We start from the raw sequence: 144,179 nt of genomic DNA on the forward strand, positions 1-144,179 counted from the left end.
GGACTGACCCTGAGCTCCAACCTCATAGATAGCAATGAATAGCCTAGTACGAACACCAGTGGAAGGGCAAGCCCTTGGTCCTGCCAAGACTGAACCCCAAGTGAACAAGTTTGTTCGGGGGGAGAATGGTGATTGGGGGAGGATGGGGAGGGGAACAACCATATAGAAGGGGAGGGGGAGAGGTTAGGGGGATTTTGGCCCGGAAACCGGGAAAGGGAATAATAATTGAAATGTAAATAAGAAATACCCAAATTAATAAAGATGGAGGAAAAAAACATAATAAAGAGAAAAAAAGAGATATTAAGGAATAGCGATTGTTGTTTCCTATTATTTTTGTTGTTAGAGGTGGAATTATGTTTGTGTGTCTCTCTTCTTTTGGGTTTGTTGCAAGCCGATTACTTTCTTGCTTTTTCTATAGTGTAGTTTTCCTCCTTGTGTTAAAGTTTTCCGTCTATTATCCTTTGTAGGACTGGATTTTTGGAAAGATATTGTGTATATTTGGTTTTGTCATAGAATATCTTGGTTTCTCCATCTATGTTTTTTTTTTTTTTTCCTCAGGTATTTTTTAATCGATTCAAGACATGTATCCAGCATTTTCAAGTCCATCACTAAAACAAACTCCCAGAATAGACACATGCAATGAGATACACACAGCCAAATATGTAAAATGTATAGCTTTTCTTCCCTTCTTTTCTCCAGTAATACTAGTATCATTTCTTTTCTATCATTTAATCATTTAAATTCTTTGAGCTATGCCTTTCTTAAAGTAAAATCATTCTTAGTTTGCTTTATGTTTTTAAAATCAAGCATAATGCACCTCCAGACAGTATACATAGAACATAGATTTGAATGGTTAGAAGAATGAAAGCACTTTACAAGGAGAATGTAGATACCCGAGAACTATCTGAGTAAGATAGACTCCCTGTTTTACCATGGTATTCAGCTTACAAAAGGACGAATTAACAAAATCATGCATTTTGATAAGTTTCTGAAACAATATTTTATAGTTCATTTTTTTTTACACTATTAAAACGTTTTTTTTAATTAACTTGAGTATTTCTTATATACATTTCAAGTGTTATTCCCTTTCCCGGTTTCCGGGCAAAATCCCCCTCCCCCCTCCCCTTCCTTATGGGTGTTCCCCTCCCAACCGTCCCCCCATTGCCGCCCTCCGCCCATAGTCTAGTTCACTGGGGGTTCAGTCTTAGCAGGACCCAGGGCTTCCCCTTCCACTGGTGCTCTTACTAGGATATTCATTGCTACCTATGGGGTCAGAGTCCAGGGTCAGTCCATATATAGTCTTTAGGTAGTGGCTTAGTCCCTGGAAGCTCTGGTTGCTTGACATTGTTGTACTTTTGGGGTCTCGAGCCCCTTCAAGCTCTTCCAGTTCTTTCTCTGATTCCTTCAACGGGGGACCTATTCTCAGTTCAGTGGTTTGCTGCTGGCATTCGCCTCTGTATTTGCTGTATTCTGGCTAGTCTCTCAGGAGCGATCTACATCCGGCTCCTGTCGGTCTGCACTTCTTTGCTTCATCCATCTTGTCCAATTGGGTGGCTGTATATGTATGGGCCACCTGTGGGGCAGGCTCTGAATGGGTGTTCCTTCAGTCTCTGTTTTAAGCTTTGCCTCTCCCTTCGCCGCCAAGGGTATTCTTTTTCCTCATTTAAAGAAGGAGTGAAGCATTCACATTTTGATCATCCGTCTTGAGTTTCGTTTGTTCTAGGGATCTAGGGTAATTCAAGCATTTGGGCTAATAGCCACTTATCAATGAGTGCATACCATGTATGTCTTTCTGTGATTGGGTTAGCTCACTCAGGATGATATTTTCCAGTTCCAACCATTTGCCTACGAATTTCATAGACTCGTTTTTGATAGCTGAGTAATATTCCATTGTGTAGATGTACCACATTTTCTGAATCCATTCCTCTGTTGAAGGGCATCTCGGTTCTTTCCATTTTCTGGCTATTATAAATAAGGCTGCGATGAACATAGTGGAGCACGTGTCTCTTTTATATGTTGAGGCATCTTTTGGGTATATGCCCAAGAGAGGTATAGCTGGATCCTCAGGCAGTTCAATGTCCAATTTTCTGAGGAACCTCCAGACTGATTTCCAGAATGGTTTTACCAGTCTGCAATCCCACCAACAATGGAGGAGTGTTCCTCTTTCTCCACATCCTCGCCAGCATCTGCTGTCACCTGAGTTTTTGATCTTAGCCATTCTCACTGGTGTGAGGTGAAATCTCAGGGTTGTTTTGATTTGCATTTCCCTTATGACTAAAGATGTTGAACATTTCTTTAGGTGTTTCTCAGCCATTCGGCATTCCTCAGCTGTGAATTCTTTGTTTAGCTCTGAACCCCATTTTTTAATAGGGTTATTTGTTTCCCTGCGGTCTAACTTCTTGAGTTCTTTGTATATTTTGGATATAAGGCCTCTATCTGTTGTAGGATTGGTAAAGATCTTTTCCCAATCTGTTGGTTGCCGTTTTGTCCTAACCACCGTGTCCTTTGCCTTACAGAAGCTTTGCAGTTTTATGAGATCCCATTTGTCGATTCTTGATCTTAGAGCATAAGCCATTGGTGTTTTGTTCAGGAAATTTTTTCCAGTGCCCATGTGTTCCAGATGCTTCCCTAGTTTTTCTTCTATTAGTTTGAGTGTGTCTGGTTTGATGTGGAGGTCCTTGATGCACTTGGACTTAAGCTTTGTACAGGGTGATAAGCATGGATCGATCTGCATTCTTCTACATGTTGCCCTCCAGTTGAACCAGCACCATTTGCTGAAAATGCTATCTTTTTTCCATTGGATGGTTTTGGCTCCTTTGTCAAAAATCAAGTGACCATAGGTGTGTGGGTTCATTTCTGGGTCTTCAATTCTATTCCATTGGTCTATCTGTCTGTCTCTGTACCAATACCATGCAGTTTTTATCACTATTGCTCTGTAATACTGCTTGAGTTCAGGGATAGTGATTCCCCCTGAAGTCCTTTTATTGTTGAGGATAGCTTTAGCTATCCTGGGTTTTTTGTTATTCCAGATGAATTTGCAAATTGTTCTGTCTAACTCTTTGAAGAATTGGATTGGTATTTTGATGGGGATTGCATTGAATCTGTAGATTGCTTTTGGTAAAATGGCCATTTTTACTATATTAATCCTGCCAATCCATGAGCATGGGAGATCTTTCCATCTTCTGAGGTCTTCTTCAATTTCTTTCCTCAGTGTCTTGAAGTTCTTATTGTACAGATCTTTTACTTGCTTGGTTAAAGTCACACCGAGGTACTTTATATTATTTGGGTCTATTATGAAGGGTGTCGTTTCCCTAATTTCTTTCTCGGCTTGTTTCTCTTTTGTATAGAGGAAGGCAACTGATTTATTTGAGTTAATTTTATACCCAGCCACTTTGCTGAAGTTGTTTATCAGCTTTAGTAGTTCTCTGGTGGAACTTTTGGGATCACTTAAATATACTATCATGTCATCTGCAAATAGTGATATTTTGACTTCTTCTTTTCCGATCTGTATCCCCTTGATCTCCTTTTGTTGTCTGATTGCTCTGGCTAGAACTTCAAGAACTATATTGAATAAGTAGGGAGAGAGTGGGCAGCCTTGTCTAGTCCCTGATTTTAGTGAAATTGCTTCAAGTTTCTCTCCATTTAGTTTAATGTTAGCAACTGGTTTGCTGTATATGGCTTTTACTATGTTTAGGTATGGGCCTTGAATTCCTATTCTTTCCAGGACTTTTATCATGAAGGGGTGTTGAATTTTGTCAAATGCTTTCTCAGCATCTAATGAAATGATCATGTGGTTTTGTTCTTTCAGTTTGTTTATATGATGGATCACGTTGATGGTTTTCCTTATATTAAACCATCCCTGCATGCCTGGGATGAAGCCTACTTGATCATGGTGGATGATTGTTTTGATGTGCTCTTGAATTCGGTTTGCCAGAATTTTATTGAGTATTTTTGCGTCGATATTCATAAGGGAAATTGGTCTGAAGTTCTCTTTCTTTGTTGTGTCTTTGTGTGGTTTAGGTATAAGAGTAATTGTGGCTTCGTAGAAGGAATTCGGTAGTGCTCCATCTGTTTCAATTTTGTGGAATAGTTTGGATAATATTGGTATGAGGTCTTCTATGAAGGTTTGATAGAATTCTGCACTAAACCCGTCTGGACCTGGGCTCTTTTTGGTTGGAAGACCTTTAATGACTGCTTCTATTTCCTTAGCAGTTATGGGGTTGTTTAACTGGTTTATCTGTTCCTGATTTAACTTCGATACCTGGTATCTGTCTAGGAAATTGTCCATTTCCTGAAGATTTTCAAATTTTGTTGAATAAAGGTTTTTATAGTAAGATCTGATGATTTTTTGAATTTCCTCTGAATCTGTAGTTATGTCTCCCTTTTCATTTCTAATTTTGTTAATTTGGACGCACTCTCTGTGTCCTCTCGTTAGTCTGGCTAAGGGTTTATCTATCTTGTTGATTTTCTCAAAGAACCAACTTTTGGTTCTGTTGATTCTTTCTATGGTCCTTTTTGTTTCTACTTGGTTGATTTCAGCTCTGAGTTTGATTATTTCCTGCCTTCTACTCCTCCTGGGTGTATTTGCTTCTTTTTGTTCTAGAGCTTTTAGGTGTGCTGTCAAGCTGCTGACATATGCTCTTTCCTGTTTCTTTCTGCAGGCACTCAGCGCTATGAGTTTTCCTCTTAGCACAGCTTTCATTGTGTCCCATAAGTTTGGGTATGTTGTATCTTCATTTTCATTAAATTCTAAAAAGTTTTTAATTTCTTTCTTTATTTCTTCCTTGACCAGGTTATCATTGAGTAGAGCATTGTTCAATTTCCACGTATATGTGGGCATTCTTCCCTTATTGTTATTGAAGACCAGTTTTAGGCCGTGGTGGTCCGATAGCACGCATGGGATTATCTCTATCTTTCTGTACCTGTTGAGGCCCGTTTTTTGACCAATTATATGGTCAATTTTGGAGAAAGTACCATGAGGAGCTGAGAAGAAGGTATATCCTTTTGCTTTAGGATAGAATGTTCTATAAATATCCGTTAAGTCCATTTGGCTCATGACTTCTCTTAGTCTGTCGACATCACTGTTTAATTTCTGTTTCCATGATCTGTCCATTGATGAGAGTGGGGTGTTGAAGTCTCCCACTATTATTTTGTGAGGTGCAATGTGTGTTTTGAGCTTTAGTAAGGTTTCTTTTACGTATGTAGGTGCCCTTGTATTTGGGGCATAGATATTTAGGATTGAGAGTTCATCTTGGTGGATTTTTCCTTTGATGAATATGAAGTGTCCTTCCTTATCTTTTTTGATGACTTTTAGTTGGAAATTGATTTTATTTGATATTAGAATGGCTACTCCAGCTTGCTTCTTCTGACCATTTGCTTAGAAAGTTGTTTTCCAGCCTTTCACTCTGAGGTAGTGGCTGTCTTTGTCTCTGAGGTGTGTTTCCTGTAGGCAGCAGAATGCAGGGTCCTCATTGCGTATCCAGTTTGTTAATCTATGTCTTTTTATTGGGGAGTTGAGGCCATTGATATTGAGAGATATTAAGGAATAGTGATTATTGCTTCCCTTTATATTCATATTTGGATGTGAGGTTATGTTTGTGTGCTTTCATTCTCTTTGTTTTGTTGCCAAGACGATTAGTTTCTTGCTTCTTCTAGGGTATAGTTTGCCTCCTTATGTTGGGCTTTACCATTTATTATCCTTTGTAGTGCTGGATTTGTAGAAAGATATTGTGTAAATTTGGTTTTGTCATGGAATATCTTGGTTTCTCCATCAATGTTAATTGAGAGTTTTGCTGGATACAGTAACCTGGGCTGGCATTTGTGTTCTCTTAGGGTCTGTATGACCTCAGTCCAGGATCTTCTGGCCTTCATAGTTTCTGGCGAAAAGTCTGGTGTGATTCTGATAGGTCTCCCTTTATATGTTACTTGACCTTTTTCCCTTACTGCTTTTAATATTCTTTCTTTATTTTGTGCATTTGGTGTTTTGACAATTATGTGACGGGAGGTGTTTCTTTTCTGGTCCAATCTATTTGGAGTTCTGTAGGCTTCTTGTATGTCTATGGGTATCTCTTTTTTTAGGTTAGGGAAGTTTTCTTCTATGATTTTGTTGAAGATATTTACTGGTCCTTTGAGCTGGGAGTCTTCACTCTCTTCTATACCTATTATCCTTAGGTTTGATCTTCTCATTGAGTCCTGGATTTCCTGTATGTTTTGGACCAGTAGCTTTTTCCGCTTTACATTATCTTTGACAGTTGAGTCAATGATTTCTATGGAATCTTCTGCTCCTGAGATTCTCTCTTCCATCTCTTGAATTCTGTTGGTGAGGCTTGTATCTACAGCTCCTTGTCTCTTCTTTTGGTTTTCTATATCCAGGGTTGTTTCCATGTGTTCTTTCTTGATTGCTTCTATTTCCATTTTTAATTCCTTCAACTGTTTGATTGTGTTTTCCTGGAATTCTTTCAGGGATTTTTGCGATTCCTCTCTGTAGGCTTTTACTTGTTTATTAATGTTTTCCTGTGCTTCCCTAAGTGTGTTCATGTCTTTCTTGAAGTCCTCCAGCATCATGATCAAATATGATTTTGAAACTAGATCTTGCTTTTCTGGTGTGTTTGGATATTCCATGTTTGTTTTGGTGGGAGAATTGGGCTCCGATGATGGCATGTAGTCTTGGTTTCTGTTGCTTGGGTTCCTGCGCTTGCCTCTCGCCATCAGATTATCTCTAGTGTTACTTTGTTCTGCTATTTCTGACAGTGGCTAGACTGTCCTATAAGCCTGTGTGACAGGAGTGCTGTGGACCTGTTTTCCTCTCTTTCAGTCAGTTATGGGGACAGTGTGTTCTGCTTTCTGGCGTGTAGTTTTTCCTCTCTACAGGTCTTCGGCTGTTCCTGTGGGCCTGTGTCTTGAGTTCACCAGGCAGCTTTCTTGCAGCAGAAAATTTGGTCTTACCTGTGGTCCCGAGGCTCAGGTTCGCTCGTGGGGTGCTGCCCACGGGCTCTCTGCAGCAGCAGCAACCAGGAAGACCTGTGCCGCCCCTTCCGGGAACTTCAGTGCACCAGGTTTCAGATGGTCTTTGGCTTTTTCTTCTGGCGTCCGAGATGTGTGTGCAGGGAGCAGTCACTTCTGGTTTCCCAGGCTTGTCTGCCTCTCTGAAGGTTTAGCTCTCCCTCCCACGGGATTTGGGTGCAGAGAACTGTTTATCCGGTCTGTTTCTTTCAGGTTCCGGCGGTGTCTCAGGCACAGGGGTCCTGCCGCTCCTGGGCCCTCCCCCACGGGAGCCCAGAGGCCTTATACAGTTTCCTCTTGGGCCAGGGATGTGGGCAGGGGTGAGCAGAGTTGGTGGTCTCTTCCGCTCTGCAGCCTCAGGAGTGCCCTTCCCATCTATGTTAATTGAGAACTTTGCTGGATATAGTAGCCTCGGCTGGCATTTGTGTTCTTTTAGGGTCTGTATGACATCTGTCCAGGATCTTCTAGCTTTCATAATCTCTTTTGAAAAGCTTGGTGTAATTCTGATAATTTTGTCTTTATATATTACTTGACATTTTCCCCTTACTGCTTTTAATATTCTTTCTTCATTTTGTGTATTTGGTGTTTTGACTATTATGGGACAGGAGGAATTTCTTTTCTGGTCCAATGTGTTTGGAGTTTTGTAAGTTTCTTGTGTGTTTATGGGCATCTCTTTCTTTAGGTTAGGGAAGTTTTCTTGTAATTAAGTTGAAGATATTTACTGGCCTTTCAAGTTGGGAATGTTTGTTCTCTTCTATACCTCTTATCCTTAGGTGTGATCTTCTCATTGTGTCCTGGATTTTCTGGATGTTTTGGGTTAGGAGCTTTTTGTTTTTGTATTTTCTTTGACTATTGTGTCATTGTTTTCTATGGTATGTTCTGCCCCTCAGATTCTCTCTTCACTTTCTGGTATTCTGTTGGTGATGCTTGTGTCTATGACTCCTGATCTCTTTCCTAGGTTTTTTTATCTCCATGGTTGTCTCCCTTTGTGATTTCTTTATTGTTCCTATTTTCATTTTTACATCTTGGATGTTTTTCTTCAATTCCTTCACCTGTTTGGTTGTGTTTTCATATAAGTCTTTAAGGAATTTTTTTTTTGTGTTTCCTTTTTAAGGCCTCTACTTGTTTATCTGTGTTCTCTTGTATTTCTTTAAGGGAGTTATTTATGTCCTTCTTAAAGTCTTCTATCATCATCATGAGATTTGATTTTAAATCCAAGTCTTGTTTTTCTGGTGTGTTTGGTTATCCAGTATTTGCTGTGGTGGGAGAACTGGGTTCTGATGATGCCATGCAGTCTTGGTTTCTGTTGCTTAGTTTCTTGTGCTTACCTCTTGCCATCTGGTTCTCTCTGATGTTAGTTGGTCTTGCTGTCTCTGACTGGGACTTGTCCCTCCTGTAAGCCTGTGAGTCTGTGGTCTTTAGAATGAGAGCACTCCTGGCAGACCAGCTCCCTGAAGGCAGGTTTTATGTCTGAGGGCTGTGGAACAGCCTCAGCTCTAGGCACAGATTGATACTGGAAGGCTTAATCTTAAATTTTTGAGCCCCAGGTTGAGAGGACACTTATTGCCTGTCTTTTTAAAAATCATTTATCTTTGCTACTCTGTCTGTTCTCACTTTTCTCACACCTTGTTCTCACTCCTTATCATTTCATCCACTATAACTAGACAGAAGAAAAAAAGATAGATTGTGGAGAGAGAGAGAGAGAGAGAGAGAGAGAGAGAGAGAGAGAGAGAGAGAGAGAATCCTTGAATTTTATTCTTTTTCTTTTTTGAGCATGACAACTAACAACACCCCCCTTCCCCAAAGAATCATTAACCCTGTCTATTGGGGCTCTAGAATTTATATGCCCTCTGAAAAGTTCCAAACATGATATATTGCAGAAACTGTCTGACACTGGCAAAATCACAGCACCACTATAGTACAAGGTTAATCACAGTTAGCTGCTGTGATGAGTTTGTAACAAACCCATATCTCCATATCTTGGATTAAAATAAAAATATATTCTTACATTTCTGGGCTTTAAAAAAAAAGAAACCAAAATTGCAAAATTCTCATTACAAGTTTCCTTGCAGAGGGTAGACCAGGCATGGCAAAGAGTGTATATGGGGGAAAGCTCGCTGTGGGACATTACTGTCTATTAAGGTAAGGAGAGTATTCTTGCCTGGCTCTGGATGACCTGGCACTGGGTGTTAGTAGTCACTTAGGATGAGGAGGGTGTCTATGTAGAAGGCAGAAATGATGTCAGTTTCAGAGACTGGCAAGGTAAGAATGCTGTCTGCTTGGTGGGATGTCTCTGTATGGTCACTCAATACCTTCCAGGATGATGATTAGTGTTTCTGTCCATCTCGGTGACTTTGGTAGAGGGCTAAAACCCCAGGGAGGCTGAGTGGAGTCCCCCCAGAGATCAGCACCACAAGTCAGAGCAGAAGCCAGTCGAAGCAGGTTTTACACAGTGTAAGAACTTCAGCAAAGTGTCTGGTCCGTGTGGGTATATCCAGCCTAAGGGAGGAAGAGATCACTTCAGGGGACATAAGCTTGACCTGAGGTTTAGAGGCCACCCAGAAAGGACAGGCCTCTTAGTGAAGTATTAGAGTCATTGTGGGAAGGAGATGGGTAGCATCCAAAAGATTATCACTTGGGAGTTTGAGATAGAGATGTGAGCATATATTTGTTTTTACTCATATATGTAAATTAGAAATGCTAAATTTGGGAAATAAAATGAAACCTGTGGCTTTATATTAAAATGGAGGTTATAGTATGAACCCATGGTTTTCAATATGTTTAGCATGTTTGTATATAAAAGCAAGAGAAAACCAATAAAATCAAGCTGTGTGTGTGTATTTTATGCATGCATGTTATATGTAAGAGCATGGGAGTAGCCAGAGGAGAGTCAAAGAAGGGAAGTATTTGGAAAAACTGGAGGATGAGTTTGTGGTTATGAGTTGGAAGATGTCTGTGGGAGGGACTCAAATTATTCCATCTTCAGCAACTAATTTAATTGTCCCCACTTATACACAGTAATCCATTTGATTTTCAAACAGTGCAGTGAACATTTAGAGCCTGTGCTGAGGAGTATAGGAATTAATGGAAGAGAGGCACAGAAGAGGACAGAGTCCTCCCATAGTTACTATCCAGAGCTGTTTCAGGAGGTCTGGATGTGACCAATAGCAAAATGAGTGGAGAGTCCCCATGCAGGTAGTTATGAACCTGTGGCAGGAGGCAGAGTGCTCAGAGGAGCAGTTTCAGAAGAAACAGGATCTGAGCTTTGCCTTCCCCACACTGAAGGTAGCTGAGAGAAAAGTGGGAGCCCACACAATGGCGAGCCAATGGTCCTCTGGAATGTGGTATCAAAATTTGTTTGTTCAGCCAAAAATCAAAGTCATGACTTAAATGTTTGCTCATGTGGTCTGGTTTTCCCGAAACCAGGTTTGCATATGGAACTGCATGGATGTTTGTTTGCTGTGTCTCAGGGCAGAGTTTCCTAATAGCATGGTTCCTCTTCCCCTCCTTCCTATTTCTTTTCTTCCCCCTTTGAGTTTCCACTTTGTAGTGTGTGCATACCTCACTGAGTGTGTTTGAGGGCTACAATTCTTATTTTTTTTTTGTATTAAGAGGTTGCATCTCTCCTGTGAGACCTGAGCACTTCCGTGCTGTGGTTTCTTGCTCTCATGTGGCTTATCTCAGCGAGACATGCCACTTCTTTCATACAATTGTGTGATATGACAACTTGTAGCCACGATTGGTTCTCACGTACTACAGAGCCTTAGAGAGGGAATGAGGTGCGCCTTCTGAGGGAGGCAGGTCTTTTCTTGATATGGATTCAGAAATCACTTATGCAGAAGTGAGGATCAAGAATGAATCCAATTCCTTGGGCACCTACTCAGAATGTCCTGCAGGTAAAACAAAACAAAACAAAAGCTCCTTTCTGTACTTAAAGTAGATGGGAGGATAAAGGAATGGTCATTACAGAGTTTGGTGGTATTTGCGACTGATTCTTTGAATGCTCAATGTGGTATTTTACTGTCGTCTCTGCTGCTTAAACTGTTTGTAGATTGACTTGAAGAGCTGTAGAGTTGTATAGTAGGAGGGAAAGCTTTCTCAGCCTGCTTTTGCTCTTGCCATTTGCAGAAACTGAGCCTTGAATCTTGCTGTATTTCCTGCTCCATGTAAATGAGCATCAACACATTCTTTTTTCTGAAAATGAAACATATTATTTAATACTGATCTCTTCCTTCTCTGCTTGATAGTATTTTGTAGCTTCATGAAAACTTCCTGTGTTGAGATTTTATCTGGAGGGAACTATTTCTCATTTACACTATGGATCAGAGCAGAGCCTCTCAGGCAGTCACTGTGCCTCTAAATTGGACCTTAGTCCAGGAAGTCTCTAGCCATGTGACGGTAGCTAGCAGACTGACTTTATGCTAAAGTGGTGGACTATCGTTAGAAATATTTACCTGTTATTGTATGTATGTCTTTAATGTTTTGGCAGTCTTGAACTTATTTAAGTATACATTGCTGAATCCATAGTAAAGAACACTAAGCAAATGCAGTAAACCGAGATGGTATTTACAATATTGATGCAAAGAAAAGCATAGGCCAGGTGGCAGGATTTATGTTGTGTCATCATGCGGGAAAACACTTTATATTCACATACTTTAAGACTTGCTGCAAGGGTCATATGTGGTCTAATGCTAGCCCTAGGGAGGCAGAGGCAGGGGGATCACTGAGGATTTGAGTCCAGGTTTGTCGTCTTCATAATGAGTTGCAGACCATCGAGCACTGCATAGTGAGAGCCTAGCTCATTACTTTTCCCTTCACACACACACACACACACACACACACACACACGCACGCACGCACGCACGCACGCACGCACACACACACACACACACACACACACACACACGCACACCAAAATTCAACTCACTGAATATATATTCAAAGTATTTTTAAGATCTCAAAATATCAACACCAGCTATTTCAACTGTGTAAGTTTGCACGTTTATTTTTCTGTTACTTGAAATGTTCATACTATTAGTAAATTATGTTCCTAGAGAAAAAGGGAGAAGAGGAGGGCGGAAAAGAAGAAACAAGGATATAACTTATTTCTCATGAAATGAATGTGGTTCTCCTTCTAGTTCCCAGAGAGAAACCTACCCATCATCCAAGTAAGCCAGGTTCCCGCTCACTGCTTTTTACATCCTTGATGGTATTTCTCCTGCTGTTGACAATCGCATTCTTAGGTTCTTTTATCAGTAAGTATCCCAAACAAATCAATGGTCCACGTCTGCTTTTGATAAAGAAAGGTTCCATGGTAGCAGTTGGCATTTAATGGAAATATTCTTTGAAGAAGAAATATTCTTTGGGGAAAAAGAATTCGAAGGACTCCATTATGACTTTCCTTTGTCCTTGAATTTAGCTGTTGTCTTGGGAAAAATGGAATCCATTCTCAGTAGAAAAACTGAATCACATTTATGAGTGTCTGTGTGGGGTTATGGAGTGAACTCTGTGGTCTATTGTCTTTATTAGACTGGGAGGTCAAATCTACATTCTATCATTGGCATCAAGAGATCAAGCTGTATGTGTATAGGGCTCCTTCATCTAGTGTAAGCTTGTGGACAAGAAAGAGCTAGGAAGAAATTATCAAGGAAGAGTTCTTAAGCTAATTCTTAGCCACTTATGTCTTATCCAGTATTGTAAGAAATCTAAAAGGAACCTCAGCAAATGGGTGGATTTCTGATCATCAAAGATTTGAGCATTTATGAAAAACTTAAAAATGCACAAAAGATAGTATATTTAGGTTGTTTTACTCATTTGCTTGATCACTCAGAATAAAGTAATAGTAATAATATAGCAGTAACATACATTAATGTATGTCAGACGATGTGTCAGACCAAGTCCAGGAAGAAGACAGACTCTGTTCTCAAAAAATTTAGAGGAAAGGAAATGAATCAGTGCCAGCCGGGTACAATGGCAAACACCTGTTATCTCAGCTATTCAGGGTGCTAGATAGTAGCAAAGCAAGTGTGGAACTAGCCTGGGCTGTGTAATATATATATGATGAAATAGTGTCTGCAACTTTGTCTGGGAAGTGTTGTGCTGGGATAGTTGTCCTAGAAGAGGTGACAACTAGAACTGTGGGTACTAACTTGTCACAGAGGGGTGAGTGGCTCAAGCACACAGTGCTAAGTGAAGAAGTTCCCCAGCTAGACACAAGCAGGATGCAGAGCACCTAAATTTCTCCTAAAGAGTGTTCTTTAATAAAGTATTGTTTTTCACTTAATATATCAGTATAAACAGTGAGCTAATATACTTATTCATTATTTGTCTTATTTATCTTATGCTTCCGTGGTTTGACAATTTTGGCTGACTGGAGTCACTGACTGGCTCCTCTGACCCTAGCTGAACTTAGGCATGTGTATGCGGTCAGTTACCAGTCCAGGCAACCTAGCCTCTGGGGAAGAGGAAGTCAGCTGGAATGACTATCAGTGTGGGTCATCTTTTATGAGTCCTTAGGATGGCCTGGGCTTGTTTACGTGGTAACTTGGAGATTCACAAATTGAGGGTGACCATGAGCTAGGCTCCCAAAAAATTTAACTGGAGAGACAATTAGTGGTGATTTTGCACATTTGCTTGGCCAGCTCACACAGACTTCATTTTTTTAAAATTGAACTGGGACAATTGCAAAATCACATTGCAATGGTTTGTGAATACAGAAGTTAAGAATTGTGGTAATTTTTTGCAAACTACCAACGCCATGCAGAAACATTGTACCATTTTAAATAAAGATTTTCTGTAGTCATATTTAGGTTATAGATAGCCTTTTTATGGGAATCTGAAAACAATATTATTAGGACAAAGAAATAAACAATAGGGCTAATTTGTAAACCGATAATGAGATAAGTGTCTGGAAAATATGAGACGAGGCAGCTTTGATAATGTATAAAGTATAGGATAAAGCAAACAGATGATTGATGAGTATTGAGATCTAGGGATTAAAGGGTCCAAGAAGTAACATGTGATTTTAATATTCTTATGACAAAAACTCAGCAACCATGAAGTTGGTCAAAGAGGTAGAGAATATATGATAAGTTGTAGGTTTAAGTTGGTAGATGTTGACTTTAGTGTTAGGCATATTGAGTTGAACCTAATATGTTTGTATTTAGTGGGCAAATAAATTCTCATACAAATAGGAAGCAGACAAGACCATAGCAATACATGACCTCATTCAGGAAGAATTTGTATGAGGACAAAGCATAATGACAGGATTGTAGGAACTATTAAATTTTGAAGGAGTCAATAGAGAAAGAACAGATTATAAAAGACAAGAAGTGAAGGCCAAAAGGTGAGGCAAAAGCAGACAGAGCTATGGTTCAAGGGCTTGAAGGGAAAGAGAACTGGGCTCAAGTCCAATACCAAGAAGGCCAGTGAGTGCCCTGGGCTGTTACTGATGATCCATATCAGAACTGATGTTGGAGGAATGGAGGAAGCAAAAGTGCTGGGATAAGGAGGACTTAGACACAGGCAGGAAAGCGAAGACATTCAGATGTAGTGGGAGAGGACAGTCGTCAGTTTGATTCTGAGTGAACGAGAGTGTGGTACATGAAGGAGCAACTCAGTTGAAAAGATGCAAGTTTAGGGAGGAAGGCGATACTTGTTGGTTTTTTCTTTCTTCCCCTTCTAAAATAACCTATAACTACTCAGAATTAGCAAATCTATATTCCTTCCAACAAGAAGGTTAGTTCCTGGAGGAGGAACACTCCTCCATTGTTGGTGGGATTGCAGACTGGTACAACCATTCTGGAAATCAGTCTGGAGGTTCCTCAGAAAACTGGACACTGAACTACCTGAGGACCCAGCTATACCTCTCTTGGGCATATACCCAAAAGATAACCCAACATACAACAAAGACACATGCTCCACTCTGTTCATAGCAGCCTTATTTATAATAGCCAGAAGCTGGAAAGAATCCAGATGCCCTTCAACAGAGGAATGGATACAGAAAATGTGGTACATCTACACAATGGAATACTACTCAGCTATCAAAAACAATGACTTTATGAAATTCACAGGCAAATGGATGTAACTGGAAAATATCATCTTGAGTGAGGTAACCCAGTCACAGAAAAACACACATGGTATGCACTCATTGATAAGTGGCTATTAGCCCAAATGCTCGAATTACCCTAGATGCACAGAACACATGAAATTCAGGATGATCAAAATATGAATGCTTCACTCCTTCTTTAAAAGGGGAACAAGAGTACCCTTGGGAGGGAATAGGGAAGCAAAGTTTAAAACAGATACTGAAGGAACGCCCATTCTGAGCCTGCCGCACATGTGGTCCATACATATAGAGCCACCAAACTTTATAAGATGGATGAAGCAAAGAAGTGCAGACCGACAGGAGCCAGATGTAGATCTCTCCTGAGAGACACAGCCAGAATACAGCAAATACAGAGGCGAATGCCAGCAGCAAACCACTGAACTGAGAATAGGACCCCCATTGAAGGAATCAGAGAAAGAACTGGAAGAGCTTGAAGGAGCTTGAGACCCTATATGAACAACAATGCCAAGCAACCAGAGCTTTCAGGGACTAAGCCACTACCCAAAGCCTACACATGGACTGACCCTTGGCTCCAACTGCATAGGTAGCAATGAATAACCTAGTAAGGGCACCAGTGGAATGGCAAGCCCTTGGTCCTGCCAAGACTGAACCCCTAGTGATCAGGATTTTTGTGGGGAGGGCGGTAATGGAGGGAGGATGTGGAGGGGAGCTCCCATATAGAAGGGGAGGGGGAGGGATTAGGGTGATGTTGGCCTGGAAACCAGGAAAGGAAATAACAAGTTTAATGTAAATAAGAATTACCCAATTTAATAAAGATGTAGAAAAAAGAGGAGGGTTTACATCCTTAAATATGAGTATCTATCTCTGCTTCATCTCCTAGAAGAATTAGTATTTTCGTGTTCATTGAGCATTGAAGGGTATGGTTCACTTTCATTAGAACCATTATAAAGGACCCATCCTGCCTTTTAAGTCACTCATGTTTCTGTGAGTCCTGAAAGTGTCTGTGGTTTCAAATTAGGAGGCTGAGGATTCCATTGATTATAGGGTGATGGGAATTGTAGTCATGCCCTGTCTACTTAGGTAATCTGGATGTTGTACATGTTTGTACCAGTAAATAAAAAAATTGAAAGGCATATTTCTATCATGAAAATGAGTGGTTTTGGTTCTGTTTTCTTCCAGTTTATTTTCAAAAGTACTCTCAACTTCTTGAAGAAAAAAAAGCTTTAACTGATAAAACTCTCAATGATTTGAACTGCACAAAAAATGTTTCACTCACAGAAGGTAAGAATTAACATTCTTAAGTGTTTGGTTGCTGTTGTCCAGGGTAATAGTTTCACCTAAATCTTTTTTCTCTATGTCTCTGTGTCCCTCTTTTCACTTATTCTCTAATAAATTACATCCCAATCACCATTTCCCCTCTATCCCCTCCCAGTCACTGCCTCCCAGCTCCCCTTCCCCCCATATCCACACCTCCTCTATTTTCCTCCAAAAAGAGGAGGCCTCCCAGGAATGTCCATAGAACCTGGCATAACAAGTTGCAGTAAGAGTAGTTACCATACCTCATATCTAGGCTGAACAAAGTAATCCTGGAGGAGGAAAATGGTACCAAGAGCAGGCCAAGTGTCAGAGACACCCCCCACTCTAGTGTTAGGAGTTCCACAAGAACACCAATATGGACAAACATAACACATCTGTAGAGGATCTAGTGCAAGTCTGTGTACAATCTGTGATTGTGAATTCAGTCTCTGTGAGCCCCTATGAACCGTGCTTAGTTTATTTTATGGGCCATGTTATTTTGGTTTCTTTGACCCCTCTGGATTCTACAATCTTTCCTCCCCTTCTACATTCCCTAAGCTCTGTCTAATGTTTGACTGTGGTTCTTTGCATCCATTTTCAGCAGTTGCTGGATGAAGGCTTTCTGATGACAGTTGGGCTAGGCAAGGATCTATGATTATAGCAGAAAATCATTAGGAATCATTTCATTGACTTTTTTTGCCAGTTGTGTTTGCTTGATTCCTAGATGTCTGGACTATTCAGTCTTTAGTTCTTGTCCATCCAGGTAGTTTTGTACAAGGGTTCCCTCTTGTGGCTTAGATCTCAATTTGGAGCAGTGATTGGCTACTTTACAAGTTCTGTGCCACTTCAGTACATCTTGTAGGCAGGACAAGTTGTAGGTCAAAGGTTTTGTGGCTGGCTTGGAGTCTCAATCCTATGGCTGTGAGCCTTAGAGAGTGGTCAGTTCAGGCTCTGCATCACCCAATTCTGGGAGTCATCGCTAGAGTCACCCTTTTAGACTCCAGGAAGTTTCCATGTTGCTCTCCCAAAGCCTACAATTGCAGTCATCTCTCCCAGTAATCATTCCTGTCTCCCCCAACTTGATTTTTCTGTTGCACTCTCCACCTTCCTCCTAGTCTAGCCACAAAATCTATTATTTTCCCATTCCCAAGGAGATTCATGTGTTCCCCTTTGATAATTCTTTTTTCTGGGTTTGTGGATTGTAGTAAGATTATCTTTTTCTTCTTTTTTCTTTTTTTTTTTTCGGAGCTGGGGACCGAACCCAGGGCCCTGCGCTTGCTAGGCAAGCGCTCTACCACTGAGCTAAATCCCCAACCCCTTCTTCTTCTTCTTTTTTTAAAAAGAATTGTTATTAGACATATTTCTTTTTTTACAGATTGTCTATTTATTTATTTATTTATTTTTATTAACTTGATTATTTCTTATTTATATTTCGAATGTTATTCCCTTTCCCGGTTTCCGGGCCAACATCCCCCTAACCCCTTTCCCTCCCCTTCTTTATGGGTGTTCCCCTCCCCATCCTCCCCCCATTACCGCCCTGCCCCCAACAATCACGTTCACTGGGGGTTCAGTCTTAGTCCAATTTTCTGAGCAACCTCCAGGCTGATTTTCAGAATGGTTGTACCAGTGTACAATCCCACCAACAATGGAGGAGTGTTCCTCTTTCTCCACATCCTCTCCAGCATGTGCTGTCACATGAGTTTTTGATCTCAGCCATTCTGACTGGTGTGAGGTGGAATATCAGGGTTGTTTTGATTTGCATTTCCTTGATGACTAAAGATGTTGAACATTTCTTTAGGTGTTTATTGGCCATTTGATAATGCTCAGCTGAGAATGTTTTGTTTAGCTCTATATACCATTTTTTAATAGGGTAATTTGGCTCTCTGGAGTCAAACTGCTTGAGTTCTTTGTATATTTTGGATAATAGCCCTCTCTCAGATGTAGGACTGGTAAAGATCCTTTTCAAACCTGTTGTTGCCGTTTTGTCCTAATAACAGTGTCTTTTGCTTTACAAAAGTTTTGCAGTTTTATGAGGTCCCATTTGTCGATTCTTGATCTTAGAGTATGAGCCATTGGTGTTTTGTTCAGGAAATTTTCTCCAGTATCCATGAAGGGTCTCCATTTGTTTGAGACTCTTCCCCAGTTTTTCTTCTATTAGTTTAAATGTATCTGGTTTGATGTGGACGTCCTTGATCCACTTGGACTTAAGCTTTCTACATGGTGATAAAAATGGATCGATTTGCATTCTTCTACATGCTGACCTCCAGTTGAACCAGCACCATTTGTTGAAAATGCTATCTTTCTTCCATTGGATGGTTTTAGCTCCTTTGTCAAAGATCAAGTAACTATAAGTGTGTGGGTTCATTTCTGGGTCTTGAATTCTGTTAGACTGATCTATCTGCCTGTCTCTGTACCAATACCATACAGTTTTTTATCACTATTGGTCTGTAATACTGCTAGAAGTCAGGGATGGTGATTCCCCCGGAAATTTTATTATTGTTGAGTATAGTTTTTGGTATTCTGGGTTTTTGGTTATTCCAAATGAATTTGCAAATTGCTCTTTCTAGCTCTACAAAGAATTGAGCAGGAATTTTGATGGGGATTGCATTGAATCTGTAGATTGCTTTTGGCAAAATGGCCATCTTTACTATATTAATCCTGCCAATCCATGAGCATGGAAGATCTTTCCATCTTCTGAGATCATCCTCAATTTCTTTCTTCAGAGCCTTGAAGTTCTTGTCCTACAGATCTTTCACTTGCTTGGTTAAAGTCATACCAAGATATTTTATATTATTTGGGACTATGTGAAGGTTGTCATTTCCTTAATTTCCTTCTCAGCCTGCTTATCCTTTGAGTAGAGGAAGGCTACTGATTTGTTTGTGTTAGTTTTAAACCCTGACACTTCGCTGAAGTTGTTTATCAGCTTTAGTAGTTCTCTGGTGGAAGTTTTGGGGTCACTTAAGTACACTATCATATCATCTGCAAATAGTGATATTTTGACTTCTTCCTTCCCAATTTGTATCCCTTTGACCTCATTTTGCTGTCTGATTGCTCTGGCTAGGACTTCAAGAACTATACTGAATAAGTAGGGAGAGAGTGGGCAGCTTTGTCTAGTCCCTGATTTTAGTGGGATTGCTTCAAGTTTCTCTCCATTTAGCTTAATGTTAGCTACTGGTTTGCTGTATACAGCTTTTACTATGTTTAGGTATGGGCTTTCAACTCCTGTTCTTTCCAGGACTTTTACATGAAGGGGTGTTGAATTTTGTCAAGTGCTTTCTCAGCATCTAATGAAATGATCATGTGGTTTGTTCTTTCAGTTTGTTTATATAATGGATTATGTTGATAGTTTTCTGTATATTAAACCATCTGTGCATGCCTGGGATGAAGCCTACTTGATCATGGGATGATCATTTTGATGTGTTCTCTGATTGGGTTTGCAAGAATTTCATTGAGTATTTTTGCGTCAATATTCATAAGGGAAATTGGTCTGAAGTTCTTTTTCTTTGTTTAGTCTTTGTGTGGTTTTGGTACAAGAGTAATTGTGGCTTCATTGAAGGAATTTGGTAGTACTCCATCTGTTTCTATTTTGTGGAGTAGTTTGGACAGTATTGGTATGAGGTCTTATATGAAGGTCTGATAGAATTCTTCACTGGGTGGGAGGGAGAGCTAAGCATTCAGAGAGGCAGACACGCCTGGGAAGCCAGAAGAGACTACACTCTGCCCACATATCTTACCCCAGAGGAAAACACCAAACGCCATCTGGGACCCTGGTGCACAGGGGCTCCTGGAAAGGGTGGTGCAGGTCCTCCTGGTTGCTGCCCTTGTGGAGAGTTCATAAGCAACACCCCACAAGGAAACTTGAACCTCGGGACCACAGGTAATACCAACTTTTCTGGTCCAAGCGACCTGCTTGTGGACTCAGGACACAGGCCCACAGGAACAGCTGAAGACCTGTACATAGGAAAACTGCACGCCCGAAAGCAGAACACTGTTCCCATAACTGGCTGAAAGAAAACAAGAAAACAGGTCTACAGCACTCCTGACACACAGGCTTATAGGACAGTCTAGCCACTGTCAGAAATAGCAGAACAAAGTAACACCAGAGATAATCTGATGGCGAGAGGCAAGTGCAGGAACCCAAGCAACAGAAACCAAGACTACATGGCATCATTGAAGCCCAATTCTCCCACCAAAGCAAACACAGAATAGCCAAACACACCAGAAAAACAAGATCTAGATTCAAAATCATATTTGATCACGATGCTGGAAGACTTCAAGAAACACATGAAGAACTCCCTTAGAGAAACACAGGAAAACATAAATAAACAAGTAGAAGCCTATAGAGAGGAATAACAAAAATCCATGAGAAAATTCCATGAAAACACAAACAATTGAAGATATTAAAAATGGAAATAGAAGCAATCAAGGAAGAACACGGGGAAACAACCCTGGATATAGAAAACCAAAGGAAGAGACAAAGAGCTGTAGACATAGGCATCACCAACAGAATACAAGAGATAGAAGAGAGAAACTCAGGAGTAGAAGATTCCATAGAAATCATCAACACAACTGTCAAAGATAATGTACAACGGAAAAAGCTATTGGTCCAAAACATACAGGAAATCCAGGACTCAATAAGAAGATCAAACCTAAGGATAATTGGTACAGAAGAGAGCAAAGACTTCCAGCTCAAAGGATCAGTAAATATCTTCAACAAAATCATAGAAGAAAACTTCCCTAACCTAAAGAAAGAGATGCCCATAAACATACAAGAAGCCTACAGAACTCCAAATAGATTGGACCCGAAAAGAAACTCCTCCCGTCACATAAACTCAAAACACCAAATGCACAAAATAAAGAAAGAATATTAAAAGCAGTAAGGGAGAAAGGTCAAGAAACATATAAAGGCAGACTTATCAGAATCACAGCAGACTTCTCAACAGAGACTATGAAAGTCAGAAAGTCAGAAGATCCTGGACAGATGTCATACAGAACCTAAGAGAAAACAAATGCCCTACCAGGTTACTGTATCCTGAAAAACTCTCAATTAACATAGCTGGAGAAAACTCATAGCTCTGAGTGCCTGCAGAAAGAAACAGGAGAGAGCATATATCAGCAGCTTGACAACATACCTAAAAGCTCTAGAACAAAAAGAAGCAAATACACCCAGGAGGAGTAGAAAGCAGGAAATAATCAAACACAGAGCTGAAATTAACCAAGTAGAAACAAAATGGAACATTAAAAAAGAATCAAGAGAACCAAAAGATGATTCTTTGAGAAAATCAACAATATAGATAAACCCTTAGGCAGACTAACAAGAGGACACAGAGAGGGTATACAAATTAACAAAATCAGAAATGAAAAGGGAGACATAACTACAGAGTCAGAAGAAATTCAAAAAAATCATCAGATCCTACTACAAAAGGCTATATTCAACAACACTTGAAAATCTGCAGGAAATGGTCAATTTCCTAGACAGATACCAGGTGCCGAAGTTAAATCAGGAACAGACAAACCAGTAAACAACCCCATAACTCCTAAGGAAATAGAAGCAGTCATTAAAGGTCTCCCAACCAAAAAGAGCCCAGGTCCAGACAGGTTTAGTGCAGAATTCTATCAGACCTTCATAGAAGAGCTCATACCAATATTATCCAAACTATTCCACAAAATTGAAACAGATGGAGCACTACCGAATTCCTTCTACGAAGCCACAATTACTCTTATACCTAAACCACACAAAGACCCAACAAAGAAAGAGAACTTCAGACCAATTTCCCTTATGAATATTGATGCAAAAATACTCAATAAAATTCTGGCAAACCGAATCCAAGAGCACATCAAAACAATCATCCACCATGATCAAGTAGGCTTCATCCCAGGCATGCAGGGATGGTTTAATATACAGAAAACCATCAACGTGATCCATTATATAAAGAAACTGAAAGAACAAAACCACATGATCATTTCATTAGATGCTGAGAAAGCATTTGACAAAATTCAACACCCCTTCATGATAAAAGTCCTGGAAAGAATAGGAATTCAAGGCCCATACCTAAACATAGTAAAAGCCATATACAGCAAACCAGTTGCTAACATTAAACTAAATGGAGAGAAACTTGAAGCAATCCCACTAAAATCAGGGACTAGACAAGGCTGCCCACTCTCTCCCTACTTATTCAGTATAGTTCTTGAAGTTCTAGCCAGAGCAATCAGACAACAAAAGGAAATCAAGGGGATACAGATTGGTAAAAGAAGAAGTCAAAATATCACTATTTGCAGATGATATGATAGTATATTTAAGTGATCCCAAAAGTTCCACCAGAGAAGTACTACAGCTGATAAACAACTTCAGCAAGGTGGCTGGGTATAAAATTAACTCAAATAAATCAGTAGCCTTCCTGTACACAAAAGAGAAATAAGCCGAGAAAGAAATTAGGGAAACGGCACCCTTCATAATAGACCCAAACAATATACAGTACCTTGGTGTGACTTTAACCAACAAGTAAAAGATCTGTACAATAAGAACTTCAAGCCTCTGAAGAAAGAAATTGAAGAAGACCTCAGAAGATGGAAAGATCTCCCATGCTCATGGATTGGCAGGATTAATATAGTAAAAATGGCCATTTGACCAAAAGTGATCTACAGATTCAATGCAATCCCCATCAAAATACCAATCCAATTCTTCAAAGAGACAGAACAATTTGCAAATTCATCTGGAATAACAAAAAGCCCAGGATAGCTAAAACTATTCTCAACAATAAAAGGACTTCAGGGGGAATCACTATCCCTGAACTCAGGCAATATTATAGAGCAATAGTGGTAAACACTGAATGGTATTGGTACAGAGACAGACAGATAGACCAATGGAACAGAATCGAAGACCGAGAAATGAACCCACACACCTATGGGCACCTAATTTTTGACAAAGGAGCCAAAACCATCCAATGGAAAAAAGACAGCATTTTCAGCAAATGGTGCTGGTTCAACTGGAGGTCAACATGTAGAAGAATGCATCTCGATCCATGCTTATCACCCTGTACCAAGCTTAAGTCCAAGTGGATCAAGGACCTCCACATCAAACCAGATACACTCAACCTAATAGAAGAAAAACTAGGGAAGCATCTGGAACACATGGGCACTGGAAAAAATTTCCTGAACAAAACACCAATGGCTTATGCTCTAAGATCAAGAATCCACAAATGAGGTTGGGGATTTAGCTCAGCGGCAGAGCGCTTGCCTAGCCAGTGCAAGGCCCTGGGTTCGGTCCCCAGCTCTGAAAAAAAAATCGACAAATGGGATCTCATAAAACTGCAAAGCTTCTGTAAGGCAAAGGACACTGTGGTTAGGACAAAACGGCAACCAACAGATTGGGGAAAGATCTTTACCAATCCTACAACAGATAGACGCCTTATATCCAAAATATACAAAGAACTCAAGAAGTTAGACCGCAGGGAGACAAATAACCCTATTAAAAAATGGGGTTCAGAGCTAAACAAAGAATTCACAGCTGAGGAATGCCGAATGACTGAGAAACACCTAAAGAAATGTTCAACATCTTTAGTCATAAGGGAAATGCAAATCAAAACAACCCTGAGATTTCACCTCACACCAGTGAGAACGGCTAAGATCAAAAACTCAGGTGACAACAAATGCTGGCGAGGATGTGGAGAAAGAGGAGCACCCCTCCATTGTTGGTGGGATTGCAGACTGGTAAAACCGTTCTGGAAATCAGTCTGGAGTTTCCTCAGAAAATTGGACATTGAACTACCTGAGGATCCAGCTGTACCTCTCTTGGGCATATACCCAAAAGATGCCCCAACACATAAAAAAGACATGTGCTCCACTATGTTCATAGCAGCCTTATTTATAATAGCCAGAAGCTGGAAAGAACCCAGATGCTCTTCAACAGAGGAATGGATACAGAAAATGTGGTACATCTACACAATGGAATATTACTCAGCTATCAAAAACAATGCCTTTATGAAATTCATAGACAAATGGTTGGAACTGGAAAATATCATCCTGAGTGAGGTAACCCAATCACAGAAAAGGACACGTGGTATGCACTCATTGATAAGTGGCTATTAGCCCTAATGCTTGAATTACCCTAGATGCATAGAACACATGAAACTCAAGCCGGATGACCAAAATGTGAATGCTTCACTCCTTCTTTAAAAGGGGAACAAGAATACCCTTGGCAGGGAATAGAGAGGCAAAGATTAAAACAGAGATAGAAGGAACACCCACTCAGAGCCTGCCCCACATGTGGCCCATACATATACAGCCACCCAATTAGACAAGATGGATGAAGCAAAGAAGTGCAGGCCGACAGGAACCAGATGTAGATCTCTCCTGAGAGACACAGCCAGAATACAGCAAATACAGAGGCGAATGCCACCAGCAATCCACTGAACTGAGAACGGAACCCCCGTTGAAGGAATCAGAGAAAGGACTGGAAGAGCTCGAAGGGGCTCGAGACCCCATATGTACAACAATGCCATCCAACCAGAGCTCCAGGGACCAAGCCACTACCCAAAGTATATACATGGACTGACCCTGGACTCTGACCTCATAGGTAGCAATGAATATCCTAGTTAGATCACCAGTGGAAGGGGAAGCCCTTGGTCTTGCTAAGACTGAACCCCCAGTGAACGTGATTGTTGGGGGGAGGGCGGCAATGGGTGGAGGGTGGGGAGGGGAACACCCATAAAGAAGGGGGGGAGGGATTAGGGGGATGTGTGTCTTTACATCTTATTCCTTTCCAATGTATATCTGCTGCTGAACAATTATTCATATCTACTAACAAAAAAATTAAAATATAGGTAATAAAGGAAAGTTTAGCAGGTGGGGAATTCTGTTCCCCTGTTATTATTTTTTCAAGATTATTCTTAAGTGTCAAATGAGCTCTTTCTACTATGGCTTGTCCTTGAGGATTATAAGGAATGCCAGTCTTATGTACAATATCATAATCCTCACAAAATTTCTTAAAAGGCCCACTAGTATATGTTGGACAATTATCAGTTTTTAATTGTTGTGGGACTCCCACAAAAGCAAAGGCCTGTAAGCAGTGACTTTTAACATCTTAAATTTTCTCTCCACTATGAGCAGAGGCAAAGAGCAGGCCAGAATAGGTATCAATAGACACATGGACAAACCGTAGCTTCCCAAAGGAAGAAATATGGGTAACATCCATTTGCCAAATATCATTAGGTTGTAACCCTCTTGGGTTAACTCCCAAATTGGGAGAGGAAATAAATGGGGCACACTGGGGACATTGACTGACTATTTGAGCTGCTTATTCTTTAGTTACTCCATTGTGAAACCTCAAAGAATTAGCATTAAGATGAAATTTTCTGTGCATTTGTAAAGCTTTATCATAGGCAGTGCTATTCATTAGCATATAATAACATGGAGACCGAGTATAAGAATCAGCTAATTCATTGCCTTGTGCTAAGGGCCTGGGTAACATGGAATGACCTCTTATACGGCCCACAAAAATAGGTTCCCACCATTGCCACAGCAAAGACTGTACTTGTAATAAGCAGGCACAAATGGATGAAATAGGAGCAACGAAGGCAGCAGTCTCAAGGGGTGAAACAATCTGAGACACATATACACTACCAGTGTATATGTTACAAGGTTCATCAGGAAACATAACCAAAGCTAATTGTAAGGCTTTCAATTCTGCTAGCTGTGCAGAACAATTAGGAATTTTTATAACCTCTACCTTCCCTCCAGACACTACTGTAGCACTACCATTGGAGGAACCATCAGTAAATACTAACTGAGTCTTTTGTAAAGGAGAACTAACCATAATCTGTGGAAAAATTACTGGATGCTTTTTAAAAAATTGACAAATCTTACTATCAGGGTAATGGTTATCAAATCGACTAACAATTGTACACATTAAAATAGCCCAATCTGACTAAGCCACTACCCAAAGACTGTACATGAACTGGCCCTGGGCTTCAACCTCATTGGTAGCAATGAATAGCCTAGTAAGAGCACCAGTGGAAGGGGAAGCCCTTGGTCCTGCCAAGACTGAACCCCTAGTGAACATTATTGTTGGGGGAAGTGTGGTAATATGGAGAGGAGGGTGGAGGGAACACCCATAGAGAAGGGGAGGGGGAGGGTTAGGGGGATGTTGGCCCAGAAACCAGGAAAGGGGATAACAATCGAAATGTAAATAAGAAATACCCAAGTTAGAGACAAGAGGGAGAGAGGGGCTGGGAAGCTGTGGCAGGACAAGATGACAGGTGATGTTAAGATTCTGCTCTGTGTATTTATAGGTTGTTATTAGTGTTCTCAAGGGATGGATAGTACCGGGCTTTGTATGTTTAAGTGGGCAATTATATCTTACCAATTGGATCTAAAAAAAAAAAAAGAAATACCCAAGTTAATAAAGATGAAAAAAAAATAGCCCAATCTGTAAGTCCCTTGGCTAAATGTTGTAGCTGTTCTTTGGTATAGGGAGTAATAATAAGATCTAGTTCTTTACCGAAAGTCTGTAAGCTAATTCTTTGAGCCTTGAGCAGTAATTGAGCAACGGCCTGAGGATAATTCATCACTATTTTCACAGGTGAAGCTTGTAAATAAACCCACGTTAAAGGCCCATCTTGCCAAAAAAGTCCCCTAGGGGAATAAGCAGGTATGAAAATAAAAAATAAAAGAGGTCTAGAATAATCAATATAATTAAGGTAAGCTTCTTCCAAAGCCCGTTGTACTAAATTTAAGCATTCATGAGCTTCTGGAGTTAATTGTCTAGGTGAATTTGGAGAGGAATCGCCTTTTAAAATATCAAATAATGGCTTCAACTGTCACATGGTTAATTTTAACGTCGGTCGGAGCTAATTTATATCCCCTAATAATTTTTGAAAGTCATTTAAGGTCATCAGTGTATCCAATCTAATTTTAAGTTTTTGTGGGCAAATTCCTTTTTGTAATAATTCATGTCCTAAATATTGATATGGGAAGTTCTTTTGGACCTTTAGGGGCAATCACTAACACTGAAGAGCCAAATTTTCTTGTAAGTCAGCCAGCATGTGCTGTCAGCAATTCCTTTTCATCTGGAGCTGCTACCAAAATGTCATCCATGAAATGGACAATATAAATCTGTGGATATTTCTGACTTAAAGGCTTTAGGGCAGAGGCTACCTACACCTGACACATGATAGGACTGTTGGCCATCCCCTGAGGTAACACGATCCAATGATAGCGATGAGAAGGCTCTTGAAAATTTATGGAAGGAATGCTAAAGGCAAATCTCTCACAGTCTTTAGGATCTAGTGGAATAGTAAAGAAACAATCCTTTAAATTAATAACTATCATATGCCAATTTTTAGGTATAGCTACAGGAGAAGGGAGACCAGGCTGAGTAGGTCCCATAGGTATCATAATTTTATTAATTTCCCTTAAATCTTGTCATAATCTCCACTTCCCAGACTTTTTCTTAATCACAAAAAGAGGTGTAGTCCAAGGGGAAGTGGAAGGAACAATATGACCAGCTTCTAATTGTTCCTGTGCTAATTGATGAGCTGCCTCCAATTTTTCCTTGGAGAGGGGCCACTGTGGAATCCACACTGGATCATTAGACTTCCAGGTGATGGGCAAAGGTTTAACATTCGGAGGCTTATTAACAGTGACCCTTAGGATAAATTTCCCAAGCCTATTTTATCATTAACTATTCTTAGCTCTTCACTTACAGTACAAGGTTTGCCTCGTACATTTCTGCCCAACCCTTTCCCTGAGATGAGGCCTTGTTTCCTCATCACGCTTCATACAGGCTGAGTTGTCAGCACAGCCCCCATATCACTAAGCACATCTCGTCCCCACAAATTGGTAGGTATTTGCTCTAAAACAAAAGGCTGAAACCATCCCTCATGTCCTTCCTCATCTCTCCATTTAAGAATCTTGCTACTTTTTTTTTTATTAACTTGAGTATTTCTTATTTACATTTCGAGTGTTATTCCCTTTCCCGGTTTCCAGGCAAACATCCCCCTAATCCCTCTCCCTCCCCTTCTTTATGGGTGTTCCCCTCCCCAGCCTCCCCGTATTGCCGCCCTCCCCCAAACAATCTAGTTCACTGGGGGTTCAGTCTTAGCAGGACCAAGGGCTTCCCCTTCCACTGGTGATCTAACTAGGATATTCATTGCTACCTATGAGGTCAGAGTCCAGGGTCAGTCCATGCATAGACTTTGGGTAGTGGCTTAGTCCCTGGAAGCTCTGGTTGCTTGGCATTGTTGTTCATATGGGGTCTCGAGCCCCTTCAAGCTCTTCCAGTCCATTCTCTGATTCCTTCAACGGGAGTCCTATTCTCAGTTCAGTGGTTTGCTGCTGGCATTCGCCTCTGTATTTGCGGTATTCTGGCTGTGTCTCTCAGGAGAGATCTACATCTGGCTCCTGTCGGCCTGCACTTCTTTGCTTCATCCATCTTGTCTAATTTGGTGGCTGTATATGTATGGGCCACATGTGGGGCAGGCTCTGAATGGGTGTTCCTTCTGTGTCTGTTTTAATCTTTGTCTCTCTATTCCCTGCCAAGGGTATTCTTGTTCCCCTTTTAAAGAAGGAGTGAAGCATTTACGTTTTGATCATCCGGCTTGAGTTTCATGTGTTCTGTGCATCTAGGGTAATTCGAGCATTTGGGCTAATAGCCACTTATCAATGAGTGCATACCATGTGTGTTTTTCTGTGATTGGGTTACCTCACTCAGGACGATATTTTCCAGTTCCAACCATTTGCCTACGAATTTCATAAAGTCATTGTTTTTGAGAGCTGATTAATATTCCATTGTGTAGATGTACCACATGTTTTGTATCCATTCCTCTGTTGTAGGGCATCTGGTTCTTTCCAGGTTCTGGCTATTATAAATAAGGCTGCTATGAACATAGTGGAGCACGTGTCTTTTTTATATGTTGGGGCATCTTTTGGGTATATGCCCAAGAGAGGTATAGCTGGATCCTCAGGCAGTTCAATGTCCAATTTTCTGAGGAACCTCCAGACTGATTTCCAGAATGGTTGTACCAGTCTGCAACCCCACCAACAATGGAGGAGTTTTCCTCTTTCTCCGCATCCTCACCAGCATTTGCTGTCACCTGAGTTTTTTTTTTATAAAGAAGAGACATTTATTTTCATAACAGTATAAAATCTACTAATATAAACTATGTATGCTATAAAAATAATTTTTTTCTTTTTTTCTTTTTCTTTTTTTTCTTTTTCTGCTAGGCAAGCGCTGTACCACTGAGCTAAATTCCCAACCCCAAATAATTTTTTTTTTTTGGAGCTGGGGGTCGAACCAAGGGCCTTGTGCTTGCTAGGCAAGCTCTCTACCACTGAGCTAAATCCCCAACCCCTGAGTTTTTGATCTTAGCCATTCTCACTGGTGTGAGGTGAAATCTCAGGGTTGTTTTGATTTGCATTTCCCTTATGACTAAAGATGTTGAACATTTCTTTAGGTGTTTCTCAGCCATTCGGCATTCCTCAGCTGTGAATTCTTTGTTTAGCTCTGAACCCCATTTTTTAATAGGGTCATTTGTCTCCCTGCGGTCTAACTTCTTGAGTTCTTTGTATATTTTGGATATAAGGCCTCTATCTGTTGTAGGATTGGTAAAGATCTTTTCCCAATCTGTTGGTTGCCGTTTTGTCCTAACCACATTGTCCTTTGCCTTACAGAAGCTTTGCAGTTTTATGAGATCCCATTTGTCGATTCTTGATCTTAGAGCATAAGCCATTGGTGTTTTGTTCAGGAAATTTTTTCCAGTGCCCATGTGTTCCAGATGCTTCCCTAGTTTTTCTTCTATTAGTTTGAGTGTATCTGGTTTGATGTGGAGGTCCTTGATCCACTTGGACTTAAGCTTGGTACAGGGTGATAAGCATGGATCGAGATGCATTCTTCTACATGTTGACCTCCAGTTGAACCAGCACCATTTGCTGAAAATGCTATCTTTTTTCCATTGGATGGTTTTGGCTCCTTTGTCAAAAATCAAGTGCCCATAGGTGTGTGGGCTCATTTCTGGGTCTTCAATTCTCTTCCATTGGTCTAGCTGTCTGTCTCTGTACCAATACCACTCAGTTTTTATCACTATTGCTCTGTAATACTGCTTGAGTTCAGGGATAGTGATTCCCCCTGAAGTCCTTTTATTGTTGAGGATAGTTTTAGCTATCCTGGGTTTTTTGTTATTCCAGATGAATTTGCAAATTGTTCTGTCTAACTCTCTGAAGAATTGGATTGGTATTTTGATGGGGATTGCATTGAATCTGTAGATTGCTTTTGGTAAAATGGACATTTTTACTATATTAATCCTGCCAATCCATGAGCATGGGAGATCTTTCCATCATCTGAGGTCTTCTTCAATTTCTTTCTTCAGAGGCTTGAAGTTCTTATTGTACAGATCTTTTACTTGCTTGGTTAAAGTCACACCGAGATACTTTATATTGTTTGGGTCTATTATGAAGGGTGTCATTTCCCTAATTTCTTTCTCAGCTTGTTTCTCCTTTGTGTAGAGGAAGGCTACTGATTTATTTGAGTTAATTTTATACCCAGCCACTTTGCTGAAGTTGTTTATCAGCTTTAGTAGTTCTCTGGTGGAACTTTTGGGATCACTTAAATATACTATCATGTCATCTGCAAATAGTGATATTTTGACCTCTTCTTTTCCGATCTGTATCCCTTTGATCTCCTTTTGTTGTCTGATTGCTCTGGCTAGAACTTCAAGAACTATATTGAATAAGTAGGGAGAGAGTGGGCAGCCTTGTCTAGTCCCTGATTTTAGTGGGATTGCTTCAAGTTTCTCTCCATTTAGTTGAATGTTAGCAACTGGTTTGCTGTATATGGCTTTTACTATGTTTAGGTATGGGCCTTGAATTCCTATTCTTTCCAGGACTTTTATCATGAAGGGGTGTTGAATTTTGTCAAATGCTTTCTCAGCATCTAATGAAATGATTATGTGGTTTTGTTCTTTCAGTTTCTTTATATAATGGATCACGTTGATGGTTTTCCGTATATTAAACCATCCCTGCATGCCTGGGATGAAGCCTACTTGATCATGGTGGATGATTGTTTTGATGTGCTCTTGAATTCGGTTTGCGAGAATTTTATTGAGTATTTTTGCGTCGATATTCATAAGGGAAATTGGTCTGAAGTTCTCTTTCTTTGTTGGGTCTTTGTGTGGTTTAGGTATAAGAGTAATTGTGGTTTCAGGAAGGAATTCGGTAGTGCTCCATCTGTTTCAATTTTGTGGAATAGTTTGGATAATATTGGTATGAGTTCTTCTATGAAGGTCTGATAGAATTCTGCAGTAAACCTGTCTGGACCTGGGCTCTTTTTGGTTGGGAGACTTTTAATGACTGCTTCTATTTCCTTAGGAGTTATGGGGTTGTTTAACTGGTTTATCTGTTCCTGATTTACCTTTGGTACCTGGTATCTGTCTTGGAAATTGCCCATTTTCTGCAGATTTTCAAGTTTTGTTGAATATAGGCTTTTATAGTAAGATTTTATGATTTTTTTGATTTCCTTGAATCTGTAGTTATGTCTCCCTTTTCATTTCTGATTTTGTTAATTTGGACCCACTCTCTGTGTCCTCTCGTTAGTGTGGCTAAGGGTTTATCTATCTTGTTGATTTTCTCAAAGAACTACCTTTTGGTTCTGTTGATTCTTTCTATGGTTCTTTTTGTTTCTACTTGGTTGATTTCAGCTCTGAGTTTGATTATTTCCTGCCTTCTACTCCTCCTGGGTGTATTTGGTTCTGTTTTTTCTAGAGCTTTTAGGTGTGATGTCAAGCTGGTGACTTATCCTCTTTCCTCTTTCTTTCTGCAGGCACTCAGAGCTATGAGTTTTCCTCTTAGCATAGCTTTCATTGTGTCCCAGAAGTTTGGGTATGTTATACCTTCATTTTCATTAAATTCTAAAAAGTCTTTAATTTCTTTCTTTATTTCTTCCTTGACTAGGTTATCATTGAGTAGAGCATTGTTCAATTTCCACGTATATGTGGGCATTCTTCCCTTATTGTTATTGAAGACCAGCTTTAGGCCGTGGTGGTCCGATAGCACGCATGGGATTATTTCTATCTTTCTGTACCTGTTGAGGCCTGGTTTTTGACCAATTATATGGCCAATTTTGGAGAAAGTACCATGAGGAGCTGAGAAGAAGGTATATCCCTTTGCTTTAGGATAGAATGTTCTGTAAATATCTGTTAAGTCCATTTGGCTCATGACTTCTCTTAGTCTGTCTAAGTCTCTGTTTAATTTCTGTTTCCATGATCTGTCCATTGATGAGAGTGGGGTCTTGAAATCTCCTACTATTATTGTGTGATGTGCAGTGTGTGTTTTGAGCTTTGAAGCCCTGGGTCCTGCTAAGACTGAACCCCCAGTGAACTAGACTGGTGGGGGGAGGGCGGCAATGGGGGAGGGTTGGGAGGGGAACACCCATAAGGAAGGGGAAGGGGGAGGGGGATGTTTGCCCGGATACCGGGAAAGGGTTAACACTCGAAATGTATATAAGAAATACTCAAGTTAATAAAAAAAAAAGCCATATATTACCGTAGATAATAAATACAGAAAAAAAAAGAACCAGGCATTGACAGTTCCCACCTCTTTTTTTTTAAGCCTTTCTTTTTTTTCCTTTTTTCTTTTTTTCCATCTTTATTAACTTGAGTATTTCTTATTTACATCTCGATTGTTATTCCCCTTCCCAGTTTCCAGGCCAACAACCCCCTAACACCTCCCCCCCTTCTATGTGGATGTTCCCCTCCCCATTCTCCCCCAATTACCACCCTCCCCGCAACAATCACATTCACTGGGGTTTCAGTCTTGGCAGGACCAAGGGCTTCCCCTTCCACTGGTGCTCTTACTAGGATATTCATTGCTACCTATGAGGTCAGAGTCCAGGGTCAGTCCATGTATAGTCTTTAGGTAGTGGCTTAGTCCCTGGAAGCTCTGGTTGGTTGGCATTATTGTTCATATAACAGCTTTATTTATAATAGCCAGAAGGTGGAAAGAATCCAGATGCCTTTCAACAGAGGAATGGGTACAGAAAATGTGGTACATCTACACAATGGAATATTACTCAGCTATCAAAAATAATGACTTTATGACATTCATAGGCAAATGGATGGAACTGGAAAATATCCTGAGTGAGGTAACCCAATCACAGAAAAACACACATGGTACGCACTTGTTGATAAGTGGATATTAGCCCAAATGCTCGAAGTACTCCAGATCCACAGAACACATGAAAGTCAAGAAGGATGACCAAAATGTGAATGCCTCACTCCTTTGTAAGGGGAACAAGAATACCCTTGGGAGGAAATAGGGAGGCAAAGTTTAGAACAGAGGCAGAAGGAACACCCATTCAGAGCCTGCACCACATGTGGTCCATACATATACAGCCAACCAATTAGATAAGATAGATGAAGCAAAGAAGTGCAGGCTGACAGGAACCGGATGTAGATCTCTCCTGAGAGACACAGCCAGAATACAGCAAATACATAGGGGAATGCCAGCAGCAAACCACTGAACTGAGAACGGGACCCCTGTTGAAGTAATCAGAGAAAGGACTGGAAGAGCTCGAAGGGGCTCGAGACCCCATATGAACAATCATGCCAAGCAACCAGAGCTTCCAGGGACAGTTCCCACTTCTAAGAAGGACTGAAGCATACACATTTTGATTTTCCTTCTTCTCGAGCTTCTTCTTGTACCTTGTGCATTCTGAACTTTTGGGCTAATATCCCCTTATCAGTGAGTGCTTACCACGTGTGTTCTTTTGTGACTGGGTTACCTTACTCAGGATAATATTTTCTTTTGAAAGATTTATTTATTTCTTGGAGTACTCTTGGAGCTTTCCCAGGGCCAGTACAGAACCACAGTTGGTAATCTTCAATGTTCTGGGAGGCAAAAAGAACCAACCATCACAAATAAACTGACATCAGAGTCTTGAAAAAAAAAAAAAAAAAAAAGATGGGCCCGCAGCAGCTCTCTGCTCCCAGACCCGGTGAGAGAGAAACCCAACCGCCTGGTCAGGTGGGCACTCCTGAGGCTGCAGAGCGGAAGAGACCACCAACACTGCTCACCCCTGCCCACATCCCTGGCGCAAGAGGAAACTGTATAAGGCCTCTGGGCTCCCGTGGGGGAGGGCCCAGGAGCGGCAGGACCCCGCCGGACCCTGAAGGAAACAGACCAGATAAACAGTTCTCTGCACCCAAATCCCGTGGGAGGGAGAGCTAAACCTTCAGAGAGGCGGACAAGCCTGGGAAACCAGAAGAGACTGCTCCCTGCACACACATCTCGGACGCCAGAGGAAAAAGCCAAAGACCATCTGGAACCCTGGTGCACTGAAGCTCCCGGAAGGGGCGGCACAGGTCTTCCTGGTTGCTGCCACTGCAGAGAGCCCCTGGGCAGCACCCCACGAGCAAACCTGAGCCTCGGGACCACAGGTAAGACCAAATTTTCTGCTGCAAGAAAGCTGCCTGGTGACCTCAAGACACAGGCCCACAGGAACAGCTGAAGACCTGTAGAGAGGAAAAACTACACGCCCGAAAGCAGAACACTCTGTCCCCATAACTGACTGAAAGAAAGGAAAACAGGTCTACAGCACTCCTGACACACAGGCTTATAGGACAGTCTAGCCACTGTCAGAAACAGCAGAACAAAGTAACACTAGAGATAATCTGATGGCGAGAGGCAAGCGCAGGAACCCAAGCAACAGAAACCAAGACTACATGCCATCATCGGAGCCCAATTCTCCCACCAAAACAAACATGGAATATCCAAACACACCAGAAAAGCAAGATCTAGTTTCAAAATCATATTTGATCATGATGCTGGAGGACTTCAAGAAAGACATGAACACACTTAGGGAAGCACAGGAAAACATTAATAAACAAGTAAAAGCCTACAGAGAGGAATCGCAAAAATCCCTGAAAGAATTCCAGGAAAACACAATCAAACAGTTGAAGGAATTAAAAATGGAAATAGAAGCAATCAAGAAAGAACACATGGAAACAACCCTGGATATAGAAAACCAAAAGAAGAGACAAGGAGCTGTAGATACAAGCTTCACCAACAGAATACAAGAGATGGAAGAGAGAATCTCAGGAGCAGAAGATTCCATAGAAATCATTGACTCAACTGTCAAAGATAATGTAAAGCGGAAAAAGCTACTGGTCCAAAACATACAGGAAATCCAGGACTCAATGAGAAGATCAAACCTAAGGATAATAGGTATAGAAGAGAGTGAAGACTCCCAGCTCAAAGGACCAGTAAATATCTTCAACAAAATCATAGAAGAAAACTTCCCTAACCTAAAAAAAGAGATACCCATAGACATACAAGAAGCCTACAGAACTCCAAATAGATTGGACCAGAAAAGAAACACCTCCCGTCACATAATTGTCAAAACACCAAACGCACAAAATAAAGAAAGAACATTAAAAGCAGTAAGGGAAAAAGGTCAAGTAACATATAAAGGGAGACCTATCAGAATCACACCAGACTTCTCGCCAGAAACTATGAAGGCCAGAAGATCCTGGACTGATGTCATACAGACACTAAGAGAACACAAATGCCAGCCCAGGTTACTGTATCCAGCAAAACTCTCAATTAACATTGATGGAGAAACCAAGATATTCCATGACAAAACCAAATTTACACAATATCTTTCTACAAATCCAGCACTACAAAGGATAATAAATGGTAAAGCCCAACATAAGGAGGCAAGCTATACCCTAGAAGAAGCAAGAAACTAATCGTCTTGGCAACAAAACAAAGAGAATGAAAGCACACAAACATAACCTCACATCCAAATATGAATACAACGGGAAGCAATAATCACTATTCCTTGATATCTCTCAATATCAATGGCCTCAACTCCCCAATAAAAAGACATAGATTAACAAACTGGATACGCAACGAGGACCCTGCATTCTGCTGCCTACAGGAAACACACCTCAGAGACAAAGACAGACACTACCTCAGAGTGAAAGGCTGGAAAACAACTTTCCAAGCAAATGGTCAGAAGAAGCAAGCTGGAGTAGCCATTCTAATATCAAATAAAATCAATTTCCAACTAAAAGTCATCAAAAAAGATAAGGAAGGACACTTCATATTCATCAAAGGAAAAATCAACCAAGATGAACTCTCAATCCTAAATATCTATGCCCCAAATACAAGGGCACCTACATACGTAAAAGAAACCTTACTAAAGCTCAAAACACACATTGCACCTCACACAATAATAGTGGGAGATTTCAACACCCCACTCTCATCAATGGACAGATCATGGAAACAGAAATTAAACAGTGATGTAGACAGACTAAGAGAAGTCATGAGCCAAATGGACTTAACGGATATTTATAGAACATTCTATCCTAAAGCAAAAGGATATACCTTCTTCTCAGCTCCTCATGGTACTTTCTCCAAAATTGACCATATAATTGGTCAAAAAACGGGCCTCAACAGGTACAGAAAGATAGAAATAATCCCATGCGTGCTATCGGACCACCACGGCCTAAAACTGGTCTTCAATAATAATAAGGGAAGAATGCCCACATATACGTGGAAATTGAACAATGCTCTACTCAATGATAACCTGGTCAAGGAAGAAATAAAGAAAGAAATTAAAAACTTTTTAGAATTTAATGAAAATGAAGATACAACATACTCAAACTTATGGGACACAATGAAAGCTGTGCTAAGAGGAAAACTCATAGCGCTGAGTGCCTGCAGAAAGAAACAGGAAAGAGCATATGTCAGCAGCTTGACAGCACACCTAAAAGCTCTAGAACAAAAAGAAGCAAATACACCCAGGAGGAGTAGAAGGCAGGAAATAATCAAACTCAGAGCTGAAATCAACCAAGTAGAAACAAAAAGGACCATAGAAAGAATCAACAGAACCAAAAGTTGGTTCTTTGAGAAAATCAACAAGATAGATAAACCCTTAGCCAGACTAACGAGAGGACACAGAGAGTGTGTCCAAATTAACAAAATCAGAAATGAAAAGGGAGACATAACTACAGATTCGGAGGAAATTCAAAAAATCATCAGATCTTACTATAAAAACCTATATTCAACAAAATTTGAAAATCTTCAGGAAATGGACAATTTCCTAGACAGATACCAGGTATCGAAGTTAAATCAGGAACAGATAAACCAGTTAAACAACCCCATAACTCCTAAGGAAATAGAAGCAGTCATTAAAGGTCTCCCAACCAAAAAGAGCCCAGGTCCAGACGGGTTTAGTGCAGAATTCTATCAAACCTTCATAGAAGACCTCATACCAATATTATCCAAACTATTCCACAAAATTGAAACAGATGGAGCCCTACCGAATTCCTTCTACGAAGCCACAATTACTCTTATACCTAAACCACACAAAGACACAACAAAGAAAGAGAACTTCAGACCAATTTCCCTTATGAATATCGACGCAAAAATACTCAATAAAATTCTGGCAAACCGAATTCAAGAGCACATCAAAACAATCATCCATCATGATCAAGTAGGCTTCATCCCAGGCATGCAGGGATGGTTTAATACACGGAAAACCATCAACGTGATCCATTATATAAACAAACTGAAAGAACAGAACCACATGATCATTTCATTAGATGCTGAGAAAGCATTTGACAAAATTCAACACCCTTTCCTGATAAAAGTCCTAGAAAGAATAGGAATTCAAGGCCCATACCTAAACATAGTAAAAGCCATATACAGCAAACCAGTTGCTAACATTAAACTAAATGGAGAGAAACTTGAAGCAATCCCACTAAAATCAGGGACTAGACAAGGCTGCCCACTCTCTCCCTACTTATTCAATATAGTTCTTGAAGTTCTAGCCAGAGCAATCAGACAACAAAAGGAGATCAAAGGGATACAGATCGGAAAAGAAGAGGTCAAAATATCACTATTTGCAGATGACATGATGGTATATTTAAGTGATCCCAAAAGTTCCACCAGAGAACTACTAAAGCTGATAAACAACTTCAGCAAAGTGGCTGGGTATAAAATTAACTCAAATAAATCAGTTGCCTTCCTCTATACAAAAGAGAAACAAGCCGAGAAAGAAATTAGGGAAACGACACCCTTCATAATAGACCCAAATAATATAAAGTACCTCGGTGTGACTTTAACCAAGCAAGTAAAAGATCTGTACAATAAGAACTTCAAGACACTGAGGAAAGAAATTGAAGAAGACCTCAGAAGATGGAAAGATCTCCCATGCTCATGGATTGGCAGGATTAATATAGTAAAAATGGCCATTTTACCAAAAGCAATCTACAGATTCAATGCAATCCCCATCAAAATACCAATCCAATTCTTCAAAGAGTTAGACAGAACAATTTGCAAATTCATCTGGAATAACAAAAAACCCAGGATAGCTAAAGCTATCCTCAACAATAAAAGGACTTCAGGGGGAATCACTATCCCTGAACTCAAGCAGTATTACAGAGCAATAGTGATACAAACTGCATGGTACAGAGACAGACAGATAGACCAGTGGAATTGAAGACCCAGAAATGAACCCACACACCTATGGTCACTTGATTTTTGACAAAGGAGCCAAAACCATCAAATGGAAAAAAGATAGCATTTTCAGCAAATGGTGCTGGTTCAACTGGAGGGCAACATGTAGAAGAATGCAGATCGATCCATGCTTATCACCCTGTACAAAGCTTAAGTCCAAGTGGATCAAGGACCTCCACATCAAACCAGACACACTCAAACTAATAGAAGAAAAACTAGGGAAGCATCTGGAACTCATGGGCACTGGAAAAAATTTCCTGAACAAAACACCAATGGCTTATGCTCTAAGATCAAGAATCGACAAATGGGATCTCATAAAACTGCAAAGCTTCTGTAAGGCAAAGGACACTGTGGTTAGGACAAAACGGCAACCAACAGATTGGGAAAAGATCTTTACCAATCCTACAACAGATAGAGGCCTTATATCCAAAATATACAAAGAACTCAAGAAGTTAGACCGCAGGGAAACAAATAACCCTATTAAAAAATGGGGTTCAGAGCTAAACAAAGAATTCACAGCTGAGGAATGCCGAATGGCGGAGAAACACCTAAAGAAATGTTCAACATCTTTAGTCATAAGGGAAATGCAAATCAAAACAACCCTGAGATTTCACCTCACACCAGTGCGATTGGCTAAGATCAAAAACTCAGGTGACAGCAGATGCTGGCGAGGATGTGGAGAAAGAGGAACACTCCTCCATTGTTGGTGGGATTGCAGACTGGTAAAACCATTCTGGAAATCAGTCTGGAGGTTCCTCAGAAAATTGGACATTGAACTGCCTGAGGATCCAGCTATACCTCTCTTGGGCATATACCCAAAAGATGCCTCAACATATAAAAGAGACACGTGCTCCACTATGTTCATCGCAGCCTTATTTATAATAGCCAGAAAATGGAAAGAACCCAGATGCCCTTCAACAGAGGAATGGATACAGAAAATGTGGTACATCTACACAATGGAATATTACTCAGCTATCAAAAACAACGAGTTTATGAAATTCGTAGGCAAATGGTTGGAACTGGAAAATATCATCCTGAGTGAGCTAACCCAATCACAGAAAGACATACATGGTATGCACTCATTGATAAGTGGCTATTAGCCCAAATGCTTGAATTACCCTAGATCTCTAGAACAAACGAAACTCAAGACGGATGATCAAAATGTGAATGCTTCACTCCTTCTTTAAATGAGGAAAAAGAATATCCTTGGCAGGAAAGGGAGAGGCAAAGATTAAAACAGAGACTGAACGAACACCCATTCAGAGCCTGCCCCACATGTGGCCCATACATATACAGCCACCCAATTAGACAAGATGGATGAAGCAAAGAAGTGCAGACCGACAGGAGCCGGATGTAGATCGCTCCTGAGAGACACAGCCAGAATACAGCAAATATAGAGGCGAATGCCAGCAGCAAACCACTGAACTGAGAATAGGTCCCCTATTGAAGGAATCAGAGAAAGAACTGGAAGAGCTTGAAGGGACTCGAGACCCCAAAAGTACAACAATGCCAAGCAACCAGAGCTTCCAGGGACTAAGCCACTACCTAAAGACTATACATGGACTGACCCTGGTCTCTGACCCCATAGGTAGCAATGAATATCCTAGTAAGAGCACCAGTGGAAGGGGAAGCTCTGGGTCCTGCTAAGACTGAACCCCCAGTGAACTAGTCTATGGTGGGAGGGCGGCAATGAGGGGAGGGTTGGGAGGGGAACACCCATAAGGAAGGGGAGGGGGGAGGGGGATGTTTGCCCGGAAACCGGGAAAGGGAATAACACTCGAAATGTATATAAGAAATACTCAAGTTAATAAAAAAAATAAATAAAAAAAAATAAAAAAAAAAGAAAAAAAAAGATTTATTTATTTATTAAGTACACTGTAGCTGTCTTCAGACACACCAGAAAAGGGCATCAGATCTCATTACAGATGGTTGTGAGTCACCATGTGGTTGCTGGGGTTTGACCTCAGGACCTCTGGAAGAGCATTCAGTGCTCTAAACCACTGAACCATCTCTCCAGCCCAGGATGATATTTTCTAGTTCCATCCATTTTCCTATGAATTTCATGTATTCATTACTTTTGATAGCTGAGTAGTAAGTACTCCATTGTGTAAATGTACCACATTTTCTGTACCCATTCCTCTGTTGAAGGACATCTGGGTTCTTTCCAGCTTCTGGCTATTCTAGATAAGGCTGCTATGAACATAGTGGATCATGTGTCCTTGTTGTATTTTAGAGCATCTTCTGGGTGTATGCTCAGGAGTGGTATACCTGGGTCCTCAGGTATGATTATGTCCAATTTTCTCAGGAAACTTCAGATTGATTTCCAGAGTAGTTGTACCAGCTTACCATCCCGCCATGAATACAGGATTGTTCCTCTTTCTCCACATCCTCGCCAGCATCTGTTGTCACCTGAGGTTTTGATCTTAGCCATTTTGACTGGAGGTGAAATATCAGGGTTGTTTTGATTTACATTTTCCTGACAACTAAGGATGTTGAACATTTTTTTTTGGTACTTCTCAGACATTTGATATTCCTCAGTTGAGAATTCTTTGTTTAGCTCTGTACTCCATTTTTTAATATTTTTTTTTTGATTCTCTGGAATCTAACTTATTGGATATTAACCCTTTATTGCATGGAAGAAGGTAAAGATCTTTTCCCACTCTGTTGGTTACCATTTTGTCCTATTGACAATATCCTTTGCCTTACAGAAGCTTTGCAATTTTATGAAGTCCCATTTGTTGATTGTTGATCGTAAGCCATTGGTGTTTTGTTCAGGAAAATTTCCCCAGTGCCCATGTGTTCAAGGCTCTTCCCCACTTTTTCTTCTGTTAGTTTGAGTGTATCTGGTTTTATCTGGGGGTTCTTGATCCACTTGGACTTGAACTTTGTACAGGTCAATAAGGATGGATTTATTTGATTTCTTCTACATGCTCACTGTCAGTTGAAACAGCATCACTTATTGAAAATGCTATCTTTTCTTCCCACTGGATGATCTTAGCTCTTTTGTCAAAGATCAAGTGACCATACGTGTGTGCTGATCAAGTCAGCTCAGTCAGTAAACAGGTTGTTCAGGGCAGGAGTAAGGATTTTAAAGAAAAAAGGCAATTAGACAATATGTAACATGACTCCAGCCAGTTCTGAGGCTGAAGCAGATGCTTTATTTTCCAATCTGCTTTTATACCACTTTAATTATATGCAGAATAATAAGATCAGTTCTGGGTCAAGGAACAAGCAAGGTTCCTAGAAATACCTTTCTAGGGGCTAGTCAGGATGACCAAGACAAAAGGACCACCATACAGGCTTCTGCTGAGCCTGCTCTGAACTTTGCATTAACTAAATGTAAATGTTCTTAATTAGAACTCATTTCCTGAGCCTGAGCCCAAAGCCAAATTTCTGCCTTGGGCTTATTTCTTTTGCCCTGATAGTATCAGATTCCCACCAAGTGTCTAGAAGCAAGTAGCCCCAAAAGGCTCTCTACATGTATGGGTTCATTTCTGGGTTTTCAATTCTATTCCATTGATCTACCTGCCTGTCTCTGTACCAGTACTATGCAGTTTTTATCAGAATAGCTCTGTAATAAAACTTGAGATGAGGGATGGTGATTCCTTCAGAAGTTCTTTTATTGTTGAGGGTAGTTTTCTCTATCCTGTTTTTTTTGTTATTCCATATGAATTTACAAATTGCTTTTTCTAACTCTATGAAGAAATGAGTTTGAATTTTGATTGGGATTGCATTGTATTTGTCGATTGCTTTGGGCAAGATGGTCATTTTTACAGCATTAATCCTGCCAATACATGAGTGTGGGAGATCTTTCCATCTTCTGAGAGTTTCTTCAATTTCTTTCTTCAGAGACTTGAAGTTCTTTTTTTATTGGATATGTTTTAATTTATATTTTAAATATTATCCCCTTTCCTAGTTTTCCATCCATAAACCCCCTATCCTATCCCTTCCTGCCCCCTTCTTCTGTGAGGGTGTTAACCTATCTACCACCCACTCCTCCATACCTCCCTGCCAACACATTTCCCTATACTGGGGGGTCTAGTCTTGGCAGGACCAAGGGCTTCTTCTCCCATTGGTGCCCAACAAGGCCATCCTCAGCTACATATGCAGCTGGAGCCATGGGTCTGTCCATGTGTACTCTTTGGATGGTGTTTTAGTCCCTGGGAGCTCTGGTTGGTTGGTTTTGTTGTTCTTATGGAGTTGCAAGTCCCTTTGACTCCTTCAATCCCTTCTCTAACTCCTCCAATGGAAACCCTGTTCTCAGGTCAATGGGTAGCTGTGAGCATTTGCCTGTGTATATGTCATGCAATGGCAGAGCATCTGAGGAGACAGCTCTATCAGACTCCTGTCAACATGCACTTCTTGACATCAGCCATATTGTCTTGGTTTGGTGGCTATATGTTTATGGGCTGGATACCCAGGTGGAGGAGGCTCTGAATGGCCATTCCTTCAGTCTCTGCTACAAACTTTGTCTCCATATCTTCTGCTATGAATATTTTTGTACTCCATAGTGGATTTGTAATCTATTGTGGATTATGTTGAGGGATTTCTGCATATTGAACCATATCTTCACCCCTGGGGTGAGGCCAACTTGACCACGTTTAATGATCATTTCGATGTGTTCTTGGATTCAGTTTCCAAGAATTTTATTGAGTATTTTGCATCCATGTTTATGAGGGAAATGGGATTGAAGTTTTCTTTCTTTCTTTTTTCCTTTGGATTAATTTTTTTCATCTTTATTAACTTGAGTATTTCTTATTTACATTTCAATTGTTATTCCCCTTCCCAGTTTCTGGGTCAACATCCCCCTAACCCATAACCCTCCCCTTCTCTATGGGTGTTCCACTCCCCATCCTCCCCACATTACTGCCCTCCTGCCAACAATCACATTCACTGGGGGTTCAGTCTTGGCAGAACCAAGGGCTTCCCCTTCCACTGGTGCTCTTACTAGGCTATTCATTGCTATGTATGCAGTTGGAGTCCAGGGTCAGTCCATGTATAGTCTTTGGGTAGTGGCTTAGTCCCTGGAAGCTCTGGTTGGTTGGCATTGTTCTTCATATGGGGTCTTAAGCCCCTTCAAGCTCTTTCAGTCCTTTCTCTGATTCCTTCAACGGGGGTCCCCATTCTCAGTTCAGTGGTTTAATGATGGCAATCGCCTATGTATTTGCCCTGTTCTGGCTGTGTCTCTCAGGAGACATCTACATCTGGTTCCTGTCAGCCTGCACTTCTTTACTTCATCCGTCTTATCTAGTTTCGTGGCTGTATATGTATGGGCCACATGTGGGGCAGGCTCTGAATGGATGTTCCTTCAGTCTCTGTTCTAAATATTGCCTCTCTATGCCCTCCCAAGGGTATTCTTGTTCCCCTTTTAAAGAAGAAGGAAAGCATCTGCATTTTGGTCATCCTTCTTGAGTTCCATGTGTTCTGTGCATTTAGGATAATTCCAGCATTTGGGCTAATATCTACTTATCAATGACTGCATACCACATGTGTTTTTCTGTAATTGGGTTACCTCACTCAGGATAATATTTTTCCAGGTCCATCCATTTGCCTATGAATTTCATAAAGTCATTGTTTTCGATAGCTGAGTAGTATTCCATTGTGTAGATGTACCACATTTTCTGTATCCATTCCTCTGTTGAAGGGCATCTGCTTTCTTTCCAACTACTGGCTATTATTAATAAGGCTGCTATGAACATAGTGGAGCATGTGTCTTTGTTATATGTTGGTGCATCTTTTGGGTATATGGCCAAGAGAGGTATAGCTGTGTCCTCAGGTAGTTCAATGTCAAATTTTTTGAGGAACCTCCAGACTGATTACCAGAATGGTTGTACCAGTCTGCAATCCCACCAACAATGGAGGAGTGTTCCTTGTTTTCCACATCCTCACCAGCATCTGTTGTCACCTGAGTTTTTGATCTTAGCCATTCTCACTGGTGTGAGGTGAAATCTCAGGGTTGTTTTGATTTGCATTTCCCTTATGACTAAAGATGTTGAACATTTCTTTAGGTGTTTCTCAGTCATTCAACAATCCTCAGCTGTATATTCTTTGTTTAGCTCTGAACCCCATTTTTAAATAGGGTTATATGTCTCCCTGCAGCCTAACTTCTTGAGTACTTTGTATATTTTGGATATAAGCCCTCTATCAGTTGTAGGATTGGTGAAGATCTTTTCCCAATCTGTTGGTCATCATTTTGTCCTAACAACAGTATCCTTTGCTTTACAGAAGCTTTGCAGTTTTATGAGATCTCATTTGTCAATTCTTGATCATAGAGCATAAGCCATTGGTGTTTTGTTCAGGACATTTTCTCCAGTGCTATTTGTTCGATATTCTTCCCCACTTTTTCTTCTATTAGTTTGAGTGTATCTTGTTTGATGTGGAGGTCCTTGATCCACTTGGACTTAAACTTTGTACAGGGTGATAAACATGGATCAATCTGCATTCTTCTACCTGTTGACCTCCAGTTGAACAGCACCATTTGCTGAAAATGATATCCTTTTTCCATTGGATGGTTTTGGCTCCTTTGTCAAAAATCAAGTGACCATAGGTGTGTGGGTTCATTTCTGGGTCTTCAATTCCACTGGTCTATCTGTCTGTCTCTGTACCATGCAGTTTGTATCACTATTGCTCTGTAATACTGCTTAAGTTCAGGGATAGTGATTCCCCTGGAAGTCCTTTTATTGTTGAGGATAGTTTTAGCTATCCTGGGTTTTTTGTTATTCCAGATGAATTTGCAAATTGTTCTGTCTAACTCTCTGAAGAATTGGATTGGAATTTTGATGGGGATTGCATTGAATCTGTAGATTGCTTTTGGTAAAATGGCCATTTTTACTATATTAATCCTGCCAATCCATGAGCATGGGAGATCTTTCCATCTTCTGAGGTCTTCTTCAATTTCATTCTTCAGAGTCTTGCAGTTCTTATTGTACAGATCTTTTACTTCCTTGGTTAAAGTCACACCGAGGTACTTTATATTATTTGGGTCTATTATGAAGAGTGTCGTTTCCCTAATTTCTTTCTCGGCTTGTTTCTCTTTTGTGTAGAGGAAGGCTACTGATTTATTTGAGTTAATTTTATACACAGCCACTTTGCTGAAATTGTTTATCAGCTTTAGTAGTTCTCTGGTGGAACTTTTGGGATCACTTAAATATACTATCATATCATCTGCAAATAGTGACATTTTGACTTCTTCTTTTCCAATCTGTATCCCCTTGATCTCCTTTTGTTGTCTGATTGCTGTGGCTAGAACTTCAAGAACTATATTGAATAAGTAGGGAGAGAGTGGGCAGCTTTGTCTAGTCCCTGATTTTAGTGGGATTGCTTCAAGTTTCCCTCCATTTATTTTAATGTTAGCAACTGGTTTGCTGTATATGGCTTTTACTATGTTTAGGTATGGGCCTTGAATTCCTGTTCTTTCCAGAAATTTTATCATGAAGGGTGTTGAATTTTGTCAAGTGCTTTCTCAGAATCTAATGAAATGATCATGTGGTTTTGTTCTTTCAAAACCAATGTAATAATGGATTACATTGATGGTTTTTCATATATTAAACCATTCCCGCAGGCCTGGAATGAAGCCTACTTGATCATGTTGGATGATTGTTTTGATGTGCTCTTGGATTCGGTTTGCCAGAATTTTATTGAGTATTTTTGTGTCGATATTCATAAGGGAAATTGATCTGAAGTTCTCTTTCTTTGTTGGGTCTTTGTGTGGTTTAGGTATAAGAGTAATTGTGGCTTCATAGAAGGAATTCAGTAGCCATCCATCTGTTTCAATTTTGTGGAATAGTTTGGATAATATTGGTATGAGGTCTTCTATGAATGTCTGATAGAATTCTGCACTGAACCCATCTGGACCTGGGCTCTTTTTGGTTGGGAGACTTAATGATTGCTTCTATTTCTTTATGAGTTATGTGATTGTGTAAATGGTTTATCTGTTCCTGATTTACCTTTGGTACCTGGTATCTGTCTTGTAAATTGTCCATTTTCTGCAGATTTTCAAGTTTTGTTGAATATAGGCTTTTGTAGTAGAATCTGATGATTTTTTGAATTTCCTCTGATTCTGTCATTATGTCTCCCTTTTCATTTCTCATATTGTCAATTGGGACAGACTCTCTGTGTCCTCTTGTTAGTCTCGCTAAGGGTTTATCTATCTTGTTGACTTTCTCAAAGAACCACCTTTTGGTTCTGTTGATTCTTTGTATGCTCCTTTTTGTTTCTACTTGGTTGATTTCAGCTCTGAGTTTGATTATTTCCTGCCTTCTACTCCTCCTGGGTGTATTTGCTTCTTTTCATTCTAGAGCTTTTAGGTGTTCTGTCAAGCTGTTGATATATGCTCTCTCCTGTTTCTTTCTGCAGGCACTCAGAGCTATGAGTTTTCCTCTTAGCACAGCTTTCATTGTGTCCCATAAGTTTGGGTATGTTGTACCTTCATTTTCATGAAATTCTAAGAAGTCTTTAATTTCTTTCTCCATCTCTTCTTTGACCAGGTTATAATTGAGTAGAGCATCGTTCAATTTACATGTATATATAGGCGTTCTTCCCTTATTGTTGTTGAAGACCAGTTTTAGGACATGTTGGTCTGATAGGACACATGGGATTATTTCAATCTTTCTATATCTGTTGAGGCCTGTTTTATGACCTATTATATGGTCAATTTTGGAGAAAGTACCATGAGGTGGTGAGAAGAAGGTGTATCCTTTTATTTTAGGATAGAATGTTAAGACCATTTGGTTCATGACTTCGCTTAGTCTGTCTATGTCTCTGTTTAATTTCTGTTTCCATGATCTGTCCATTGATGGGAGTGGGATGTTGAAATCTCCTACTATTATTGTATGAGGTGCAATGTATGCTTTGAGCTTTAGTAATGTTTCTTTTATGTATGTAGGTGCCCTTGTATTTGGTGCATAGATACTTAGAATTGAGAGTTCATCCTGGTGGATTTTTCCTTTGATGAATATGAAGTGTCCTTCCTTATCTTTTTTGATGACTTTTAGTTGAAAATTGAGTTTATTCGATATTGGAATGGCTACTCCAGCTTTCTTCTTCAGACCATTTGCTTGGAAAGTTGTTTTCCAGTCTTTCCCTGTGAGGTGGTGTCTTTCTTTGTCTCTGAGGTGTGTATCCTGTAGGCAACAGAATGCAGGGTCCTCATTTGTATCAAGCTTCTTAATCTATGTCTTTTTATTGGGTAGTTGAGTCCATTGATGTTGCGAGTTATTAAGGAATAGTGATTGTTGCTGCCTGTTGTATTCGTATTTGGATGTGAGATTATGCTTGTGTGCTTTTCTTCCCTTTGTTTTGTTGCCAAGATGATTAGTTTCTTGCCTTTTCTAGGGTGGAGCTTGCCTACTTATGTTGGGCTTCATCATTTATTATCTTTTGTAGGTCTGGATTTGTAGAAAGATATTGTATAAATTTCCTTTTGTCATGGAATATCTTGGTTTCTCCATCTATGTCAATATCAAGCTTTGCTGGATACAGTAACCTGGTAGGGCATTTGTTTTCTCTTAGGTTCTGTATGACATCTGTCCAGGATCTTCTGGTTTTCATAGTCTCTGGTGAGAAATCCGGTGCGATTCTGATAGGTCTGCCTTTATATGTTACTTGACCTTTTCCCCTTACTGCTTTTAATATTTTTTCTTTATTTTGTGCATTTGGTGATTTGACTATTATGTGATGGGAGGAGTTTCTTTTCCGGACCAATCTATTTGGAGTTCTGTAGGCTTCTTGTATGTTTATGGGCATCTCTTTCTTTAGGTTTAGGGAAGTTTTCTTCTATGATTTTTTTGAAGATATTTACTGGTCCTTTGAGCTGGGAGTCTTCATTCTCTTCTATACCTATTATCCTTAGGTTTGATCTTCTCATTGAGTCCTGGATTTCCTGTATGTTTTGGACCAGTAGTCTTTTCTGTTTTCCATTATCCTTGACAGTAGTGTCGATGATTTGTATGGAATCTGCTGCTCCTCAGATTCTATCTCCTATCTCTTTTATCCTGTTGGTGATGCTTGTATCAATGGCTCCTTGTCACTTCCTTTGGTTTTCTATACCCAGGGGTGTTTCCCTTTGTGCTTTCTTTATTGCTTCTATTTCCATTTTTAATTCCTTCACCTGTTTGATTGTGTTTTCCTGGAATTCTTTCAGGGAATTTTGTTATTTCTCTCTATAGGCTTCTACCTGTTTGTTTATGTTTTCCTCTGTTTGTCTAAGGGAGGTCTTCATGTCTTTCTTGAAGTCCTCCAGCATCATGATCAAATGTGATTTTAAATTTAGATCTTGCTTTTCCGGTGTGTTTAGATATTCAGTGTTTGCTTTGGTGGGAGAATTGGGCTCCGATGATGCCATGTAGTCTTGTTTTCTGTTGCTTTGGTTCCTGCACTTGCCTCTTGCCATCAAGTTGTCTCTGGTGTTACCTTATTCTGCTATTTCTGACAGTGGCTAGACAGTCCTATAGGCCTGTGTGTCAAGAGTGCTGTAGAGCTGTTTTCCTGTTTTCTTTCATCCCATTATGGGAGCAGAGTGTTCTGCTTTCGGGCGTGTAGTCTTTCCTGTCTACTGTTCTTCAGTTGTTCCTTTGGGCCTGTGTCCTGAGTCCACCAGGCAGGTCTCTTGGAACCGAAAAGTTGGTTTTACCTATGGTCCCATGCCTGAAGTGGCTCCTGGGTGACTGCTTTTGAGCTCTCCATGAGGGCAGCAACCAGGCGAGCCTGCACCACCTTTTCCCATGGCCCCTGTGCATGAGGGTCCCAGATGGCATTATGTGTTTTCCTCTGTGGTCTCACAGCTGAAGTGACGGAAGTTTTCTGTCTTTGTTGGGTCTTTTTTTGTGGTTTTGGCTTCATAGAACTAACTGGATAGTATTCCTTCTGGTTCTATTTTGTGGAATAGTTTGACAAATATTGGTATTAGGTCTTCTTTGAAGGTCTGATAGAATTCTGCACTAAACTCATCTGGTCCTGGGTTTTTTTTTTTTTGGTTGATAGACTTTTAATGGGTGCTTCTATTTCTTTAGGGGTTATGTGACTGTTAAATGGTTTATCTGATCCTAATGGTATCTGTCTAGAAAATTGTCCATTTCATCCAGATTTTCCAGTTTTGTTGAGTATAGTTTTTTGTAGAAGGATCTGATAAACTTTTGAATTTCCTCAGTTTCTATCATTATGTTTCCCATTTCATTTCTGGTTTTGTTAATTTTGATATTGTCTCTGTCCTCTCTGGCTAGTCTTGCTAAGCATTTACTTATTTTGTTGATTTTCTCAAAGAACCAACTCCTAGTTTAGTTGATTCTTTGTATAGTTCTTTTTTTTTCTACTTGGTTGATTTTATCCCTGAGTTTGATTATTTTCTGCTGTCTTCTCCTCTTGGGTGAATTTACTTCTTTGTGTTCTAGAACTTTCAGGTATGCTGTCAAGCTGTTAGTGTATGGTTCAATTTCTTTTCATAGGGCACTCAGAACTATGAGATTTCCTCTTAGCACTGCTTTCATTGTATCCCTTAAGTTTGGGTATGTTGTCTATTAAATTCTAAGTGTTTAATTTCTTTATTTCTTCCTTGACCAAGTTGTCAGTGGGTAGAGCATTCTTCAACTTCCATGTGTATGTGGGCTTTCTGTTGTTTTTGTTGTGACTGAAGACCAACCGTAGTCCATAGTGATCTGATAGGTTACCTAAGAGTATTTTAATCTCCATAGGTGGATTGAGGCATGTTTTGTGACCAATTATATGGTCATCTTGGAGATGGTATTATAAGGTGCTGAGAAGTTATATTATTTTCTTTTAGGATGTTCTATAGCTATCTGTTAAGTCCATTTGGTTCCTAACTTCTGTCAATTACTCTGTGTCTCTTTAGTTTCTGTTTCCATGATCTGTCCATTGATGAGAGTGGGGAGTTGATGTTCTCCACTATTATTGTGTGATCTGCAATATGTGCTTTGAGCTTTAGTAAGCTTTTTTAAATGAATATATGATGATGCCCACACCATCATGGTACTGAGAATCCTGCGTAGGTCTGAGAGGTTTAAGAAAAACATATACTTGTGTCATTTGTGTTACAAGAATGGCAAAACTTTACTGAGGTTCACAGAATATATACCCCAAGTCTACCGGGTTAAAATTCCAGGAAGCATAGTGGAAAACAGGCTTATGCACTCAGGAACAAAAAACAGGAATTGATTCAATGATGTTACTGCCCCACCTAGGTATCACCACCCTGGTGCCAAAAAAGAAAGGTCAGGATGTTCCTTTGTTAGGAGCAAAAGGCTTCCACATGCATCAGCAAGGCTCAGCAGGGGCCAAACACTGACAAGTCCCAGGAGGGTTGACAAATGTAGGTGCCCTTGCATTTGGAGCATAGATATTCAGGATTGAGAGTTCATCTTGGTGGACTTTTTCTGTGATGAATATGAAGTGTCTTTCCTTAATTTTTTGATAACTCTTGGTTGAAAGTCAATTTTATTGAATATTAGAATGTCAACTCCAGCTTGTTTCTTGGGACCATTTACTTGGAAAATTTTTTCCCAGCCTTTTATTCTGAGGTAGTGTCTTGCTTTGTCACTGAGATATGTTTCCTGAATGCAGAAAAATGCTGGGTGGTCTTTAAATATACAGTCTGTTAGTCTATATCCTTTTATTGGGGAATTGAGTCCATTAATGTTAAGAGATATTAAAGAAAGTGATTGTTGCTTCACGTTATTTTCATATTTGAGATGGAATTATGTTTGTGTGTCTCTCTTTTGGTTTCATTGAAAGATTATATTCTTGCTTTCTGTACAGCATAGTTTCTTTCCTTGTGTTGGAGTTTTCCATCTACTATCCTTTGTAGTGCTGGATTTGTGGAAACATACTGTGTGAATTGGGTTTCATCATGGAATATTTTGGTTTCTCCATCTATGTCAATATCAAGCTTTGCTGGATATAGTAGCCTGGGCTGGTATTTGTGTTCTTAGGGTCTGTATGACATCTGTCCAGGATCTTTCATTGTCTCTGTTGAGAAGTCTGTGTAATTCTGTTACATGTTACTTGACTTTTTTCTTTTACTACTTTTAATATTCTGTCTTTGTTTTGTTCGTTTTTGTTTTGACTATTATGTCACAGGAGGAATTTCATTTCTCCTCCAATCTGTTTAGAGTTCTGTATGCTTCTTGTATGTTAATGGGTATCTCCTTCTTTAGGTTAGAGAAGTTTTCTTCTATAACTTTGTTGAAGTTAATTACTGGTCCTTTAAGTTGGGAATCTTCGTTTTTTTTTCTATAACTAATATCCATAGGTTTGGTCTTCTCATTGTGTCCTGTAATTCTTGGATATTTTGGGCTAGGAGCTTTTTACTTTTTACATTTTCTTTGACTATTGTGTCACTGCTTTCTATAGTATCTTATGCCTCCGAGATTCTCTCTTCTATCTCTTGAATTCTGTTGGCTAATGCTTGCATCTATGACTCCTGATCTCTTCCCTAGGCTTTCTATCTCCAAGGTTGTCTCCCTTTGTGATTTCTTTATTGTTTCTATTTCTCTTTTTAGATCCTGGATGATTTTAATTAATTCCTTCACCTGTTTGGGTTTTTTCTGTAATTCTTCAAGGGATTTTTTTTTGTGTTTCCTCTTTAAGGGCTTCTACTTGTTTACCTGTGTTATCCTGTATTTCTCTAAGGGATTTATTTATCTCCTTTTTAAAGTCCTCTAATAACATCTCAAGATATGATTTTATTTTATTTATTTATTTATTTTTTTTATTAACTTGAGTATTTCTTTTTTTCTTTTTTTTATTAACTTGAGTATTTCTTTTTTTTTTTTTTATTAACTTGAGTATTTCTTATATACATTTCGAGTGTTATTCCCTTTCCCGGTTTCCGGGCAAACATCCCCCTCCCCCCTCCCCTTCCTTATGGGTGTAACCCTCCCAACCCTCCCCCCATTGCCGCCCTCCCCCCATAGTCTAGTTCACTGGGGGTTCAGTCTTAGCAGGACCCAGAGCTTCCCCTTCCACTGGTGCTCTTACTAGGATATTCATTGCTACCTATGGGGTCAGAGTCCAGGGTCAGTCCATGTATAGTCTTTAGGTAGTGGCTTAGTCCCTGGAAGCTCTGGTTGCTTGACATTGTTGTACTTTTGGGGTCTCGAGCCCCTTCAAGCTCTTCCAGTTCTTTCGCTGATTCCTTCAACGGGGGACCTATTCTCAGTTCAGTGGTTTGCTGCTGGCATTCGCCTCTGTATTTGCTGTGTTCTGGCTGTGTCTCTCAGGAGCGATCTACATCTGGCTCCTGTTGGCCTGCACTTCTTTGCTTCATCCATCTTGTCTAATTGGGTGGCTGTATATGTATGGGCCACATGTGGGGCAGGCTCTGAATGGGTGTTCGTTCAGTCTCTGTTTTAATCTTTGCCTCTCCCTTCCCTGCCAAGGGTATTCTTTTTCCTCATTTAAAGAAGGAGTGAAGCATTCACATTTTGATCATCCGTCTTGAGTTTCGTTTGTTCTCGGGATCTAGGGTAATTCAAGCATTTGGACTAATAGCCACTTATCAATGAGTGCATACCATGTATGTCTTTCTGTGATTGGATTAGCTCACTCAGGATGATATTTTCCAGTTCCAACCATTTGCCTACGAATTTCATAAACTCGTTGTTTTTGATAGCTGAGTTATATTCCATTGTGTAGATGTACCACATTTTCTGTATCCATTCCTCTGTTGAAGGGCATCTGGGTTCTTTCCAGTTTCTGGCTATTATAAATAAGGCTGCGATGAACATAGTGGAGCACGTGTCTCTTTTGTATGTTGAGGAATCTTTTGGGTATATGCCCAAGAGAGGTATAGCTGGATCCTCAGGCAGTTCAATGTCCAATTTTCTGAGGAACCTCCAGACTGATTTCCAGAATGGTTTTACCAGTCTGCAATCCCACCAACAATGGAGGAGTGTTCCTCTTTCTCCACATCCTCGCCAGCATCTGCTGTCACCTGAGTTTTTGATCTTAGCCATTCTCACTGGTGTGAGGTGAAATCTCAGGGTTGTTTTGATTTGCATTTCCCTTATGACTAAAGATGTTGAACATTTCTTTAGGTGTTTCTCAGCCATTCGGCATTCCTCAACTGTGAATTCTTTGTTTACCTCTGAACCACATTTTTTAATAGGGTTATTTGTTTCCCTGCGGTCTAACTTCTTGAGTTCTTTGTATATTTTGGATATAAGGCCTCTATCTGTTGTAGGATTGGTAAAGATCTTTTCCCAATCTGTTGGTTGCCGTTTTGTCCTAACCACAGTGTCCTTTGCCTTACAGAAGCTTTGCAGTTTTATGAGATCCCATTTGTCGATTCTTGATCTTAGAGCATAAGCCATTGGTGTTTTGTTCAGGAAATTTTTTCCAGTGCCCATGTGTTCCAGATGCTTCCCTAGTTTTTCTTCTATTAGTTTGAGTGTGTCTGGTTTGATGTGGAGGTCCTTGATCCACTTGGACTTAAGCTTTGTACAGGGTGATATGGATGGATCGAGATGCATTCTTCTACATGTTGCCCTCCAGTTGAACCAGCACCATTTGCTGAAAATGCTATCTTTTTTCCATTGGATGGTTTTGGCTCCTTTGTCAAAAATCAAGTGACCTTAGGTGTGTGGGTTCATTTCTGGGTCTTCGATTCTGTTCCATTGGTCTATCTGTCTGTCTCTGTACCAATACCATGCAGTTTTTATCACTATTGCTCTGTAATACTGCTTGAGTTCAGGGATAGTGATTCCCCCTGAAGTCCTTTTATTGTTGAGGATAGCTTTAGCTATCCTGGGTTTTTTGTTATTCCAGATGAATTTGCAAATTGTTCTGTCTAACTCTTTGAAGAATTGGATTGGTATTTTGATGGGGATTGCATTGAATCTGTAGATTGCTTTTGGTAAAATGGCCATTTTTACTATATTAATCCTGCCAATCCATGAGCATGGGAGATCTTTCCATCATCTGAGGTCTTCTTCAATTTCTTTCCTCAGTGTCTTGAAGTTCTTATTGTACAGATATTTTACTAGCTTGGTTAAAGTCACACCGAGGTACTTTATATTATTTGGGTCTATTATGAAGGGTGTTGTTTCCCTAATTTCTTTCTCGGCTTGTTTCTCTTTTGTATAGAGGAAGGCAACTGATTTACTTGAGTTAATTTTATACCCAGCCACTTTGCTGAAGTTGTTTATCAGCTTTAGTAGTTCTCTGGTGGAACTTTTGGGATCACTTAAATATACTATCATGTCATCTGCAAATAGTGATATTTTGACCTCTTCTTTTCCGATCTGTATCCCCTTGATCTCCTTTTGTTGTCTGATTGCTCTGGCTAGAACTTCAAGAACTATATTGAATAAGTAGGGAGAGATTGGGCAGCCTTGTCTAGTCCCTGATTTTAGTGGGATTGCTTCAAGTTTCTCTCCATTTAGTTTAATGTTAGCAACTGGTTTGCTGTATATGGCTTTTACTATGTTTAGGTATGGGCCTTGAATTCCTATTCTTTCCAGGACTTTTATCATGAAGGGGTGTTGAATTTTGTCAAATGCTTTCTCAGCATCTAATGAAATGATCATGTGGTTCTGTTCTTTCAGTTTGTTTATATAATGGATCACGTTGATGGTTTTCCGTATATTAAACCATCCCTGCATGCCTGGGATGAAGCCTACTTGATCATGGTAGATGATTGTTTTGATGTGCTCTTGAATTCGGTTTGCCAGAATTTTATTGAGTATTTTTGCATCGATATTCATAAGGGAAATTGGTCTGAAGTTCTCTTTTTTGTTGTGTCTTTGTGTGGTTTAGGTATAAGAGTAATTGTGGCTTCGTAGAAGGAATTCGGTAGTGCTCCATCTGTTTCAATTTTGTGGAATAGTTTGGATAATATTGGTATGAGGTCTTCTATGAAGGTTTGATAGAATTCTGCACTAAACCCGTCTGGACCTGGGCTCTTTTTGGTTGGGAGACCTTTAATGACTGCTTCTATTTCCTTAGGAGTTATGGGGTTGTTTAACTGGTTTATCTGTTCCTGATTTAACTTCGATACCTGGTATCTGTCTAGGAAATTGTCCATTTCCTGAAGATTTTCAAGTTTTGTTGAATATAGGTTTTTATAGTAAGATCTGATGATTTTTTGAATTTCCTCTGAATCTGTAGTTATGTCTCCCTTTTCATTTCTGATTTTGTTAATTTGGACGCACTCTCTGTGTCCTCTCGTTAGTCTGGCTAAGGGTTTATCTATCTTGTTGATTTTCTCAAAGAACCAACTTTTGGTTCTGTTGATTCTTTCTACGGTCCTTTTTGTTTCTACTTGGTTGATTTCAGCTCTGAGTTTGATTATTTCCTGCCTTCTACTCCTCCTGGGTGTATTTGCTTCTTTTTGTTCTAGAGCTTTCAGGTGTGCTGTCAAGCTGCTGACATATGCTCTTTCCTGTTTCTTTCTGCAGGCACTCAGCGCTATGAGTTTTCCTCTTAGCACAGCTTTCATTGTGTCCCATAAGTTTGGGTATGTTGTACCTTCATTTTCATTAAATTCGAAAAAGTTTTTAATTTCTTTCTTTATTTCTTCCTTGACCAGGTTATCATTGAGTAGAGCATTGTTCAATTTCCACGTATATGTGGGCATTCTTCCCTTATTTTTATTGAAGGCCATTTTTAGGCCGTGGCCGTCCGATAGCACGCATGGGATTATTTCTATCTTTCTGTACCTGTTGAGGCCCATTTTTTGACCAATTATATGGTCAATTTTGGAGAAAGTACCATGAGGAGCTGAGAAGAAGGTATATCCTTTTGCTTTAGGATAGAATGTTCTATAAATATCCGTTAAGTCCATTTGGCTCATGACTTCTCTTAGTCTGTCGACATCACTGTTTAATTTCTGTTTCCATGATCTGTCCATTGATGAGAGTGGGGTGTTGAAATCTCCCACTATTATTGTGTGAGGTGCAATGTGTGTTTTGAGCTTTAGTAAGGTTTCTTTTACGTATGTAGGTGCCCTTGTATTTGGGGCATAGATATTTAGGATTGAGAGTTCATCTTGGTGGATTTTTCCTTTGATGAATATGAAGTGTCCTTCCTTATCTTTTTTGATGACTTTTAGTTGAAAATTGATTTTATTTGATATTAGAATGGCTACTCCAGCTTCCTTCTTCTGACCATTTGCTTGGAAAGTTGTTTTCCAGCCTTTCACCCTGAGGTAGTGTCTGTCTTTGTCTCTGAGGTGTGTATCCTGTAGGCAGCAGAATGCAGGGTCCTCGTTGCGTATCCAGTTTGTTAATCTATGTCTTTTTATTGGGGAGTTGAGGCCATTGATATTGAGAGATATCAAGGAATAGTGATTATTGCTTCCCGTTGTATTCATATTTGGATGTGAGGTTATGTTTGTGTGCTTTCATTCTCTTTGTTTTGTTGCCAAGACGATTAGTTTCTTGCTTCTTCTAGGGTATAGCTTGCCTCCTTATGTTGGGCTTTACCATTTATTATCCTTTGTAGTGCTGGATTTGTAGAAAGATATTGTGTAAATTTGGTTTTGTCATGGAATATCTTGGTTTCTCCATCAATGTTAATTGAGAGTTTTGCTGGATACAGTAACCTGGGCTGGCATTTGTGTTCTCTTCGGGTCTGTATGACATCAATCCAGGATCTTCTGACCTTCATAGTTTCTGGCAAGAAGTCTGGTGTGATTCTGATAGGTCTGACTTTATATGTTACTTGACCTTTTTCCCTTACTGCTTTTAATATTCTTTCTTTATTTTGTGTGTTTGGTGTTTTGACAATTATGTGACGAGAGGTGTTTCTTTTCTGGTCCAATCTATTTGGAGTTCTGTAGGCTTCTTGTATGTCTATGGGTATCTCTTTTTTTAGGTTAGGGAAGTTTTCTTCTATGATTTTGTTGAAGATATTTACTGGTCCTTTGAGCTGGGATTCTTCACTCTCTTCTATACCTATTATCCTTAGGTTTGATCTTCTCATTGAGTCCTGGATTTCCTGTATGTTTTGGACCAGTAGCTTTTTCCGCTTTACATTATCTTTGACAGTTGAGTCAATGATTTCTATGGAATCTTCTGCTCCTGAGATTCTCTCTTCCATCTCTTGTATTCTGTTGGTGAAGCTTGTATCTACAGCTCCTTGTCTCTTCTTTTGGTTTTCTATATCCAGGGTTGTTTCCATGTGTTCTTTCTTGATTGCTTCTATTTCCATTTTTAATTCCTTCAACTGTTTGATTGTGTTTTCCAGGAATTCTTTCAGGGATTTTTGTGTCTCCTCTCTATGGGCTTCTACTTGTTTATTTATGTTTTCCTGGAATTCTTTCAGGGATTTTTGTTCTCCTCTCTATGGGCTTCTACTTGTTTATTTATGTTTTCCTGAAATTATTTCAGGCATTTTTGCGATTCCTCTCTGTAGGCTTCTACTTTTCTCTAAGGGAGTTCTTCACGTCTTTCTTGAAGTCCTCCAGCATCATGATCGACAATGATTTTGAAACTAGATCTTGCTTTTCTGGTGTGTTTGGATATTCCATGTTTGTTTTGATGGGAGAATTGGGCTCCGATGGTGCCATGTAGTCTTGGTTTCTGTTGCTTGGGTTCCTGCGCTTGCCTCTCACCATCAGATTATCTCTAGTGTTACTTTGTTCTGCTATTTCTGACAGTGGCTAGACTGTCCTATAAGCCTGTGTGTCAGGAGTGCTGTAGACCTGTTTTCCTCTCTTTCAGTCAGTTATGGGGACAGAGCGTTCTGCTTTCGGGCGTGTAGTTTTTCCTCTCTACAGGTCTTCAGCTGTTCCTGTGGGCCTGTGTCTTGAGGTCACCAGGCAGCTTTCTTGCAGCAGAAAAGTTGGTCTTACCTGTGGTCCCGAGGCTCAAGTTCTCTCGTGGGGTGCTGCCCACGGGCTCTCTGCCGCGGCAGCAACCAAGAAGACCTGTGCCGCCCCTTCCGGGAGCTTCAGTGCACCAGGGTTCCAGATGGTCTTTGGCTTTTTCCTCTGGCGTCCGAGATGTGTGTGCAGAGAGCAGTCTCTTCTGGTTTCCCAGGCTTGTCTGCCTCTCTGAAGGTTTAGCTCTCCCTCCCACGGGATTTGGGTGCAGGGAACTGTTTATCTGGTCTGTTTCCTTCAGGTTCAGGGGGTGTCTCACCAGGGGTCCTGCTGCTCCTGGGCCCTCCCCCACGGGAGCCCAGAGGCCTTATACAGTTTCCTCTTGGGCCAGGGATGTGTGCAGGGGTGAGCAGTGTTTGTGGTCTCTTCCGCTCTGCAGCCTCAGGAGTGCCCACCTGACCAGGCGGTTGGATCTTTCTCTCACGGGGTCTCGAGATATGATTTTAAATCCAAGTCTTGTTTTCCTGATGTGTTGGGTCATCCAGTATTTGTGGTGGGAGAACTGTGCTCTGATGAGGACACACAGTCTTGGTTTCTGTTGGTTAGGTTCTTGTCCTTGCCTCTTGCCCTGTGGTCATCTCTGTTAGTTGGTCTTGCTGTCTCTTACTGGAGCTTGTCCATCCTATGGGTCCATGAGCCTGTGAGCCTGTGAGCCTGTGAGCCTGTGATTTGAGGAGTGAGAGGGCTCCTAGGAAACTCACATTCTCAAGGCATGTTTTGGGTCTTACAGCTCTGGGATGACCACAGCTCTGGGAGCAGATGGCGACTGGAAGGGTCCTGTTGTAGCCCACCCCGAGGCTCTGGAGCCCTCTATACTTCTGGCCAATCTCTCTTTGGATTGTCAATGAAGAGAATGTGGGATCCCACCTGTGAGCTGGGGGCTTAGGTGTAAGAGTACTCTTGGCAGACCAGATCTCGGCTGGCAGGATTTGGGTCTGAGAGCTGTGGGGAAGCCCCAGCTCTGGGTGCAGATGGATACCCGAAGGACCTTTTCCTAGGCCTCGCTGCCCCATGAACTTCCAGCTTTTCTCTCCTTGAACAGTCAGTTGATGGAAAGTAGGGTCCCACATGTGGGTTGTGGGCTTAGGAGGGAGAGCACTCCTGGCAGACCAGGTTTTGTGTCCAAGGCTCCTTACTGCTTTTAATATCTTTCTTTTACTTTTCTTTCTTTCTTTCTTTTTTTTTTTTTTTTGGTTCTTTTTTTTTTTTTTTTGGAGCTGGGGACCGAACCCAGGGCCTTGTGCTTCCTAGGCAAGTGCTCTACCACTGAGCTAAATCCCCAACCCCTTAATATCTTTCTTTAGTGCATGTCTTAGTCAGGGTTCTCTAGAGTCACAGAACTTATGGGTAGTCTCTATACAGTAAAAGAATTTGTTGATGACTTACAGTCTAAAGTCCAACTGAGTAGTAACTGTGAATGAAAGTCCAAGGGTTTAGCAGTGGCTCAGTGCCACAAGGCAGGCAGGCAAAAAAGAGAGCCTTTTTTTCCTTCCAATGTCCTTATGTAAGTCTCCAGCAGAAGGTATGTCCCAGATTAAAGGTATGTACCACCATGCCTGGGTCTAGGACTTTCTTTGTCCCGGATGACCTTGAAGTCAGAGATCTCCTTGCCTTAAGCTCCTGGTATTCATAGTCTCAAGATCTCCGTACCAAGAGCCAGGTCAGAAACTTGTATCTCCCAGCCTCAAGATTAGCATTAAAAGTGAGCCTTCCAATTCTGGATTATAATTCATTCCAGATATAGTCAAGTTGACAACCAGGAATAGCCACTACAGTGCATTTGGTGTTTTGACTATTATGTGATGGAGGAATTTCTTTTCTGCTCCAATCTATTTGGAGTTCTGTAGAATTTTTGTCTGTTTATGGGCATTTATTTCTTTAGGTTAGAGAAGTTTTCTACTATAATTTTGTTGAAGATATTTACTGATCCTTTAAGCTGGGAATCTTTGCTCTCTTCTATACCTATTATCCTTAGGTTTGAGCTCATTGTGTTCTGGATTTCCTGGATGTTTTGTGTTAGGAGCTTTTCGTGTTTTGCATGTTTTTGACTGTTGTGCCAATTTTTTTTTTATTGAGTATTTCTTATTTACATTTCGAGTGTTATTCCCTTTCCCGGTTTCTGGGCCAACATCCCCCTAACCCCTCCCCCTCCCCTTCTTTATGGGTGTTCCCCTCCCCATCTTCCCCACATTACTGCCCTCCCCCCAACAATCACGTTCACTGGAGGTTCAGTCTTAGCAGGACCAAGGGCTTCCCCTTCCACTGATGATCTTACTAGGCTTTTCATCGATACCTATGAGGTCAGAGTCCAGGGTCAGTCCATGTATAGTCTTTAGGTAGTGGCTTAGTCCCTGGAAGCTCTGGTTGCTTGGCATTGTTGTACTTTTGGGGTCTCAAGCCCCTTCAAGCTCTTCCAGTTCTTTCTCTGATTCCTTCAACAGGGGTCCTGTTCTCACTTCAGTGGTTTGCTGCTGGCATTCTGTGCCAATGTTTTTTTTTTATGGTATCTTCTGCCCCTGAGGTTCTTTCTCCCATCTTTTGTATTCTGTTGGTGATGCTTTCTTCTGTGACTCCTGATCTCTTTCATAAGCTTTTCATCTCCAGGGTTGTCTTTCTTTTTGATTTCTTTATTGTTTCTATTTCCATTTTTAGATCCTGGATGGTTTTGTTAATTTCTTCACCTGTTTGGTTGTGTTGTCCTGTATTTCTTTAAGGGATTTGTTTTGCCCTTCTTAATGTCCTCTAATGTCATCATGAGATATGATTTTAAATTAGAATCTCGCTTTTCCAGTGTGTTGGGGTATCCAGGACCTGCTGGGGTGGGAGAACAGGGTTCTGATGATGCCAAGTAGCTTTGATTTCTATTCATTATGTTCTTGTACTTCTTTCTCACTATCTGGTTATCTCTGGAGTCAGCTTGTCTTGCTATTTGTGATAATGGCTTGACCCCCCTGTAAGCCTGTGTGTCAACTTCTGGGAGACCAACTCTCTCCTGTCAGGATTTCAGTACTGACAGCTCTGGCACAGGGTCAGCTCCGTAAACAAACCCCTTTGCAATTTTTTTTATGAATTATTGTCTTCATCACTAATTATATGTCATAGATATATGTTTCTGTTTTTTTGGCATGAGGAATTTTATTCTTTGGAGACCCCAATTGTTGTGTGTTATGTCCTTAGAGTTTGGATGTCTTTTATACACTGTTCTTCTGGTTTTCCTGATAGTATTCCAGAAGTACCAATGTGCCCTGACTTTAATGCCAAAGGACTTGGGTTTCTTGGTTCCTGAGGGGTGATATGTTCCTGCTCCATCAGGGAGAACCTTGGAGTCTCAGCTTTCATGTGATGTCTGTATACAAACAGCTTTAAAATGACTTTATTACATTGCACATCCATTTCTTCTTCCCCCAAAGATAAAGCCTGTAGCTGTTGCCTAAAGGATTGGAAGTCATTTGGCTCCTACTGCTACTTTACTTCAACTGACTCGAAGGCAACTTGGGATGAGAGTAAGGAGAAGTGCTCCCGCATGGGTGCTCATCTGTTGGTGATCCACAGTCAGGATGAGCAGGTATATTCTGGGAGACACCGGGACCTGGGCCCGGCATGCTGTCTGCCTGTTTCTACAAAGATGGAGTTTTGTTGATGTGGTGTTTGTGCTGTGGCAGAAGACTTTACAGCAGATAGGCAGGAACGGTTGCTTCAGCCTTTGCCTTCTACACCTTTGTCCCTCTTTTTTTTTTCTTTTCTTTTTTTCAGAGCTGGGGACTGAACTCGGGGCCTTGCGCTTGCTAGGCAAGTGCTCTACTACTGAGCTAAATCCCCAACCCCACCTTTGTCCCTCTTAAGTGGAACTAAACAACTTCCAAAAAACCATGGACTCTGAAGTGCAACATACAAGGCTGGAGGAAAATGCAAAATCCTTCTACCAGTTTGTGGTTTCAGCATTCTAATGCTTCCTGTAGAATCAATTGCCTAACAGAGAAGGGAGCAGGGAAACAGGATCCCACCTTGAGGGTCACAACTAGCCTTGAGAAACAAAGTAGCTGAAGTTTGAATGGAGAATGATTAGATGTGCAGAATTCTCTCATCAACAACTGTCAAAAGTGGCAGATTCCAGTCCATTCCTAGAGATGAAAGACAGTCACCAGGAGTGCACACACTCCTGAGAGCAGAGGTAAGACCCACTTTTCTGCTCCAAGTGACCTGCCTGGTGGATTCAGGACACACAGAGGCAGAAGTCCTCTGGCTCAGGGCACTTCCTATTTCTGCCTGTGCCCAGAACTGAACTGATACTGTCCCACAGTTCCCTGCACCCAAATCCCATGGGGAAGAGAGCTGAACACTCACAAGTGCAGACATCCTGAGACTGCAGGATGGACTGCCACTTCTGCATACCTCTGCCCACATCCCTGGTCCAAGGGGAAACTGCACAGTACCTCTGGATACAGGAATATAGAACAGTCAGCTGACAGTACCTGTTTCTGGTTTGTGTGCGGGACTGAATTGAACTGGCCAAACAGCTCTCTGCACCCAAATCCCATGGGGGAGAGAGCTGGACCCTCAGAAGTGCAGACACTCCTGAGTATTCAGAGGACACTACCCTTTGCCCACATTCCTGACCCAAGAGGGAATCACCTAGTGCCAGCTGTGCTCCCTGGGTGTAAGGACTTAAGAGCAATCAGGGGCAGGACCCTTCTGATTCCTGCCTGTGCCTAGAGCTGAAGACAGTGTCTTGGAGTGCCTACACAGCTGAGATCAGAGCACCTGTTCTTAGAAAAGGCTGAAAGAAAACAAGAAAACAGTTCTACAGGAGTGCTGACACAGCAACCTACAGGAGGGTCAAGCCAATCTTAGAAACAGCAAGGCAAGCAAACACCAGAGACAACCCAATGTCGAGAGACAAGCGCTGGAACCTAAGCAACAGAAATCAAGACTACTTGGCATCATCAGAGCCCAGTTCTCCCACCAAAGAAAATACTGAATATCCAAACACACTGGAAAAGCAAGATTTATATTTACAATCACATTTCATGTTAATGATGGAGGGCTTTAAGAAGAACATAAATAACTCCCTTAAAGAAGTGCCAGACAACACAAGTAAATAAATAGAAGCCCTTAAAGAGGAAACACAAAAATCCATTAAAGAATTACAGGAAAACACAACCAAACAGGTTTAGGAATTGAACAAAACCACCCAGGATTTAAAAATGGAAATAGAAACAATAAAGAAAACATGAAGGGAGACAATGCTGGAGATAGAAAACTTAAGGAAGATACCAGGAGTCATAGATGCCAGCATCACCAACAGAATACAAGAGATAGAAGAGAGAATCTCAGGGGCATAAGATACTACAAAAAAACATTGACACAACCATCAAAGGGAATATAAAATGCAAAAAGCTCCTAGCCTGAAACATCAAGGAAATCCAGGATCCAATGAGAAGATCCAACCTAAGGATAACAAGTATAGAAGAGAGTGAAGACTCGCTACTTTAAGGGCCAGTAAATGTATTCAACAAAATTAAAGAAGAAAACTTCCCTAACTTAAAGAAGGTGATGCCCATAAACATACAAGAAGCTTACACACCTTCAAATAGATTGGATCATAAGAGAAACTCCTCCTTTCACATAATTGATAAAATACAAAATGCACAAAACAAAGAAAGAATATTAAAAGCAGTAAGGGAAAAAAGTCAAGTGACATATAAAGGCAGACATATAAGAATTACAGCAGACTTCTCACCAGAGACTATTAAAGCCAGAAAATCCTGGACAGATGTCATACAGAACCTAAGACAACACAATGCCGGCACATGCTACTATATTCAGCAAAATTCTCAATTAACATAGATGGAGAAAACAAGATATTCCATGACAAAACCAAATTCACATAATATCTACAAATCCAGTCTTAAAAGGAATAATAGATGCAAAACTCCAAGGAGAGAAACTATGCTGTACAGATAGCAAGAATATAATCTCCTTGCAATGAAACCAAAGAAGGACACAGAGACATAATTCCTCCTCTAACAATGACAGTAACAGAAAGTGACAATCACTCTTCCTTAATATCTCTCAACATCAACCGACTCAATTCCCCAGTAAAAAGACATAGACTAACAGACTGGATACATAGAGAGGATCCAGCATTTTGCTGCATAGAGGAAAGACACCTCAGTGACAAAAACAGACATTACCTCAGAGTAAATGGCTGGAAAACAACTTTTCAAGCAAATGGCCCAAAGAAACAAGCTGGAGTTGCCATTCTAATATCGAATAAAATTGGCTTTCAACCAAAGTCATCAAAAAGATAAGGAAGGATACTTCATATTCATCAAAGGAAAAATCCACCAAGATGAACTCTTAATCCTAAATATCTATGCTCCAAATGCAAGGGCACCTACATTCATAAAAGAAATCTTTCTAAAGCTCAAAGTACACTTTGCACCTCACACAATAATACTAGGAGATTTCAACACCCCACTCTCATCAATGGACAGATCATGGAAACAGAAATTAAACAGAGACATAGAGGAACTAACAGAAGTTATGAAACAAATGGATTTAACAGATATTTATAGAACATTCCATCCTAAAATGTAACAATATAACTTCTTCTCCGTACCTCATGGTACCTTCTCTCAATCTGACCATATAATTTCTCACAAAACAGGCCTCAACAGATACAGGAAGATAGAAATAATTCCATGCATCCTATCAGATCACCATGGACTAAGGCTGGTCTTCAATAACAACAAAAATGACAGAAAGCCCACACATACATGGAAGTTGCACAATGCTTTACTCAATGACAACTTGTTCAAGGAAGAAATAAAGAAAGAAATTAAAGACTTCTTAGAATTAAATGAAAATGAAGATGCAACATACCTAAACTTATGGGACACAATAAAAGCAGGGCTAAGAGGGAAACTCATAGCTCTGAATGCCTGCAAAAAGAAACAGGAGAGAGCAGACACTAGAAGCTTGACAGCACTCCTAAAAGCTCTAGAAAAAAAGGAATAAATAAACCCGAGCGAGTAGAAGGCAGGAAATAATTAAACTCAGGTCTAAAATCAACCAAGTAGAAATGAAAAGTCTATACAAAGAATCAACAGAACCTAGCGTTGGGTCTTTGAAAAAAATCAACAGGATAGATAAACCCTTAGCCAGACTAACCAGAGGTCATAGAGAGTGTATCCAAATTTATAAAATCAGAAATTACATGGGAGACAAAACAACAGAATCTGAGGAAATTCAAAAAATCATCAGATCCTACTACAAAAACCTATATTCAACAAAACTGGACAATCTGTAGGAAATAGACAATTTTCTAGAGAGACACCAGATACCAAAGTTAAAGCAGCAACAAATAAATCATCGAAACAACCCCATAACCCTTAAAGAAATAGAAGCAGGTATGAAAGTCTTCAAGCCAAATAGAGCGGAGGACCAGATGGATTTAGTGCGGAATTATAGACCTTCATAGAAGACCTCATACTAATACTGTCCAAACTATTACACAAAGTAGAAACAGATGGAGCACTACCAATTCCATCTATGAAGCCATTATTACTCTTATACTGAAACCACACAAAGATACAAAAAAATGTGAACTTAAGAGCAATTTCCTTTATGTATATTGACCCAAAAATACTCAATAAAACTCTTACAAACTGAGCACATCAAAATGATCATCTATCATGATCAAGTATGCTTTATCCTAGGGATGCAGGGATGCAGGGATGCAGGGATGCAGGGATGCAGGGATGATTTAATATATGGAAATTGATCAACATAATCCACTATATAAGCAAACTCTAATATAAGAACCATGTGATCATGTCATTAGATGCTGAAAAAGCATTTGATAAAATTCAACACCCCTTCATGATAAAAGTCCTGGAAAGATCAGGAATTCAAGATCATGTCTAAACATAGTAAAAACAATATTCAACAAATAAGTAGCTAACATCAAACTGAATGGAGAGGAACTTGAAGCAATCCCAGTAAAATCAGGGAATAGACAAGGATGCCCACTCTTTCCCTATTTATTCAATATAGTACTCGAAGTCCTAGCCAGAGCAATCAGACAACAAAAGGAGGTCAAAGGGATACAATTTGGAAGAGAAGAGGTCAAAATACCATTATTTGCACATTATATGATTGTACACTTAAGTGAACCCAAAAGTTGCACCAGAGAACAACTTAACCTGATAAACAACTTCAGCAAAATGTTGGGGTATAAAAGTAATTCAAACAAATCAGTAGCCTTCCTTTACTCAAAGGATAAACAGGCCGAGAAAGAAATTGGGGAGTTGCCACCCTTCACTATAGTCCTAAATGATATAAACTATCTTAGTATGACTTTAAATAAGCAAGTGAAAAATCTGTATGAGAACTTCAAGTCTCTTAAGAAAGAAATTGAAGAAGATCTCAGAAGATGGAAAGATCTCCCATGCTCATGGATAGGCAGGATTAATATAGTAAAAATGGCCATTTTGCTCAAAGCAATCTACAGATTCAATGCAACCCCCAACAAAATTTCTACTCAATTCTTTCTAGATAGAAAAAGTAATTTATAAATTAATTTGGAATAAGAAAAAACCAAGGATAGCGAAATCTATACTGAACAATAAAAGAATTTCTGGGAGAATCACCATCTCTGACATCAAGCAGCATTACGAGAGATAGTAGCAAAAACTATATAGTATTTGTACAGAGACAGGCAGATAGACCAGTGGAACAGAATTGAAGACCAAGAAATGAACCCACACCCTGAGTACTTGATCTTTGACAAAGGAGCTAAAACCACCAATGGAAGAAAGATAGCATTTTCAACAAATGCTGCTGGTTCAACTGGAGGTCAGCATGTAGAAGAATGCAAATCTATTCATTCTTATCACCCTGTACAAAGCTTAAATCCAAGTGGATCAAGGACTTTCATATCAAACCAGATACACTCAAACTAATAGGGGAAAAATTGGGGAGGAGTCTTGAACACATTGGCACTTGGGAAAATTTCCTGAACAAAATGCCAATGCTCTAAGATCAAGAATCGACAAATAGGACCTCATAAAACTGCAAAGCTTCTGTAAGGTAAAGGACACTGTTGTTAGGACAAAATGGCAACCAACAGATTGGGAAAAGATCTTTACCAATCCTACAACTGATAGAGGGCCAATATCCAAAATATACATAGAACTCCATAAGTTAGCCTCCAGAGAACCAAGTCGCCCTATTAAAAATGGGGTACAGAACCCACTCACCCATTGCCACCTATGGCAGACAGGAGAACTAGCCCTGGGGTAATGAGAGTCAGAAAGCAGGCCCTGCACCTCCCCTGGGCATCACAGTAAAGCTGTCGGAGAGCTGGCCCCACCCCTTGCCAGCTGCAGCTCTGGGCGAGCTTGTCTGGCCAGTGCTCAAGAGCTCACCCTGGTGGTGGGAGTGTGGGTGAGCTGGCAGGCTGACCGGCTCCTCACTCCCCAGGTGCAGAGGCAGTGTCTTGAGTTGACCTGCCCCCAACATCTACTACATCTGTGATCTGCTGGAGCTCCTGAAAGGGCCAGCCCTACAGATCCGAAGCGGAAGGATCTGCACGATACAAGGCAACAACATGATACCCAAAAGGAGTCCTGGTGAGGATCCGGTATCGATGGTGTAGCCACAAACCAGCTCTAATTACAATGAACATTTGCATGTAAAGATGTGTGGACCAAAAGATGTAGTGACACACTACAGCTTCCATGATGAGATGGGTTTTTTGTTTGGGGTTTGGGTGTTTTTTATTTTAATTTTTTAAAATTGTTTTGGCAGGAGCCGAGGGTAAGAAGGAGCAGGGAGATGAGTGGGATTGGGATGTGTGATGTGAAATTCACAAAAAATCAATTAAAAATTTTGTTTTGTTTTATTTTTTTTAAAAAAAAAATGGGGTACAGAGCTAAATAAAACATTCTCAGGTGAGGAATATGGAATGGCCAAAAAGCACCTAAAGAAATGTTCAACATCCTTAGTTATCAGGGAAGTGCAAGTCAAAAAAACCCTGAAATTCTACCTAACGCCTGTCAGAATGGCTAAGATAAAAAGAAAAAACTCAGGTGACAGCAGATGCTAGCAAGGATGTGGAGAAAGGAACACTCCTCCATTGGTGGTAGGATTTGCAACCACTCTGGAAATCAGTCTGAATTTCCTCAGAAAATTGGACATTCCACTACCTAAGGTCCCAGCTTTACCTTTCCTGGGCATATACCCAAAAGATCCTCCAACATACAACAAAGACACATGTTCTACTATTTTCATAGCAACCTTATTTATATTAGCCAGAAGTTGGAAAGAACCCAGATGCCCTTCAACTGGGGAATGGATTAAAAAATGTGTTACATCTACACAATGGAATACTACTCAGCAATAAAAAAACAATGACTTCATGAAATTCACAGACAAATGGAATGAACAAGGAAATATCATCCTTAGTGAGGTAACCAAACCACAAAAAACCACATGGTATCCCAGTGAACTAGATTGTTGGGGGGAGGGCGGCAATGGGGGGAGGATGGGGAGGGGAACATCCATAAAGAAGGGGAGGGGGAGGGATTAGGGGGATGTTTGCCCGGAAACTGGGAAAGGGAATAACACTCGAAATGTATATAAGAAATACTCAAGTTAATAAAAAAAAAACACATGGTATGCACTCATTGATAAGTGGATATTAGCTCAAAAGCTCAAATTACCCAAGATGCAATCTGCAGACCACAGGAAGCTCAAGAAGAATGATGACCAAAATTTGGATGCTCCCACTCATTCTTAAAAGGGGGAACAAAAATATTCATAGGATAGGATATGGAGGTAAAGTTTAGAACCAAGACTGAAAGAATGGCCATTCACAGTCTGCCTCATATGTGGCCTGTATATATACAGCTACCAAATTGGATAAGATTGATGAAGCTAATAAGTGCATGTTGTAAGGGACTAGATATAGATCTCTCCTGAGAGACACATCCAGAGCATGTCAAATACAGAGGTGAATACTAGCAGCAAAACACTGAACTGAGAAAAGGACCCTCTTTGGGGGAATTAGAGGAATTGAAAGTGGGGCAGTGGCTTGCAACCCCATAACAACATTGCCAACCAACCAGACCTTCCACTGACTAAACCACTACACAAAGACTATACATGGACTGACCCATGGGCTCCAACTTCATATGTAGCAAAGAATAGCCTTGTTGGAAGAGGAAGTCCTTGGTCCTGCCAAGGTTGGACCCCCAGTGAGGGGAATGTTGTGCGGGGGGCAGTAAGTGGTCGGGATGGGGTCAGGATACCTATATGGGCAGGAGAACAGGGAAGGGATTGGACCTTATGGACAGGAAACTGGGAAAGATAATAAAATGTAAAATGTAAATAAATAAATAAATAAATCTAATAAACAATGTGGTGGTGGTGGCTTCATGAAATTCTTAGACAAATTGATGGACTAGAAAATATCATCCTGAATGAGATAACCCAATCACAAAAGAACACACTGATAAGCAGATATTAATCCAAAAGCTTGGAATACCCAATGTACAATTCACAGACCACAAATAGGCTCAAGAAGACAGAAGACCAAAGTATGGATGCTCCAGGCCTTCTTAGAAGGGGTCACAAAAATACTCAAAGGAGGAAATATAAAGACAAAGTATGGAGTAGAGACTGATGTAAAGGCCTTCCAGAGACTGCCATACTTTGGGGATCCATCCCAAATAGAGACACCAAATCTAGACAATATTGTGGATGCCAAGAAGTGCATGCTGACAGGAGCCTGATATAGCTGTCTCCAGAGAGGCTCTGCCAGACAGATACAAATATGGATGTTCAAAGCCAACTATTGAAGTGAGAACAAGGTCCCTAATAAAGGAGTTAGAGAAAGGACTGAAGGAGATAAAGTGGTTTGCAACCTCATAAAAAGAACAACAATATCAACCAACCAGACCTTCCAGGGCTCTCAGGTACTAAACCAGCATCCCAAGACTACACAGGGATGGACCTATTGCTTCAGCCACATATGTAGCAGAGAATGCACTTGTTGGGCATCAGTGGGAGGAGAGGCCCTTGGTCCTGTGAAGGCTCGATGCCCCAATGTAGGGGAATGTAAGGACGGGATGTTGGAGGGAGTGTGTGTGTGGGTGAGGGAGCACTGTCATAGAAGCAGGGGGAAGGGATTATGTGATATTGAATTTCTGGAGGTGAAACTGGGAAAGGGGATAACATTTATAATGTAAATAAAAAATATCCAATAAAAAATGAAAAAAAATGATATCGGTGAAGAAAGGAGGGGAGTGAGTCTCAGATGAGTAATCATGATGATCATAGACAGAAATTGTTTCCAGTGTTGTTAAACATTAATGATGACTTCAACTGTGTCCTGATCATCCAGAGTAGACATTTACTCCTGAGATGTGGGGGAGATATGTACTCCTGGGGGGGTGGTATCTCCTATTCCTTGATCTTTTGTTTCCCCATCTCTATGTGACCAGAAGTAATTAGTCAAAATACCACACTATACCTCTAAAATGTAAAACTATTATATATTAATCTAAAATTAAAAAATATTTAAGGGCCTAGAGAGAATTGAAGTAGGATTTGATTATTGTGTATTTCCATGTGTGTATCATACTGAACCCTATAGTTTTGTATCATTAAAGTAATTTTTAAAATATCTTAGAAAACATTCTATAACAGAAAAAGTAGTACTTAGTCCAGTCTGAAAGCTATATCTTTCTTTCCTCTTAGGATTTTATCAACACGATCCTGAACATTGGTACTGATTATTTTATAGGACTTTCAGACCACAGCGAAAATCAATGGCAATGGATTGATCAGACACCATACAACGAGAGTGTCACGTGAGTCTAGACTTACATAGAGGAGTCCTGGGTCCTGTAGCTTGAGGAAATCTTCAAGAGTTCCAGCTGTCAGTTATGAAGCAGAAATATCCCCCTCCTGTTGTAACTGCTGGGATGGAGTAACTTTTACTCTCCCATGTACTCATCACAGTAGTCCTTTGAGATAATACAGATAGAGGTGAGGGAATTGAGTTTGAAGGTTTTAGAATTATCCAACAAAGTCTCTAGATTCATTTTAGTTTGCATTCAGTCTCTCATCTACATCTTTAAAATTAGGATTAAATTTATTCTTATTCATATGTATATACATCTACTCTTTGTGTGTCTGCTCAGTTTGTATATTTGGGTATCTTTTGAGGCTGTAATAATGTACTAGATTCTCTAGAGCTGAGATTACAGGTTCTAAGATGTGTAAACAAAGATTACAGGTGGGTTCTGGGAAGAGACTTCTCAGATTTTCTGAAAAAAAAAAGCAGTCATAATATCTGAGCTACATCTACAGTTGTCATTTATATCTTTATAAGAAAAATTGATGCCAATATTATAACTGATTATTTGTTATAATCCTCAATCTGATATTGTGTTTCATATTTATGTAATGATTAAATACTCTTAATATCTTAGTATGTTGCCATATTCTGTTCTGATATATGATATGAGAAATATGTAATGTGTTATGTTTTAAAACAAAATCCCAAATGTTTCCTTTTACCAATGAAGATTCAGGAGCCAGATGCTGGGATTAAAGTCTGCTAGCTCACAGAGGCAGAGGAGGCAATTACCTTACTGCTCGGCTGATGCCACAGAAGGAAAACATCTTTTCTTCTCCACCCTGTCTTAAATACCCTACAAACTCAACATCCCTCCTTTCTATTTTCTGAACATCTGTCAACCCACCCTCCAGACTTCCTCTCACTCTCTATGGTATTTTCTTATGTTCACTTCCTCTCAACTGGTTGCTTCCTTTGCCTCTTGACCTATGGTTGACCTTATTTACTATTGGTAACAGAAAGATCTTGGATTAAAGATGTGTGCTTGTGCTTTGTCACACTGCAACAACTGTTTTTATATAAACTGAAAGCTCTGCATTAAACCTGAGCCATACCACAGATAGAGACAGGTTTTTCCAGTTTATAAAACTGGGGTTCAGAATGTGATCAAACAACCTGCAACAACAGTGAGGCTTTTGTTTTCAATTTTCAGAGAAGAAACCTAGGACTCCAGAGTTTTAAATTATTTTTTCTTGATGACAGAAAGAAGTAGATTATCTAGAGATTTGAACTAGTTCCCCAGTCTTTAGAATAGTTCCATTGTATAACGGGGAAACTTTATCAAAACATGAGAGTAAGGAGAGTCCTTTTCAACATCTAAATAAGTACATTGGGTTGTCTGTCCCTTTGTACTAAGATTTGAACTAGTTCTCCAGTCTCTAAAATAATTCCATAATAAAATGAAAAGAAAGGTTATTAAAACATGAAATTAAGAGGAGACCTTTTCATCATATGAATAATCGCCATGACTTGATTGTCCTCTGGTACCAAGACCTAGGGATGAAGAAACAGTATCCTCTGGGGAGTGTGCTGGAAGAACAGTTAAGTAACAAGCTAAGAGAACACTGAGTGCTGTGAGCCCTGCTTTCCAGGGAAATGTGAGATATGGGTGATGGAGAACACCTGACTTGTACATTCTTGAATCTGATATTCATAAATTCCAACCTCATCCTCAGACTTGCTTCCTTTTGCTTTCTCTTTTTAAGCATTATTGTAGGCAACGCCCTGATGCTCTTTCCTCTCTTTCAGATTCTGGCATAAAGGTGAGCCCAACAACAAGGAAGAAAAATGTGTTGTAATAAACCATCGTGATAAATGGGGCTGGAATGATATCCCTTGCCATGATAGACATAAGTCAGTTTGTCAGGTGAAGAAAATACACTCCTGAATCACACATTCTCCATGGGTATGCGACTTCACTGTTATCTACCATTACATGGATGCCTGGGAAATTCTACAAGTGGAAGAGATGTCCAGAGAATTTAAGGAGGAAGCAAAAGTTTATGCATATAAAAACAATTGTCCACATATCTCCTTAAAATGAACTTTTATTGAGGATTTTCTATGTACCATCAACTATACAGGCACCTGTTTGTGCACACATGGTGCTTTTCTGCCAACTTTCCAAGGTTTCATTTATTCATGGCATTGTGTGATATGTTCCCTTTATCTATCTGTTTTCTGTCTTTTAATATATCTATGGCCTTATTGACATTAAATGGAGAAGTAAAATTATATATGTTTAAGTTATATTGTCTGTTTATATATATATATACATATAATTACTGTGAAATAATTACTCAAAACAGGTTATAAACACCTACCAGTAAACACCATCATTGGCATTGTATGTGTGTGTGTGTGTGTGTGTGTGTGTGTGTTTGTGTGTGTGTGTGTGTGTGTGTGTTCATGTGTCACACTTATAGTCTTTAGAGCAGATTCAGATACATAGGATGGTGCTAACTATTGCCATTCTATTTTACTGTAGATTTCAGTACTTCTATTTTATCTGGCAGTTTGTGCCTTTCATCAATGTGTCAGAAATCTCATTACCCAACCCTTTACAACCATGTATTCTTCCTCTAATTACTGAGATTATTTGATGAATTAAGCAATTATTGAAATATTTTACAGATTATCTATACCACTTAATCTCTCTAATGAGTCATGAAAAGCACCAGCCCCAGCCACCAACATGCAGTGATTCTTGTTTGTGTGTTGTTTAAATGATGGTTAAGAATAATCCTGGGATCTTGTGGGAAAGAGAGGCGAACACCCAGAAGTGAAGACATCCTGAGACTGCAGGACAGAATGCCACTTTTGCACACCTCTGCCCATATCCCTGGTCCAAGGGGAAACTGCACAGTGCCTCTGGACACAGGAATATAGGAATAGTCAGTCGCCAGTACCTGCGGTTATGATCTGAGCCCAGGACTGAACTGGCCAAACAGCTCTCTGCACCCAAATCCCAAGGGGGGGGAGAGTTAGACCCTCAGAACACTCCTAAGAAGTCAGAGGAGACTACCCTCTGCCCACATTCTGGACCCAAGAGGGATTCACCTAGAGCCAACTGTGTCCCCTGGGTGCAAGGACCTAGGAGTAATTAGGGGCAGTGCCCTTTTGATTCCTGCCCATGCCTAGAGACTGTCACTAGGAGCGCTGACACACCTGAAACAGAGCATCTGTTCTCAGAAAATGCTGAAAGAAAACAAGAAAACAGTTCCACAGAAGTGCTGACATAGAGGCCTACAGGAGGGTCACTCTCAGAAACATCAAGACAAGCAAACACCAGAGACAATCCAATGGCAAGAGGCAAGAACAGGAACCTAAGCAACAGAAACCAAGACTACTTTGCATCATCAGAGCACAGTTCTCCCACCAAAGAAAATACTGGATATCCAAACACAGTGGAAAAACAAGACTTAGATTTAAAAATCACATTTTATGATAATGATGGAGGACTTTAAGAAGGACATAAAGAACTCCCTTAAGGAAATGCAGGAAAACACAAGTAACAAGTAGAAAGCCCTTAGAGAGGGAAAACAAAAATCTCTAAAAAAAATTAAAGGAAAACACAACCAAACAGGTGAAGGAATTGAACAAAACCATTCAGGATTTAAAAATGGAAATAGAAACAACAAAGAAAGCACAAAGGGGGACAAGTCTGGACATAGAAAACCTAAGGAAGAGACAAGGAGTCGTAGATACAAGCATCACCAACAGAATATAAGAGATAGAAGAGAAAATCTCAGGGGCAGAATATACCATAGAAAACATTGACACAACTGTCAAAGATAATGTAAAACACAAAAGTCTTTTAGATAAAAACATCCAGCAAATTCAGGACACAATGAGAAGATTAAACCTAAGGATATTAGGTATAGAAGAAAGTTAAGACTCCTAACTTTAAGGGCCAGTAAATACATTCAACAAAATTATAGAAGAAAACTTTCCTAACCTAAAGAAAAAGATGCCCATAAACAGACAAGAAACCTACAGAACTCCAAATAGGTTGGACCAGAAGAGAAATTCCTTCTGTTACATAATAGATAAAATACCAAATGCACAAAACAAAGAAAGAATATTAAAAGCAGTAAGGGAAAAAGGTCAAGTAACATACAAAGGCAGACCTATAAGAATTACACTAGACTTCTCACCAGAGTGTATGAAAGCCAGAAAATCCTGGATTAATGTCTTACAGACCTTAAGAGAACAGAAATGCTAGCCCAATCTACTGTATCCAGCAATGCTCTTAATTACCATAGATGGAGAAACCAAGAATCTATGACAAAACCAAATTTACACAATATCTTTATACAAATCCAGCCCTACAAAGGATAATAGATGGAAAACTTCAACACGAGGAGGGAAACTACACTGTACAGAAAGCAAGAATATAATCTTCTTTCAATGAAACCAAAAGAGAGGCACATGAACATAATTCCACTTCTGACGATGAAAACAACAAGAAGTGACAATCACTATTCCTTAATATCTCTCAACATCAACGGACTCAACTCCCCAGTAAAAAAACATACACTAACAGACTTGATACATAAATAGGACCCAGCATTTTGCTGCATACAGGAAATACACCTCAGAGACGAAAGCAGACACTACCTCAGAGTAAATGGCTGGAAAGCACATTTCCAAACAAATGGCTGGAAGAAACAAGCTGGAGTTGCCATTCTAATATCAAATAAAATTGGCTTTCAACCAAAAGTCATCAAAAAAGTTAAGGCAGGACTCTTTATATTCATCAAAGGAAAAATCCACCAAGATGAACTCTCAATCCTAATTATCTATGCTCCAAATGCTAGGGCACCTACATCCATAAAAGGAATCTTACTAAAGTTCAAAGCACACATTGCATCTCACACAATAATGGTAGGTTTCAACATCACACTCTCATGAATGGACAGATCATGGAAACAGAAATTAAATATTGACATAGAGGAACTAACAGAAATTATGAACCAAATGGATTTAACAGGTATTTATAGAACATTCCATCCTAAACAAAAGGATATACCTTCTTCTCAGCACCTCATGGTACCTTCTCCCAAACTGCCCATATAATCAGTCACAAAACAGGCCACAACAGGAAGATAGAAATAATCCCATGCATCCTATCAGATCACCACGGACTAAGGCTGTCTTCAATAACAACAATGATGACAGAAAGCCCACATATACCTGGAAGTTGAACTCAATGACAACTTGGTCAAAGAAGAAATAAAGAAAGAAATTAAAGACTTCTTAGAATTTAATGAAAATGAAGACACAACATACCTAAACTTATGGGACACTATGAAATCAGTGCTAAGGAAAACTCATAGCTTTGACTGCCTGCAAAAAGAAGCATGAGAGAGCATATGTCAGCAGCTTGACAGCACATCTAAAAGTTCTAGAACAAAAAGAAGTAAATAAACCTAAGAGGTGTAGAAGTCAGGAAATAATCAAACTCAGGGCTAAAATCAACCAACTAGAAATGAAAAAGACTATACAGAGAATCAACAAAACCAGGATCTGATCCTTTGAGAAAATCAATAAGATAGATAAACCCTTAGCCAGACAAACTAGGGGTCACAGAGAGTGTACACAAATTAACAAAATCAGAAATGAAAAGGGAGACATAACAACAGAATCTGAGGAAATTAAAAAAATCATCAGATCCTACTACAAAATCCTATATTCAACAACACTGTAAAATCTGGAGGAAATGGACAATTTCTTATACAGATACCAGGTACCAAATTTAAATCAGGAACAAATAAACCATGTAAACAACCACATAACTCCTAACGAAATATAAGGAGCTATACATGGTCTCCAACCAAAAAGGGCATGGGACCTGATTGATTTAGTGGAGAATTTTATCAGACCTTCATACAAGAGCTCATAGTAATACTGTCCAAACTATTCAACAAAAGAAAAGAGACAGAGCACCACCCAATTTCTTATATGAAGCCACAATTACTTTTATACATAAACTGCACAAATATCCAACAAAGAAAGAGTACTTCAGACCAATTTCCCTTAGGAATATCGATGCAAAAATACTCAATAAAATTCTTGCAAATCAAATCCAAAAACACATCAGAACCATTATCCACCATGATCAAGTAGGCTTCATACCAGGGATGCAGGGATGGTTTATTATACGGAAATCCTCAACGTAATCCACTATAAAAACAAACTCAAAAATAAGAACCACATGATCTACTCATTAGATGCTGAGAAAGCATTTGACAAAATTCAACACCCGTTCATGGTAAAAGTCCTGGAAAGATCAGGAATTCAAGGCCAATATCTAAACATAATAAAAGCAACATACAGCAAACCAATAGTTAACATCAAACTAAATGGAGAAATATTTGAAGCAAACCCATTAAATCAGGGATTAGACAAGGCTGCCCACTCTCTTCCCACTTATTCAATATAGTATTCGAAGTTCTAGCCAGAGCAATTAGACTATGAAAGGAGGTCAAAGGGATACAGATTTGAAAGGAATAAATCAAAATATCACTATTTGATGATGGTATGATAGCATAGTTAAGCGACACCAAAAGTTCCACCAGAGAACTACTCAACCTGATAAACAATTTCAGCAGTGTCAGGGTATAAAATTAACAGTAGCCTTCCTCTACTCAAAGGATAAAGTGGCTGAGAAAGAAATTAGGGAATTGACACCCTTCATAATAGTCCCAAATAATATAAAGTACCTCGGTGTGACTTTAACTAAGCAAGTGAAAGATCTGTATGATAAGAACTTCAAGCCCCTGAAGAAAGAAATTGAAGAAGATCTCAGAAGATGGAAAGATATCCCATGCTCATGGATTGCAGGATTAATATAGTAAAAATGGACATTTTCCAAAAGGATCTACAGATTCAATGCAATCCCCATCAAAATTCCAATCCAATTCTTCAGAGAGTTAGACAGAACACTTTGCAAATTCATCTGGAATAACAAAAAACCCAGGATATCTAAAACTATCCTCTGTCGCGCCCACCTCGGCCGGCAAGGAAGACGCAACACAGTTGGATTCTTCTCAACAGCCTTTACTGTAGGACACCTTCATTGTTGACACGGGGACACAAGCAGCAAAAGCGCTCGCCTTATATACAGAACAGTATGCTAATATTCTCTCAGGGATTGGCGGGGCACGAGTCACCCCACTGTCATCCCAGCTACTTGTCCTCCAGAGATTGGCGGGGCATGAACCTCTATTAGCATAGTACTGCCCCAGCCAGACTGACGTCAGGTGTAAAACCCCGCGCATGCGCAGTACTGTTGTTCACCACAGGCGCCGGATCACCTCATTATCATACAGCTGCCCTGACAAGGGGACAAGTCTGTGCATGCACGGTGAGTTATTCACATTCGAACAGGGCTGGCTATCAGCACCATCTTTACTTCGCCACACCGCGCACTACAATCCTCAACAATAAAAGGACTTCCGGAGGAATCACTATCCCTGAACTCAAGCAGTATGACAGAGCAATAGTGATAAAAACTGCATGGCATTGGTACAGAGACAGGCACATAGACCAGTGGAGTAGAATTGAAGACCCAGAAATGAACCCACACACCTATGGTCACTTGGTTTTTGACAAAGGAACCAAAACCATACGATGGAAAAAAAGATAGCCTTTTTAGCAAATGGTGCTGGTTCAACTGGAGGTCAGCATGTAGAAGAATGCAGATCGACCCATTCTGATCACCCTGTACAAAGCTTAAGTCCAAGTGGATCAAGGACCTCCACATCAAATCAGATACACTCAAACTAATAGAAGAAAAAGTGGGGAAGAATATCAAACAAATGACACCGGAAAAAATTTCCTGAACAAACACCTATGAACTATGCTCTAAGATCGAGAATCGACAAATGGGATCTCATAAAACTGCAAAGCTTCTGTAAGGCAAAGGACACTGTTGTTAGGACAAAATGGCAACCAACAGATTGGAAAAAGATCTTTACCAATCCTACAACTGATAGAGGGCTTATATCCAAAATATACAAAGAACTCAAGAAGTTAGACCGCAGGGAGACAAATAACCCTATTAAAAAATGGGGTTCAGAGCTAAACAAAGAATTCACAGCTGAGGAATGCCGAATGGCTGAGAAACACCTAAAGAAAACTTCAACATCTTTAGTCAAAAGGGAAATGCGAATCAAAACAACCCTGAGATTCCACCTCACACCAGTGAGAATGGCTAAGATCAAAAACTCAGGTGACAGCAGATGCTGGCGAGGATGCAGAGAAAGAGGAACACTCCTCCATTGTTGGTGGGATTGCAGACTGGTACAACCATTCTGGAAATCAGTCTGGAGGTTCCTCAGAAAATTGGACATTGAAGTGCCTGAGGATCCAGCTATACCTCTCTTGGGCATATACCCACAAGATGCCCCAACACACAACAAAGACACATGCTCCACCATGTTCATAGCAGCCTTATTTATAATAGCCAGAAGCTGGATAGAACCCAGATACCCTTCAACAGAGGGATGGATACAGAAAATGTGGTACATCTACACAATGGAATATTACTCAGCTATCAAAAACAATGACTTTATGAAATTCATAGGCAAATGGATGCAACTGGAAAATATCATCCTGAGTAAGGTAACCCAATCACAGAAAAACACACATGATATGCACTCATTGATAAGTGGCTATTAGCCCAAATGCTCAAATTACCCTAAATGCACAGAACACATGAAACTTAAGAAGGATGACCAACATGTGAATGGTTCACTCCTTCTTTCAAAGGGGAACAAGAATACCTTTGGGAGTGAATAGGGAGGCAAAGTTTAGAACAGAGGCAGAAGAAATGTCCATTGAGAGCCTGCCCCACATGTGGCCCATATATACACAGCCACCAAACCAGATAAGATGCATGAAGCAGAGAAGTGCAGGCTGACAGGAACCGGATGTAGATCTCTCCTGAGAGACACAGCCAGAATACAGCAAATACATAGGTGAATGCCGTCATTAAACCACTGAACTGAGAACGGGACCCCTGTTGAAGGAATCAGAGAAAGGACTAAAATAGTTTGAAAGGGCTTGAGACCCCATATGAAGAACAATGCCAACCAACCAGAGCTTCCAGGGACTAAGCCACTACCTAAAGACTATACATGGACTGACCCTGGGCTCCAATCTCATAGGTAGTAATGAATAGCCTAGTAAGAGCACCAGTGGAAGGGGAAGCCCTTGGTCCTGCCAAGACTGAACCCCCAGTTAACAGGATTGTTGGGGGGATGGCGGCAATGGGGGGAGCACAGTGAGGGGAACACCCATATAGAAGGGGACAGACAGGGCTTAGGGGGATTTTGGCCTGGAAACTGGGAAAGGTAATAACAAGTGCAATGTAAATAAGAAATACTCATTTTTATAAAGATGGAAAAAAAAAGAAATACTAGCATAATATTAACCCTGTTTTCTAATGTGCTAATCTCAGTTAAGCCATTTGTATCTCCTTTCTCTGTCCTTTATCTGTTCAAGATGGAATTACCTAGGGTCCAAAAGCCCCGTTTTATTGTTTTTCTCGTCCTTAACTTTTAAAAAAACTTTATTTTTCTTCGATATTTTATATATTTACATTTCAAATGTTATCTTCTCCCCTTTCCCATATGCCCTCCCACTTCCCTGCTTCTATGAGGATGCTCCCACTGCCAACCACCCACTTCTACCTCTCTGCCCTGGCATTCCCCGACATTGGGGAAATGAGTCTTCACAGGACCAAGGGATTTTCCTTCTATTGACTCTGGATAATATCATCATCCTATGCTACATATGTGACTGGAGTCCTGGGTCCCTCCATGTGTACTCATTGGATGATAGAGCTGTGGTAGGATCTGGATGGTTGATATTGTCGTTCTCCCTACGAGGTTGCAAACCCCCTCAGCTTCTTCAGTCCTTTTTCTAACTCCTCTATTAGAGTTCCTGAACTCAATCCAATGGTTAGCTGCAAGCATTCTCATTCATATCAGTAGGGCAGAGCCTCGCAGGAGATGCCTATATCTGGCTCCTGGCTCCTGTCAGCAACAAGTTCTCTCTCTCTCTTTTTAAAATCTTTATTAACTTGAGTATTTCTTATTTACATTTTGATTGTTATTCCCCTTCCAGGTTTCTGGGCCAATATACCCTAACCCTTCCCCCTCCCTGTCTCTATGGTCTTCCTTTCCCCACCCTCCCCCCATTACCACCCTGCCCCCAACAATCATGTTCATTAGGTGTTCAGTTTTGGAAAGGACCAAGGGCTTCCCCTTCCACTGGTGCTCATACTAGGCTATTCATTTCTACCTATGAGGTTGGAGCCCAGGGTCAGTCCATGTATAGTCTTTAGGTAGTGGCTTAGTCCCTGGAAGTTATGGTTGTTTGGCATTGTTCTTCATATGGGGTCTCGAGCCCCTTCAAGCTCTTCCAGTCCTTTTTCTGATTCCTTCAACGGGGGTCCCGTTCTCAGTTCAGTGGTTTGCTGCTGGCATTTGCCTACGTATTTGCTGTATTCTGGCTGTGTCTCTCAGGAGAGGTCTACATCAGTTCCTGTCGGCCTGCACTTTTTTGCTTCATCCATCTTATCTAGTTTGGTGGCTGTACATGTATCAGCCACATGTGGGGCAGGATCTGAATGGGTGTTCCTTCTGCCTCTGTTCTAAACTGTGCCTCCCTATTCCTTCCCAAGAGTATTCTTGTTCCCCTTTAAAGAGGAGTGAAACATTCGCATTTTGGTCATTCCTCTTGAGTTTGACATGTTCTGTTCATCTAGGGCAAATCAAGCATTTGGGCTAATAGCCACTTATCAATGAGTGTTTACCATGTGTGTTTTTCTGTGATTGGGTTACTTCACTCAGGATGATATTTTCTAGTTCCTTCCATTTATCTACGAATTTCATAAAGTCATTGTTTTTGATAGCTGAGTAATATTCCATTGTGTAGATGTACCACATTTTCTGGATCCATTCCTCTGTTGAAGGGCATCTGGGTTCTTTCCAGCTTCTGGCTATTATAAATAAGGCTGCAATGAACATAGTGGAGCACGTGTCTTTTTTATATGTTGGGGCATCTTTTGGGTATATGCCCAGGAGAGGTATAGCTGGATCCTCAGGCAGTTCAATGTCCAATTTTATGAGGAACCTGCAGACTGATTTCCAGAATGGTTGTACCAGTCTGCAATCCCACCAACAATGGAGGAGTGTTCCTCTTTCTCCACATCCTCGCCAGCATCTGCTGTCACCTGAGTTTTTGATCTTAGCCATTCTTACTGGTGTGAGGTGAAATCTCAGGGTTGTTTTGATTTGCATTTCCCTTATGACTAAAGATGTTGAACATTTCTTTAGGTGTTTCTCAGCCATTCGGCATTCCTCAGCTGTGAATTCTTTGTTTAGCTCTGAACCCCATTTTTTAATAGGGTTATTTGTCTCCCTGCGGTCTAACTTCTTGAGTTCTTTGTATATTTTGGATATAAGGCCTCTATCTGTTGTAGGATTGGTAAAGATCTTTTCCCAATCAGTTGGTTGTTGTTTTGTCCTAACCACAGTGTCCTTTGCCTTACAGAAGCTTTGCAGTTTTATGTAATCTCATTTGTTGATTCTTGATCTTAGAGCATAAACCGTTGGTGTTTTGTTCAGGAAATTTTTTCCAGTTCAGGAAATTTGTTCAAGATGCTTCCCCACTTTTTCTTCTATTAGTTTGAGTGTATCTGGTTTGATGTGGAGGTCCTTGATCCACTTGGACTTAAGCTTTGTACAGGGTGATAAGCATGGATTGATCAGCATTCTTCTACATGTTGACCTCCAGTTGAACCAGCACCATTTGCTGAAAATGCTATCTTTTTTCCATTGGATGGTTTTGGCTCCTTTGTCAAAAATCAAGTGACCATAGGTGTGTGGGTTCATTGCAGGGTCTTCAATTCTATTCCATTGGTCTATCTGTCTGTCTCTATACCAATACCATGCAGTTTTTATCACTATTGCTCTGTAATATTGCTTTAGTTCAGGATAGTGATTCCCCCTGAAGTCCTTTTATTGTTGAGGATAGTTTTAGATATCCTGGGTTTTTTTTGTATTCCACATGAATTTGAAAATTGTTCTTTCTAACTCTTTGAAGAATTGGATTGTTATTTTGATTGTGATTGCACTGAATCTGTAGATCGCTTTTGGTAAAATGACCATTTTCACTATATTAATCCTGCCAATCCATGAGCATGGGAGATATTTCCATCTTCTGAGGTCTTCTTCAATTTCTTTCTTCAGAGTCTTGAAGTTCTTTCACTTGCTTGGTTAAAGTTACACCGAGGTACTTTATATTGTTTGGGACTATTATGAAGGGTGATGTTTCCCTAATTTCTTTCTCGGCTTGTTTCTCTTTTGTGTAGAGGAAGGCTACTGATTTATTTGATTTAATTTTATACCCAGCCACTTTGCTGAAGTTGTTTATCAGCTTTAGTAGTTCTCTGGTGGAACTTTTGGGATCACTTAAATATACTATCATATCATCTGCAAATAGTGATATTTTGACTTCTTCTTTTCCGATCTGTATCCCCTTGATCTCCTTTTGATGTTCTAGCTCTGGCTAGAACATCAAGAACTATATTGAATAAGTAGGAAGAGAGTGGGCAGCCTTGTCTAGTCCCTGATTTTAGTGGGATTGCTTCAAGTTTCTCTCCCTTTAGTTTAATATTAGCGACTGGTTTGCTGTATATGGCTTTTACTATGTTTAGGTATGGGCCTTGAATTCCTATTCTTTCCAGGACTTTTATCATGAAGGGGTGTTGAATTTTGTCAAATGCTTTCTCAGCATCTAATGAAATGATCATGTGGTTTTGTTCTTTCAGTCTGTTTATATAATGGATCACGTTGATGGTTTTCCGAATATTAAACCATCCCTGCATGCCTGAGATGAAGCCTACTTGATCATGGTGGATGATTGTTTTGATGTGCTCTTGGATTCGGTTTGCCAGAATTTTGTTGAGTATTTTTGCGTCGACATTCATAAGGGAAATTGGTCTGAAGCTCTCTTTCTTTGTTGGGTCTTTGTGTGGTTTAGGTATATGAGTAATTGTGGCTTCATAGAAGGAATTCGGTAGTGATCCATCTGTTTCAATTTTGTGGAATAGTTTGGATGATATTGGTACGAGGTCTTCTATGAAGGACTGATAGAATTCTGCACTAAACCCGTCTGGACCTGGGCTCTTTTTGGTTGGGAGACCTTCAATGACTGCTTCTATTTCCTTAGGAGTTATGGGGTTGTTTACTGGTTTGTCTGTTCCTGATTTACTTCGGTTCCTGGTATCTGTCTAGGAAATTTTCTATTTCCTGCAGATTTTCAAGTTTTTTTGAATATAGGCTTTTGTAGTATATCTGATAATTTTTTGAATTTCCTCGGATTCTGTCATTATCTCTCCCTTTTCATTTCTCATATTGTCAACTGGGACAGACTCTCTGTGTCCTCTCAGTAGTCTGGCTAAGGGTTTATCTATCTTGTTGACTTTCTCAAAGAACCAACTTTTGGTTCTGTTGATTCTTTTTTTTTTTTTTTTTATTAACTTGAGTATTTCTTATATACATTTCGAGTGTTATTCCCTTTCCCGGTTTCCGGGCAAACATCCCCCTCCCCCCTCCCCTTCCTTATGGGTGTTCCCCTTCCAACCCTCCCCCCATTGCCGCCCTCCCCCCAACAGTCTAGTTCATTGGGGGTTCAGTCTTAGCAGGACCCAGGGCTTCCCCTTCCACTGGTGCTCTTACCAGGATATTCATTGCTACCTATGAGGTCAGAGTCCAGGGTCAGTCCATGTATAGTCTTTAGGTAGTGGCTTAGTCCCTGGAAGCTCTGGTTGCTTGGCATTGTTGTACATATGGGGTCTCGAGCCTCTTCAAGCTCTTCCAGTTCTTTCTCTGATTCCTTCAATGCGGGTCCTATTCTCAGTTCAGTGGTTTGCTGCTGGCATTCGCCTCTGTATTTGCTGTATTCTGGCTGTGTCTCTCAGGAGCGATCTACATCCGGCTCCTGTCAGCCTGCACTTCTTTGCTTCATCCATCTTGTCTAATTGGGTGGCTGTATATGTATGGGCCACATGTGGGGCAGGCTCTGAATGGGAGTTCCTTCAGTCTCTGTTTTAATCTTTGCCTCTCTCTTCCCTGCCAAGGGTATTCTTGTTCCCCTTTTAGAGAAGGAGTGAAGCATTCACATTTTGATCATCCGTCTTGAGTTTCGTTTGTTCTAGGGATCTAGGGTAATTCAAGCATTTGGGCTAATAGCCACTTAGAGTTAATTTTATACCCAGCCACTTTGCTGAAGTTGTTTATCAGCTTTAGTAGTTCTCTGGTGGAACTTTTGGGATCACTTAAATATACTATCATATCATCTGCAAATAGTGATATTTTGACTTCTTCTTTTCCGATCTGTATCCCCTTGACCTCCTTTGTTGTCTTATTGCTCTGGCTAGAACTTCAAGAACTATATTGAATAAGTAGGGAGAGAGTGGGCAGCCTTGTCTAGTCCCTGATTTTAGTGGGATTGCTTCAAGTTTCTCTCCATTTAGTTGAATGTTAGCAACTGGTTTGCTGTATATGGCTTTTACTATGTTTAGGTATGGGCCTTGAATTCCTATTCTTCCCAGGACTTTTATCATGAAGGGGTGTTGAATTTTGTCAAATGCTTTCTCAGCATCTAATGAAATGATCATGTGGTTTTGTTCTTTCAGTTTGTTTATATAATGGATCACGTTGATGGTTTTCCGTATATTAAACCATCCCTGCATGCCTGGGATGAAGCCTACTTGATCATGGTGGATGATTGTTTTGATGTGCTCTTGAATTCGGTTTGCCAGAATTTTATTGAGTATTTTTGCATCGATATTCATAAGGGAAATTGGTCTGAAGTTCTCTTTCTTTGTTGGGTCTTTGTGTGGTTTAGGTATAAGAGTAATTGTGGCTTCATAGAAGGAATTTGGTAGTGATACATCTGTTTCAATTTTGTGGAATAGTTTGGATAATATTGGTATGAGGTCTTCTATGAAGGTCTAATAGAATTCTGCACTAAACCCGTCTGGACCTGGGCTCTTTTTGTTGGGAGACCTTTAATGACTGCTTCTATTTCCTTAGGAGTTATGGGGTTGTTTATCTGGTTTATCTGTTCCTGATTTAACTTCGGTACCTGATATTTGTCTAGGAAATTGTCCATTTCCTGTAGATTTTCAAGCTTTGTTGAATATAGGCTTTTATAGTAAGATCTGATGATTTTTTTGAATTTCCTCTGAATCTGTAGTTATGTCTCCCTTTTCATTTCTGATTTTGTTAATTTGGACACACTCTCTGGGTCCTCTCGTTGGTCTGGCTAAGGGTTTATCTATCTTGTTGATTTTCTCAAAGAACCAACTTTTGGTTCTGTTGATTCTTTCTATGGTCCTTTTTGTTTCTACTTGGTTGATTTCAGCTCTGAGTTTGATTATTTCCTGCCTTCTACTCCTCCTGGGTATATTTGCTTCTTTTTGCTCTAGAGCTTTTAGGTGTGCTGTCAAGCTGCTGACATATGCTCTTTCCTGTTTCTTTCTGCAGGCACACAGCGCTATGAGTTTTCCTCTTAGCACAGCTTTCATTGTGTCCCATAAGTTTGAGTATGTTGTACCTTCATTTTCATTAAATTCTAAAAAGTTTTTAATTTCTTTCTTTATTTCTTCCTTGACTAGGTTATCATAGAGTAGAGCATTGTTCAATTTCCATGTATATGTGGGCATTCTTCCCTTATTGTTATTGAAGACCAGTTTTAGGCCATGATGGTCTGTTAGCACGCATGGGATTATTCCTATCTTTCTGTACCTTTTGAGGCCCGTTTTTTGACCAACTATATGGTCAATTTTGGAGAAAGTACCATGAGGAGCTGAGAAGAAGGTATATCCTTTTGCTTTAGGATAGAATGTTCTATAAATATCTGTTAAGTCCATTTGGCTCATGACTTCTCTTAGTCTGTCTACGTCTCTGTGTAATTTCTGTTTCCATGATCTGTCCATTGATGAGAGTGGGGTGTTGAAATCTCCCACTATTATTGTGTGAGGTGCAATGTGTGTTTTGAGCTTTAGTAAGGTTTCTTTTACGTATGTAGGTGCCCTTGTATTTGGGGCATAGATATTTAGGATTGAGAGTTCATCTTGGTGGATTTTTCCTTTGATGAATATGAAGTGTCCTTCCTTATCTTTTTTGATGACTTTTAATTGAAAATTGATTTTATTTGATATTAGAATGGCTACTCTAGCTTGCTTCTTCTGATCATTTGCTTGGAAAGTTGTTTTCCAGCCTTTCACCCTGAGGTAGTGTCTGTCTTTGTCTCTGAGGTGTGTTTCCTGTAGGCAGCAGAATGCAGGGTCCTTGTTGCATATCCAGTTTGTTAATCTATGTCTTTTTATTGGGGAGTTGAGGCCATTGATGTTGAGAGATATTAAGGAATAGTGATTATTGCTTTTTGTTATATTCATATTTGGATGTGAGCTTATGTTTGTGTCCTTTTCTTCTCTTTATTTTGTTGCCAAGACGATTAGTTTCTTGCTTCTTCTAGGGTATAGCTTGCCTCCTTATGTTCGGCTTTACCCTTTATCATCCTTTGTAATGCTGGATTTGTAGAAAGATATTGTGTAAATTTGGTTTTGTCATGGAATATCTTGGTTTTTCCATCTATGTTAATTGAGAGTTTTGCAGGATACAGTAACCTGGGCTGGCACTTGTGTTCTCTTAGGGTCTGTATGACATCTGCCCAGGATCTTCTGGCCTTCATAGTTTCTGGCGAAAAGTCTGGTGTGATTCTGATAGGTCTGCCTTTATATGTTACTTGACCTTTTTCCCTTACTGCTTTTAATATTCTTTCTTTATTTTGTGCGTTTTGTGTTTTGACTATTATGTGATGGGAGGTGTTTCTTTTCTGGTCCAATCTATTTGGAGTTCTGTAGGCTTCTTTTATGCCTATGGGTATCTCTTTTTTTAGGTTAGGGAAGTTTTCTTCTCTGATTTTGTTGAAGATATTTACTGGTCCTTTGAGCTGGGAGTCTTCACTCTCTTCTATACCTATTATCCTTAGGTTTGATCTTCTCATTGAGTCCTGGATTTCTTGTATGTTTTGGACCAGTAGCTTTTTCTGCTTTACATTATCTTTGACAGTTGAGTCAATGATTTCCAGGGAATCTTCTGCTCCCGATATTCTGTCTTCCATTTCTTGTATTCTGTTGGTGAAGCTTCTATCTACAGCTCCTTTTCTCTTCTTTTGATTTTCTATATCCAGGGTTGTTTCCATGTGTTCTTTCTTGATTGCTTCTATTTCCATTTTTAATTGCTTCAACTGTTTGATTGTGTTTTCCTGGTTTCTTTCAGGGATTTTTGTGTCTTCTCTCTATGTGTTTCTACTTGTTTATTTATGTTTTCCTGGAATTCTTTCAGGCATTTTTGCGATTCCTCGCTGTAGGCTTCTACTTGTTCTCTAAGGGAGTTCTTCACGTCTTTCTTGAAGTCCTCCAGCATCATGATCAAATTGATTTTGAAACTAGATCTTGCTTTTCTGGTGTGTTTGGATATTCCATGTTTATTTTGGTGGGAGAATTGGGCTCCGACGATGCCATGTAGTCTTGGTTTCTGTTGCTTGGGTTCCTGGGCTTGCCTCTCGCCATCAGATTATCTCTAGTGTTACTTTGTTCTGCTATCTGACAGTGGCTATACTGTCCTATAAGCCTGTGTGTCAGGAGTGCTGTAGACCTGTTTTCCTGTTTTCTTTCAGCCAGTTATGGGGACAGAGTGTTCTGCTTTCGGGCATGTAGTTTTTCCTCTCTACAGGTCTTCAGCTGTTCCTGTGGGCCTGTGTCTTGAGTTCACCAGGCAGGTCACTTGCAGGGGAAAAGTTGGTCCTACCTGAGGTTCCGAGGCTCAAGTGTGCTCGTGGGGTACTGCCTAAGTCCTCTCCGTGGCGGCAGCAACCGAGAAGATCTGCGCCGCTCTTTCCAGGAGCCTCCGTGCACCAGGGTTCCAGATGGCGTTTGGTGTTTTCCTCTGGCGTCTGGATGTGCGCAGAGTGCAGAGGTTTCCCATGCGTGTCTGCCTCTCTGTAGGTTTAGCTCTCCCTCCCACGGGATTTGGGTGCAGAGAACTGTTTATCTGGTCTGTTTCCTTCAGGTTCCGGCGGTGTCTCAGGTGCAGGGGTCCTGCCGCTCATGGGCCCTCCCCTACGGGAACCCAGAGGCCTTATACAGTTTCCTCTTGGTCCAGGGATGTGGGCAGGGGTGGGCAGTGTTGGTGGTCTCCTCCGCTCTGCAGCCTCAGGAGTGCCCACCTGACCAGGCGGTGAGGTCTCTCTCCCACAGAGTTTGGGAGCAGAGAGCTGCTGCGGGCCTAATCTTTATTTCTATTTATAACTCTAAAGCTTTTCTGAGAGTGTACAGGTAGCCAATATGGTTATTAAAAATAAAATGTGAATGACCAGAATTGTAATGATCCACAGCTGCCATTAAGCTGGTTGAAATTAAATTATTTAAGGTTTCATTTTCTGTTCATATTTTTAACCTATGTAAGGTAGCATTATATAGGATTTGACACCCTGTATGGATCTGTTTCCCAGCTTTATGTGGCTTATTCCTTAATTTTATTTAACTCTTTTATTAATTATTCCCTCATTTTATTATATGGTAACTATTTTTTTTGCCTTTTGACATTTGTTTTTTAATTCTTTGTCTATGCATATATAGAAAACATTTTTACCTATTTTTTCTCTCCACCTTGGAAGACTTCAGTTTATTATTTTCAAAGTTCATATTTCTTTCTATTACTATATTTTTTTAGTTTCTTTTTCTTTTTAACTTTCTTTAGCATCTATGCATCTTTCAAAACACTTCTTTCTCTTCTTCAGAGACTATACTTTTTATGTGTGTGTATTTACTTATTTTTCATTTACCAATTTTTAATGTAATATCTTATTTTACATTTCATTTTTCTTTAATTTGTTCCTCTGGTGATTGCCTATTAGCATTTACATTACTGGTTCCAAATCAGCTTTTCTGTCTTCAGCTGATGTGGTGGCCTGACATCCCTAGGAGACTCAGTGTTCTACTGTGTCTTAAAAGAGCCAAGCCTCTGTATTCTGGGAGTACCTGGCCTGCATGAAAGTAAGCAGTTGGTAGGAATCCTAGTTAAGGTCCAAGTCCAGAACTTTTCTGGGCTTTCTCAAGTTCTATTCTGGAATTACATGCCTCCATGTTGGATTTAAGCAGGCTATATATAATGGAGGGAGAGGTCTGGCACAGGTAGAGGACATGAGGCATCAGTGATGGTTATATAATGCTCATTGCCTTCTTTGTTTACAGTGACTTACCAGTTTATGTTGGAGAAGCCCAATAGAACACTGTCTGAACTTCACACATATCATTCTAGTCTCACCTGGTTTAGTGAAGGGACTATGGTGTCAGGTGAAGCGTCACAATATTTCTTTAGACGAGAGAGAGAGAGAGAGAGAGAGAGAGAGAGAGAGAGAGAGAGAGAGGGAGGGAGAGAGAATAGGGAGCAATAGTGAATGGAGAGGGAAGGGAGAGGGAAGGGAGGAAGAAGGGGAGGAAAAAGGGGAGGGAAGGAGATGGGAAAGAAGAGAGAGGAGAATAAGCAGGAAGTAGAGGTTACAGTGTGGGTTTACTAAGATTTATTATTGTGTGTGTGTTTATGTGTGTGTGTTATGCTTGTATGTGCTCTGTATTTTTGTGTTGTGTGTGTTGGGTGTATATATGTGTAACTGCTGTATATATGTGTTGTTTGTCTTTGTCTTCATTTCTTTAAGGGATTTTTATTTAATTTCTCTTTAAGGAAACATATTGTCTTCATAAAATTGGTTCTGAGTTCTTTTTCTTGTCCTTTTGCTCTGCTGCTGTAGTTTCTCAGTTCTTGCTGTATTAAATTATCTGTGTTCCAGTGATGACCTACTTAATGCCTTGGATGCTGATTGCGTTCTTACCCTGGTGTCCATGCCTTTAGTTTAAGGAATTATAGGTCTACATGGTGATTTTCAAGTTTGTCTATGTTGGATGGATATTTTGATTTTTGGTTTCTGTTTTCTCTCTGGCCGTTTGGTCTGTGTGGCTTGCAGTTGAGGAGATGTTCTCTGCCAGTGGCTGGTCCTACTTGATGCACAGGCCACATTAGGGAGCCCTTGTACAACACTACCTGGATGGACAGGAACTAAAGACTGAATAGCCCAGACACCTAGGATTGAAGCAAATACCACTGGGGAAAAAAGTCAATGAAATGATTCCTGATGATTTTCTGCTATACTCATATATCCTTGCCTAGCCCAACTGTCATCAAAAAGCCTTCATTGAGCAGCTTCTGAAAACAGATGCAAAGACCCACAGCCAAACATTAGACAGAGCTTGGGGAATGTAGAAAAAGAAGGGGAGGAAAGATTGTAGAATCCAGAGGGGTCAAGGATTCCAGAAAATTGTGGCCCATAGAATAAATTAAGCAGAGGGGTTACCGAGACTGAATCAGCAATCACAGAACTTACACAGACTTGCATTAGGTCCTCTACAGGCATATTATGTTTATCTATCTTGGTGTTCTTGTTGGACTCCTAACAGTAGAATTGGATTGTCTCTGACACTTGGCCTGTTCTTGGTACTATTTTCTCAGCCAGGATTACTTTGTTCAGCCTTGATATAAGATGTGGTAACTACTCTTACTGTAATTATGCCAGGTTCTATAGATATCCCTGGGAGGTCTCCTCTTTTTGGAGAGAAATAGAGGAGGTGTGGATCTGGGGGAAAGGGGATGTGGGAGGCAGTGACTGGGAGGGGATGGAGGGGAAATGGTGATTGGGATGTAATTTATTAGAGAATAAGTGTAGGAGAGAGACAGAGAAAGATAGAAAAAAATATTTTGGTGAAACTATTACACTGTACAGCAGCAACCAAACACTTAGGTACATTAATTCTTATCTTCCATGAGCAAAACATTTTTTGTGCAGTTCAAATGATTGTGAGTTTTATCTTTTATGGCTTTTCTTTTCTCCAAAAAGTTGAGAGTACTTTTGAAAATAAACTGGAAGAAAACAAAACCAAAACCACTCATCTTCATGATATAACTATGCCTTTCAATTTTTTAAAAATTATTGGTACAAACATCTACAACATTCAGATTGCCTAAGTAGATAGGACATGACTATAATTCCCATCACCCAATAATCAATGGAATCCTCAATCTCCAAATTTGAAACCACAGACACTTTCAGAACTCACAGAAACATGAGGGACTTAAAAGGCAAGATCGGCCCGTTATAATGGCTCTAAGGAAAATGAACCACACCCTTCAGTGTTGAATGTAAGATGAAGATGCTAATTCTTCAAGGAGATGAAGCAGAGATAGTCATATTTAAGAATGTAAACTAACTTCCTGTTGGGAGGAAAAGGGGTTTTCTAATTCTGAGTAGTTATAGGTTATTTTAGAAGGGGAAGTAAGAAAAAACCAACAAATATCTGCTGGGCATTGTTTTCTTCTCTAAACTCGCATCTTTTCAACTGAGTTGCTCCTCTGTGTACCACACTCCTGTTTACCCAGAATCAAACTGACTGGCCTCTCCGTCGACATCTGAATATCTTCAGTTTCCTGCCTGTGTCTTTGTCCTCCTTTTCCCATCACTTTTGCTTCCTCCATTTTTCCAACATCAGTTCTGAAATGGATCAACAGTAACATTCCAGAGCACTCATAGGTCTTCTTGGTATTAGACTTGATTCCAGTTCTCTTTCCCTTCAAGCCCAGGAACCATTGCTCTGTCTGGTTTTGCCTCAACTTTTGTCCTTCACTTCTTGTCTTTTATAATCTCTTCTCCCTTTGTTGACCCCTTCAAAATTTAACAGTTTCCACAATCCTGTCATTATGCTTTCTCCTCATATAAATTCTTCCTGTGTGAGGTCATGTATTGCTATTGTCTTGTCTGCTACCTGTTTGTATGGGATTTTGCTTTTGCCCACTAAACACAAACATATTAGGATCAACTCAATATGCCTAACACTAAAGTCAACATCTACCAACTTAAACCTATAACTTATCATACATTCTCTACCTCTTTGATCAACTTCATCTTGGCTGAGTTTTTTCATAAGAATATTAAAGTCACATGTAACTTCTTGAACCCTTAATCCCTAGATCTCAATATTCATCACTCATCTATTTCCTTTATCCTATATTTTTACATCTCAAAGCTGCCTCTTCTCATGCTCTTCAGACATTTATCTCGTTTTCAGGTTATAAATAAGCCGTATTGTTTATTTCTTGGTAGTAATAATTTTATTTTCAGATTCCCTTAAACAGACTGTCTATAACTTAAATATGCCTAGAGAATTTCTTTATTTGAAATGGTACAATGTTTCTCTTTGGCATTGCTGGTTTGCAAAAAATTACCACATTCTTAACTTCTGTATTCACAAACCATTGTAATGTGATTTTGCAACTGTCCCAGTTCAATTTTTTTTTATTAAAAGTAAAGTCTGTTTGAGCTGGCAAAGAAAATGTGCAAAATCATCTCTAATCCACTCTCCAGTTAAATTTTTGAGAGCCTGGCTCATGGTCACCCTCAATTTGTAAATCTTCAATCTGCTCGTAAACAAGCCTAGCACATCCTGAGGACTCATAAAAGGTGACCCATACTGATAGTCATTCCAGCTGGTCTCCTTTTCCTCAGAGGCTGAGTGTGAGCCATACTGCTAGTCATTCTATCTGGCTTCCTCTTCCTCAGAGGCTGAGTTGCCTGGACTAGTAACTCACAACATACACATGCTTAAGTCAGCTAGGGCCAGAGGAGCCAGTCAGTGACGATCAGTCAAAATTTCCAAACCATGGAAACGTAAGATAAATAAGATAAATAATGAATAAGTAAGTGTGTTAGCTCACTACATTTATACTGATGTATTAAGGAGAAAAAATACTTGATTAAAGAACACTCTTTAGAAGAAAATTTTTTTTGGTAAGGGGGCACAGCAGGTGCTCTGCATCCTGCTTGTATCTAGCTGGGGAACTTCTTCATGTAGCACTGTGTGCTTGAGCCACTCACCCCTCTGTGACAACTTGGTACCCACAGATCTAGTTGTCACCTCTTCTAGGACAACTATCTCAGCACAACACTTCCCAGACAAAGTTGCAGACACTAGTTCATTTTATATATATATATATATATATATGTATATATATATATATATATATGTATATATATATATATATACACACACACACACACACACACATACACACACACACACACACACACACACACACATATACATTTTACATAGCCCAAGTTAGCTTCACACTTGCTTTCCTACTAGCACCCTGAATAGCTGAGATAACAGGTGTGTGCCATTGTACCTGGCTGGCACCGATTCCTTTCTTTTCCTCTAATTTTTTTGAGTACAGAGTCTGTCTTCTTCTTATTCTTGGTCTTATGCATCTTCTGACGTACATTAATATATGCTATTACTTTATTATTACTATTACTTTATTCTGAGTGATCAAGCGAATGAGTAAAACAACCTAAGTATACTATTTTTCATGCATTTTTTTAGTTTTTCACAAGTGCTCAAATCCTTGATGAACAGAAATCCAGCCATTTGCTCAGGTTGCTTTTAGATTTCTTACAATACTGGATAAGACAGAAGTAGTTAGGAATTAGCTTAAGAACTCTTCTTGGATAATTTCTTCCTAGCTCTTTCTTGTCCACAAGCTTACACTAGATGAAGAAGTCCTATACACATACAGCTTGACCTCTTGATGCCAATGATAAAATGTAGATTTGACCTCCCAGTCTAATAAAGACAGTAGTCCACAGAGTTCACTCCATAACCCCACACAGACACTCATAAATGTGATTCAGTTTTTCTACTGAGAATGAATTCCATTTTTCCCAAGACAACAGCTAAATTCAAGGACAAAGGAAAGTCATAATGGATTACTTTGAATTCTTTTTCCCCAAAGAATATTTCTTCTTCAAAGAATATTTCCATTAAATGCCAACTGCTACCATGGAACCTCTCTTTATCAAAAGCAGACATGGACCATTGATTTGTTTGGGATACTTACTGATAAAAGAACCTAAGAATGTGATTGTCAACAGCAGGAGAAGTATCATCAAGGATGTAAAAAGCAGTGAGTGGGAACCTGGCTTACTTAGATGATGGGTAGGTTTCTCTCTGGGAACTAGAAGGAGAACCACATTCATTTCATGAGAAATAAGTTATATTCTTGTTTCTTGTTTTCCACCCTCCTCTTCTCCCTTTTTCTCTAGGAACACAATTTACTAATAGTATGAACATTTCAAGTAACAGAAAAGTAAAAGCACAAACTAACATTGCTGGAATAACTGGCAGTAATATGTGAGATCTTGATTATATATTTATTTATATATATAGATATAGATAGATATATATTATGTGTATACACATATATATGCAGAGTTGGATTTTGATGTGTGTGTGTAGGCTCTCACTATCCAAATCCAGCCCTAGAAAGGATAATAGATAATAGCCCAATACAAGCAGGGAAGCTACACCCTAGGAAATGCAAGAAAGTAATCTTGTAATGACACCAAGAGAGACACACAAACATAATTCCACATCTAACAACAAAAATAACAGAAAGCAACAATCACTATTCCTTAATATCTCTTAGCATTAATGGACTCAATTCCCCCGTAAAAAGACATAGACTAACAGATTGGATAGGTAAAGAGGACCCAGCATTTTGCTGCATACAGGAAACACACCTCATGGACACAGACAGTCACTACCTCAGAGTAAAAGGCTAGAAAATAACTTTCCAAGCAAATAATCACAAAAAAACAAGCTGGAGGAATCATACTAATATCAAATAAAAAAGACTTTCAAACTAAATGTATCAAAAAATGATAAGGAAAGATACTTCATGTACATCAAAGGAAAAATGAAGTCCACCAAGATGAACTCTCAATCTTAAAAATCAATGCTCCAGAGAAGCCGTGGCAGGACAATGGATGCTGACGTAAAGATCTTGCTCTGTATTTACAGGTTGTTATCAATGTTCTTAAGGGATGGATGGCACTGGGCTTTATATGTTTAAGTGGGCAATTATATCTTATCAGTTGGATGTAAGATTATTGTGTTGTGTATTCTTTTATGTGAGGGTTTGAGTGTAAGAAAGTGTGCAGCGGCTGGAAACACTGGGTAGCCGCAGCAGAGTTGGGATGTGTTTCTGCAGAGATGTCTAGCAGATATCTTGGGACACTGTGGTGCGGACCCAGTGAGGTAAAGACAATACATTTTTTTTAATTTTTATATTATTACAACAATAGATGGTGGGCGAACCAATGTGATGGGCAAGAATCCACTAGTAGTCCTAAGAATTTAGAGAAAGGTTTTATTTTCTAAGAGGAGGCCAGCAACATGTTAAGTCATTGATATCTTAAGGGCGGGGAAACAGCCTGGGCTGGCAGGCTGTAGGTCCCTTGCTGTGTGATAAGTAATGGCAGCTCAGAGAGTTAGAGGTTAAAAGCTGCTTTTTAAAGAAAGTTGTTGGGCTGGAGAGATGGCTCAGCCGTTAAAGGCTAGGCTCACAACCAAAAATATAAAGAAAGTTGTTTAGAAAGTCTTTCAGGATAGTCATATTCTTTTTAATGTGGGCTCCACAGGAATTTTGGGTTGAAATCCTAGTTAGACAAGCTACTTCTTAATTACAGGTATTATTAAAAGGTGATTAAGTTTTTTTAAGAAAGAAGAGAGTAAAGAGATTACCTGAATCATGTAGGATTTTCACCCATGGTTCAGAACTTAGATAGGGAAAAATTAGTCACTGACTCCAAGTAGAGAGTTGTGATTAATGTCTGTAACACCAGGCAGAGTGAGTGCAGACATATATTATAGAAGTAATTAAGGTTAAATAAAAATCTGTGGCTCCAGGTAGAGAGCTTAGCAGATGGTTATATTTTGGGCTAAAGTCCTGGTTTGATAAGTTGTTTATTGGTTTTACGATTGATAGAGGTGTTTAAGTTTGTTTTAAGGAAAGTAAAGAGATTACCTGAATCACGTGGGGATTTTCATCTATGGTTCAGAACTTAGATAAGGAAAAATTGGTCACTAACTCTAAGTAGGGAGTTGTGATAAATGTCTGTAACACTAGGGAGAGTGAATGCAGACATATAATATAGAAGTTTTTAAGGTTAAAGGAAAATCTGTGGCTCCAGGTAGAGAGCTTGACAGATGGATATTTTTGGGCTAAAGTCCTGGTTTGATATGTTGCTTATTGATATTGGAATTGATAGAAGGTATTTGGTTTGTTTTATGAATTATTCCGCTAAAGGCCATATGGCTCATTAATGCCGGCTATTGAGGGTTTGTGGTTACTTTTGATATTTACCACAACAGGATGCTCAGATTCTCTTAACAAGAATTTTGGGTTCATTTCCTGATATCACAGAGTACAAAAGCCTATCTGGCTCATTGTTTAGCTTACTTCCTTTTTAAAAAATTGTTTAATGTTCAAAATGGGTATGACTTTGAGTTTTATGGTTATGTTATTACTCTGGGAGAGAGTGCAAGATACAAACTTTTCTGGTTACAGACTAAGGAACACAGTATTTTGGGAGAAAGATTTTGTCTTTGTGTTTTTAAAAAGTGTGATTAGGCTCTGGAAACCTCGCAGAGTCATAATGATCAGATTTGATAGAGGTAGACCACCTGAAAAATTGATTCAGGAGAGTCAAACAAGATATCTCGATTCTAAACTTTTGTCTTGAGAGTTGTATTTTGCAGAATGTGCCTACTTGGATTCCTGGTCTCAAGGACTTTCAGCTGGGTCCCGTCAGGACACACCGGCTACAGCGTTTGCTTCATTCTTCCTACCCCCTTACCCGCAAGGATATCTCAACATGCATCAACGTCCGTCATCTTAACAGCTTGAAGAAGTTATGGAGGAGTCATCGTCCCAATTCCCTGGCCTTTTGGGGGGCTGGAAGTGGTTATTCTAAAGTTGTTTATATGAGGAACTTAAGATTGGTTGTAATTTAACAGGGAGAAATTAGCCAGATTGAGTTGTACAGTCATAATCTCATTTAGTAACTAAGGTAAAACCATATCTTTGTTTTGATATAGAATTTATTTGTTAAAAGAGTTTTAAAGTACAAGGTTTAGAGCCAGTCCTTCTATTGATGTCATTACAAACTTCTGAGTTGATTACACATGTGAGTTAAGGGCCAAATAGCAAACATATTGCTGACTTTGTGAGAGTACTTTCAAGATATTGTTAAGATATAAAGATAGTACAGATTGTCTTATATAGGTAGATGGTTGTCAAAAATGTCAGAAATCCACAAAATTTGAGATTTAAAGTTATTTATCTTTGGTTGAGACATATCTGCTCCTAACAGTTCCCCTTTGTCAGATTTAACAAAGAATTTGAACATCTCTACCTCCAGATGACACAATACTTTGTGGCTAGGCAGCCACTAGACAAAACTGCCTGTTTCATCTGCTGACTAATACTGTCAAAGGACAAATTATGCAGAATAGTTGACTGGTAAACTCTGCCAAGACAGGGTGATCAGCCCTTCAAAATCTGCATTTCAAGAGTCTGTCAGTTGATTTTGCGCCAGGAGGCTGAAGACTTGTGCTCACATTTTGCTAACAGGGAACTGTAATAGTGGAGATTTGTCTCTATAACCTCTCAGCTCTGGAAGCCGTGTTAGGCTTCCTTTGTGTATAGATATTTGGTCATTCTCAGATTTCTGACAGGGTTGAGGACTGATTATAGTCTCATAGCCTATCAGGCTATTTAACTCTGAATATACACATTTTATTGGATAGTTATCAGATAGTATACAAGCTAGCCAAGATATAATATAGATTTTAAGCCTTTCTTAAGCTGGAATGGATAACTAAATGTTCTATTTAGTGATGGACTGGGTGTTGAGTATATTGTATGTTTTATAAATTGTAGAATGGTAATAGTTGTACTCAATTAATGTATAAGTGAAAAGGCTTTATAACTGGACAAAAAGGGGGAAATGTTGTGGTTTGCTCTGGAGTAATCCGTATTTTGATGCTAATTCCACTGCCTCAAGGAGGGTTGCTTAGTCACATACTTAGGAATCAGGTGACTTCACCAAAACCTCCCCATTGAATTTGTAAAATACAGGTGAGAGGCAGGTGCAAGATAGAAGGAGGCCTGTCATTGGAGGAGAAGTAAGGATGGGTGGGAGAGAAGTTTGAAGGAAGAGGAGGAGACTGGAACGAAAATGAAGGGAGACAGGAGGGAGAGAGAGAAGCTGCAGCAGGACAATGGAGGCTGACATAAAGATCTCACTCTGGGGGTTGGGGATTTAGCTCAGTGGTAGAGTGCTTGCCTAGCAACCGCAAGGCCCTGGGTTTGGTCCCCAGCTCCGAAAAAAAAGAAAAAAAGAAAAGAAAAAAAAAGAAGATCTCGCTCTGAATTTACAGGTTGTTATCAATATTCTTTTTTTTTTAATTAACTTGAATATTTCTTATTTACATTTCGAATGTTATTTCATTTCCTGGTTTCGGGGCAAACATCCCCCTAATCCCCCCTCCCCTTAGTTATGGGTATTCCCCTCCCCACCTTTCCCCCCTTGCCACCCTCCCCCCAACAATCTAGTTCACTGGGGGTTCAGTCTTAGCAGGACCAAGGGCTTCCCCTTCCACTGGTGATCTTACTAGGATATTCATTGCTACCTATGAGGTCAGAGTCCAGGGTCAGTCCATGTATAGTCTTTAGGTAGTGGCTTAGTCCCTGGAAGCTCTAGTTGCTTGGCATTGTTGTTCATAAGGGGTCTCGAGCCCCTTCAAGCTCTTCCAGTTCTTTCTCTGATTCCTTCAACGGGGGTCCCGATCTCAGTTCAGTGGATTGCTGCTGGCATTCGCCTATGTATTTGCTGTATTCTGGCTGTGTCTCTCAGGAGAGATCTACATCTGGTTCCTGTCAGCCTGCACTTCTTTGTTTCATCCATCTTGTCTAATGGGGTGGCTGTATATGTATGGGCCACATGTGGGGCAGGCTCTGAATTGGTGTTCCTTCTGCCTTAACAATGAGTGCACCAGATGTGTTTTTCTGTGATTGGGTTACCTCACTCAGGATGATATTTTCCAATCATGTTATGTACTCATTGATAAGTGGTTATTAGCTCAAATGCTCGAATTACCCTAGATGAACAGAACACATGAAACTCAAGAAGGATGACCAAAATGCGAATGCTTCACTCCTTCTTTAAGAGGGGAACAAGAAAACCCTTCGCAGGGTATAGGGAGGCAAAGTTTAGAACAGAGGCAGAAGTAACACCTATTCAGATCCTGTCCCACATGTGGCCCATACATATACAGCCAACCAATTAGATAAGATGGATGATGCAAAGAAGTGCAGGCTGACAGGAACTGGATGTAGATCTCTCCTGAGAGACACAGTGAGAATACAGCAAATATATAGGCTAATGCCAGCAGCAATCCACTGAACTGAGATCGGGACCCCCGTTGAAGGAATCAGAAAAAGGACTGGAAGAGCTTGAAGGGGCTCGAGACCCCATATGAACAACAATTCCAACCAACCTGAACTTGCAGGGACTAAGCCACTACCCAAAGACTATACATGGACTGACTCTAGGCTCCAACCTCATAGGTAGCAATGAATAGTCTAGTAAGAGCACCAGTGGAAGGGGAAGCTCTTGGTCCTGCAAGACTGAACGCCCAGTGAACATGATTGTTGGGGGAAAAGTGGTAATGGGGGGAGGGTGGGGAGGGGAAGCCCATGTAGAAGGAGGGGGGAGGGGCTAGGGGGAAGTTGGCTTGGAAACCGGGAACAGGAATAATAATCGTAATGTAAATATGAAATACTCAAGTTAATAAAGATAAGAAAAAAAAAGAAAAAAATAAACATTGACACAACCTTCAAAGGTAATAACAATGCAAAAAGCTCCTAGCCCAAAACATCCAGGAAATCCAGGACACATGAGAAGATACAACCTAAGGATAACAAATATAGAAGACAGTGAAGACTTGCTACTTTAAGGGCCAGTAAATATATTCAACAAAATTATAGAAGAAAACCTTCCTAATTTAAAGAAAGTGATGCCCATAAAGATATAGGAAGCCTACAGAACTTCAAATAGATTGGACCATAAGAGAAATTCCTCCTGTCACATAGTAGTTAAAATACCAAATGCACAAAACAAAGAAAGAATATTAAAAGCAATAAGGGAAAAAGGTCAACAAATAAAGGCAGACATATACAAATTACACCAGAGACTATGAAAGCCAGAAGATCCTGAACAGATGTCATACAGACCCTAAGAGAATACAAATGCCAGCACATGCTACTATATTCAGCAAAACTCTCAATTAACATAGATGGAGAAAACAAGACATACCCCGACAAAACTAAATTTACATAATATCTACAAATCCAGCCCTACAAAGAATGGAAAACTCCAACATAAGGAGAGAAACTACACTGTATAGAAAGTAAGAATATAATCTCCTTGCAATGAAACCAAAAGAAGGGCACAGAAACATAACTCCACCTCTAAGAACGACAGTAACAGAAAGTGACAATCACTCTTCCTTAATATCTCTCGACATCAACAGACTCAATTCCCCAGTAAAAAGACATAGCCTAACAGACTGGATACATAAAGAGGATCCAGTATTTTGCTACATAGAGGAAACACACCTCAAAGACAAAAACAGACACTACCTCAGAGTAAATGGCTGGTAAACAACTTTCCAAGCAAATGGCCTAAAGAAACAAGCTGCAGTTGCCATTCTCTCTTTTTTTTTCTTTTTTTCTTTCAGAGCTGGGGACCAAACCCAGGGCCTTGCAATTGCTAGGCAAGTGCTCTACCACTGAGCTAAATCCCCAACCCCTGCAGTTGCTATTCTAATGTCAAATAAAATTGGCTTTCAACCAAAAGTCATCAAAAAAGATAAGGAAGGACACTTCATATTCAACAAAGGAAAATCCCACGAAGATAAACTCTCAATCCTAAATATCTATGTTCCACATGCAAGGGCACCTACATTCATAAAAGAAACCTAACTAAAGCTCAAAGCACACTTTGCACCTCACACAATAATAGTAGGAAATTTCAACGCCACACTCTCATCAATGGACAGATCTTTGAAACAGGAATTAAACAGTGATATAGAGGAACTAACAGAAGTTATGAACCAAATGATTTAACAGATATTTATAGAACATTCCATTTTAAAATATAAGGATATAACTTCTTTGCACCTCATGGTATTTTCTACCAAACTGACCATATAATCGGTCATAAAACATTCTTCAACAGATACAAGAAGATAGAAATAATTCCATGCATCCTATCAGATTACCACAGACTAAGTCTGGTCTTCAATAACAACAAAAATGACAGAAAGCCCACATATATATGTAAATTGAACAATGCTCTACTCAATGACAACTCGGTCAAGGAAGAAATAAGGAAAGAAATTAAAGATTTCTTAGAATTAAATGAAAATGAAGATACAACATACCTAAACTTATGTGACACAATGAAAGCAGGGTGAAGAGGGAAACTCATAGCTCTAAGTGCCTGCAAAAAGAAACAGGAGGGAACAGACACTAGAAGCTTGACAACACTCCTAAAAGCTCTAGAACATAAGGAAATGAATAAACCCAACAGGAGTAGAAGGCAGGAAATAATCAAACTCAGGGCTGAAATCAACCAAGTAGTAATGAAAAGGACCATACAAAGAATCAACAAAACGAGGACCTGGTTCTTTGAGAAATCAACAGGATAGATAAACTCTTAGTCAGACTAACCAGAGGTCATAAATACTGTATCCAAATGAACACAATTGGAAACTAAATGGGAGATATAACAAGAGAATCTGAGGAAATCAAAAAGTCATGAGATCCTAGTACAAAAGCCGATATTCAACAAACTGGACAATCTGCAGGAAATAGACAATTTTCAAGGGAGACACCAGGTACCAAAGTTAAAGCAGCATCAACTAAATCATTCAACAACTCCATAACCCTTAAAGAAATAGAAGCAGGTATGAAAAGTCTCCAAGCCAAATAGAGCCAAGACCAGATAGATTTAGTGCAGAATTATAGACCTTCATAGAAGACCTCATACTAATACTGTCCAAACTATTCCACAAAAATAGAAACAGATGGAGCACCACCAAATTCCATCTATGAAGCCACAATTACTCTTATCCAAAGATCCAAAAAAAATATGAACTTAAGAGCAATTTCCCTTATGAATATTCACTCAAAAATACTCAATAAAATTCTTGCAAACCAAATCAAAGAAGACATCAAAATGATCATCCATCATGATCAAGTATGCTTTATCCTAGGGATGCAGGGATGGTTTAATATATGGAAATTCATCAACATAATCCACTATATAAGAAACTCAAAGATAAGAACCATGTGATCATGTCATTAGATGCTGAAAAAGCATTTGACAAAATTCAACACCCCTTCATGATAAAAGTCCTGGAAAGATCAGGAATTCAATGTCATATCTATACATAGTAAAAGCAATATTTAGCAAATCATTAAGTAACATCAAACTAAATGGAGAGAAACTTGAAACAATCCCAGTAAAACCAGGGAATAGACAAGGAAGCCCACTCTCTCTCTTCTTATTCAATATAGTACGTGAAGTCTTAGACAGAGCAATCAGACAACGAAAGGAGGTCAGAGGGATACAATTTGGAAGAGAAGAGGTCAAAATACCACCATTTGCAGATTATATGATTGTACACTTAAGTGACCCCAAAAGATCCACCGGAGAACAACCTGATAAAAAACTTCAGCAAAATGTTGGGGTAGAAAATTAACTCAAACAAATCAGTAGCCTTCTTTTACTCAAAGGATAAACAGGCTGAGAAAGAAATTAGGAACTTGACATCCTTCACTATAATGCCAAATAATATAAGCTACCTTGAAGTGCCTTAAATAAGCAAGTGAAAAAACTGTATGACAAGAACTTCAAGTTTCTGAAGAAAGAGATTGAAGAAGATCTCAGAAGATGGAAAGATCTCCCATTCTCATGGATAGGCATGATTAATATAGTAAAAATGGCCATTTTGCCCAAAGGAATCTACAGATTCAATGCAATCCCCATCAAAATTTCTACTCAATTCTTTAATTTGGAATAACAAAAAACCCAGGATAGCTAAATCTATACTGAACAATGAAAGAACTTCTGGAAGAATCACCATCCCTGACATCAAGCAGCATTACAGAGCAATAGTAGTAAAAACTGGTATTTGTAGACAGACAGGCAGATAGACCAGTGGAACAGAATTGAAGACCAGGAAATGAACCCACACACCCTTGGTTACTTGGTCTTTGACAAAGGAGCTAAAACCATGAAGGGAAGAAAGATAGCATTTTCAACAAATGGTGCTGGTTCAACTAGAGGTGACCATGTAGAAGAATGCAAATCAATCCATTCTTATCACCCTGTACAAAGGTTAAATTCAAATGGATCTAGGACCTTCACATCAAACCAGATACACTCAAAGTCATAGGAGAAAAATTGGGGAGAAGTCTTTAACACATGGGCACTGGGGAAAATTTCCTGAACAAAACACTAATGTCTCATGCTCTAGGATCAAGAATCTACAAATGGGACCTCATAAAACTGCAAAGCTTCTGTAAGATAAAGGACACTGTCATTAGGACAAAATGGCAACTAACAGATTGAGAAAAGATCTTTACCAGTCCTACATTGGATAGAGGACTAATATCCAAAATATACATAGAACTCCAGAAGTTAGCCTCCAGAGAGTCAAGTAACCCTATTAAAAATGGGGTATAAAGCTAAACAAAACATTTTCAGCTGAGAATTATCAAATGGCAAAAAGCACCTAAAGAAATGTTCAGCATCCTTAGTCATCAGGGAAGTGCAAATCAAAACAACCCTGAAATTCTATGTAGCACTTGTCAGAATGGCTAAGATCAAAAACTCAGGTGACAGCAGATGCTGGTGAGGATGTGGAGAAAGAGGAACAATCCTCCATTGTTGGTCGAATTGTAAACTGGTACAACCACTCTGGAAATCAGTCTGGAGTTTCCTCAGAACATTGGAAATTCCACTACATAAGGACCCACTGTACCTCTTCTGGGCATATACCCCAAGGATGCTCCAACATATAACAAAGACACATGTTCCACTATGTTCATAGCAACCTTATTTCTATTAGCCAGAAGGTGAAAAGAACCCAGATGCCCTTCAACCGAAGAATGGATTAAAAAATGTGGTACATCTACACAATGGAATACTACTCAGCAATAAAAAACAATGACTTCGTGAAATTCACAGGCAAATGGAATGAACTAGAAAATATCTTCCTGAGTGAGGTAACCCAACCACAAAAAACACTCATGGTATGCACACATTGATAAGTGGATATTAGCCCAAAAGCTCAAATTATCCAAGATTCAATCCAAAGACCACAGGAAACTCAAGAAGAATGATGACCAAAATTTGGATGCTTCCATTTGTAAAAGTGGGAACAAAAATATTCATAAGATGGGATATGGATGTAAACTATCAAATATCACTATCTGCAAAGTCAAAATATCACTATTTGCAGATGATATGATAGTATATTTAAGTGATCCCAAAAGTTCCACCAGAGAAATACTAAACCTGATAAAAAACCTTCAGCAAAGTGGCTGGGTATAATATTAACTCAAATAAATCAGTAGCTTTCCTCTACACAAAAAAGAAACAAGCCGAGAAAGAAATTAGGGAAAGGACACCCTTCATAATAGTCTCAAATAATATAAAATATCTTGGTGTGAGTTTAACCAAGCAAGTGAAAGATCTGTATGATAAGAACTTAAAGCCTCTGAAGAAAGAAATTGAAGACCTCAGAAGATGGAAAGCTCTCCAATGCTCATGGATTGGCAGGATTAATATAGTAAAAATAGCCATTTTACCAAAAACAATCTATAGATTCAATGCAATCCCCATCAAAATACCAATCCAATTCTTCACAGAGTTAGACAGAACAATTTGCAAATTCATCTGGAATAACAAAAAACACAGGAGAGCTAAAACTGTCCGCAACAATAGAAGAACTTCTGGGGGAATCACTATCTCTGAACTCAAGCAGTATTACAGAGCAATAGTGATAAAAACTGCATGGTATTGGCACAGAAACAGACAGATAGACAAGTGGAATAGAATTGAAGACCCAGAAATGAACCCACACACCTATGATCACTTGATTTTTGACAAAGGAGGCAAAACCATCCCATGGAAAAAAGATAGCATTTTCAGCAAATGGTGCTGGTTCAACTGGAGGTCAGCATGTAGAAGAATGTAGATCGATCCATGCTTATCACCCTGTACAAAGCTTAAGTCCAAGTGGATCAAGGACCTCCACATCAAACCAGATACAATCAAACTAATAGAAGAAAAAGTGGGGAAGAATCTCGAACACATGGGCACTGGAGAAAATTTCTTGAACAAAACACCAATGGCCTATGCTCTAAGATCAAGAATCAACAAATGGGATCTCATAAAACTGCAACGCTTCTGTAAGGCAAAGGAAACTGTTGTTCAGACAAAACGGCAAGCAACAGATTGGGAAAAGATCTTTACCAATCCTACAACTGACAGAGGGCTTACATCCAAAATATACAAAGAACTCAAGAAGTTAGACCGCAGGGAGACAAATAACCCTATTAAAAATGGGGTTCAGATCTAAACAAAGAATTCAGAGCTGAGGAATGTCAAATGGCTGAGAAACACCTAAAGAAATGTTCAACATCTTTAGTCATAAGGGAAATGCAAATCAAAACAACCCTGAGATTTCACCTCATACCAGTGAGAATGGCTAAGATCAAAAACTCAGGTGACAGCAAATGCTGGCGAGGATGTGGAGAAATAGGAACACCCCTCCATTTTTGGTGGGATTGCAGACAGTACAACCATTCTGGAAATCAGTCTGGAGGTTCTTCAGAAAAATGGACATTGAACTACCTGAGGACCCAGCTATACCTCTCTTGGGCATATACCCAAAAGACGCCCCAACATGTAACAAAGACACATGCTCCACTATGCTCATAGCAGCCTTATTTATAGTAGCCAGAAGCTGGAAAGAACCCAGATGCTCTTTAACAGAGGAATGGATACAGAACATGTTGTATATCTACACAATGGAATATTACTCAGCTATCAAAAACAATGACTTTATGAAATTCATAGGCAAATGGTTGGAACTGGAAAATATCATCCTGAGTGAGGTAACCCAATTGCAGAAAAACACACATGGTATGCACTCACTGATAAGTGGATATTAGCCCAAATGCTCGAATTACCCTAGATGCACAGAACACATGAAACTCAAGAAGGATGACCAAAATGTGAATGCTTCACACCTTCTTTAAAAGGGGAACAAGAATACCCTTGGTATGGATTACGGAGGCAATGTTGAGAACAGAGGCAGAAGGAACACCCATTTAGAGCCTGCCCCACATGTGGCCCATACATATACAGCCACCCAATTAGACAAGATGGATGAAGCAAAGAAGTTCAGGCTGACAGGAACCGGATGTAGATCTCTCCTGAGAGACACAGCCAGAATATGGCAAATACAGAGACACATGCCAGCAGCAAACCACTGAACTGAGAATGGGACCCCTGTTGAAGGAACCAGAGAAAGGACTGAAAGAGCTTGAAGGGGCTTGAGACACCATATGAACAACAATGCCAACCAACCAGAGCTTCCAGGGACTAAGCCACTACCCAAAGACTGTACATGGACTGACCCTGGGCTCCAACTGCATAGGTAGCAATGAATAACGTAGTAAAGGCACCAGTGGAAGGGGAAGCCCTTGTTCTTGCCAAGACTGAACCCCCAGTGAATGGGATTGTTGGTGGGAGGGCGGTAATGTGAGGAGGATGGGGAGGGGAACACCCATATAGAAGGGGAGGGGCAGCGGTTAGGGGGATGTTGACCTGGAAACCAGGAAATGTAATAACAATTGAAATGTAAATAAGAAATACCCAATTAAATAAAGACGGAGGAAAAAAGAGGGGGTGAGTCTCGGAAAGTTTGTTCTGTATCATTCAAGAATGCGATTTAGGTTTCACTAGGGAACATGGGGAAAAAATGAAATGTGCATGTCTAGAGTAAAAAATTATGAGACTAATAAATGCCTGACAGTAACGAAGGAAAAGTGGATAAGGAATATAGTGAATATTGGTTCTAATGTATACCATACTAATATCATAGGTCCAGCTATAGTTAGAGCTCTCTGATATCAAAATGCCTGATGCATTAATCATGGGAAATATGCTCATTTCAAAAAAATGTAAACAAAGCATCTCTCAGAGCAATGGTACTTCTTAATATAAACCAGAAAGAAGGCCTCAGCTTTCAGGGGTATGCAAGTAATTCAGCAAGAATTGTCATTGGACCAATTAATGTAGGTCCAAAAGAGATATTTAAGGTAATTTTTAACATCAGGGGCTAGCTCAAGGTATGACAGCAAAAAATGAATGAACCATTTCAGAAAGGAACAACAGCAGCCAAGAAACACTGCAATATAGGTAAAGAAATTCTGAAATTAAATCATCCTGTATACTATAAGGGTGTCTTACCATCACGATGGAAGTTAGTGAAAGTTTTGCATACGGGTCATGAATTTGTTTTTATTTCCATAGGAAACAAAAACCTGTGGATAACATCAAACCCAATAGAGATTAGATCTGAGCAGAAGTTTATCATTTCCCACTACATGCAACATAATTAATGACTGAAAATAGAAAGGGGGAAGGTACTGAGAATTGAGGAATCTTGTTTTCTTTTAAAAACAGAGAAATATAAGGATATATATTTTGTTTTAACCACAGGTGTGGGGATATCAAGCTGCTTTTTGACATCTGACCATTGTTGGAGTTTAGTAATTGCCACCCAAATGAAGCAAACACTGATCTCAGTTTTAAGCAAGAATAGTTTATTGACTGCACGCCTTGATACTGAACGTTCAGGACCATAAAATGACTAGGAAGCCTATGTGTGGTTCTTCTCTGCTCTCAGGGTAGAGTATAAATAGAAACAGGTTCAAAGCAATGAATATCCTAGTAAGATCACCAGTGGAAGGGGAAGCCCTTGGTCCTGCTAAGACTGAACCCCCAGTGAACGTGATTGTTAGGGGGAGGGCGGCAATGGGGGGAGGGTGGGGAGGGGAACACCCATAAAGAAGGGGAGGGGGGAATTAGGGGGATGTTTGCCCGGAAACCGGGAAAGGGAACAACATTCAAAATGTAAATAAGAAATACTCAAGTTAAGAGAGAGAGAGAGAGAGAGAGAGAGAGAGAGAGAGAGAGAGAGAGAGAGATGATAGCAGTAACACAGAAAAAAAAGAAACAGGTTCAAAAGTTTAAAGGGCAAAAGGGGGAGCAGTAGGTTTAGTAGGCAAAACATTATCAGCTAACCTTTAAGCTCATTGGAGCTGAGTTAGGTGAGGGGAGTAGTGGATGGGTGGTAAACAGGGAAATTGCAGAACATTGAGATAACAGAGCATGAGTATTATAAGCATAACCTTTTGGCTTATTAGTAGCATTCTTCAGTGTCAACTTCAAAACCACAGTGAGCCCATATGTAGGTTCAGATGACTGCCTGGTGATCAATTCTGACTCAAGCCACTTCATACATAACAGTTCATATTTACCTTTGATTTTTTAGGGTTCTAAGTAAAGCTTTGTGGAATTTTTTAAGATTAGCAAACTTCATACAGAACAGTCAGAACATAAAGAACAAAACAAGATATGTAGTCATCATGTCCTTGAGTCAAGTCACTTGTCTGTGTCAATGACTGGCAGGTTTGTTATAGCAGCAATATAAAAATGGCTCCCAGGCATAGAACAAAAGGGTTACGGCTATTCTAGATGTTGGGGTCAGTCCATAACAACTATGATTTACCTCCTGCCCTGGAAGAGGCATCTTTCCAGCTGCAGATTCTGTAATTGTGTGATTCTGGTAATTTTTTAGATGATACATAAATGTTACCTCCATAATAGATCGGGGTTAGTAGTTATTGGTCATCCAGGCAAGTTGGTTAGGGTTTATTAATAGTTGTTCTCTGTAAATGTTGTTTTTTGTTTTCTCAGATGAGGAAATGAAGTAAGAGCCATTTCCAAGCCTTTCTAGCTCTTTCTGAACTCTCACTGGCTGGTTCAACTCAGCTTTTCTGGTCTAAATTCCTTTCCAACATGAGTGACTCAAATTGACTTCTCTTGTCTTTTGACTAAATTGCTCTGCCTGACCTCGAACTAATTCTGGCAATATGTTTTAATCTTCTGTCATGTTCTCCTTCTCTTGTTCATTCTGTCTTCACTTGTGTCTAGCTTGTTCTTCCTGCAACCTACCTGTCTCTGTAAAATTGTTCCAGTAAGTAATTCTTGGTAAAATGTATCTCTAATCCCCCGCCCCTCTGTCTCTCCTTCCCTCTCTCCCTCCCTCCCTCTCACATTCTTCTTTATTTCCTATCTAGCGATAGGGGTAAAATTTGGGGAGGGAATGTGGGGGATAGAGAATGGAAAAGAGAACCCACAAAGTAGTAAAAGATAAATGAATTATCTTTCAACCACCTGTGTCTCTGAATCCCAATACAGTATGGAGCCAACATTATGCTTGAGTGTCCTCTCTCCTCTTCTAAATACTGAATACTGTCTTACCTCTCTTATCTCACCAGCAGAGAGTCAATATAGATGGTCTTTGCTACTTTGGGTGTTCTTCTTTTTCCCACCCTTTATAACCAAATTTCACCCCCTATGACTAGACAGGAAAGAAGGATAAGGGGACAGAGAAAGAGATCCCTGAGTCTAATTTCTTTCCTTTGGTTTCTTCCATGAGCATGACTACTAACAAACCACAACCAAGGCCACTGAACGATCAACAACCCCTAAACCCATGTCTCTGGACCCTAGTGTTTCTATGCTATCTGAAAAGGTCCCATAGGGTATCTCTCCTATACAAAGGCCTCCCTGTTCCTTCCACCAAGGTTAATAGAACACTCAACCCCTGCCTTGAGCCTCATGTGTATCTCCTCTTAAAATTCCAGGCATCAGCAAGCCAGGAAATATGCTTTCCTGCAGAACATCCTGCCAGTCCACCAAACCCTGGATCACTTTTGACCCTGCCTAGCAGGCAATATGGCATCCTCTGCTAGAATGTGATAAACAATAACCAGAACAAATAATTCATAGTTAGCTGCTGTTTATAGTCTGAAGTAGCCACATGTGCCTTACCTTGATTTAAAATAAAAAACCACTTTTATAATATTTCTATGTTTCTTAAAGAAATCAAAATTGCAGAATTGTCACTACAACAATAAGTACCCAGGGCCTTAGCTGACTGTTGGATGTCTAGAAGACCTGAGTCCCAGATGAAGTGGATTATAGATTACAGACAAAATGCCCACAGGAGGCAGGCTTCTATGTATTACCCAGGTTCCCCCTATGTCTCATTGACCCTTGACCTATAGAGATAAGATCTTGAAGAGGTCTTGTGATACAGTAAATGGAAATCCCAAAAGTTTAGTACCTATCAGAATGCCCAAAGTCTCAAAATCGTGAACTGTTGTATGTTCTCCTGCACTGGCATTTGCTGTTTAAGGATAGCCAGTCTACCATACAAATACTAACAATGTGATATCCTTGTCCCAATCCTGACAGCAAGTCCCCAAACTAGTCACACCCAGAGACACCTCACAGTTTGAGAGGCCTGGGCTCTACGACTGAGCTCTAAGCCTGCAGATTCCTGGGGCAACATATGATTAAATCCTCTGACAACCTTACACTTCTAGGAGCACAGCAAGGCTCAGCACGAGTGCCTGGTCCACACTTGTCCACAGAAAAAAAGCAAAGAAAGGTATATGGTAGTTTTATTTTGTTCTATTATGTTTGGTTTTTTTTTTTATTAAGACAGTGTGGCTATGTAACCAAAGCCAGCCTTGAATTCATGATCCACTTGCCTCAGCCTCCTAAGTAATAAGATTATAGAGATGTGATACCTATGTAGCCTTAGATTCTTCAAACCACACTTTTATAAGAATTTTCAAATACTTCAATTCCCATTGTAGCCAGCTGTCCAAAGGTAGGGGAGAAAAGATGGTAAATAGGAAAAGAGGATGTGGTTCTGTCTAGAAGTAGTTCCTTGAGGCAATTCCAATCTTTGTTTGCAGGACACCAGCAGTCCAATTCAGTAGTGACAGGGTACCCACCATGAATCAGCAGCAGTGGTGTGATCCAGCAGAAACTACTAGGCCTCTGTGGAATTGACAAAAGTCAGCAGGAGCAACCAAGACCAGACAGGATGCCAGGAGAAGTTCTCGACCATGCCTCTCTTCAAAGTGAAGACCAATGAAGCAAAGTGTTGCAAAGGTAGCTATGCAAACATGCCATCACTATCTGTTAAGGCCCATTTATACTCACTCCAAACATCACATTCCACCAACAGGTCTTGTCATCTTTCTTCAGTAAAACACCCCATGTGTCTACATTAGCAAAATACCATGTGAGGCTGCATCACTTAACATATCCAGAAACATCACACTTATCTGTAGTTTTCCTTCTCTTTCTTATTAGCTTTTTCAAACAAGTTCTCATTAGCCATCACAGAATGAAATCTTAACTCAGTATCCTCCTGTCTTAACTTTTTTTTTTTCCGGAGCTGGGGACCGAACCCAGGGCCCTGCGCTTGCTAGGCAAGCACTCTACCACTGAGCTAAATCCCCAACCCCCTGTCTTAACTTCTAAGAGCTAGAATTGTACAGTAACCTAGCAAAGATTTTAAGATAAATTTTAATACTAGTTTTATTTATTGATTCTTCAAGAATCACATATTTTGAACATATTCATCTCTCCACCAGTTCTCATACCCAGGATTTTTTACCTTCCCATCGCTGCTCATACAACTTTTGAGATTTCATTCTTTGTTTTCTTTCTATTAACTTCAGATAGTGTTGCCAACTAATCTTAGGAGTTGGTTAGCCTGGCTTATTATCATGGTTTGAACAGGAATAGCCCCCATAGATTCATGTATTTGAATGCTTAGCCCACAGGAAATAACACTATAAGGAGGCCTAAGAGGAAATCTGTCACTATGGAAGAAGGCCTTGAAGTTGGCCATGCTCAAGTTATGTCCACTGTGGCATACAGTCTCCTTTTGGCACCTCTGAATCAAGATATAGAACTCTCAGCTCTTTCAGCACCGTGTCATCCACCATGGATGGATTTCCACCATGTTGTAATGGACTAAACTCCTGAACCAATTAAATGTTTTTCTTTATAACAGTTTCCATGGTCATAGTGCTTCTTCAAAACATTAAACCCTAACTAAGACATAAATTACTACTATAGACCGGGATATTGCTGTGATAAGTCTAACCATGATTTTGTTTGGAAAAACATGGATTTTGGAACTTCTGACTAGGAAAGCAGTGAAATGCTTTAAGCAGAATTACTGGGCCATCCTAGTAGGCATATGAAGCACATTGGTCTTAAGAATAATTTGGGCTGCAGAGAGCCCCTGGGCAGCACCCCACGAGCGAACTTGAGCCTCGGGACCACAGGTAAGACCAAATTTTCTGCTGCAAGAAAGCTGCCTGGTGAGCTTGGGACACACGGAAGCAGAATTTCTCTAGAACCGGGCACGTTCTGTGTTTACCGGAAGTCCCACACCCGCGGATCCCGGCCCGAAGCAGCTCTCTGCTCCCAGACCCGGTGAGAGAGAGACCCAACCGCCTGGTCAGGTGGGCACTCCTGAGGCTGCAGAGCGGAAGAGACCACCAACACTGCTCACCCCTGCCCACATCCCTGGCCCAAGAGGAAACTGTATAAGGCCTCTGGGCTCCCGTGGGGGAGGGCCCAGGAGCGGCAGGACCACTGCCAGAGACACTGCCGGACCCTGAAGGAAACAGACCGGATAAACAGTTCTCTGCACCCAAATCCCGTGGGAGGGAGAGCTAAACCTTCAGAGAGGCAGACAGGCCTGGGAAACCAGAAGAGACTGCTCCCTGCACACACATCTCGGACGCCAGAGGAAAAAGCCAAAGACCATCTGGAACCCTGGTGCACTGAAGCTCCCGGAAGGGGAGGCACAGGTCTTCCTGGTTGCTGCTGCTGCAGAGAGCCCCTGGACAGCACCCCACGAGCAAACCTGAGCCTCGGGACCACAGGTAAGACCAAATTTTCTGCTGCAAGAAAGCTGCCTGGTGAACTCAAGACACAGGCCCACAGGAACAGCTGAAGACCTGTAGAGAGGAAAAACTACACGCCCGAAAGCAGAACACTCTGTCCCCATAACTGACTGAAAGAGAGGAAAACAGGTCTACAGCACTCCTGACACACAGGCTTATAGGACAGTCTAGCCACTGTCAGAAATAGCAGAACAAAGTAACACTAGAGATAATCTGATGGCGAGAGGCAAGCGCAGGAACCCAAGCAACAGAAACCAAGACTACATGCCATCATCGGAGCCCAATTCTCCCACCAAAACAAACATGGAATATCCAAACACACCAGAAAAGCAAGATCTAGTTTCAAAATCATATTTGATCATGATGCTGGAGGACTTCAGGAAAGACCTGAACACACTTAGGGAAGCACAGGAAAACATTAATAAACAAGTAAAAGCCTACAGAGAGGAATCGCAAAAATCCCTGAAAGAATTCCAGGAAAACACAATCAAACAGTTGAAGGAATTAAAAATGGAAATAGAAGCAATCAAGAAAGAACACATGGAAACAACCCTGGATATAGAAAACCAAAAGAAGAGACAAGGAGCTGTAGATACAAGCTTCACCAACAGAATACAAGAGATGGAAGAGAGAATCTCAGGAGCAGAAGATTCCATAGAAATCATTGACTCAACTGTCAAAGATAATGTAAAGCGGAAAAAGCTACTGGTCCAAAACATACAGGAAATCCAGGACTCAATGAGAAGATCAAACCTAAGGATAATAGGTATAGAAGAGAGTGAAGACTCCCAGCTCAAAGGACCAGTAAATATCTTCAACAAAATCATAGAAGAAAACTTCCCTAACCTAAAAAAAGAGATACCCATAGACATACAGGAAGCCTACAGAACTCCAAATAGATTGGACCAGAAAAGAAACACCTCCCGTCACATAATTGTCAAAACACAAAACGCACAAAATAAAGAAAGAATATTAAAAGCAGTAAGGGAAAAAGGTCAAGTAACATATAAAGGGAGACCTATCAGAATCACACCAGACTTCTCGCCAGAAACTATGAAGGCCAGAAGATCCTGGACTGATGTTATACAGACCCTAAGAGAACACAAATGCCAGCCCAGATTACTGTATCCAGCAAAACTCTCAATTAACATTGATGGAGAAACCAAGATATTCCATGACAAAACCAAATTTACACAATATCTTTCTACAAATCCAGCACTACAAAGGATAATAAATGGTAAAGCCCAACATAAGGAGGCAAGCTATACCCTAGAAGAAGCAAGAAACTAATCGTCTTGGCAACAAAACAAAGAGAATGAAAGCACACAAACATAACCTCACATCAAATATGAATATAACTGGAAGCAATAATCACTATTCCTTAATATCTCTCAATATCAATGGCCTCAACTCCCCAATAAAAAGACATAGATTAACAAACTGGATACGCAACGAGGACCCTGCATTCTGCTGCCTACAGGAAACACACCTCAGAGACAAAGACAGACACTACCTCAGAGTGAAAGGCTGGAAAACAACTTTCCAAGCAAATGGTCAGAAGAAGCAAGCTGGAGTAGCCATTCTAATATCAAATAAAATCAATTTCCAACTAAAAGTCATCAAAAAAGATAAGGAAGGACACTTCATATTCATCAAAGGAAAAATCAACCAAGATGAATTCTCAATCCTAAATATCTATGCCCCAAATACAAGGGCACCTACATATGTAAAAGAAACCTTACTAAAGCTCAAAACACACATTGCACCTCACACAATAATAGTGGGAGATTTCAACACCCCACTCTCATCAATGGACAGATCATGGAAACAGAAATTAAACAGTGATGTAGACAGACTAAGAGAAGTCATGAGCCAAATGGACTTAACGGATATTTATAGAACATTCTATCCTAAAGCAAAAGGATATACCTTCTTCTCAGCTCCTCATGGTACTTTCTCCAAAATTGACCATATAATTGGTCAAAAAACGGGCCTCAACAGGTACAGAAAGATAGAAATAATCCCATGCGTGCTATCGGACCACCACGGCCTAAAACTGGTCTTCAATAACAATAAGGGAAGAATGCCCACATATACGTGGAAATTGAACAATGCTCTACTCAATGATAACCTGGTCAAGGAAGAAATAAAGAAAGAAATTAAAAACTTTTTAGAATTTAATGAAAATGAAGGTACAACATACCCAAACTTATGGGACACAATGAAAGCTGTGCTAAGAGGAAAACTCATAGCGCTGAGTGCCTGCAGAAAGAAACAGGAAAGAGCATATGTCAGCAGCTTGACAGCACACCTAAAAGCTCTAGAACAAAAAGAAGCAAATACACCCAGGAGGAGTAGAAGGCAGGAAATAATCAAACTCAGAGCTGAAATCAACCAAGTAGAAACAAAAAGGACCATAGAAAGAATCAACAGAACCAAAAGTTGGTTCTTTGAGAAAATCAACAAGATAGATAAACCCTTAGCCAGACTAACGAGAGGACACAGAGAGTGTGTCCAAATTAACAAAATCAGAAATGAAAAGGGAGACATAACTACAGATTCGGAGGAAATTCAAAAAATCATCAGCTCTTACTATAAAAACCTATATTCAACAAAATTTGAAAATCTTCAGGAAATGGACAATGTCCTAGACAGATACCAGGTATCGAAGTTAAATCTTTAACAGATAAACCAGTTAAACAACCCCAAAATATACATAGAACTCCAGAAGTTAGCCTCCAGAGAGTCAAGTAACCCTATTAAAAATGGGGTATAAAGCTAAACAAAACATTTTCAGCTGAGAATTATCAAATGGCAAAAAGCACCTAAAGAAATGTTCAGCATCCTTAGTCATCAGGGAAGTGCAAATCAAAACAACCCTGAAATTCTATGTAGCACTTGTCAGAATGGCTAAGATCAAAAACTCAGGTGACAGCAGATGCTGGTGAGGATGTGGAGAAAGAGGAACAATCCTCCATTGTTGGTCGAATTGTAAACTGGTACAACCACTCTGGAAATCAGTCTGGAGTTTCCTCAGAACATTGGAAATTCCACTACATAAGGACCCACTGTACCTCTTCTGGGCATATACCCCAAGGATGCTCCAACATATAACAAAGACACATGTTCCACTATGTTCATAGCAACCTTATTTCTATTAGCCAGAAGGTGAAAAGAACCCAGATGCCCTTCAACCGAAGAATGGATTAAAAAATGTGGTACATCTACACAATGGAATACTACTCAGCAATAAAAAACAATGACTTCGTGAAATTCACAGGCAAATGGAATGAACTAGAAAATATCTTCCTGAGTGAGGTAACCCAACCACAAAAAACACTCATGGTATGCACACATTGATAAGTGGATATTAGCCCAAAAGCTCAAATTATCCAAGATTCAATCCAAAGACCACAGGAAACTCAAGAAGAATGATGACCAAAATTTGGACTTATTCAATATTTGTTGAAGTTCAAAAAGAGCAATAAGATGGGATATGGATGATAAACTATCAAATATCACTATCTGCAAAGTCAAAATATCACTATTTGCAGATGATATGATAGTATATTTAAGTGATCCCAAAAGTTCCACCAGAGAAATACTAAACCTGATAAAAAACCTTCAGCAAAGTGGCTGGGTATAATATTAACTCAAATAAATCAGTAGCTTTCCTCTACACAAAAAAGAAACAAGCCGAGAAAGAAATTAGGGAAAGGACACCCTTCATAATAGTCTCAAATAATATAAAATATCTTGGTGTGAGTTTAACCAAGCAAGTGAAAGATCTGTATGATAAGAACTTAAAGCCTCTGAAGAAAGAAATTGAAGACCTCAGAAGATGGAAAGCTCTCCAATGCTCATGGATTGGCAGGATTAATATAGTAAAAATAGCCATTTTACCAAAAACAATCTATAGATTCAATGCAATCCCCATCAAAATACCAATCCAATTCTTCACAGAGTTAGACAGAACAATTTGCAAATTCATCTGGAATAACAAAAAACACAGGAGAGCTAAAACTGTCCGCAACAATAGAAGAACTTCTGGGGGAATCACTATCTCTGAACTCAAGCAGTATTACAGAGCAATAGTGATAAAAACTGCATGGTATTGGCACAGAAACAGACAGATAGACAAGTGGAATAGAATTGAAGACCCAGAAATGAACCCACACACCTATGATCACTTGATTTTTGACAAAGGAGGCAAAACCATCCCATGGAAAAAAGATAGCATTTTCAGCAAATGGTGCTGGTTCAACTGGAGGTCAGCATGTAGAAGAATGTAGATCGATCCATGCTTATCACCCTGTACAAAGCTTAAGTCCAAGTGGATCAAGGACCTCCACATCAAACCAGATACAATCAAACTAATAGAAGAAAAAGTGGGGAAGAATCTCGAACACATGGGCACTGGAGAAAATTTCTTGAACAAAACACCAATGGCCTATGCTCTAAGATCAAGAATCAACAAATGGGATCTCATAAAACTGCAACGCTTCTGTAAGGCAAAGGAAACTGTTGTTCAGACAAAACGGCAAGCAACAGATTGGGAAAAGATCTTTACCAATCCTACAACTGACAGAGGGCTTACATCCAAAATATACAAAGAACTCAAGAAGTTAGACCGCAGGGAGACAAATAACCCTATTAAAAATGGGGTTCAGATCTAAACAAAGAATTCAGAGCTGAGGAATGTCAAATGGCTGAGAAACACCTAAAGAAATGTTCAACATCTTTAGTCATAAGGGAAATGCAAATCAAAACAACCCTGAGATTTCACCTCATACCAGTGAGAATGGCTAAGATCAAAAACTCAGGTGACAGCAAATGCTGGCGAGGATGTGGAGAAATAGGAACACCCCTCCATTTTTGGTGGGATTGCAGACAGTACAACCATTCTGGAAATCAGTCTGGAGGTTCTTCAGAAAAATGGACATTGAACTACCTGAGGACCCAGCTATACCTCTCTTGGGCATATACCCAAAAGACGCCCCAACATGTAACAAAGACACATGCTCCACTATGCTCATAGCAGCCTTATTTATAGTAGCCAGAAGCTGGAAAGAACCCAGATGCTCTTTAACAGAGGAATGGATACAGAACATGTTGTATATCTACACAATGGAATATTACTCAGCTATCAAAAACAATGACTTTATGAAATTCATAGGCAAATGGTTGGAACTGGAAAATATCATCCTGAGTGAGGTAACCCAATTGCAGAAAAACACACATGGTATGCACTCACTGATAAGTGGATATTAGCCCAAATGCTCGAATTACCCTAGATGCACAGAACACATGAAACTCAAGAAGGATGACCAAAATGTGAATGCTTCACACCTTCTTTAAAAGGGGAACAAGAATACCCTTGGTATGGATTACGGAGGCAATGTTGAGAACAGAGGCAGAAGGAACACCCATTTAGAGCCTGCCCCACATGTGGCCCATACATATACAGCCACCCAATTAGACAAGATGGATGAAGCAAAGAAGTTCAGGCTGACAGGAACCGGATGTAGATCTCTCCTGAGAGACACAGCCAGAATATGGCAAATACAGAGACACATGCCAGCAGCAAACCACTGAACTGAGAATGGGACCCCTGTTGAAGGAACCAGAGAAAGGACTGAAAGAGCTTGAAGGGGCTTGAGACACCATATGAACAACAATGCCAACCAACCAGAGCTTCCAGGGACTAAGCCACTACCCAAAGACTGTACATGGACTGACCCTGGGCTCCAACTGCATAGGTAGCAATGAATAACGTAGTAAAGGCACCAGTGGAAGGGGAAGCCCTTGTTCTTGCCAAGACTGAACCCCCAGTGAATGGGATTGTTGGTGGGAGGGCGGTAATGTGAGGAGGATGGGGAGGGGAACACCCATATAGAAGGGGAGGGGCAGCGGTTAGGGGGATGTTGACCTGGAAACCAGGAAATGTAATAACAATTGAAATGTAAATAAGAAATACCCAATTAAATAAAGACGGAGGAAAAAAGAGGGGGTGAGTCTCGGAAAGTTTGTTCTGTATCATTCAAGAATGCGATTTAGGTTTCACTAGGGAACATGGGGAAAAAATGAAATGTGCATGTCTAGAGTAAAAAATTATGAGACTAATAAATGCCTGACAGTAACGAAGGAAAAGTGGATAAGGAATATAGTGAATATTGGTTCTAATGTATACCATACTAATATCATAGGTCCAGCTATAGTTAGAGCTCTCTGATATCAAAATGCCTGATGCATTAATCATGGGAAATATGCTCATTTCAAAAAAATGTAAACAAAGCATCTCTCAGAGCAATGGTACTTCTTAATATAAACCAGAAAGAAGGCCTCAGCTTTCAGGGGTATGCAAGTAATTCAGCAAGAATTGTCATTGGACCAATTAATGTAGGTCCAAAAGAGATATTTAAGGTAATTTTTAACATCAGGGGCTAGCTCAAGGTATGACAGCAAAAAATGAATGAACCATTTCAGAAAGGAACAACAGCAGCCAAGAAACACTGCAATATAGGTAAAGAAATTCTGAAATTAAATCATCCTGTATACTATAAGGGTGTCTTACCATCACGATGGAAGTTAGTGAAAGTTTTGCATACGGGTCATGAATTTGTTTTTATTTCCATAGGAAACAAAAACCTGTGGATAACATCAAACCCAATAGAGATTAGATCTGAGCAGAAGTTTATCATTTCCCACTACATGCAACATAATTAATGACTGAAAATAGAAAGGGGGAAGGTACTGAGAATTGAGGAATCTTGTTTTCTTTTAAAAACAGAGAAATATAAGGATATATATTTTGTTTTAACCACAGGTGTGGGGATATCAAGCTGCTTTTTGACATCTGACCATTGTTGGAGTTTAGTAATTGCCACCCAAATGAAGCAAACACTGATCTCAGTTTTAAGCAAGAATAGTTTATTGACTGCACGCCTTGATACTGAACGTTCAGGACCATAAAATGACTAGGAAGCCTATGTGTGGTTCTTCTCTGCTCTCAGGGTAGAGTATAAATAGAAACAGGTTCAAAGCAATGAATATCCTAGTAAGATCACCAGTGGAAGGGGAAGCCCTTGGTCCTGCTAAGACTGAACCCCCAGTGAACGTGATTGTTAGGGGGAGGGCGGCAATGGGGGGAGGGTGGGGAGGGGAACACCCATAAAGAAGGGGAGGGGGGAATTAGGGGGATGTTTGCCCGGAAACCGGGAAAGGGAACAACATTCAAAATGTAAATAAGAAATACTCAAGTTAGAGAGAGAGAGAGAGAGAGAGAGAGAGAGAGAGAGAGAGAGAGAGAGAGAGATGATAGCAGTAACACAGAAAAAAAAGAAACAGGTTCAAAAGTTTAAAGGGCAAAAGGGGGAGCAGTAGGTTTAGTAGGCAAAACATTATCAGCTAACCTTTAAGCTCATTGGAGCTGAGTTAGGTGAGGGGAGTAGTGGATGGGTGGTAAACAGGGAAATTGCAGAACATTGAGATAACAGAGCATGAGTATTATAAGCATAACCTTTTGGCTTATTAGTAGCATTCTTCAGTGTCAACTTCAAAACCACAGTGAGCCCATATGTAGGTTCAGATGACTGCCTGGTGATCAATTCTGACTCAAGCCACTTCATACATAACAGTTCATATTTACCTTTGATTTTTTAGGGTTCTAAGTAAAGCTTTGTGGAATTTTTTAAGATTAGCAAACTTCATACAGAACAGTCAGAACATAAAGAACAAAACAAGATATGTAGTCATCATGTCCTTGAGTCAAGTCACTTGTCTGTGTCAATGACTGGCAGGTTTGTTATAGCAGCAATATAAAAATGGCTCCCAGGCATAGAACAAAAGGGTTACGGCTATTCTAGATGTTGGGGTCAGTCCATAACAACTATGATTTACCTCCTGCCCTGGAAGAGGCATCTTTCCAGCTGCAGATTCTGTAATTGTGTGATTCTGGTAATTTTTTAGATGATACATAAATGTTACCTCCATAATAGATCGGGGTTAGTAGTTATTGGTCATCCAGGCAAGTTGGTTAGGGTTTATTAATAGTTGTTCTCTGTAAATGTTGTTTTTTGTTTTCTCAGATGAGGAAATGAAGTAAGAGCCATTTCCAAGCCTTTCTAGCTCTTTCTGAACTCTCACTGGCTGGTTCAACTCAGCTTTTCTGGTCTAAATTCCTTTCCAACATGAGTGACTCAAATTGACTTCTCTTGTCTTTTGACTAAATTGCTCTGCCTGACCTCGAACTAATTCTGGCAATATGTTTTAATCTTCTGTCATGTTCTCCTTCTCTTGTTCATTCTGTCTTCACTTGTGTCTAGCTTGTTCTTCCTGCAACCTACCTGTCTCTGTAAAATTGTTCCAGTAAGTAATTCTTGGTAAAATGTATCTCTAATCCCCCGCCCCTCTGTCTCTCCTTCCCTCTCTCCCTCCCTCCCTCTCACATTCTTCTTTATTTCCTATCTAGCGATAGGGGTAAAATTTGGGGAGGGAATGTGGGGGATAGAGAATGGAAAAGAGAACCCACAAAGTAGTAAAAGATAAATGAATTATCTTTCAACCACCTGTGTCTCTGAATCCCAATACAGTATGGAGCCAACATTATGCTTGAGTGTCCTCTCTCCTCTTCTAAATACTGAATACTGTCTTACCTCTCTTATCTCACCAGCAGAGAGTCAATATAGATGGTCTTTGCTACTTTGGGTGTTCTTCTTTTTCCCACCCTTTATAACCAAATTTCACCCCCTATGACTAGACAGGAAAGAAGGATAAGGGGACAGAGAAAGAGATCCCTGAGTCTAATTTCTTTCCTTTGGTTTCTTCCATGAGCATGACTACTAACAAACCACAACCAAGGCCACTGAACGATCAACAACCCCTAAACCCATGTCTCTGGACCCTAGTGTTTCTATGCTATCTGAAAAGGTCCCATAGGGTATCTCTCCTATACAAAGGCCTCCCTGTTCCTTCCACCAAGGTTAATAGAACACTCAACCCCTGCCTTGAGCCTCATGTGTATCTCCTCTTAAAATTCCAGGCATCAGCAAGCCAGGAAATATGCTTTCCTGCAGAACATCCTGCCAGTCCACCAAACCCTGGATCACTTTTGACCCTGCCTAGCAGGCAATATGGCATCCTCTGCTAGAATGTGATAAACAATAACCAGAACAAATAATTCATAGTTAGCTGCTGTTTATAGTCTGAAGTAGCCACATGTGCCTTACCTTGATTTAAAATAAAAAACCACTTTTATAATATTTCTATGTTTCTTAAAGAAATCAAAATTGCAGAATTGTCACTACAACAATAAGTACCCAGGGCCTTAGCTGACTGTTGGATGTCTAGAAGACCTGAGTCCCAGATGAAGTGGATTATAGATTACAGACAAAATGCCCACAGGAGGCAGGCTTCTATGTATTACCCAGGTTCCCCCTATGTCTCATTGACCCTTGACCTATAGAGATAAGATCTTGAAGAGGTCTTGTGATACAGTAAATGGAAATCCCAAAAGTTTAGTACCTATCAGAATGCCCAAAGTCTCAAAATCGTGAACTGTTGTATGTTCTCCTGCACTGGCATTTGCTGTTTAAGGATAGCCAGTCTACCATACAAATACTAACAATGTGATATCCTTGTCCCAATCCTGACAGCAAGTCCCCAAACTAGTCACACCCAGAGACACCTCACAGTTTGAGAGGCCTGGGCTCTACGACTGAGCTCTAAGCCTGCAGATTCCTGGGGCAACATATGATTAAATCCTCTGACAACCTTACACTTCTAGGAGCACAGCAAGGCTCAGCACGAGTGCCTGGTCCACACTTGTCCACAGAAAAAAAGCAAAGAAAGGTATATGGTAGTTTTATTTTGTTCTATTATGTTTGGTTTTTTTTTTTATTAAGACAGTGTGGCTATGTAACCAAAGCCAGCCTTGAATTCATGATCCACTTGCCTCAGCCTCCTAAGTAATAAGATTATAGAGATGTGATACCTATGTAGCCTTAGATTCTTCAAACCACACTTTTATAAGAATTTTCAAATACTTCAATTCCCATTGTAGCCAGCTGTCCAAAGGTAGGGGAGAAAAGATGGTAAATAGGAAAAGAGGATGTGGTTCTGTCTAGAAGTAGTTCCTTGAGGCAATTCCAATCTTTGTTTGCAGGACACCAGCAGTCCAATTCAGTAGTGACAGGGTACCCACCATGAATCAGCAGCAGTGGTGTGATCCAGCAGAAACTACTAGGCCTCTGTGGAATTGACAAAAGTCAGCAGGAGCAACCAAGACCAGACAGGATGCCAGGAGAAGTTCTCGACCATGCCTCTCTTCAAAGTGAAGACCAATGAAGCAAAGTGTTGCAAAGGTAGCTATGCAAACATGCCATCACTATCTGTTAAGGCCCATTTATACTCACTCCAAACATCACATTCCACCAACAGGTCTTGTCATCTTTCTTCAGTAAAACACCCCATGTGTCTACATTAGCAAAATACCATGTGAGGCTGCATCACTTAACATATCCAGAAACATCACACTTATCTGTAGTTTTCCTTCTCTTTCTTATTAGCTTTTTCAAACAAGTTCTCATTAGCCATCACAGAATGAAATCTTAACTCAGTATCCTCCTGTCTTAACTTTTTTTTTTTCCGGAGCTGGGGACCGAACCCAGGGCCCTGCGCTTGCTAGGCAAGCACTCTACCACTGAGCTAAATCCCCAACCCCCTGTCTTAACTTCTAAGAGCTAGAATTGTACAGTAACCTAGCAAAGATTTTAAGATAAATTTTAATACTAGTTTTATTTATTGATTCTTCAAGAATCACATATTTTGAACATATTCATCTCTCCACCAGTTCTCATACCCAGGATTTTTTACCTTCCCATCGCTGCTCATACAACTTTTGAGATTTCATTCTTTGTTTTCTTTCTATTAACTTCAGATAGTGTTGCCAACTAATCTTAGGAGTTGGTTAGCCTGGCTTATTATCATGGTTTGAACAGGAATAGCCCCCATAGATTCATGTATTTGAATGCTTAGCCCACAGGAAATAACACTATAAGGAGGCCTAAGAGGAAATCTGTCACTATGGAAGAAGGCCTTGAAGTTGGCCATGCTCAAGTTATGTCCACTGTGGCATACAGTCTCCTTTTGGCACCTCTGAATCAAGATATAGAACTCTCAGCTCTTTCAGCACCGTGTCATCCACCATGGATGGATTTCCACCATGTTGTAATGGACTAAACTCCTGAACCAATTAAATGTTTTTCTTTATAACAGTTTCCATGGTCATAGTGCTTCTTCAAAACATTAAACCCTAACTAAGACATAAATTACTACTATAGACCGGGATATTGCTGTGATAAGTCTAACCATGATTTTGTTTGGAAAAACATGGATTTTGGAACTTCTGACTAGGAAAGCAGTGAAATGCTTTAAGCAGAATTACTGGGCCATCCTAGTAGGCATATGAAGCACATTGGTCTTAAGAATAATTTGGGCTGCAGAGAGCCCCTGGGCAGCACCCCACGAGCGAACTTGAGCCTCGGGACCACAGGTAAGACCAAATTTTCTGCTGCAAGAAAGCTGCCTGGTGAGCTTGGGACACACGGAAGCAGAATTTCTCTAGAACCGGGCACGTTCTGTGTTTACCGGAAGTCCCACACCCGCGGATCCCGGCCCGAAGCAGCTCTCTGCTCCCAGACCCGGTGAGAGAGAGACCCAACCGCCTGGTCAGGTGGGCACTCCTGAGGCTGCAGAGCGGAAGAGACCACCAACACTGCTCACCCCTGCCCACATCCCTGGCCCAAGAGGAAACTGTATAAGGCCTCTGGGCTCCCGTGGGGGAGGGCCCAGGAGCGGCAGGACCACTGCCAGAGACACTGCCGGACCCTGAAGGAAACAGACCGGATAAACAGTTCTCTGCACCCAAATCCCGTGGGAGGGAGAGCTAAACCTTCAGAGAGGCAGACAGGCCTGGGAAACCAGAAGAGACTGCTCCCTGCACACACATCTCGGACGCCAGAGGAAAAAGCCAAAGACCATCTGGAACCCTGGTGCACTGAAGCTCCCGGAAGGGGAGGCACAGGTCTTCCTGGTTGCTGCTGCTGCAGAGAGCCCCTGGACAGCACCCCACGAGCAAACCTGAGCCTCGGGACCACAGGTAAGACCAAATTTTCTGCTGCAAGAAAGCTGCCTGGTGAACTCAAGACACAGGCCCACAGGAACAGCTGAAGACCTGTAGAGAGGAAAAACTACACGCCCGAAAGCAGAACACTCTGTCCCCATAACTGACTGAAAGAGAGGAAAACAGGTCTACAGCACTCCTGACACACAGGCTTATAGGACAGTCTAGCCACTGTCAGAAATAGCAGAACAAAGTAACACTAGAGATAATCTGATGGCGAGAGGCAAGCGCAGGAACCCAAGCAACAGAAACCAAGACTACATGCCATCATCGGAGCCCAATTCTCCCACCAAAACAAACATGGAATATCCAAACACACCAGAAAAGCAAGATCTAGTTTCAAAATCATATTTGATCATGATGCTGGAGGACTTCAGGAAAGACCTGAACACACTTAGGGAAGCACAGGAAAACATTAATAAACAAGTAAAAGCCTACAGAGAGGAATCGCAAAAATCCCTGAAAGAATTCCAGGAAAACACAATCAAACAGTTGAAGGAATTAAAAATGGAAATAGAAGCAATCAAGAAAGAACACATGGAAACAACCCTGGATATAGAAAACCAAAAGAAGAGACAAGGAGCTGTAGATACAAGCTTCACCAACAGAATACAAGAGATGGAAGAGAGAATCTCAGGAGCAGAAGATTCCATAGAAATCATTGACTCAACTGTCAAAGATAATGTAAAGCGGAAAAAGCTACTGGTCCAAAACATACAGGAAATCCAGGACTCAATGAGAAGATCAAACCTAAGGATAATAGGTATAGAAGAGAGTGAAGACTCCCAGCTCAAAGGACCAGTAAATATCTTCAACAAAATCATAGAAGAAAACTTCCCTAACCTAAAAAAAGAGATACCCATAGACATACAGGAAGCCTACAGAACTCCAAATAGATTGGACCAGAAAAGAAACACCTCCCGTCACATAATTGTCAAAACACAAAACGCACAAAATAAAGAAAGAATATTAAAAGCAGTAAGGGAAAAAGGTCAAGTAACATATAAAGGGAGACCTATCAGAATCACACCAGACTTCTCGCCAGAAACTATGAAGGCCAGAAGATCCTGGACTGATGTTATACAGACCCTAAGAGAACACAAATGCCAGCCCAGATTACTGTATCCAGCAAAACTCTCAATTAACATTGATGGAGAAACCAAGATATTCCATGACAAAACCAAATTTACACAATATCTTTCTACAAATCCAGCACTACAAAGGATAATAAATGGTAAAGCCCAACATAAGGAGGCAAGCTATACCCTAGAAGAAGCAAGAAACTAATCGTCTTGGCAACAAAACAAAGAGAATGAAAGCACACAAACATAACCTCACATCAAATATGAATATAACTGGAAGCAATAATCACTATTCCTTAATATCTCTCAATATCAATGGCCTCAACTCCCCAATAAAAAGACATAGATTAACAAACTGGATACGCAACGAGGACCCTGCATTCTGCTGCCTACAGGAAACACACCTCAGAGACAAAGACAGACACTACCTCAGAGTGAAAGGCTGGAAAACAACTTTCCAAGCAAATGGTCAGAAGAAGCAAGCTGGAGTAGCCATTCTAATATCAAATAAAATCAATTTCCAACTAAAAGTCATCAAAAAAGATAAGGAAGGACACTTCATATTCATCAAAGGAAAAATCAACCAAGATGAATTCTCAATCCTAAATATCTATGCCCCAAATACAAGGGCACCTACATATGTAAAAGAAACCTTACTAAAGCTCAAAACACACATTGCACCTCACACAATAATAGTGGGAGATTTCAACACCCCACTCTCATCAATGGACAGATCATGGAAACAGAAATTAAACAGTGATGTAGACAGACTAAGAGAAGTCATGAGCCAAATGGACTTAACGGATATTTATAGAACATTCTATCCTAAAGCAAAAGGATATACCTTCTTCTCAGCTCCTCATGGTACTTTCTCCAAAATTGACCATATAATTGGTCAAAAAACGGGCCTCAACAGGTACAGAAAGATAGAAATAATCCCATGCGTGCTATCGGACCACCACGGCCTAAAACTGGTCTTCAATAACAATAAGGGAAGAATGCCCACATATACGTGGAAATTGAACAATGCTCTACTCAATGATAACCTGGTCAAGGAAGAAATAAAGAAAGAAATTAAAAACTTTTTAGAATTTAATGAAAATGAAGGTACAACATACCCAAACTTATGGGACACAATGAAAGCTGTGCTAAGAGGAAAACTCATAGCGCTGAGTGCCTGCAGAAAGAAACAGGAAAGAGCATATGTCAGCAGCTTGACAGCACACCTAAAAGCTCTAGAACAAAAAGAAGCAAATACACCCAGGAGGAGTAGAAGGCAGGAAATAATCAAACTCAGAGCTGAAATCAACCAAGTAGAAACAAAAAGGACCATAGAAAGAATCAACAGAACCAAAAGTTGGTTCTTTGAGAAAATCAACAAGATAGATAAACCCTTAGCCAGACTAACGAGAGGACACAGAGAGTGTGTCCAAATTAACAAAATCAGAAATGAAAAGGGAGACATAACTACAGATTCGGAGGAAATTCAAAAAATCATCAGCTCTTACTATAAAAACCTATATTCAACAAAATTTGAAAATCTTCAGGAAATGGACAATTTCCTAGACAGATACCAGGTATCGAAGTTAAATCAGGAACAGATAAACCAGTTAAACAACCCCATAACTCCTAAGGAAATAGAAGCAGTCATTAAAGGTCTCCCAACCAAAAAGAGCCCAGGTCCAGACGGGTTTAGTGCAGAATTCTATCAAACCTTCATAGAAGACCTCATACCAATATTATCCAAACTATTCCACAAAATTGAAACAGATGGAGCCCTACCGAATTCCTTCTATGAAGCCACAATTACTCTTATACCTACACCACACAAAGACACAACAAAGAAAGAGAACTTCAGACCAATTTCCCTTATGAATATCGACGCAAAAATACTCAATAAAATTCTGGCAAACCGAATTCAAGAGCACATCAAAACAATCATCCACCATGATCAAGTAGGCTTCATCCCAGGCATGCAGGGATGGTTTAATATACGGAAAACCATCAACGTGATCCATTATATAAACAAACTGAAAGAACAGAACCACATGATCATTTCATTAGATGCTGAGAAAGCATTTGACAAAATTCAACACCCCTTCATGATAAAAGTCCTGGAAAGAATAGGAATTCAAGGCCCATACCTAAACATAGTAAAAGCCATATACAGCAAACCAGTTGCTAACATTAAACTAAATGGAGAGAAACTTGAAGCAATCCCACTAAAATCAGGGACTAGACAAGGCTGCCCACTCTCTCCCTACTTATTCAATATAGTTCTTGAAGTTCTAGCCAGAGCAATCAGACAACAAAAGGAGATCAAAGGGATACAGATCGGAAAAGAAGAGGTCAAAATATCACTATTTGCAGATGACATGATAGTATATTTAAGTGATCCCAAAAGTTCCACCAGAGAACTACTAAAGCTGATAAACAACTTCAGCAAAGTGGCTGGGTATAAAATTAACTCAAATAAATCAGTTGCCTTCCTCTATACAAAAGAGAAACAAGCCGAGAAAGAAATTAGGGAAACGACACCCTTCATAATAGACCCAAATAATATAAAGTACCTCGGTGTGACTTTAACCAAGCAAGTAAAAGATCTGTACAATAAGAACTTCAAGACACTGAGGAAAGAAATTGAAGAAGACCTCAGAAGATGGAAAGATCTCCCATGCTCATGGATTGGCAGGATTAATATGGTAAAAATGGCCATTTTACCAAAAGCAATCTACAGATTCAATGCAATCCCCATCAAAATACCAATCCAATTCTTCAAAGAGTTAGACAGAACAATTTGCAAATTCATCTGGAATAACAAAAGACCCAGGATAGCTAAAGCTATCCTCAACAATAAAAGGACTTCAGGGGGAATCACTATCCCTGAACTCAAGCAGTATTACAGAGCAATAGTGATAAAAACTGCATGGTATTGGTACAGAGACAGACAGATAGACCAATGGAATAGAATTGAAGACCCAGAAATGAACCCACACACCTATGGTCACTTGATTTTTGACAAAGGAGCCAAAACCATCCAATGGAAAAAAGATAGCATTTTCAGCAAATGGTGCTGGTTCAACTGGAGGGCAACATGTAGAAGAATGCAGATCGATCCATCCTTATCACCCTGTACAAAGCTTAAGTCCAAGTGGATCAAGGACCTCCACATCAAACCAGACACACTCAAACTAATAGAAGAAAAACTAGGGAAGCATCTGGAACACATGGGCACTGGAAAAAATTTCCTGAACAAAACACCAATGGCTTATGCTCTAAGATCAAGAATCGACAAATGGGATCTCATAAAACTGCAAATCTTCTGTAAGGCAAAGGACACTGTGGTTAGGACAAAACGGCAACCAACAGATTGGGAAAAGATCTTTACCAATCCTACAACAGATAGAGGCCTTATTTCCAAAATATACAAAGAACTCAAGAAGTTAGACCGCAGGGAAACAAATAACCCTATTAAAAAATGGGGTTCAGAGCTAAACAAAGAATTCACAGCTGAGGAATGCCGAATGGCTGAGAAACACCTAAAGAAATGTTCAACATCTTTAGTCATAAGGGAAATGCAAATCAAAACAACCCTGAGATTTCACCTCACACCAGTGCGATTGGCTAAGATCAAAAACTCAGGTGACAGCAGATGCTGGCGAGGATGTGGAGAAAGAGGAACACTCCTCCATTGTTGGTGGGATTGCAGACTGGTAAAACCATTCTGGAAATCAGTCTGGAGGTTCCTCAGAAAATTGGACATTGAACTGCCTGAGGATCCAGCTATACCTCTCTTGGGCATATACCCAAAAGATGCCTCAACATATAAAAGAGACACGTGCTCCACTATGTTCATCGCAGCCTTATTTATAATAGCCAGAAACTGGAAAGAACCCAGATGCCCTTCAACAGAGGAATGGATACAGAAAATGTGGTACATCTACACAATGGAATATTACTCAGCTATCAAAAACAACGAGTTTATGAAATTCGTAGGCAAATGGTTGGAACTGGAAAATATCATCCTGAGTGAGCTAACCCAATCACAGAAAGACATACATGGTATGCACTCATTGATAAGTGGCTATTAGCCCAAATGCTTGAATTACCCTAGATCCCTAGAACAAACGAAACTCAAGACGGATGATCAAAATGTGAATGCTTCACTCCTTCTTTAAATGAGGAAAAAGAATACCCTTGGCAGGGAAGGGAGAGGCAAAGATTAAAACAGAGACTGAAGGAACACCCATTCAGAGCCTGCCCCACATGTGGCCCATACATATACAGCCACCCAATTAGACAAGATGGATGAAGCAAAGAAGTGCAGACCGACAGGAGCCGGATGTAGATCGCTCCTGAGAGACACAGCCAGAATACAGCAAATATAGAGGCGAATGCCAGCAGCAAACCACTGAACTGAGAATAGGTCCCCTATTGAAGGAATCAGAGAAAGAACTGGAAGAGCTTGAAGGGGCTCGAGTCCCCAAAAGTACAACAATGCCAAGCAACCAGAGCTTCCAGGGACTAAGCCACTACCTAAAGACTATACATGGACTGACCCTGGACTCTGACCCCATAGGTAGCAATGAATATCCTAGTAAGAGCACCAGTGGAAGGGGAAGCCCTGGGTCCTGCTAAGACTGAACCCCCAGTGAACTAGTCTATGGGGGGAGGGCGGCAATGGGGGGAGGGTTGGGAGGGGAACACCCATAAGGAAGGGGAGGGGGGAGGGGGATGTTTGCCCGGAAACCGGGAAAGGGAATAACACTCGAAATGTATATAAGAAATACTCAAGTTAATAAAAAAAAAAAAAAAAAAAGAATAATTTGAACCATGGGTGCATAGCTCAAGAGGTTTCAGAAGAGACAAATGCTAGTGTGTGGGCCAAAGATTGTTCTTGTGATGTTTTGGTTGAAGAATGTGGCTGTCTTTTCCTTTATGCAAAAATGTTGCTTGGGGCTAAAATGAAGAGTTTCAGATGGATTGGCATTCTCAAAACAGCCTAATATAGATATTGTTGTATGATTATTATTGTTCTTCATTCTTATAAAGATGGTTTTTATTTAAAAGAGGAGCAAGCTGAGCAAGGTAAAATACAAAGTTTGCAGTTCAAGGAGAAAAGAAGCAGTGGGGAGTAGAATGGAGCTAAGATTGTGTTCAAGGAGAAAAGCTAATTAAAGCTATTAAATGGAATAAAGAGAATGGTGACCTCAGGACAAGATCTCACACAGTAAACTACCAATCTGAGAAAGAGGAAGTGGACATGGTGGGGCACACTTTTAAGTCCAGCCCTCCAGAAGCAGAGGCAGGATAATCTTTAAGTGCAAGACCAGCCTGGTCTACAAAGCAAGGTCCAGGACAGGCAAGTGTACACAGTGAAGAAAATCAATGAGAAGAGAAAGCTAGTAAAGATTTAATTGAATTAGTCCCCAGTCCCAAAGTGCCCATGGGTGGCCAGCCCCAGAAAGCAACAGAACCTGAAAGCATTGATATGTGTTTCTGGTTTCAGAATCTAGGAGAGAAGAATGTGGTTAAGGAATCTCCCTCCAATACTAAGGAAAATGGCTGAAACCACATACATATGTAGCAGGGGTGTCCCTGCATAGAGACCCATTGGCTAAATCTGTGAAGATGATCCCTGAATTGCCTTGGAGACTCCAAGAGGTTAGAGATGCCAGAGCCAAAGGATACTTACTGAGGAAAGCTTCTAACAGGGAGAGGAACCAGCCCAAGAGAATGAACTGTGCTGCAGTCAACAGAGCTGATGGAGATGCAGAGTCTGGAGTTTGCATGGCTGGTTTTCAGTTTTGCTTTGTCTCAGTATTTCTTCACTAGGCTCCCATTTCTAATGTATAACCTGTGTCATTATATGGTCAAAGAATATCATCTGTTTTTCTATTTTAACTTTACCGATGATTACAATTAAGAGATCATATAAGCTTTAAAAGAGACTTTGAACTTTGGACATTTAAGTAAGTTTGAGACTATTGTAGACTATAGGGACTTTGAAGTTGGACTGAATGAATTTTTGCCTTATGTAATGGCTACAAACCTATGTAAGCCAAGGAATGCAATGTGGTGTTTTGAAAGAATCAATTCCATGGACTCATGTATTTGATTACTTGGCCCATCAGGAATAACACTATTAGGTGTGGCCTTGTTGAAGTGGGTATGGACCGTCAGAGAGCTGGACATTAGCAAAATACCATGTGAGGCTGCATCACTTAACATATCCAGAAACATCACACTTATCTGTAGTTTTCCTTCTCTTTCTTATTAGCTTTTTCAAACAAGTTTTATGATAATGATGGAGGACTTTGAGAAGGACATAAAGAACTCCTTTAAAGAAATGCAGGAAAACACAAGTCAACAAATAGAAGTCCTAAAAGAAGAAACACAAAAATACCTGAAAGAACTACAGGAAAACACAAGCAAACAGGTGAAGGAAGTGAACAAAACCATTCAGGATTTAAAAATGGAAATTGAAATAATAAAGAAAGCACAAAGGGAAATGACTTTTGATATAGAATCCTAAGGAAGAGACAAGGAATCGTAGATGCAAGCATCACCAACAGAATACAAGAGATGGAAGAGAGAATTTCAGGGGCAGAAGATACCACAGAACACATCAACACAACTGTCAAAGATAACATAAAATGCAAAAAGTTCCTAGCCCAAAATATCCAGGAAATCCAGGACACAATGAGAAGATCAAACATAAGGATATTAGGTATAGAAGAGAGTGAAGACTCCCAACTTAAAGGGCCAGTAAATATATTAAAAAAATTATAGAAGAAAACTTCCCTAAAATAAAGAAAGAGATGCTCAAAAACAGACAAAATGCTACAGAACTCCAAATAGATTGGACTAGAAGAGAAATCCCTCCCATCACATAATAGTTAAAACACCAAATGCACAAAACAAAGAAAAAATATTAAAAGCAGTAAGGGGAAAAGGTCAAGTGACATTTAAAGGCAAACCTATAAGAATCACACCAGACTTCTCACCAGAGACTATGAAAGCCAGAAGATCCTGGACAGATGTCATGCAGGTCCTAAGAGAACACAAATGCCAGCCAAAGCTACGGTATCCAGCAGAACTCTCAAATAACGTAGATGGAGAAACCAAGATATTCCATGACAAAAGCAAATTTACACAATATCTTTCTACAAATCCAGCCCTAAAAAGGATAATGGATGGAAAACTCCAACACAAGGAGAGAAACTACACCATACAGAAAGCAAGAGTACAATCACCTTGCAATGAAACCAAAAGAGAGACACACAAACATAATTCCACCTCTAACAACGAAAATAATAGGAAGCAACAATCACTATTCTTTAATATCTCTCAACATTAATGGACTCTATTCCCAATAAAATGACATAGACTAACAGACTGGATACATGAAGAAAACCCAACATTTTGATGCATGCAGTAAACACACCTCAGAGACAAAGACAGACACTACCTCTGATTAAGTGGCTGGAAAACAACATTCCAAGAAAATGGCCCAAATAAAGAAGCTGGAGTTGACATTCTAACATCTACTAAAATTGACTTTCAACTAAAAGTCATTAAAAAAGTAAAAGAAGGACACGTCATATTCATCAAAGGAAAAATCCACCAAGATGAACTCTCAGTCTTAAATAACTATGCTTCAAATGCCAGGGCAACTACATTCATTAAAAAAAAAAACCTTACTAAAGGTCAAAGCACACATTGCACGTCACACAAAAATAGTCGGATATTTCAACACCCCATTCTCATCAATGGACAGATCATGGAAACAAAAATTAAACAAAGACATACAGAAACAAATTATGAACCAAATGGGTTTAACAGATATTCATAGAACACATAAAACATCATATAACATCATAAAACAAAAGGATTTACCTTCTTCTCAGCAACTCATGATACCATCTCCAAAACTGAGCATATACTCAGTCACAAAACAGTCCTCAACTGATACAGTAAGATAGAAATAATCCCATGTATCCTATCAGATGACCACGGACTAAGACTAGTTTTCAATAACAACAATAAAAACAGAAAGCCCACATATATATGGAAGTTGAACTATGCTCTACTCAGTGACAACTTGGTGAAGGAAGCAAGAAAGAAAGAGATTAAAGACTTCTCAGAAATTAATGAAAATGAAGATACAACATTCCCAAACTTATGGGATACAATGAAAGCAGTGCTAAAAGGAAAACTCATATCTCCGAGCGCCTGCAAAAAGAAACAGGAGACAGCAAATCTCAGCAGGTTGACAGAACACATAAAAGCTCTAGAACAAAAAGAAATAAACTCAAGAGGAATAGAAGACAAGAAATCATTTAACTCAGAGATGAAATCACCCAAGTAGAAACAAAAAGGAGTATACAAAGAATAAACAAAACCAGAAGCTGGTTCTTTGAGAAAATCAACAAGATAGATAAATACTTAGCAAGACCAAACAGAGGTCATAGAGAATGTATACAAATTAACAAAATCAGAAATGAAAAGGGAGATATAACAACAGAAACTGAGGACATTAACAAAATCATCAGATCCTACTAGAAAAGCCTATATTCAACAAATCTGGAAAATTTGGAGGAAATGCACAATTTCCTAGACAGCTACCAGGTATCAACGTTAAATAAACCATCTAAACAATAAAGAAATGGAAGCAGTTATTGAAAGTCTCCCAACCAAAAAGAGTCCAGGACCAGATGGGTTTAGTGCAGAATTCTATCATAACTTCATAGAAGAATTCGTACCAGTACTGTCCAAAGTATTCCAAAAAATAGAATCACATGGAGCACTACCAAATTCCTTCTATGATGCCACAATTACTCTTATACAGAAACCACAAAAAGACCCAACAAAGAAAGAGAACTTCAGGCCAATTTCCCTTGTGAATATCGACACAAAAATACTCAATGAAATTCTTGCAAACTGAATCCAAGAACACATCGAAACGATCATTCATCATGATAAGTAGACTTCATCCGAGAGATGCAGGGTTAGTTTAATATTCAAAAATCTATCAACGTAATCCACTATATAAAGAAACTCAAAGATAAGAGCCACATGATCATTTCATTAGATGATGAGAAAGCATTTGACAAAATTCAATACCACTTCATGATAAAAGTCCTGTAAATATCAGGAATTCAAGGCCCTTATCTAAATGTAATAAAGGCAATATACAGTAAACCAGTAGTTAACATCAAACTAAATGGAGAGAAACTTGAAGCAATCCCACTAAAATCAGGGATTGACAAGGATGCCTACTCTCGCCCTACTTATTCAATATAGTACTCAAAGTCCTAGCCAGAGCAATCAGACAACAAAAGGAAGTCCAAAGGATACAAAATGGAAGGGAAGAAATCAAATTATCACTATGCACATGATATGATAGTATACTTAAGTGTGTTGGGAGCGATGCCCTTGAAGCCCTCCATTGTTGATGTTATTATTATGGTTAGAATTAAGTGTGACTGTGTTCATGGAAAATCACCAGCCAGCTGTAGTAGACTAATACAAATCTGGTGGTCAAAATGTATAATAATATGATTCATCAAGATACCCAATGTAATGACCTGTAACCTTTCTGAAAAACCAACATCCTGCTGACTAATAGATATGACAAACCTGTGACCTTTCTGACATCCTGTCAACATCAGCCAATTCCCTGACCACACAAATATTGTGTCCTTGGCCTGTGTAAATGTTTCAAACTTCCCCTGTCTCTCTGTTATCCCTGTTATGGTATAAATTCAGCCTTGGGGAAAAATAAAATTGTCACCTTGATCAGATTCTTGTCTTGGCGTCCTTCTTTGTGTCTCTTGTCCCCCATTCTCTTCCAGATACACGCAGCACCCTCGTTAACTTTCCTGCAGGATGTGACATAAGTGAACCCAAAAGTTTCACCAGAGAGCTACTTAAACTGATAAACAACTTCAGCAAAGTGTTGGGGTATAAAATTAACTCAAATAAATCAGTCGCCTTCCTCTACTTAAAGGATAAACAGGATGAGCAAGATATTGGGGAAATGAAACCCTTCATGATAGTCCCAAATAATATAAAAATCCTCGGTGTGACTTTATCCAAACAAGTGAAAGATCTGTATGATAAGAACTTCAAGCCTCTGAAGAAAGAAATTGCAGATCTCAGAAGATGGAAAGATTTCCCCTGCTCATGGATTGGCAGGATTAATAAAGTAAGAATGGCCATTTTTCCCAGATGCCCTTCAACAGAGGAATGGATAGAGAAAATGTAGTACATCTACACAATGGAATATTACTCAGCTATCAAAAGCAACTGGACATCCTGAGTGAGGTAACCCAATCACAGAAAACACACACGGTATGCACTCATTGATAAGTGGCTATTAGCCCAAATGCTTGAATTACCCTAGATGCACAGAACACATGAAACTCAAGAGGGATGACCAAAATGAGAATGCTTCACTCCTTCTTTAAAAGGGGAACAAGAATACCCTTGGCAGGGAAGAGAGAGGCAAAGATTAAAACAGAGACAGAAGGAACACCCATTCAGAGCCTGCCCCACATGTGGCTGATACATGTACAGCCACCAAACTAGATAAGATGGATGAAGCAAAAAAGTGCAGGCCGACAGGAACAGGATGTAGATCTCTCCTGAGAGACACAGCCAGAATACAGCAAATACATAGGCGAATGCCAGCAGCAAACCACTGAACTGAGAACGGGACCCCAGTTGAAGGAATCAGAGAAAGGACTGGAAGAGTTTGAAGGGGCTCGAGATCCCATATGAATATCAATGCCAAGCCACCAGAGCTTCCAGGGACTAAGCTACTACCCAAAGACTACACATGGACTGATCCTGGGCTCCAATTGCATCAGGAGCAATGAATAGCCTAGTAAGGGCACCAGTGGAAGGGGAAGCCCTTGGTCCTGCCAAGGCTGGACTGCCAGTGAATGGGATTCTTGGGGGGAGGGCAGTTATCATGGGAGGATGGGGAGGGGAACACCCACATATAAGGGGAGGGGGAGGAGTTGGGGGAATGTTGGCCTGGAAACTAGGAAATGGAATAACATTTGAAATGTAAATAAGAAATACCCAATTTAATAAAGATGGAAAAGAACTTGCCTTATGTCAGGGTCTTATACAGTCTTGCTCCCAGCTGACATTAAACTTTTTTAAAACAACAACAATAACTGCAGCAGCGGCAGCAGCAACAACAAAAACAGTGATGGCTTCTCCAAAGCCTTGTACTGTCTTAGTATACAAGGTGGACACTTTTTCATGGTGCTTCCATTGAGTCCTAAGGTCTTAAAGCTGCTAAGCAACATTGTTCTATCCTAGTAACATCATCAAATTGAATCTGTTCTTATATATCAGAGTAGCAACCCTTATCCAGCCATGTACCTTTTAATATATTTATTTCCCTAGCAGTATTTCACTGTTAAACAGTTGTTGCTTCCTCTGTCAACCCTTTTAACCTTTGCAACTGTGGCCCAGCCTCAAGTACAGCTGTTACCAATTCCTTCCAGTCTTGGGAAATAATTCTATTTTGAGTACCCTAGTTATTTGAAATTTGTTTCACATAAGTTGAGTGCATTCTTTTTTTTTTTTTTTATTAACTTGAGTATTTCTTATTTACATTTCGAATGTTATTCCCTTTCCCGGTTTCCGGGCAAACATCCCCTTAATCCCTCCCCCTCCCCTTCTTTATGGGTGTTCCCCTCCCCATCCTCCGCCCATTGCCGCCCTCCCCAAACAATCACGTTCACTGGGGGTTCAGTCTTAGCAGGACCCAGGGCTTCCCCTTCCACTGGTGCTCTTACTAGGATATTCATTGCTACCTATGGGGTCAGAGTCCAGGGTCAGTCCGTGTATAGTCTTTGGGTAGTGGCTTAGTCCCTGGAAGCTCTGGTTGCTTGGCATTGTTGTTCATAAGGGGTCTCGAGCCCCTTCAAGCTCTTCCAGTTCTTTCTCTGATTCCTTCAACAGGGGTCCTATTCTCAGTTCAGTGGTGCTGCTGGCATTCGCCTCTGTATTTGCTGTATTCTGGCTGTGTCTCTCAGGAGCGATCTACATCCGGCTCCTGTCAGCCTGCACTTCTTTGCTTCATCCATCTTGTCTAATTGGGTGGCTGTATATGTATGGGCCACATGTGGGGCAGGCTCTGAATGGGCGTTCCTTCTGTCTCTGTTTTAATCTTTGCTTCTCTATTCCCTGCCGAGGGTATTCTTGTTCGCCCTTTTAAAGAAGGAGTGAAGCATTCACATTTTGATCATCTGTCTTGAGTTTCATTTGTTCTAGCCATCTAGGGTAATTCAAGCATTTGAGCTAATAGCCACTTATCAATGAGTGCATACCATGTGTGTTTTTCTGTGATTGGGTTACCTCACTCAGGATGATATTTTCCAGTTCCAACCATTTGCCTACGAATTTCATAAAGTCATTGTTTTTGATAGCTGAGTAATATTCCATTGTGTAGATGTACCACATTTTCTGTATCCATTCCTCTGTTGAAGGGCATCTGGGTTCTTTCCAGCTTCTGGCTATTATAAATAAGGCTGCGATGAACATAGTGGAGCACGTATCTGTTTTATATGTTGGGGCATCTTTTGGGTATATGCTCAAGAGAGGTATAGCTGGATCCTCAGGCAGTTCAATGTCAAATTTTCTGAGGAACCTCCAGACTGATTTCCAGAATGGTTGTACCAGTCTGCCATCCCACCAACAATGGAGGAGTGTTCCTCTTTCTCCGCATCCTCGCCAGCATCTGCTGTCACCTGAGTTTTTGATCTTAGCCATTCTCACTGGTGTGAGGTGAAATCTCAGGGTTGTTTTGATTTGCATTTCCCTTATGACTAAAGATGTTGAACATTTCTTTAAGTGTTTCTCAGCCATTCGGCATTCCTCAGCTGTGAATTCTTTGTTTAGCTCTGAACCCCATTTTTTTTTATTTTTTCTTTTATTTTTTTATTTTTTTTATTTTTTTTAATTAACTTGAGTATTTCTTATATACATTTCAAGTGTTATTCCCTTTCCCGGTTTCCGGGCAAAATCCCCCTCCCCCCTCCCCTTCCTTATGGGTGTTCCCCTCCCAACCCTCCCCCCATTGCCGCCCTCCCCCCATAGTCTAGTTCACTGGGGGTTCAGTCTTAGCAGGACCCAGGGCTTCCCCTTCCACTGGTGCTCTTACTAGGATATTCATTGCTACCTATGGGGTCAGAGTCCAGGGTCAGTCCATATATAGTCTTTAGGTAGTGGCTTAGTCCCTGGAAGCTCTGGTTGCTTGACATTGTTGTACTTTTGGGGTCTCGAGCCCCTTCAAGCTCTTCCAGTTCTTTCTCTGATTCCTTCAACGGGGGACCTATTCTCAGCTCAGTGGTTTGCTGCTGGCATTCGCCTCTGTATTTGCTGTATTCTGGCTATGTCTCTCAGGAGCGATCTACATCCGGCTCCTGTCGGTCTGCACTTCTTTGCTTCATCCATCTTGTCCAAATGGGTGGCTGTATATGTATGGGCCACCTGTGGGGCAGGCTCTGAATGGGTGTTCCTTCAGTCTCTGTTTTAATCTTTGCTTCTCCCTTCCCAGCCAAGGGTATTCTTTTTCCTCATTTAAAGAAGGAGTGAAGCATTCACATTTTGATCATCCGTCTTGAGTTTCGTTTGTTCTAGGGATCTAGGGTAATTCAAGCATTTGGGCTAATAGCCACTTATCAATGAGTGCATACCATGTATGTCTTTCTGTGATTGGGTTAGCTCACTCAGGATGATATTTTCCAGTTCCAACCATTTGCCTACGAATTTCATAGACTCGTTGTTTTTGATAGCTGAGTAATATTCCATTGTGTAGATGTACCACATTTTCTGTATCCATTCCTCTGTTGAAGGGCATCTCGGTTCTTTCCATTTTCTGGCTATTATAAATAAGGCTGCGATGAACATAGTGGAGCACGTGTCTCTTTTATATGTTGAGGCATCTTTTGGGTATATGCCCAAGAGAGGTATAGCTGGATCCTCAGGCAGTTCAATGTCCAATTTTCTGAGGAACCTCCAGACTGATTTCCAGAGTGGTTTTACCAGTCTGCAATCCCACCAACAATGGAGGAGTGTTCCTCTTTCTCCACATCCTCGCCAGCATCTGCTGTCACCTGAGTTTTTGATCTTAGCCATTCTCACTGGTGTGAGGTGAAATCTCAGGGTTGTTTTGATTTGCATTTCCCTTATGACTAAAGATGTTGAACATTTCTTTAGGTGTTTCTCAGCCATTCGGCATTCCTCAGCTGTGAATTCTTTGTTTAGCTCTGAACCCCATTTTTTAATAGGGTTATTTGTTTCCCTGCGGTCTAACTTCTTGAGTTCTTTGTATATTTTGGATATAAGGCCTCTATCTGTTGTAGGATTGGTAAAGATCTTTTCCCAATCTGTTGGTTGCCGTTTTGTCCTAACCACCGTGTCCTTTGCCTTACAGAAGCTTTGCAGTTTTATGAGATCCCATTTGTCGATTCTTGATCTTAGAGCATAAGCCATTGGTGTTTTGTTCAGGAAATTTTTTCCAGTGCCCATGTGTTCCAGATGCTTCCCTAGTTTTTCTTCTATTAGTTTGAGTGTGTCTGGTTTGATGTGGAGGTCCTTGATCCACTTGGACTTAAGCTTTGTACAGGGTGATAAGCATGGATCGATCTGCATTCTTCTACATGTTGCCCTCCAGTTGAACCAGCACCATTTGCTGAAAATGCTATCTTTTTTCCATTGGATGGTTTTGGCTCCTTTGTCAAAAATCAAGTGACCATAGGTGTGTGGGTTCATTTCTGGGTCTTCAATTCTATTCCATTGGTCTATCTTTCTGTCTCTGTACCAATACCATGCAGTTTTTATCACTATTGCTCTGTAATACTGCTTGAGTTCAGGGATAGTGATTCCCCCTGAAGTCCTTTTATTGTTGAGGATAGCTTTAGCTATCCTGGGTTTTTTGTTATTCCAGATGAATTTGCAAATTGTTCTGTCTAACTCTTTGAAGAATTGGATTGGTATTTTGATGGGGATTGCATTGAATCTGTGGATCGCTTTTGGTAAAATGGCCATTTTTACTATATTAATCCTGCCAATCCATGAGCATGGGAGATCTTTCCATCTTCTGAGGTCTTCTTCAATTTCTTTCCTCAGTGTCTTCAAGTTCTTATTGTACAGATCTTTTACTTGCTTGGTTAAAGTCACACCGAAGTACTTTATATTATTTGGGTCTATTATGAAGGGTGTCGTTTCCCTAATTTCTTTCTCGGCTTGTTTCTCTTTTGTATAGAGGAAGGCAACTGATTTATTTGAGTTAATTTTATACCCAGCCACTTTGCTGAAGTTGTTTATCAGCTTTAGTAGTTCTCTGGTGGAACTTTTGGGATCACTTAAATATACTATCATGTCATCTGCAAATAGTGATATTTTGACTTCTTCTTTTCCGATCTGTATCCCCTTGATCTCCTTTTGTTGTCTGATTGCTCTGGCTAGAACTTCAAGAACTATATTGAATAAGTAGGGAGAGAGTGGGCAGCCTTGTCTAGTCCCTGATTTTAGTGGGATTGCTTCAAGTTTCTCTCCATTTAGTTTAATGTTAGCAACTGGTTTGCTGTATATGGCTTTTACTATGTTTAGGTATGGGCCTTGAATTCCTATTCTTTCCAGGACTTTTATCATGAAGGGGTGTTGAATTTTGTCAAATGCTTTCTCAGCATCTAATGAAATGATCATGTGGTTTTGTTCTTTCAGTTTGTTTATATGATGGATCACGTTGATGGTTTTCCGTATATTAAACCATCCCTGCATGCCTGGGATGAAGCCTACTTGATCATGGTGGATGATTGTTTTGATGTGCTCTTGAATTCGGTTTGCCAGAATTTTATTGAGTATTTTTGCGTCGATATTCATAAAGGAAATTGGTCTGAAGTTCTCTTTCTTTGTTGGGTCTTTGTGTGGTTTAGGTATAAGAGTAATTGTGGCTTCGTAGAAGGAATTCGGTAGTGCTCCATCTGTTTCAAT

General features: G+C 40.1%; 1 protein-coding gene across 4 annotated transcripts; it reads left to right on the top strand.

The window, feature by feature from the left end:
- The first annotated feature begins 10,543 nt into the window (after positions 1 to 10,543).
- On the top strand, positions 10,544 to 73,886 carry Clec4a2 (C-type lectin domain family 4, member A2). Of its 4 annotated transcripts, none has more exons than XM_087656991.1 (6): positions 10,544 to 10,898; positions 12,141 to 12,257; positions 16,250 to 16,351; positions 62,123 to 62,277; positions 71,524 to 71,590; positions 73,390 to 73,886. In XM_087656991.1, the coding sequence occupies exons 1-6, from the start codon at positions 10,817 to 10,819 to the stop codon at positions 73,437 to 73,439; spliced, it is 573 nt and encodes a 190-aa protein (XP_087513117.1). In that variant the 5' UTR covers positions 10,544 to 10,816; the 3' UTR covers positions 73,440 to 73,886. The 4 variants fall into 4 exon arrangements, with proteins under 4 accessions (XP_087513117.1, NP_001005880.1, XP_087513116.1 ...); NM_001005880.1 differs by having other exon boundaries at positions 10,780 to 10,898; positions 71,478 to 71,590; positions 73,390 to 73,573; XM_087656990.1 differs by lacking the exons at positions 10,544 to 10,898; positions 12,141 to 12,257 and adding an exon at positions 14,754 to 15,653 and having other exon boundaries at positions 71,478 to 71,590.
- Positions 73,887 to 144,179: the final 70,293 nt, after the last annotated feature.

Source organism: Rattus norvegicus, chromosome 4 (genome assembly GCF_021556685.1).
Source record: "Rattus norvegicus strain SHRSP/BbbUtx chromosome 4, alternate assembly SHRSP_T2T, whole genome shotgun sequence".
NCBI classification, from domain to species: Eukaryota; Metazoa; Chordata; class Mammalia; order Rodentia; family Muridae; genus Rattus; species Rattus norvegicus.

Bases quoted from the DNA above. Each gene is read 5' to 3' on its own strand.
- Clec4a2 (NM_001005880.1), top strand. From the start codon at position 10,817: ATGGATTCAGAAATCACTTATGCAGAAGTGAGGATCAAGAATGAATCC. The intron at 10,899-12,140 runs GTAAAACAAAAC...TTCTCCTTCTAG, and splicing joins CTACTCAGAATGTCCTGCAG to TTCCCAGAGAGAAACCTACC. The intron at 71,591-73,389 runs GTGAGTCTAGAC...CCTCTCTTTCAG, and splicing joins CCATACAACGAGAGTGTCAC to ATTCTGGCATAAAGGTGAGC.